Raw genomic sequence first — 144,179 nt, forward strand, 5'->3', positions numbered from 1 at the left:
TTAATTTTTGTCCACTTGATCAGTCTTGGACCAAGAACACTGAATTAGTCTCCTATTGTTAGTGTATTTCTCTTAATATAATATTACCACTTGGGGCTAAATAATAATCTGTGTTCACATTGTTATGCTCATATAAATATTATTCATAGCTGAGCATTGTAGCATTCTACAATGACATCTCTTTTCTTACTTTTTGCTTTTCCTGAGGTTAATAACTGCCTTGCTATTATTAACTTGCTTAGAGTTCTTTTTACCTTTTCATGCCTCTCTCCACATTTTCCAATAACTTCTCGCTATGATTTTCCAAAAGATCAATCACATCAAGAAATTGATAGCTCCTAGTTTTTTCTTGGATACATGCCCCTCTGGGAAACTCTACTCTCCTTTTCTGAGTTAGTAACACATTAGGCCTGATGATGTTGAGACTTCTCTTTTTTTTTTTTTTTTTTTTGAGACTTCTCTTTATTATCATTTTGAAATCCCTTCGAATTTCTCCTGGGTTGGATTCTCTGTTTCTCAGATCTCATTTCTTCTGTCTTGGTTTATTCTTTCAGTTTGTTAGAGCACAAGGTGGAAACTTGAAGAGGAAGACTGGCATAGACTCTGACTTCTGGTACTTGAAACTTGGCCTCGGGGCTCTGTACAAATAAAATCATATCATTATATCATATAGTAAAAGATTTGTCTATAAGAGGGAGAGAGTATAACATGAATAGGATATTTGGATCAGGTTATACAGAAAAGCAAAAACATTTGGGAAAATATATTGTCCTTGAAGATGGCTTTCATCTAGAAACTTTTAGTGTGTTTAATCCAAGCACTAGACATCTGGCAGCCACAGTTGGACTGCTTGGCTTGTGTGCTAGCTTGTCAGAGCCCTGTGTTACAAAGGCTCTTGCAGGAATCTGTGACTGCTTGATTAGTTTCATTCCTGAGTAGAGATAGCCTGGCTCTTCCGTTAAATTCCTTAATTGTCTCTGAGTGCACCTGCAGGCAGGCAAACATCCTTATCCTCTTTGGAAACTGCCACAATGCATGAATGCTCTCATCAGATGACACCAAATTCCACACCTTCTCCCCATGCAAACATTCTTGGGCAATCATTTAGACATTTAATTTGAGCTTCCAATATTGTCCCCAGAGTTAAAATAAATTATTGAGTCATCATCCTTAGGAGGTTGACTCATTCCTTGAATCTGACTTGGACAAACCGGGTCCCCAGAAAGGAAGTGTCCCTATGAGTAAAATGAAGAAACTGTCAGGACAGGGCAAGCATTCCACCATTGTGGAACAAGAGATGAAGAGGATGAGAAAGCACGATAATTCCATGAAATATCAAGGAATTGCTTAATAAGCCAACGTGAGAGACTTTTTGCAATAAATACTCATGTTGAATTAAAGTGTGGGCTGGTCCAGCCCTCTAAAGTGCCCTTGGAATGTGGGGTGGCTTGACCCTGCTAAAAGAATTCACCTACAGGCATTTGGAATGCGACCCCATGACATCTGTTCTAGAAGCACTCACTGGAGGACCAGAGGCCAAAGGACATAGTTCCTCCCCTCAAAGGATTAACAATCCAGGAGGAAAAACAGACAAGTTAGCATATAAGATTGAATGAAACCAGGGCTACAAGAAGAGAACAAAGAGAATTTTGTTTTAACCGGGAGATCTGGGGAAGGCTTCACAGCAGAGCTGGCATCTAAATAGAACCTTAAGGAAAAACTAGAATTGGGAGGAAATGGATCAAGAGGCATTCCCAGCTGAAGAAAACATTTGCCCAATAACTGAAGCATGGAAGGATCTATCCCATTTGGTGAATGGCTAATGGCCTGGTGTACCTGGTGCTGGGAGGAGTGTGGGAAATGAGGCTGAGAAAAAATTTTGGGATAAGGTAAAGAGGATCATCCTCAGAAAATCCTGAATTCCATTTTCAGGACCTTAGATTTTAGTGTAAAGGACTGTGGAGTCTCTGTTTATGGAGAAGGTTGATGCATGATTAGATTTGTGTTTTGGAAAAAGCCTTTTGTTGGAAGTTTAAAGAAGGGAAATTAGGATGCAAAAGTCCACCTAGGAAGGCAGGGCTATTGAAGAGGTACGCTCCCAACAAGCTCCCAAGAGATGGTGAGGCCTCTTGTCTTCGCACTGTACTTTGAGTAGTGAGCTATGGATTATAACCAAATAACCAAGGATCACTGAAAAGGTGACTCAGGGGAAAGATAGAGGGGCAAGGTACTGTGCAATCTTATGGTAAATTAGAATGCCATTCCCAAAGAAACGTAAGAAAGGGTAAGACCTGGGATAGGGGTTCTCAAACTTGCTGCACAAATTTGGAATTATTTGGGGAGTTCTAACAACTAATGGTAACTGAGCCCCATCTCAAGAGATTCTCATGTAACAAGTCTTGGGTGCCACCAGGGCATCAGAAAGGGTATAAGAGTCTAATATTCAGCCAGGGATTGAGAACCATGGGTAGGTTGTAACCGGGTGGAATTGGGGATTCAGAAACATAGGGCTGAAAGGTTGTTATAATGCCAGGTATCCACAAGCTACTAGGGCAAAATTATACTTTCACCAGTGTTTTGGAAGATACGACATCATTTAAAAAATTTTGCTAGTTGTTAATTTAGTGTTTTGGAATAACTGTTCAAATTATATTTTCCCAAAAACTCTGAGTCAAGAATATAAATTGGCAACTTTTTATTCTCTCAACCTTAACTAAAACCTTCATTTTATTTTTTCTCCCTTTCTTTTGTTAATAGAATCTGGGGTTTTAGATCCAAACTATAGTTACTATCCTGTTTTTAACATTACAGCACTTTCATTTCAAGAGTATTTTTGACTTTCCCATTTAATTCTAGAAACGTACAGTTTTCAGGCTTTTACTTTAACTGGCTTCTGTATTGTTTTTACCATGGTTTTTTCAACTTTATACTTTGTATTTGGAAGATACTTCAAGACATTTGTTTTAAAGAAGGCTGACATATTTTGTGAATCCTTGTGTGATATAATCTATGCATCAACTTGACTAAGCTATGGTGCCCAGTTGTTTGGTCAAATACTAATCTAGATGTTGCTGTGAAGGTATTTTGTGCATGTGATTAATATTTACAATCAACTGATGTTAAGTAAGGCAGATTACCCTCCATAATGTGGGTGGTCCTAACATCTAATCAGTTGAAGGCCTAAGAGCAAAAACTGAAGTTTCTTCAAAATGAAGGAATTCTGCTTTAACACTATAACATAGAAATCTTACCTGAGTTTCCAGCTTGCCAGCCTACCAAGCCCCACAATTGTATGGGGTATTTCTTAAAATAAATTTCTCTCTCTTTCTTTCTCTCCATATCCTATCGGTTCTGTTTTGCTAGAGAACCCTGCCTGATATACCTTGAATGTCCCAGCAATATCTTTTTATAGCCATTAAATAAGAACAACTTGGCTGAATAAAAAGTTCCTAGGCCACAACTTTCAACCTCTGTGAGCTTCCAACCCTTGTTTAAGAGCAGGGATAAAACAGCTAAACATTTGCTCTTTTGTAGGTAATCTGCTATTTAGGCTTGGAAGCTTTTTCTCTAAGAGTTTTGCCAAGAAATCTTTAATTTTGGGTATTTACCATTCATATTCCTTGGAACTCAAGTGAGTCTTTCCCATCTGTATTACTTGGATCTCTCTTTAACTGAGGACATTTTTTCATTAGCACATTTTCTTGATTCTGAGATGACATCAATTGAAAAGGTACTACTGATGACTTTGGGGAGTGAAAATGGCAGGCAAATTATAAGATATAAGATGCATCTGAATTTCAGGAAGATCCAAATGGAGAGGGAGTATAACTGAGGAAACATGAAGGATCGATCTTTCCTCCACTGGTTTAGGCCTTTCCTGGGATTTTCCACATTTGGATTCTCTATTCTCCATCCTGTTTCTATCATATTCCCTCTGGTCGTTTTCACTTGTCTTTTCTGTTCACAGATTTGCTCAGTGTGTTGCTTATTCATGTTCCAGCATCATTGGATAAGCTCTTTTCTCCCTTCAAATGTGATTTTAAGTTTAAATCCTTCCCGATCTTGTACATTTCTGCTGTTCTCATTCAGGTAGCTTTGCATAATTGCCTATAATGTCCTTATGATTTTTGTCCCCTAACACTGAGAAGCCCTGTCTTTATGCATGCTTCTGAGAATATCACGCAGGTTTCTGGAAATTTTCTTCAGGATACTGCCGGTGATCATCTTCAGAGCCATGCTTGTCCTCTGCCTCATCTGGATCTGCTGTTCCCTTTGCTTAGTTCTGCCCCACTTTTTCCCATAGTACCTCCCTTTCCCACTTTCCCGGCTTGCTGGACTCCATCCCTTCCACGGGCAGTCTGCATGTGTCTACTTACCCATTCCTTTGGTAGCTAAGACCCCTCTCAGAGTCATAGCCAGAGGTAAGGTTGCTATGTAGGCACCTGGTCAAAATCCCACTCCTAGTAGCCTCTTGCCCTGCATGCCACCCTCTCCACAGCTGCTCACCCTCCTGCTTCACCTTCTGGTCTCTGGATCTCTGAGGCAACATCTACATGTAATCCACATGCCCCAGAATTCACTGCTCTCAGGGCACCTCCTCATTTTGTCAGGAGGGCCCCCAAATGTCTCAAAGTGATTCCCCACAAAGTAAAAAAAAAATAGCGCCAACAGCTGGCAGCTAGCAGCTAACAGCTAGGCTGAAGCAAAGTGTTCCCAGATGAACATAAACAACTTTCACAGAACATAAACAATAATCAGGCGAGGCCACTCTAAGTCCGTGCCTGAAACAAGGCAGAGACAAGGCCATACCACAATCACCAAAATAAACACTTTTCTTTACTTGCTGGTGGGAGTAACTGCTGCTTCTTTGTCAGTGACAACTTTCTAGCACTGCTTCAATCCTCTCACCTACTGGATCAAAGTTACTGAGACACCCAATCACCAGATTGCCAGCACTTTCTCCCCACCCCAAACTTTATTGAGATAAATTGGACATATAACATTGTGTCAGTTTAAGATGTTGAACTGATACCCATATATTACAAAACGATTACCACCATGTGGTATTAGCTGTTGCCTTTCTGCCACATAATTACCATGTTTTTGTGGTGAGAACATTTGAGATCTACTCAGCAATTTTCTGACAGAAGTGGCCCCAAAGTGGGCCTCCACTTCCTGATATACTCCATCCAAACCCAACTCCTAACTTCCCTCAACCCTCCTAAGAACCAGTCAGCACAAGCCCAAAACCTATAAAAAAGAGCTGTCCCTTGGGTAACACTATGTGCTCTCTCCCGTGCTACAAAGAGCTAAATCAACCCAACTTTATTTGACCACAGGTACAGTCCTGGTTGTCATTGGCTGGTGAGATTCAACATCCTGAAAGACATGTCACTTCTTCTGTTATCATAAGCAGCTATGATGTACAGTTTCAAATATTTTGATATATTCCTAAGGGATAATTACTGGTAATTGACCTACTAGTAATTTGGCATGTGACAAGAGTGTCCTGAGGACGTGGAGGTGATGTTCTCTGAAATATGGCTCAGACACTGATAGCTCAGAGTTCTGCCCTGTGTGCCTCAGAAACGGTCTTGGTTGTTTGTGTATCATCAGTGTTGAAGCGACTCACAGCTAGGTGGCTCTGCTTCAGAGTTGGCTTGGCTGCCTATGGGCTAGGGAGGCCTCAGCTTTCCCTGTACTTCCTTCATCCACCAGTTGATTAGTCCAGACTTTTTCTCACTTACTCTCTAGCCTATTGGTTAAAGCAAATCACAGGACCAGCCCAATATCCATAATGGGTGAACACAACAAAGTCATAGGGCAAAGAGCAAGGATGTAAGTGGCCATTAATTAATGACATCAATACTATTGTTTAATCTCTCCATGTCTTCTTGTCTGTAAAATGGAGAGAATAAAACATACTTCACAGAGATTTATTATGAAAGAATATATATGTAATATATTGGGATAAAAGTGTCTGGCACCCCGCGAGCACTATACAAACATTTTCTTATTACTGTCCTGAGTTGATTGTAGTTTCATATTAAGGGCCTTTTGCTTTGCAGTTACACATTTTCCTTGGTTTTATTTAATCGTCTATTTATTTTTGCGGTTGCCTGGTTAACCCTACAGTTGACAGTGGTGCATCTTTTCATCAATAGTATTTTTGGCTTACTGTTTTCCACAATCAGAGCTTAAGACATACATGCATTTGGGGTCATATAAAACCACCCATTTTCTTATTGTTAAAACAGATAGATTGCCATTTTCCTTGAATTTTCTTGCTCAGTTTCACTTTGTTAGATGTGCTTCCCCTGAACTTGTTTTTCATTTATTTATTTAAAACTTATACTATTTGACTAACCTCCAACAACATCTCAAGGTATGTGTAATAAAATCGTTGGGTTATTTTTAAGTGCCTAGAGCATAATTTCACAACATAAAATCTGATACAAGCTTTAATTGCAACTTTCAGGAGTTTTTTTCCCCTCCAATGTTTGGTAGAGTCCTCTTCTCCACTGACAAGTGGGATGGGGGTATAGATTGTCCAAAGGGTCTGTGAAAAGCATCTCTTGGAATTGTATAGCACACAGCCTGTGTCACCACGCACAACAACTCTGGTACTGTCACTCAGTGGAAATAAGCTTTGGTCAGAAAAGTCAAAGAACCATCCATTAAGAGCAACCTCTAATGACATCCTTACTGTGCTATGTTCTCAAGTTCATTTTATTGGCTTGTCTCTGTTGTTTTTCATAAATCCAGACAAATGCTGCCAACACAGACTTTTTAGAGTAAGCCAGCATGATAGGAGACCAAAAGCAGTTGCCTTTTAGAGAGTTGCCTCTCAGTGTGACTTGCTTACATTTCACAGAGTTTGGCCAGCTCCAGCCAGCTTTCTTACACGGTGGAGTTGGGGAGATGCTCTCTGCAGCCCACAGGATTACCAACTCACATGGTAGACTTTGAATGACATGGTCAAAGTCAGGTGGCAGTAGTCAAGTGCTCCAGCTCAGACCCAGCCTCCTTTTCCAGGCCTATACATTGCCCAACCCCCTGTATCCTCTCTTTTTTAAAAACTGAAAAAAGAAAGGAAAAAAAAAAAAAGAAAGCAGAGCACTAACATCAACAACAGGTTCTTTCTAAAGACAAAAGCACTGGTTGGGGATGGATGGGATGCAAATCCCACCAATCCTCCCAAAACAAACCACAGAGTTATTGTTTGGTAAGAAGAAGTCTTCTAAATTAGTTTTCAAATAGAATGAGTGTATTTGTTCATCCTTATATAACTGCAAAAATGACCAAACACTTTGGACAATACATTTTTTTCAATCTTTCCCAAATGAAATCACCTTTGGTAGAGAACCAAGCATGGAAAATTTCAGTTAAAAAAAAAAAAAAAAAAACTCTGTAAAATCACGGAGCAATTTAGAAAAAGTGATGGAAAGAAAATGTGTGTTTAGCCAGAGGTAGTAGTGCTGGTTGGTCCAAAGTGGTTAAGAATGGATAGTTTAGAATAAATAAATTTCTATCTAATAGAAGCATAACCTATTGTTATTTTGCATGGAAATTCATCCATGTTTTTCACTGTTAACTATTTAAAATAATGCAGTGCCAATATTTTAAAAAGAATTGTTAAAGAGATTTGGGATCATAGTTTCATGTTAAGATCTTTGTCATACAAAAGGAAAAGAGGGGCGCCTGGGTGGCTTAGTTGGCTAGGTATCCTACTCTTGATTTCAACTCAGGTCATGATCTCAGGGTCATGGGATAGAGCCCTATGTCAGGCTCTGCTGGGAGTCTGCTTGAGATTCTCTCTCCCTCTGCCCCCCCCCAACATTCCCCTTCCTAAATAAATAAATAAATAAATAAATAAATAAATAAATAGTTTTTAAAAATGGGAAAGAGGGACACCTGGGTGGCTCAGCCGTTGAGCATCTGCTGCCTTTGGCGTAGGGGGTGATCCCAGGGTCCAGGGATGGAGTCCGGCATCGGGCTCCCTGCAGAGGACCTGCTTCTCCTTCTGCCTATGTCTTGGCCACTCTGTGTCTCTAATGAATAAATAAATAAAATCTTTTTTAAAATGGGAAAGAAATATGGATGTTAGAATTCCAAAGATTTGAAATGTTAGAAAAAAAAATCTTTCAATAAATATGACAGAAAAGTTTAGGTCTACTTTATACTTCCTAAAATAACTAGCCAAAGTTTTGAAAATGGGGTTTCTTCGCAGAAAAAAAAATAGGAAATAGTGATTAAAAACAGAAAATAAAGCCATCTGTGGCTAATAACCAGAAATAGCCATTGTTACCATTTGTTTTTACCTTTAGCATTTCTGTGTATGTGTGTACAAATTTAACTTTAGTTATTCTTACAAAAGTGACATTATGTCCCACATTATTTCATAGCTTTCTTTGCACTTAATAACATTTTGCATAATGTAAGACTTTAGCATTGTTTTCAAATAAATCCAGGTCTCAAAACTATGTCTTTTCCTCCATAACTGTGGATATCACTTTTTATGCTCTTTGATCAGCTCATTTGATCATTTTGTTTTGCTACATTGACTGTCTACCATTCCACTAGGAGCAAAGCATTTAAATTACTAAATTTTTATAGTATCTTAACTTTTAAGATAAATGCAATTTTCATGTCTTTTTTTTTTTTTTTTTTTGGCTGTTCTTTTTTCTTTTAGAGAAAGAGAAAGAGAAGAGAGAGCTGGGAGGAGGGTCAGAGGGAGAGAGAGAGGAAACCTTAAGCAGGTTCCACACTTAGCATGAAGCCAGACTCGAGCTCAATCCTACAACCCTGAGATCACGACCTGAGCCAAAATCAAGAGTTGGTCACTTAATCAACTGAGCTACCCAGGCATCCCTGGGCTATTTTTTTCTGATAGGCTTTGAAAGGACTTCTAGATCATTTTGTTGAGATCTAATGGAAAAAATTTTTGATTGGGGAAATGTTAAATTTATAAGTTAATTTGGGGGAGAATCCTTACAATATTATCTGCCCATTTCAGAATATATTTCTAATCCCTTCCTTTATTAAATTCGTTTTTTTTATGCCTTGGTAAAATTTTGTAGATATATTTATGTGTTGATGTTGCCTACTTTTGGTGCATTTGCTCTGGAGTATTTAGCATTTTGCTTCTTTTTAAAAATGGAAAGTATTTACTAAATTTTCTTTGATTTTAGCATCAACGACACATGCACATATTTTTAGAGGAATATAGGAGAGCTTAGTTTCTTCACCCGACCCTCAGTCCCACTCTCAAGGAGCAAAAACTTTTAAGTTTGTTTGCCATTTTCATGGTGCTAAATTCTATAAATCAAAATAAGAAATTCTTGATAGAGTAACTGTGAACTATGTTTATAAATTGACACTGCCATCTTCATACCCTTACCTCTTGTATATTTGATATATTATTTGATATATTACTTTTAGTCAAGGAGTCATTAAAATTTCCTCTTCTGTGAAATATGCTTTATAGCTTCTTGCCCAGTCCCGCTTTTCTTATTGAGTTGTACTTTACATTCTTATTGATGGCAGAAACTCTGTATACATTCTAGATACTAATCCTTTGTTACAAATGAGTTAACAATATCTCATCTCAGCTTTTGGCTGTTTTATCACTCTATAATACCTTTTAATGAAAAGAAGTTCTTAGTTTTAGTATAGATGAATTCATTTATCCTTTCATTTAGTGTTTTTTCTCTGTGATTTTTATATAAGAAATTCTTTTCCACTCCCAGATCACAATTTTTTTTTCCTGTATTATTTATAAAAGTTGTATAGCTTACCATTCACATTTAAGGTTTATTCTACTTGGAACTGATCTTTGTGTATGGTGTGGGAGTAGAAATCCAATTTCACATTTTCCACATGGAAAAGCTAAGGAATGATTAGGAATTCCAACTTTCCCTACATGTCTGCCATGCTCAGTGGGTGTGAATGGGACTCCATGTTACCACAGGTCTGTGTCTCAGTTCTCTGCTTTGATCTTCTGGTCGACTTGTCCATCCCCAAGCCAATATCACCTAGCCTTTATTACTACCACACTTGAATAAATCGTGTTTTATTCTGTCTTTTTTTTTTTTTTTAAATAAATCTTGATACCTAGCCTGGCATCTTACCCTACTTTGTCCTTCTTCAGGAGAATATAGGCTATTTCTTGTCTTTTGTTTTGCAAATACATTTTAGAATCAGCTTATCAAATTCTATGAATTAAAATTGCAACGAATCCATAGAAGAATTTGGGGAGAATTTTGGTCTTTGTAACATTAAGTCTTTTCATCTATAAATATGACATAGTCTCCTTTTATTTAAGTTAATATGCTATTGTCTTTCAATTAAATTTTATACTTTCCACTTGCTTCTGCATATTACTTGTTAGATCTATTCTGAATTGGTGTTGCTTTCAAAATTGGCCTCTTTGGTATTTTGACTTCATATTCAGAACGTTTCCAAATACTCTTGCTATTTCAAATAATCTGTTATCTGAAGACCCTTTTACATTTTCACCATAGACAATGTTATGTACAATGTTTTGTTTTTTCCATTTCAGTTGTTATGCTTTTTATTTCTTTTTCTTGAGTTACTTCATTGCCTAGGACTTCCAGTTTAGGATTTTTTTTTTTTTAAGATTTTATTTATTTATTTGACAGAAAGAGAGAAAGCACAATCACGGGGATCAGCAGGCAAAGGGAGAGGGAGAAGCAGGCTCTCTGTAGAGCAGGGAGCCCTACCTGAGGCTCAATCCCAGCCAGGAGCCTGGGATCATGACCTGAGCCAAAAGCAAATGCTTAACTGACTGAGCTACCCTTAGAGATGCTTTTTATCAACTTAGGTAGTTCCTTCTATTCTTAGTTTGCTTAGAGCTTTTAACAATGAATAAATAGATTTATAGTTTTACCAATTGCCTTTCCTGCATCTATTGAGATGATCCCATGGTCTTTGTCCTTTAATTTGTTAAGGGATTATCCTATATTAAACCTTCTTATATTTCTGGAATGAAACCAACTTGCTTATAATGGCATTTCTCTGAATTAGACTTGATAATTTTTTGCTTAAGATTTTACAAATAAATTCATGGGTGAGATTAGTCAGTCATTTTCCTTTCTTTAACTCTCTTCATCTGGTTTTGGTATCAAAATTATGCTAGCATCATAAAACTAACTGGGAAATCTCTATTTTTCTGTTATCTGAAAGAGTTCACATAGGTTGAAATTATCTAACACTTAAATGCTTGATAAAACTTGACTTTAAAACCACCAGAGCAAAAAAAATAAAAAAATAAAAAAAATAAAATAAAACCACCAGAGCTTCATTTATTCTTGAAAGAAAATTTAAACTGCTAATTCAATTTCTTCAAAGAATACCAGTGCTTTCTATTTCTTCTCTAGTCTGTTTCATTAAGTGGTCTTTTAAAGGAATTTATCCATTTCATGTGTGTTTCTAATTTACTATTTAATAAATTATTCCTAATAACATTTCCTATGTTTTTAATTTTTCTCTACCTGTAGTTTGCCTCTTTTTTTCCTAATATTTAATTTTGCTTTTAGCCTTTTTATTGATTAACCTTACCAAAGATTTGCCTATTAATATATATTCAAAGAAACAACTTTAATTTTTTTTTAAAGAAACAACTTTTGGCTTTGTTAATTTCTCAATTGTATATTTCCTAGATAATGAATTTCTCCTTTTATCTTGTTTCCCTCTTTCTACTTCTTAGGATTTATTTTGATTTTCTTTTTATAGCTTCTTAAGTTACACACGAAATAAGTGAGCTCTATCCTTTCTCCTTTTCTAATATAAGCATTTAAAATATTAACTTTAATTAAGTATACCTCTTTAACTACAAGTATAACCACGAGTATTAATATGTGATATATTTTTGTTTATATTTTGTTTCAGTTCTATTTCAAAAAATATCTTCTAATTGCCATTTGGCAATACAGTTCCAAGCACTCACTAAGCCTGTTTCTTTTGCATAACGACAGACATGGGGATGCCTGGGTGGCTCAGTCCAGTTAAGCGACTGACTCTTGGTTTTGGGCTCAGGTTGTGATCTCAGGATCTTGGGCCCAAGCCCCACATCAGGATCCTTGCTCATCCAGGAGTCTGCTTAAGATTCTCTTCTCCCAATCAAACGTAAACTAAATAAAAAAATTAAAATAAAATAACATTTTAAAAAACTTGAAAAAAATTCTCTTCTCCCTCTGCCCCTTCCCCAGCTTTCTCAAAAAAAAAAAAAAAAAAAAAGGATAATAGACATGGCATGATGGTGCCAGCAAGTGTATAGACTGAGGGACATAGTGACACTGAGGGGGAAAGAAGGACAGAAACAGAAGACTGAGGTTTAAAATGACAATTAAGTTTGATGCCAATTCTGCTAGTGAATAGCTGAGCCCTATTCCCTTATTTGTAAAGGAAAATAATGATGACAGTTGCCAAATGTTTTTCAAATGTATCCTTCAGTGATCATGATGCCCCTGAGCAGTGGAAATTTGTACTCTCTTGTTTATAGGTGAGGGAAAACTATGGTTTTAAGGCTTTATGTCATTATTATTGTACAGTAAACAATTTAACCTTGCTCAAAGGGAGGTCCAGTCTTTGCTACATTGGAGCAAAGATGGCCTTTTCAACAAATGGAGCTGGAAAAACTGGGCATCTGTATGCAAAAAACAATTCTAGGCATAGATCTCATACCCTTCACAAAAATTAACTCAACATATATCACGGACTGAAATGTAAACTGCAAAATATATAACTCCTAGAAAATAACATAGGAGAAAATCTGGATGGCCTTGGGTTTGGTGATGACTTTTTAGATACAACCCCAAAAACATGATTCATGAGAGAAAGCACTAATAAACTGAATTGCATTAAAATTAAAAACTTCTGTTCTGCAAAAGACACTGTTGAAAGCATGATAAGACAAACCACAGACTAGGAGAAAATATTTGCAAACAAAGATCTGATAAAAGACTGTTAGCCAAAATATACAAAGAACTTTTAAAACTCAACAATATGAAAACAAGCAATTTGATTTAAAAATGAGCCAAAGACATTAACAGACACTTCACCTTGGGGCTCCTGGCTGGCTCAGTTTGTGGAACATGTGACTCTTGATCAGAGAGTTGTGAGTTTGAGCTCTACATTAAGTGTAGAGATTACTGAAAAATAAAACTTTAAAAAACAAAACAAAACCACACTTCACTTAAGAAGATATACAGATGGTATATAAGCATATGAAAAGATACTCCATGTCATTGGTCATCAGGGAAATTCAAATGAAAACAACAATGAGGTACCACTACACACCTATTAGAAAGGGCCAAAATCTAAAAACACCAGTTCCTGGTGAGGATATGGAGCAACTAGCACTCTAGCAGCATTACTGCTGGTGTGAATGCAAAATGGTACCACCACTTTGGAAGACGTTTGGCAGTTTCTTACAAAACTAAATATTCTTCCCATATGATCTAACAATTGTGTTCTATGGTATTTACCCAAAGAAGGTAAAGAAAATGTAAGTCCACACAAAAGCCTGCACACAGATCTTTATAACAGCCTTATTCATAACTGCCCAATCCTGGAAGTAACCAAGATATCCTTCAGTGGGTAAACGGATAAATAAGCTAGTACATCCAAACAATGGAATATTATTCAGTGCTAAAAAGAAGTGAGCTAACAAGCCATGAAACGACATGGAGGAAACTTAAACGCATATTATGGAGGGATAGAAGCCTATCTGAAAAGACTATAAGTATATATACTTATAGTATATATATATATATATATATATATATATATATATAATTATATATAAGTATATATAATTCCAACTACATGCTTTTCTGGGAAAAGCAAAACTATGGACATGGTAAAAGGATCCAGTGGTTGCAAGGGATCATGGTGGGGAGAAGGGTGCATAGCCAGAGCACAGAGGATTTTTAAGGCAGTGCTGCCTTAATGGTAGATGCGTATCATTACACATTTGTCAAAACTCATAGAATGTACAATACCAAGAGTAAACCCTGATGTAATCTAAGGACTCTGGATGATAATAATGTATCCATGTAGGTTCATCATCAATGTAGGTAATATGAAGACATCTCTCTGGTACAGGATTTTGATAGTGGGTGAAGGCTATATGTGGGGGAAGAAGGTATCTAGGAAATCTTGTACTTTCTACTCAGTTGTGCTGTGAACCTAAAATTGCTCTAAAAAAATAAGGCCTATTTAAAAACAAAATAGAAGACCACTGGACAGAGTCCTGCTAAAGTCTTCCTCCCAGAGGCCCAGCCCACAAGGGCAACCTTTAAAATCTAAGCAAAGAAGTCAGGGTCTGTCTGTTTGGACCCCTGCAGACAACAGCACAAAAAAGTATTTCCCTGCCTCTTCAGTGATCCCCAAACCCTTGCATGTGAGAGCATCTCCTATGCCACAGAACATCTGCTGAGAGGCAGAGTTTGTCAAAATCTCTTTTGATATCAGGAGCAGAGAGAGACACACACAAAATATCCAGATAGTGGCTTCAGACCCATGACACACAGAACTGAGCACAGTAAACCTATGACTCATCAAGACCAGTTCTCTAAGTCTGGGCTCAACACTGCTCCCAGATAAAGCACTAATCTCTAGATCTCAGCTCTGCACGTTTACACTGGCTTTCTGTGGAAGTGCTTCATTTTTATGGGGGATTGCAGGCAGCAGGCCAGCCAGTACAAGGCCAAGTTTGGGGAATGCACAGCCTTTTGGTGATTTTTTTTTAAAGATTTTATTTATTTATTCATGAGAGACACAGACAGAGAGACACACAGGCAGAGGGAGAAGCAGGCTCCGTGTAGGGAGCCTGATGCGGGACTTGATCCCAGGACTCCAGGATCATGCACTGGGCCCAAGGCAGACACTGAACTGCTGAGCCACCCAGGAATCCCTGCCTTTTGGTGATTTTAAAGCCACATTCCATAGGGCTATCTATTCTGCTCATGTGTAGCTGGTTCCAAATGTGAATTCCCCCACCTATACAAGACCAGGGGTTGCCATTAACAGTGAGGCGGGGGGATGGGGGGAGTTATAAAAGCCACGGGAGAGAAGAAGTGGTCAGGAGTAAGGGAGAAAAAAGACAAAAAAGAAAGGAAATGGGTCTTCCTTGCTGTAAATTTCATTGGAAAAGATGTGAGGACCAAATTCAGAACCCGTGGAGCTCACTCCAGGTGCATTTCGGTGGGACCATCTGCCATCCCCAGTGCTCCACCTGAGTTGGCCTTGCACACTTGTTTGTTCTGGCTCTGAACCCCCAGCCCATTTTGCCAGTTGTTCCCAAGTCTGAACTTTCAGAGCAGAGCATGGGCATGAGTTCTATCTTTGGAAGTTCTTCCTCTCTCTCACCACTAAAAATAAACCATCCCAGCTGTCCAATGCGGTGCAACAGACCCTCCCAGTAACCCCACTCCTACAACCAAGGAAAACAGAGATGATGTATTGAGTGTGACATGGTTCCCCAGCCACTGCCTCATTCTGTCCTCCCTTCAGCCTACTTCTCTCCATCCAAGACTTCTTGGAAACACTTCATTCAGGAAAAAAATTCATGAGGTTATCATGTCCAGTGTGAAATGACAAAGATGGCCTTTTGGTGCCACCTAGGATTTGGGGTTCAAAAATATGAGCAACCAGGGGGGAATACAAAGCTAGACTCAGTGGGAAATACCAGGATAGTGCTTTCTATAGGAATAAGGAACAGGGCCATCACGATTGGGATAGAAATAAATAAACAAGAAATCATTAATTGTGACCTTGAATTGTGTTCATGAGAGGTCATGTCTTCCTGCAGCCAACTTTTCTAAGATCTACATGAGTACGTGTGATTCATTTCTGCAAATTTGTTCAAACCTGAGCTTTTAATTTTAGACCAGGGATCTAAGTTAAATATTTCATGTGAATAGGCCAAGAATAGAAGATGAGAAAAAAAAGAAAGGAAGAAAGAAAACCCTTCATTAGACAAATTGCAATGCATATTCAATCAACATCCATGAAGTGTCAATGATAAATCAGGCACTACGATACAGATATTTCTACATCCACTAAGAGCCCTCATCCCATCATGTAATTAAACTCATGCCATCTTGGGTTCCATTTCCTCTGCAAGGAGACTACTTGTCCAATTATTCATGCAAAGTTGTCCAGAATGGAATTACTTCCCCTGAAAGGCCTTTGGGTCCTGCCACACCTAACTGCAAAGGGAAGAATTTCTCAAAGTGAAAAAGCCCTGTTGGGGCTGGGTAGGAGAGATATCTGGGATAGCCATCTGCTAGTGGCTATCTGAAGTCTTCCCAAGGAACAACTGAGGGGCCTATTTCAGCCAATTTCTGGGGCTAGGGGTGCTTGTCTAAGATCTTATCTCCCAGGATCTGGTGTATTCTCCTCTCCTGTCCATTCTACTACAGATTAGGTAGCAAGGGGGCTCTCAGTTCTGAACCGTGTCTCTTCTTGTCCCACTCCTGACTCCCAGAGCAGCACAAGGTGTGGTGTGCACACTCATGGAGTAGGTAGGGACCCCATATTGCCTTTCTCCAAACCTGTCCAGACTGGGATCTCCCTGGGGGAGTGATCATGTTGTGGAGAGAATGACCTGGAGTCTGACCTCCCAGAGTCTGCTCCCAGCTCCAGAGCCTGTCCCTAGACTGCTGGGACTTGATAAATGAGGTTTATTTTCTTCTCAGAAGATTTTTCTACCATTTTACATTATCACTTTAAAATTTCACTCTACAGCCAGCCTCATTTGATCTTAGTGAGCTTTTAGTGTTGGGCATTGTGTTGGGTCAATAGCCTCCATGGAAGGAAAATCCTTCACTTCCCCTTTGCCTGCCTAGGGACAAGAAAACCAAGGGCTGGAAAATACCATTCCAACCCCTGGCACCAGATTACTTCCTATCCTAAAAGGCTCCACTGGAATCAGCTCCCGTCTAGCCCCCAGGGTATTGCTGGAGCAAGGCCCCTGCAAACTGATTAATGTTTCCTGGGTCAGACAGGTCCCTCCACGACTATTTTTACCCGCTCACTCACTCAGTGTTTTAGACAAATCCCATGGTCAGGCCAATCCTTTTGCAGCCTACCACCCGCAGTCTATAAATCCTACCACAGAAATTCAGGTCTTATTTATAGTGTGAGCTCAATTCTGTAAAGTGCAATTGTTCATTAAAGCCACATGGAGTTCCCCATGCCTGAGTGAGGGCAGTGAATCTGACACACCAAGGGCAGAAATGGTTTGGTTGGAACACATCAGTTGCGGACTCTTCCTTCCTTCCTTCAGGGTGGGCAGACATGTGAACCCTTTTGAAATAATCCAGGGTAACATTCAGGTGGCTGCTCAGGGCTTCACAGGCAAGTTTAGCAAGGAAAAGGCATGGGGAAAGAGAAATCTTTAGTTTTGTACTTGCTGTATGCTAGGAATTATACATGCATTACATTATCTCTGAAAACAGCCTCATTTTACACACATTAAAGAGTCAAGAATTTGCCTGTGGATCCGGGTGAATCCAGGTTTAAGGACAAGTTAGACCCCACCTGGGCGCTTGCTCTGTGTGCTGTGCTGGGATGTCTAGGATGAGTGAACTCATGGTGAAGTCTCAGCAAAGCTGTGGGTAAGCCCAGATTTGTCTCCAAGGCTCCAGACTTCTCTTTCCTTTATCTTGGGCATTAACTAGCCATCGAAATTTCATAGCCTCATGGTCATTATCCTTGAATGGTTCAAGCCACCAGGGTGCTATGAACCTTACAACAATGTGAGAGGAAATACATGAGAGCATTTTGAACCCATGACATAGGAGGAAGGTCAGAGCTTCCATGATTTCTCTGCACATTGGGAGCCCCCACAGCTGCTCTAAGTATCTGGGGAGGCTCTTGCCCCTTCTGACGTCAAACCACCCATTGTCAGGGCTTTTAGGGACATATTGAACTGAACTGGCTTGTGCCTGAGTCAAGGCTTTTGAGAGTCATCCTCTTCCATTTGTCTTTCTCTGCTGGAAACTTCCTCTGAGACTCTAAACAATAATGTTTATTTCAGGTTGCCCTCTGCTCGATGTAATCCTCTCCTTTCCTATTCATCTCTGTTTCCCAGGAGACTCATTACTGCTTTACCCATGAGATCAGAATCAAACCCATTCCAACTATCTTCCCATATGTCACACATTACCTCTATATTGTGCTCAGTCCTAATCCTGCTGGAGTTCTTTGCATCTTCAGCACTCCCTCCTCCTTGAAATGTTCTATTCCTTTACCTTCTATATCATTGCCCTCATCTAGTGTCTTTCTGGGCCTACCTTCTCCATTTGGGGAGCCCCGTTTGCTCTGCCTGCCCTTTGAAGATCAGCCCATATCCACTGTTCTTTTTTTTTTTTTTAAAGATTTTATTTATTTATTCATGAAAGACACACAGAGAGAGAGGCAGAGACATAGAGGGAGAAGCAGGCTCCCTGCAGGGAGCCTGATGTGGAACTCGATCCCAGGACCTTGGGATCACGACCTGAGCCGAAGGCAGACAGACACTCATCCACTGAGCCACCCAGGCATCCCTCATACCCACTGTTCTTGATTTCCTGCAATGACCTTACCCTTTTTCCGTTTTAACTGCCATCCATATGCCAATAACTTCTCAATCTTACCCTCCAGTCCTGACCTTCATCAACTCACAATAGACTCACAGTCACTGAACATTTCCACTTGATGCCTCAAGGACACCTTGAATTCAACAGATTTAAATGGCTCTCTGTCTTCCCGACTTCCAAATTGCTCTTTTTTCTAGATTGTCTGTCTCAATTGGTGACCCCACCACACACCCAGTCAACAAATTAGATACTTGAGAGTCATCCTTCAGCCCTTAATATTCCCAAATCTGTATATTTAGTCTCTAACCTCAGTCTATCCACTTGGCTTCCTCAAATCCCTTCTATTAAGCAGTAGCATGAAAGCACTTAAACATCTATGGGATTTTTCAAATACAGCATGATTACCTTCCTGGTAAACTAAATGAGTCCCATATCCCCAACCAGAAAGAGTGCAAAAATGCTTTTCAAGATGAAATTAATATGGTTTCTTTCCAAATGTAGAGAAAAGTTCACACTGATAGAGACAATATTAAAAATTACATCGCTGTTACAAAGGGGGGAAAAAAGGTCATACAATTACCAAGAAGCTAATAAAATCGGATGCAAGATTATTCACAAAGATGATACTCAGAGAGGGAGTAGAATGAAGTTTTACCAAGTGTCACTTTGAGTATCACTTTGAGATGTAATGTGAAAGGTGAATTTCTCTCACCTGGGTGTGTGCTAGCTGACATTTTCTGTTGGGATCTAACCAACAGTGCATACACCGAGTATAAATCTTCTCAAAAAGCATATAACATCTATGTATGAGGGAGATGGTTTAAGTAACATTTCATTCTCTTTACCCTGAAAACCTAGACTATAAGAGAAGAGATTTTGCATATAGTAAATGCTTATTTGAAAGCTACAATATAGACTAGAAGCAGTCAAGTATTCAGGAAGAAAGGGTGTGGCCACACAAAGAATGTCCTTGAATGGTTGGCCTTGACTGAGTGTTGAGTTAGAGTTTCAGGGCTCTGCCTGTGCATATCTCTATCACTGCCCTCATTGCACCAAATTAGAATTTTCTGTGGGCTGTTCCTTTATTATGGTGAGCTTTTGGAAGTTAGTTCACTGACTGGCATATAGTAGGTGCTCAATAACAATTGCTGAATGAATGAACAAGGTAGTCAATCAGGATTCAGGGAATTGAAAGCAGGGTGGGTTATTTCTTCAAAAACTAAAACCCAGAGGCATTTTTTCACACTTCCCTGTGCAACACATCTCATGCCATGTCCTTATCTCCCAAAGAGATTTTTATTTTAAATAAAAAAAATTTTTTTTCATATTAGGAGCACATTTCCTTCTGGGTGTTTTTGTTTTTTGTTTTTTGTTTTTTGTTTTTTTTAATAGGAGTTCAATTTGCCAACATATAGCATAACACCCAGTACTCATCCCATCAAGTGCCCCCCTCAGTGCCCATCACCCAGTCACCCCATCCCCCCCCCCCCCCGCCCACCTCCCCTTCCACTATACCTTGCTCGTTTCCCAGAGTTAGGAGTCTCCCATGTTCTGTTACCCGCTCTGATATTTCCCACTCATTTTCTCTCCTTTCCGCTTTAATCCTTTTCACTATTTTTTATATTCCCTGAATGAATGAGACCATATAATGTTTGTTCTTCTCCGATTGACTTACTTCACTCAGCATAATACCTTCCAGTTCCATCCACGTTGAAGCAAATGGTGGGTATTTGTCGTTTCTAATGGTTGAGTAATATTCCATTGTATACATAGACCACATCTTCTTTATCCATTCTTCTTTTTAAATCACAAGATGCTGGGGAGGAAAGCTGATGATCAAAGTGAGTGGCCTCTGATCTGGATGCAAGTAATTCACGAAAAGCAGAACTCTGGCAGGCAGCTCCCATCCTGACTAAGGCAGCAGTGAAAAGGGCAGGCAGGTCCTTGGGCAAGTTTCTCTCCCTCTGCTCCTGAACCTGCTTTTGAGCAGAGTTCTAGATCAAAAAAGAGGTGAATGCAGTCCATTTCAATGTTATTACCAACATTACACCAAACACTGCAAGTCCTACCCATGTCTCCAAAGCCACCTCTTCAGGAAATGATTTTCCTTACCTCCCCTCTCCTTACTCGCTCTTCCTTCCCATTACATTAATGTTGCTCTGTGCATGCACCACCACGGGCATTCAATAATACACATGGGGTATGTCTGGGTCACGATATTTTTACTTCTTGTTCCAGTCTAAGAAATATTTTTCATAATAATGCTTTGTATGTGGGTCATCCCTCTAAGGATAGTTGCATTGAAGGAAGGGGTTTTCTTTTCTTCCCATTGTGTCTAGCATGGATCCTGACATGGAATTGGGTTCTCCAGAAGTGTCTTCCTAAAATGGGAATATGTGAGCAAGCATCTCATTAAGGAAGCAGTCCCTGGGAAAACCAGTAAGACAATGGGGGAAGCAGAAAAGGGAAAGGGAAGAAGCCAAATATGTGATCTGTACCTTGGCCTGATCTGGATTGCAAATCATGCATGAGTTTGTCCTACCTCCAGACAGAGGGCTTTCAGACTCTGATCATAGCAGTCTTTGGCCACAGGCACTTTAGGCTCTCACCAAGTCTGGATAGAGTGTCTCTAGGGGTTGAAGAATTTGAGTTTGGTCCATTAGGAATGAAGCATACAAGAGCTGAGGGATGGTGCACAAACCTGTAACACAATCCTTTGAGGTGATTTAATTAGAGCAACAATAGCATCTATGACAGCCTGACATATTAATTGTGTATAGGCTGCATGTTATATCACTGATATAATTTTTTAAAATTTCCAGATGGTTACATAACCTTTAGTGTTTTAAAATGGTTTGGCTTTTTGTAGTCAATGTCTGAGTTCTGGAGGCTTTAGGAAGGTTGTGTGTCAGCAAAAGCAGGTCCCGGGGAAATGGAACCACCTTCTTTTGGCTTTAACAAGTAAAGGCAATATCTCTGAGCACTTCCATTGATTCCCTGTAGCCTCTGACCTATGTCACCAGTGGTGCTACGTGGAGGCATCCAGACTCTATCACCCAGCTCCCATGCCAGGTATGGGTAGGATTTTAGCCTTCTCATTGCCAACTGGAAAGTCGCCTGAAATAACTGGGCAGGAAATGCAAAGAGTGGCAAGAGGTAAACACCTACTTACCATTCTCCCTAAGGTCATTGGGACTTCTGATTCTGAGGGAAATTTCTCACTGGATTGGGAGACACATAGAATATGAGGACTGAAGACAGAAACATCCTCCAACTTTCAAACAGAGCTGGACTACACATGAGAGATGGCCTGGTGGCCTGGTCCCCTAAGAATACCCCCCCTACACTGATGGCCAACATCACTGCCTACAGCCAGGACCATCTGTGAGTCCTCCCTCGGGGTAAGTGATGACTCAACATCATTTCCTCTCATTTCTTTTCCAACACAACGGATTTTATTCTCTCAAGAGCTGCAGTTCTTCCCATAATCAGATGCAGGGGATCCAGTAGAGAAGGTGATTGTGGTCTGAGAAGAACGTGAAATTAACTGAACTCAAAAGCATGTCAAACGCCCCTAACTGTACAGAATTTTTCTTTTTCTTTTTTGCAAATGAGCTTGGAAAAACCATGCTTGCATTTTGCCCCAGCCCCTGGCTTGTTTGTTTTAGAAAGTCCACGAGGCTTTGAAGGGAAATATAATCCATATATTTGAATTCCTGTTAATTTAACTCATCTTCAGCTTGTTTATGGGAGAGATTTATTGTCTATGAAAATTTTATAGACCTCTTAGATAAAACTCCCTCCCTCGTATATAGATGTGATGTGCTTTTCAAGGAGCAGATTTAAGCTCTGGGTATGCACTATTGGTTTCATCCCAACAGAAAAAGGGAACGTCAGCTCATGCATACACAGGTGAGAGAAATTTACCTTTCACATTGCATCCCAGAGTGCTACTCAAAGTGACACTCATTCTACTCCATTTCTGAGCATTGTCTTTGTGAATAACTTTGCACCTGGTTTCATCAACGTCTTGGTACATAGGAGTGGTACGTATCCTACAAGAACACATTTACACAAAAGATACACACCCAGTACAGGAGAAAGGATATCTGTGTGGAGAAAGGCCTGAGGTGGGGATGTAAAAGGGAATGTTCGTAGAAAGTAATTAACGGAAAAAAATGTTAGGTTTTAAAAAGGAAGGTAAAACCCCTACTATTCAATTAAAGCCTCTCATTTTACAGATGAGGAAGTTCATTTTATAGATGAGGATGCTGAGGCCTGAAGTCACACAGTGACCATGTCAGGACGTGGGTCTGTGAACTGCTATGTGGTGCTCTTCACATAATCCCAGGCTTTCTCAGTAGGGGGTATTTTCCTTGCTGTTTTCAGAGTGTGTACTGGGTCACTCCAGCTAGACCCCAAGGCTGCTCAGGGGCTGAGCTGCACCTTCTCCCTTGGTACCCTTCCTCCTGTGTCACTGCCCCACCCCCAATAGCCACATCATCTGAATAGACCTATAGTCTCTCAAAATCCACACAGTTTCAGACTAGAATTTGGTCGTTTGCTTCTCTTGCCTGAGCATTTGCCCAGGAGTCATCACTTCCTCCACCAATTTATAGACACAGAACATTTAAAGCCAGAAAGAGCCCACAAGATCATATTGTGGACCTGCCCCTTCATTTTATGAATAACAAACATTTGGGTAAGGCCACTTCCACACTGGGATATTTCGATGTGGTTTAAAGAGGGGACCATTAAACTCCCATCTTAAGAAAAATCTGCCCAATTTCACAAACCACCACAGATACCCTCAGGAACCCCTAGAGCAAGTCAAGGACAGGAAGACACAGGCTCAGGAAGACAGGAAAAAAGACAAAGCTCAGAGAGGTCTTCAGTGACCATGGTTAGAACAGTTTTACACATTGATGGGTCATTTTCTTTAAGAAGCTTCTTAGTTTTAGCTTTTACATTTTTCATCTATGATTCATCTTGTATTAATAGTTATATATAATGGAGGCAGGAGTTAATGTTTTGTTTTGTTTTTTTTCCATACACATATCTCATTGTTCCAGGACTATTTTTTGAAGATCTTCCATTTTCCATTGGATTGTTTTCATGTCTTTGTTGAAAATTAAATAACCACTGGGGCACTTGGGTGGTTCAGTTAAATATCTGACTCTTGATTTTGGCTCAGGTGATTATCTCAGGGTCCTGAAGTCAAGCCATATGTTGGAGCTTGAGATTCTCTCTTCTTCTCCCCTGCCTCTCCCCTGCTTGTGCTTGCTTGCGCACACTCTCTCTAAAAAAAAAAAAAAGAAGACGACAAAGAAAAGAAAATTAAATGACTATATAAGTGAGGGTCTATTTTTTTTTTAAGATTTTATTTATTTACTCATGAGAGACACACAGAAAGAGGGAGAGGCAGAGACACAGGCAGAGGGAGAAGCAGGCTCCATTCAGGGAGCCCCACGTGGGACTCAATCCTGGGACTCCAGGATCACGCCCTGGACCGAAGGTGGCACTAAACCACTGAGCCACTCGTGAGGGGCTACTTCTGAGCCCTTTCTTCTGTTTCTTAGACCTCTCTGTTGATTCTTATGCTTGTTGATTACTGTAGCTTCATAGTTAGTCTTAAAATCATGCAATGTAAGTTCTCCATTTTGTTCTTCCTACTCCAGATTGTTTTAATATTCTAGGTTCTTTGCATCTCCATGTACATTTCAGAATCAGCTTGTGAATTCCTGGGAGTAGAAAAAACTGCACCCTACTGAGATTATAACCAAATGATGCAGCATTTTTGTGAGTATGTCAAAACTTTTGCTTCAAATATCCTATGATTTCACTCATATGTAGAATCTAAAAAACAAAACAAATAAACAAACAAAAAAGCAGAAACAGACCCATAAGTACAGAGAACAAACTGATGGCTGCCAGAGGGGATAGGGTAGAGGAATGGGCAAAGGGGTGAAGGGGAATTAGCGATATAGGCTTTCAGTTATGGAGTGAATAAGTCATGCAGATAAAAGGTCAAGCACAGGGTTTGTAGTCAATTGTACTGGAATAGCCTTGATGGTAGCTACACTTGTGGTAAGCACAGCATAGCATATAGATTCATCAAATCACTATGTTTTATACCTGAAAGTCACATAACATTGTAGGTCAATGATATTTCAATTAAAACAAAATTTTAAAGGCTCTAGATTTTTCTTTAATTTAATTTAATTACTTATTATTTAATTAATGGTGAAACTGAGACCTAAAGGAAATCATGAGACTTGCCTGAGGTCACAAGTTACAGGTGGACCACAGTGGTTCCAGGTCTTTCAACTCCAGCCTGTTTACTTGAATCCTCCTAACACTTTGTTCAAAAAACACTCAGAGTCATTCTACAGGTGGGCCAACACCCACAGAGATAAAGGACTATAGCTGACAAAAGCCTCAGTCAGAGCCACCTTCTCTACCCACTGAATGGTTTTCCTATAGGGAAAAAAATGCCATTAGTTTTCAAAGTGACAGTCTTATCTTGTCACCATGGTAACCCATCTTCTTCAGGCATCCTGACTGGCCTCTTTCTTGAAATAGCTTTTCTTTCAAGCTTCCCAGGCCTTAAAGCAGAGCCTGACTGCTCATTCTGATGTCCACTGGAGGAGGCCAGCACAGATTAGAACAAGGAGTTATGTCTTAAGACATCATCACCCACCTAAATTTGGGAGAGGAGAGTGTCTTGAATACTGCAAGGAAGCTGTGGACAGCAGGGACTAACTTCTCAGGATCTTGAATATGGGCTCGGTGCTGATGTGCTTTGTTTCAAAACCATAATTCTTGGCTTCAGGGATGTCTTGTCTACTTAAATAATTAAGACAAAAACAAAGCAAGCCAAATTTTCAAATGAAGACCTGTCCCTTCGTATAGGACATCTCAAAGCCTTTGATTGGTAATTCTACCTGTGGCTCCCAAAAAGAAACATGGCATGAAGAATTTCCCAAACTTATTTGACCATAAAGCTGATCTAACAGAATATTATCATTTTTATCGTTCTCTTTCCAGATACACATAATGACAAATAGCTATCCCCTTTGCTAAATTCCATAGGCTACACACTTGCTTATTCATATAATACTCTTTATTAATACTTCCTTTAGGAACAGGTCACAATATTTCTCTCCTTAAATGGCCCACAATGACCCTTAAATGGTATGGATTTTGGTGATATGGTCTTAGAGACCTACATCCCTTAATATCAAACATTTATTTGAACTCATACAACAAAAGTATATCAAAGATGTCCCAGGTGTTTAGACGTATGCTTTATATCCTGGCTAGAACTAAGCTAGACTAGAACAGAAACTGGAATGTGAAGGATGAGAGGGCCCCATGGGGTAGTGTGTTTAGAGGGATGTGAGGGCATCCGTTGAGGGAAATCTAAGTTAGAGTGACACCAAAGCTGAGCCTATAAGGTTATTTCCCTTATCCTGTGGTCTAGCAGCTACAAGGATGGTCCCTTTCTTAAAGTTGTCCAGGGTCTTGAGTGTCCCAGCCATTGGATTTTGAAGAAAGTGCAGAAATACCACAGAGCAAGTTGAACTTCTCTGAGTCTACACATGTCCATCCCAGCAGTCTTGCTGGTAATTCTGCTCTCCTGGCCCTGCTCTGGTCCCTGGGCCATCCTTCTGGTGCCAGAACATTCCTTATATGTAGTAGCTCTAAAAGAGAACAAATTAAACCCAAAGTCTCTAATTCCATTGATAACCAGTCAGGATTTGCAGGCCTTTATTTGGAAACTGCCCTTGGTCCAAGAGTGTGGCAAGATCTCTTAACTCTTCCTAGGGCCAGGTACTCAGTCTGGGCTCTCTACCCGAGAAACCCAAATAAGAAAGAAGCTTGGGTTATACACTGGGCACTTGCATTGGAACCGTACATCCTATATATTCCCTCAGCCAGCCTGACTTCCATCTGGAGACAATAGCTTTGTGTGTCTGAGTAGTACTAGCCCATAGCCTGAGAACTCCCTTTGCTGAGGGCACCCCCTCCAGAGAGCCCTCCCTGATTATCCCAGACCACTGCATTCCCATCTCAAAACCCCTGCAAAATGTACTAAGCCCAATTGTGTCTTAGGCCTTAGACCTTTATCCCAACTCCTCATCCTTGGACAAGTAGGGAGGAGAATCAATTCACTCTAGAGTAGGAATGACATATATATGGCACTGTTACCCCACTCCCATCCTTGCCTGTGACAGACATTAATCAGTCACTTGTTCTTTTCTTCTGAATCCAGATAAGTCCTCAAAATCCTTCTGTACAGTAACTGATAGGAGCTAGAATCTAAGATGAAGCACATTTTCCATTCCCGTTCTAGAGATTATAGTGTGCTGGGGCACCTGGGTGGCTCAGTCAGTTGAACACCTAACTCTTGATTTAAGCTCAAGTCATGATCTCATAGGTCATGAGATCAAGCCTACATTGAGCTTCGTGCTCAGTGGTGAATCCACTTGGGATTCTCTCCCTCTGTCCTCCCCGCCATTCTCATGTACAAGTGCTCTCTCTATCTCTCAAAAAATAAATCTGTGGAGATTATAGTGTGCTATTAAAAATGTACCATGAAAGAGATACAGATTGCAATAGTTCTGGGGAAGGAAAGATTGTTTCATTCATTTATTTAATTTATCAGATACTTATTGAGCATTTACACCAGGCTCTGTGCTCAGCAAAGGAAGTTAGAAAGTGCCCGGAGAGTACAGAAGAGAGGTAATCAAATGATTGGGTTGTCATAAGAAGGGAAATTTTTAAGGGAGTAAAGAAAAATTTGGAAGCAGGGTAGGGGAAAGCATAGTAGACCATAAGAACAATTTATGTCAAGACAAGTATACAATAGCTATGCAGAAATTTAATGACTAAAGGATATCATATAGAAATGACAGGAAATGAATTTTTATGTATATTTCTCAGAACTGTGTAACTAATAGTGTGGTTTGTGGACCAGTGGCATCAGCATCACCTGTGAGCATGTTAAAAAGGCAGATTTTCAGGTCTCACCCCAGACCCACTGAATCAGAAATTCTAAGGAAGAAGCCAAAGGATGTAGGATTTAATATATGTTCCAGGGGATTCTGATGCACGCTCAAGATCCAGAAGCACTCGGGCAGCCTGGGTGGCTCAGGGGTTTAGCGCCGCCTTCGGCCCAGGGTGTGATCCTGGAGACTCGGAATCGAGTCCCACGTCAGGCTCTCTGCATGGAGCCTGCTTCTCCCTCTGCCTGTGTCTCTGCCTCTTTCTCTTTGTGTTTCTCATGAATAAATAAATAAAATATTAAAAAAAAAAAAAGCACTGCTCCAAAATAATGGTCGATGCTACAAATCATTGATTTCACCTCTGTGTCCCTTGGGGACATTCACCATCCTGCCTGGGTCCAGAATTTCCCCCACTGCACTCAGCATCACTTCCTCCTGCTTCACCTGACTCCATGGATGCCGGCGCCACCCAGGATTTCAGACTCTACACTTCAGTGTGACTTTGACCCCCTCCCCCACACCATCTGACACATCCCATCTGCCCTCACGTCCTGGGAACTTGTTAGTCTGACTAATAACCTGAATCCACTCAATATGGATAAAATGAGATGAGGTGACAGTGGGCATTGCGAAGAAGGTCCTGTCAATCTCTTCAACTAGATAAACCTTTGTTCCTCAACCCCCCCACAGGGCAAGGATGGAGAGCCCAGGCTCTAAGCTGCCTGCCCAGACTCACATACTGACTTCTCTCTTCTCCTCCCTCTTGCTGTATGACTTTGAGCGAGCTGTTTAAGATCTCTGTGCCTCATTCTCTAAGCTGTAAAATAGACGTAATAATGGTACTCATCTCATGGGGTTGTTGTGGGGATGCCTGAGTTTATACAGGTAAAGTACTTCCAATAGGACCTGACTGAATTTTATAATAATTATTGTTATTAAATTATTAAATTTATGATAAATCAAATAATTTCAAAATTATTAAAATGAATAATAAAAGTTAATAAAATCAATGATTATTTAAAAATATTATTTAATATTAAAATCATTGAAATAATAATGTATTCAAATATTAAAAGTGGTAGCAGTAGTATAGACATTCCATTATTCACCTATTGCCATAGTCTTCTGTCCTCCAGTCTCTCTTCACTGCTCTTGGCCTTGCAACCTGGCCCACTGGGCACGTAAACATGGCAGCTTTGTGTTGAACAGAGCATTCCCCTCATCAAAAGTCTGCAGAAGCTCCCCTCTCCCATCATCATCAATGATTTTGATAAAGTAATGGAATGCTTTGCTTCTAATGAACTCTTACAGATAATAGTGGACCTGTTTTGATTGAAGTTAGGGGGTTGGAACACCCTACCAGCTTCTCCCTTTGCTCTTCCTTGCCCCGAGGGACATCCCCATCCTGGGATCCCAGGAATACAGCACAGAAACGTTTGGTTTATGAAATCCAAGCAGCAATCAGGTTGCCCACTTGCTCTAGGACTACAATCTCCTTCCCAGGAAGACAAACCACCACCACATTCAATTGCACCTCACAGCTTTGTCCCAGCTGCTCACCCCATCCATGCATCAGAATGTTGGGCCTGAATTTCCCACCTAGGTCTGGTCTCACTCTGCTGTGTGTCCTCCGGGTGAGCCCTGTCCCCAAGGGACTTTTCCTTCCTCTTGACTCTGGTCTCCCTTGTACTTGTCAGACACCCTCCTATAGGCAGGGAACAGCACACCCTGGGGAACTCTGAGAACAGAGGAGCCTAGGAGGAGCTATTTCCAACTCAGAATGTTCTGGCTAGCTGCCTAGGCTTTGTTCTGATTTCCGATGTTTTTTAGCATCTTCTCATTACGTCATTGAGAGAAGCACAATTAAGCGCTACTCTCTTCCTCTCTTTTTAATAACTTTTACTGTGTTTTCTGATTATAAATGTAACATATGGCCAATATATTGGAAGAAATCTGTAAAATACAAAAAAAAAATTTCAAAGAAAGGAAAGATAAACTTTAAGAGAGTTTTGAGAAACAGTTCTTTAGGACGAATTACTGCATGGTTGGGAGCAGAGGGATGGTAGGTGGAATGATGAGCCCAAGAAGATTCCAAACCCTAATCCCTGGGGCTGTAAATAATACTGAGATCCCACGCCCATGACTATGTTACCCTATATGGCCAAAGGGATTTTGCGGATGTAACTGTAATTGTATTAACTTCCTAGGGCTGTGTGACAAAGTACCACAAACTGGGTCACTTGAGACAATAGAAAAGACCTAAATTAAGATGTTGGCAGGGCTATGCTTTCTCTCTCTTAGCTTCCGGTTGTTACCAGCAATTCTTGGCATTCCTTGGCTTGCAATTCCATCACTTCAGTCTCTGCCTCTGTCATTACCTGCCCATCTTTCCTCTGTGTTCATATGGCATTCTCTAATCTGGATTTCATTGCCTCTGTGTCTCTTTTTATTAGGACATCAGTCATATTGGATTAAGGGTCCACCTTACTTCTTATCTGACCTCATCCTGAGTAAGTCTGCCAAGACCTACTTCCAAATAAGGTCATATTCAGAGGTACCAGGGGTTAGGGCTTCAGTGCATCTTTTGGGGGAGACATTTCAACCCATAACAGCGTTACTGGTGAGTTGATCTTAAGATAGGGAAATTGTCCTGGATTATCTGGGTAGGCCCAGTGCAATCACATGTACCCTTATAGGCAGAGAACTTTCTCGTGCTGGAGTCAGTGAGATGCAGCACCAGGGGAAGACAGAAAGGGTCCAGGCTGGAGATGGGCTCCATTCCACATGCCATTGCTGGTTCTTACATGTAAGGAACCACATGCAAGGAATGAAGAGAGGCCTTCAGAACCTGAGGATGGTGCCTGGCTGACACCAGAGAGGAAATAGGAACCTTGTTCTAATAACCACAAGCAACTGGATTCATGCAACAACATAAGTGGGCTTGGAAGTATATGGTCCCCCAGAGCCTCCAGAAGGGAACACAGCCCTGGTGACACCTTAATTTCAGCCTTGGGAGACCTGGAGCAGAAGAATCAGATGAGCTTCACTGTACCTAGTTTATGATCCTTGGAAACTGAGAGATGATAAATGGGGTTAAGATGAAATTTGTTAAATAGCCATAGGAAAGGAGAATATAAAGAATAACTCCAGGCTTCTGCTTGAGCACCTGGGTAGATGCAGTAGTCTTTACCTTGGTGGGGAAAATCTGAGAGAACCAGATTAGGTGGGGCAGGGATCCATGGACAGCAGCGTTTGCAAGACCTAGGAGAAACCTCTGTGAGGACAGCAGGTTCCCAGCTGGGAACTCATGAGCCAGACTGAGCCTGGGAAACCTCTCACTCTAGCTAAAGGGTGGGGTGACAGGAAGAAGAGGAATCAATATGGAAACTGGAAGAGTTGGCCTCACAGAAAGGGGAAGTCAAAGTGGTGCACGATGTGAGATGTCTCGTAAAGTGAGGCCTCAAGAAACCCATTTTAGTTTCTTGCATTATAAAGATACACTCACCATATGACCCAACAACTCCATTCTACCCAGAGAAATGAAAACCAATGTTCACGGAGACACCTGTATACAAATTTTTCCAGCGGCTTTATTTGTAGTCACCCAAACATAGAAACAACCCAAATGTCCTTCGATGGGAGAATGAACAAGCAAACCATACATGTAACATTACATCCATACATGGAACATTACTCAGTCCTAAAAAGGAATAGGCTATTGATACACACAACACCCTGGATCCAAAGACTGTGTGCTGTATGAGTCCATTTATGTGACATTCTCAAAAATATAAACCACAGGTATAGAAAGCAGTTCAGTTGTTGCCAGGGGCTGAGAGAAAGAATGATTACAAAGGGGTACCATGAGGGAATTTTGGGGTGGTGGTAGAAGCATTTTATATCATTTTTTAGAAGATTTTATTTACTTATTTGAGAGAGAGAGAAAGAGAGAGCCTGAGCACACCTGAGCAGAGGGGAGAGGGAGAAGCAGGCTCTCTGCTGAGTAGGGAGCCTGATGTGAGTGAGGCAGGATCCTAGGACCCTGAGACAATGACCAGAGCAGAAGGCAGATGCTTAACTGACTGAGCCATCCAGGTGCCCCAGCATTTTATATCTTGATTGTTGTGGTGATGGTTACAGAACTCCATGCAGGTGTCCAGATAGAATGGTACACTTCAAAGTGTAAATTAATCTAACTTTAATTTTTTGGGTGAAGAAAAATATTAATTAAAAAAATACCCTATGAATCTAGACATGTGGAAGTTAGTGGTGACTTTCAGAAGAACAGTTTTGAGGGACAACAGGCCTGGGAAGCAGCCAGAAGAGGCACATGAGGGACCAGGGGATAAAGAAGGAGAGACACAGAGTACAGACAAAGGGAAGCGGGCAGGGAGGGGGGGCAGTCAGAAAGGAGACTGCAGGCTGAGGAAGGGGCATTTTTCATCCTCAGGAGCTGAGCGTTGAACTGACCACACCCCTTGGTTTATGACCCACTTTCATCATCAGTTTGTGCCAGGCCCATCTCTGTCATTTCCCTTTAGTCTCTGACACCCACAGGCTCCCATGCTAATGTGTTTGATTCATGCTTGAATATGTATGTATGCATCTGTAAAATATGAAATGTTCCTCTACTTGTATTTGTGCTTTTCATTTACATAAATGGCATTATGCAATTGGCCTCATTCTGTTTCTCTCTTCTTTCACTCATTACATTTTTTTAAAGATTTGTTCTTTCTCATGATTCTTACAGCATCAGCTCATTGCTCTGGGAGCCATGTAGTATTCTGCAATGAGTGCCCAGTGCCCTGCACCCACCCTCTGTTCTCCTAGTGCTGGACTTGAGGTTGCCTTCAGCTGCTCTGATGGACCACTCTGTGCCTGTCCCCATAGGACCATGGGACAATGTACTTGTAATATGTTCCCAAGAGTGAGATTGCTGGGTCAGAGTGTACCAAGCCTGGGTCATAACAACAAGACTCCTTGCCTGATGGTTCTGCCCATCTACATTGCCACTAACAGTATGGGGGTACTACGAGAGGGACCTGGTTTCCCACAAGGGATTGTGGGTAGATGGAGTCATTTTTTCCTCCACTCTTCAAGTTCCCACAGAGAGAGACAATTTCTACTCTTCTTTCCAGGAGAGCAATGTGCTTAGGACTGCTTCTCCTTCTCCCTCTGCTTTCCATTCCCAGAGGAGTAGCTTGTGGGGTTGATAGATTTGTGAGCATACAGAGTGTATTTGTGAGACCTGCAGCTCCTGAGTGTTCTCTTTGGGGCCCCCACCCAGGAGATTGGTCCCTGGGACTCATCTCCTCCACGTGGTTTACTTACAAGAGCCCGCTCTGCCTTGGGCAGTGGGAGGCCTATTGCTCTGCTAACAAGGGAATGAAGAATTAGGAAGTTTAGCTGGTCAAATTTTCATCCTTAAGTGTAGCTGCAATAATCAAGATGATATTTTGATTTCTATTTGATTGAATCCTGTGGTCATCTCCCAATCGGTATCAAATTCAGGGATATATGGGGTAAAGGATATGACTTCCTATTATCATAAATCCCTAACACATTGTGCACAGGCCTGAAACGTTGAGAAATGGGTGCAGGGTCAGGCATTTGGGGTGTAAGTAATTGAGGCTTGGGCTCATCCTAAAACAAGGTCTCACAAGCCTTAGACTTTAGCAGACATATTAAATATATATATATGTTATATATATCCCATAACCATAGCATTCGTTACTGATTCTGGTCTCCCCTCGCACTGTGGGGAACTTGGCCAGACAGAAGGAACACAAGTATTAGGCAAACTTGAATCTGGAAAAAACAGGAGCAGGGGGAGAAATAAGGAAGAAGATACTCATGTCCACCAAACACTGCTGACCTTATATGTGGAGTAGAAAGGCAGGGATTCAGTTAAGGCAGGGTCAAAATGCTAAAACTTATCCAAGATTGTCTGATAAAAGGCAGAGGGAGACAAATTCTGGAGAGTCACATGAATGTTGCAGTACAGTGGAGAGCTAAGTGGCAGGAGAGAGATTTGTAGCTGCCACCCATGAGGCACATATTCTAGGCTCTGGGAAAAATCAGACAACAGCGTCAATCCTTACCAGTCCCTGGTAGCTCAGGATTCAGAGTACTTCCTGTAGCTCCATATCTGGAACCTCACAGGGAGGTACTCCAGCTGAAGCAAACATAGGGACAACAAAACATCTGTCCCTTGAGATGAATTTCATGGGCTTGAGAAATGTAATATGGCTGCTCACAAGAGGTGTTAGAGGCTCTGTCTCTAAACAGAGTCTTCCCTGAGTTCATCTTTAGATGTCAGGATTATAAAATCCCCCCTGGGATGTAGAAACAAAGACATTCTCTACCCTACAAGATGTTAAAAAGAGGAATATCTCAAATGACCCCTGATGACAGGCTATGTCCATTCCATATATTTAAAACTTTTGCTGAAAAATCAAAGCATCTGAAAGCTACCCCATGATGAAGAGAATCTGTACAATGGACTTTTCCCCATGGGTCTGAGGTTGGGGGTCACAGAAGCAGAGCCTGAGACAAGGATTTTGGTGAAGGTAGTTTATTTGGAAGATGGTCCGAGGAAATTCCAGTAGGTGATGAAAAAGTGGAGTGGGGAAGGGAGGAAAATCAACAGAGGAGTACTGTTATGGGCAACTGAGACCAGTCCTGTTGGGAACTTCCTGAGGGACTGGTCATGTCCACTCGAGCAGTGAGGAAATTCGGGTGCATACCCACCAACTCCTCCTGCTTGTTATTTCATTAGGGGCACTGCTTCTAGGGGTTCAGCTCACTAGTATTTCTGGACAGCCTCACAAGTAGTCCAAGCACACTCTCACACCCAAAAAAAGCCCTCAGCCAGAAGGTCTCAGGTGCTTGCAAGAGGAAGCCATCAACATCACAGTCACAGTGAGTGCGAAGATGACACAGAAGGGGCACCAACTTACATCTGGAAAACAACATGCTCTAGTCAGCCTCTAGAAGTTAGAAAATTTCTCCCAGTTCAGTTTGTTCTTACATCAGACAATGCGTGGCCAGAGGCTGACATCATGCTGAAGCTGAAACCAAGATTTTTTCTTTTTCCCCCTACCCTCTCTTAGACACTGCTGAATGGATGCTGTTTTATCAGTGGTCGTGTGTATTTGGATTAATGTAAATAATGGGCTCTGCTGGTGATAACTGCATTTGGGGCTTTCCCCCCTCTAGTATTTCTGAGTCACAGAGTGTGCATCAATGTTGTGATGGTCCTCTGTGTCCTCTTAAGGATGGATGTGAGCACTAGACTTTGGGTTGCAGGAATCATCTTGGATATCCTGAAGGAATTGCAGTGAAAGTCACCCAAACTATGGCAGCAGAGGTATTGAGACTCTACCCAGGTATGTGAGTGAGATAAATTTAAATTTAAATTTACCCTGCACTTGAGACCACAGAGTTAACATTGACAAGGGTGACTTGGGATTTTAATTTTTTGTGAAGTTCTTAACAAGATTTATTTTTAATATCTTAGATTTCTATTTACAAGCAGGTGTTTGAGTAATGGAAGTTTGAATTGAAGCCTATTATTCAAGTTTAGGACAGTTTTCTATCACCACCATTATAATAACAAAGCTTTAAAAATCTATCATTTGCGCTCATTTCATGACCTCAGCTGAGCCCTTTGTACTATGAGGCATCACCTGAGATGGAAACACAGAGAGCGGACTGTAAGTATAGGATGTAGGCCTTAGAGTTGATTTAGTTAATGTACAGTGCTGACGCATTTCAGAGCCTTTAGGGAAAGAGCTAAATTGCCCACCCTTGTGTTTTATAAGATTTACAGATTCTTTTGATGTCAGGACACAACACAATGACACTCAGATAGATGAAAGGCAGAAGTCTTTGTTGCCTGAATGAAAGAAGGTGCTGCGAGGCCAAGCCACACACACAGAAGCTTCACCCACGCCAAGGTAATAGCCAGTTTGAGCTGAGGGGGCAGCTTTGCCAGGCAAGCAGTGTGTGGTTAGCTCAGTTACTGGGGCTCACTGTGGATTGGCTAATTTGAATAATTTCCAGGGTGCCAGGGCATCGGTACTGGCCCTACTTGTCTGGGACCTTGGCCCAGGGCACTTAGGGCTGGTACATATGGCCTGAGGTACGAAAGCCTGATAAAGGGAGAGGTTGGGTGTGTGGGCTTAATTGGCTGCTCAAAACGGGAACTGACCTGCCTCCCATCAGGGCTTCAAGACTGGGTCAAAACAGCATAAACAAATAAACAAGCAAAAAAAAAAAAACAACCTATGTTACTCCTGGTCTCAAGATGATGAAAAAAATGTGGTTGGTGCAGGGGGAGTGGCCACATGACTGTGGCATTAAGTGCTCCCTGATAGACTGCTCATCTCCTCCCTAAGGAATGACCACACCCCCAGTGGACCATAGGTTTAGACCTAGTGTCAGTAGACAAAACTTGGGTATGTCAGAGAGTGTCATGTCACCTTTTTCCCACTTTCCTGCCTTTATACCAGGTCAAGTCCTCAAGCCTATGAAGAGAGCAGCACAATATTGGGAAGGGTTAGGGTTAGGGTTAATGTTACAGATAGGGTAGAGCCCTCATGATAGGAATAGTGCCCTTACAGAAAAGAAAGGAAAGTGCTTTCTCCCTCTGTCTTTCTCTATCTCTCTGTATCTTTGTCTCTGTCTGTCTCTCTCCCATGTAAGAATATAACAAAAAGCCAGCTATCAGCAGGCCAGGAAGTGGACTGTCTTCTGACACTGGATCTCCTAGCACCTGGATCATGGACTTTCCAGCCTCCAGAACTGGAGAAGTATTAAATGTTTGTTGTTTAAGCCACTCAGTCTCTGGCATTTTCATTATAACAGGGCTGAAGTATCAATGGCACCGTGAAATCCCCTTTGTTTTTTTGTTTGTTTGTTTTTCTGATTTTTTTTTTAATTCCTTTTGAATGCTCACTCCGTCTCCACCACATCCATTTCTTCAAAGCTGGGTTCATTCTCCAGCCCTGCTCATGCCCCCACCCTCACCACTCCACTAGAAGCTCCTTCCTTTGCGCTCTCCCTGCTAACCACACCATACATTTCTATCCCTCTCTATACCTCATAGATCTTCAGGGGGAGAATGTTGTCTGTATTCCCCCTGTATCTCCAGGGCCTGGCATTGTGTGTGACCCTGAGTAGGTGGTCAGTAAATGAGGGAGTGTATACTCTGCCAGCAAGAGGAAGCAAAGGACAAACTTGACTCACAGGTGTTGGAATAGATGCATTTACTTGGCATGCCCAATGTAATTACAGGTCTCAGGTGATTTAAAGGCTGTTTCTACAGGAGCAAATAAATCTTTTATGAAGGCTTTGTCGTGCAGCATAATCATCCAGCTTGTCTTTGGCTGTTTAAATGCAGCAGGTTATACCATCTGAGACTCTGGAGTCCAACCAATGATCCTACGCAGCAGGGAACTCTCGGACATGAGGCTGGAGCTGACAAGTCCCACTGTGGAGCCTTGGGAAAGGCTCTCATGGAAGAAGTCCATGTGGCCTAGGAATTCTCAGGGGTCAGAGCATGGGGAGTGTGGCAAATTGCATTAATTGCCCCAATTCTCAACCCTTCCTGTATCCATATCATTTGCCATGTGACTTAGTGAGTGTATTTTCTCACCTCCAGACTTTGTATTTGGCCAAGGACCTTCCTTGGCCACTAGAAAGATGAATGAGTAGAGTGTAGTCCTCCAGCAGCCTTACTTGCTTCTTTTGGGTCTCTGGTACCTTTGCCATCCCAGGAGAATGAGATTCCCATGCTAGACCACTCTCCCAGGAAGAGCGTAAGACAGATGCATGAGCAATAAGTACTTACTGGGGAATGCCTCTGAAATTTTGTGATTTTTGTTATCCAGAATTATGGTGGCTCTGACTTAAGCCATTACCCTGATCAACCAGAAACACAACAAGGTCCAAGGGCAAAGGCAGAATGATATTAAAGAGGGTTGACAAATCCTTGACCGTCGTCAAGAAGCCATGTGCATTCTCAGACCAGGTGCACTAGGCGTGGAGAAGCCAGGGGAGAGGGTATGCATCAGTGGAGCACCCTCCAGAGCAGGAGGCAGCAACATAAGTCTGAGGACTATTCCCTGAAGCAGCTCATGCTGTTTGGATCTTGTTCTTATCAGTACCTGAAAGTAGAAGGCTGGGCATCATCCATCCATACTCCCATTAGGTACAACATTCAGGCTCTGGGTAGCTGCTTGTTGGGGGCAGGCAGGAAAGCTGGGTCCTAGCTACAGATTTCCTGCAAGGTCTCTGATGCTCCAAGGCAGTCACTGCTCCTGTCTAAACTTCAGTGTCCCCTAACAACAAGCAGGGCATTGCAGGAATGTTCTTATTTTTCAGGACGGGCTAGGTTATGCAGAAATAACAACGCCCCCTTCCTCAAATTTCAACTGCTTTCAAAACAAGCCAAGAAAGGTCAAAGTTTATTGGTGATGTCCTCACTGAGGACCCAGAGTGATAGAGCAGTTATTCTTGTTGTCAGTCACTGAGGCAGAGGAAAAAGAACGGAGAAGGCGCACGCTGGTTCTTGCAGCTCCTGCCCGCAAGGGACATGCTTTTCATGGGCCAAGGCATGTCCATGACCAATTTAACTTCAAACAAGCAGAGAAATGCAATTTTATCCTGTGTCTGGAAGGAAAAAGACATGGAACATTTGCAAACAGCTCTGATGACTACTATGCTCTCCATACAGTTTGATACTGTTTTTTGGAGGTTTTATTTTTATTTTTTAAAAATATTTTATTTAAATACAATTTGCCAACATATAGTATAACACCCAGTGCTCATCCCATCCCATCTCTTCCTATAGGAAGCCCAGTGTTCTGCTACAAGCACTCTGTCAATTCCTGGGGTCATCACCAGGGCTACCTCCAGCAAGTCTTGTCCCTACTTCTATGTTACCTGCGGTGGGTTTTTCTCCTCCCTGCTCCAATTTCTGACATGAAAAAAAAAAAAAAGAAAAAGAAAAAGATGCCTTTTCTTTGATTTCTCCTGCATTTATTCACACAAAGCATCTTTGTGCAGAGCCGACTTTGCTGAAGGTTTGCACGGGGAGAAGGATTACATTACAGAACTTAGACAACCTAAAAATGAATATCAGGCATTCCTGTTCTCCTGGAACTTTGGGTCACCCTGCCATTGGAAATTTCTCTTTGTGCTTGGCTCTACAGGTGAAACTTTGCCACTGGGTATAAATCCTCTCCTGCTGGCTTCTATCTACTCTTTATTTGTAGAATAGTTCTCTTTTGGCCTCTATTTGGCCCCAGGGATGTGTTGCATACAGACATTCAGTGTCTGCTAAACAGAGCACATCTACTGTGGGTCCTGGGCAGCTCAGAAGACCTGGCAGAGGCTCTGAAATTCCATTCCCCACCCTCAGCCCTGGTCCCCTCCATAAGTAGAAGGGAGCAGTATAGAGATTTATGTGCCCAGGAATACAGGCATTGCTGCCTTGCCCTCGCTCCATCCCTTAAAAGGCAGAAGTTGCTTAAGTCAGTTTTGGTTTTAAATAACTCTCTCTCTCTCTCTCTCTTAGACAGACTCACTGTTTTTGTGAAGCATGCACATGTGAATGCCAGGTTACATGTCCCCTACCGGCCACCCATGGGGACTGTGCTAGGCTCCTCTTCATTTTACAGATGAGAAAACTGAGCCTGGGGAGGACGAGCTGGGTCTCCCACACAGCCCCCACGTGGAACACAAATCTGGTCTGTAGAACAAATCACCCTTTCTCTTTGGTCAAACAGTGTCTCTCTGACCTCATGCCCTTTACAAGAAAGGTCTCTGCTTCAAAGAATTCCAGAGAAACCATAAAAATTTCCTGAAGGAGTGTTTTCTGCCATCATTTGCCTTTTATCTTCTTCTTGAAATACATTTTTAAACCAACAAAGGCTTGGCCACCAAGTTCCAAGCTCTGGCATCTGCCCCAGGGGGAAGAGCAGAGAAGATGCAGAAGAGCTTGTATCAGAGCCCATGGAGGGTACCACTGTGCCGGGAGAAGCAGGGCTTCCTGACGCCCATGGGCTCGCAGAGGCTCCTGGCCCCCTGGGGGTGTCACAGGAGTGGGGCCTGACGGCGGGGTGTGGAGTGGGCTGCTCACAGTGGCTTCCCGGGAAGCTTACCAAGTGCCATCTGTCCATACGGGGCAGTTAATGAACATTCCCTTACACTTCCCTCTCATTCCCCCAGGAAAGTTCTGCTCCGTCCTACTGCAAAGTGGCATGGTTTCTCGGCTCACACATGCTGGGGCAATTCACTGACCTGACTGTGTAGGCTCGATTCCTTCCACTGGACTTTACACCTTGAGAAATGCTCAAATATCCCCATTTCACAGACGGGGAAGTGGAATCCCAGGGAAGTAAAGAACTCAGGTCAGATCTCCCAACTCCTTAGTAACCAGGGAGAGACTAGTCCCCACATCACCTGCACTCCAGGCCTGAAAGGCTCCTGGACCCCATGCCTGCCAGGGTGTGGCAACCAACATCAACTCCAGCAGACCTCACAGTCAGACGCAGGCACCCCGATGCCTGATGCCTCCAGCAGGGTCTCATTAATGAGGGGAGGGTTGTGTTTCCCTCTAGGGGTGTCTGGGACCGACAACAATTCTACCACAAAGTAATGCTATTCTCTACTCTGTGAGAGGGCATAACACTCCCCATTGTGAGCTAGTGGTGTCATTGTTTCTGAAGAATTGTTTTGAAAATAATTTATACAGGCAAAATTCCTGGTCTGGGGCTGTGTCCATGCTACAGGGACGCCATAATAAATTATATTGGATCTGAAAATACCATGTGTTTTCCTTACTGGATTCACTTTGCAAGTCTGCATTTTCTAAGAATGTAAAAGAATGTGCTTCAGAAAAAGCTGGATACTAAAGAAAGGGAAAATGCTCCAAGATGATAACACTCATGCAGTTTCAAAGGGTCTGGTGCTGGTGGTGACTATTGAGAAGTGGCTTTAAACATTCTCATTTTCAGAGTATCTCCTTCCTCATCAGCTCTCGTCCAGCCTCCCTGCTGTGCAGGAAGCAGAAGGTTCCTGATTTTCCCTGTGCTATGAACTATGAACGGGAAAACAAATCCACAATGGTACAGTGACTCACTGCAGGGTACTGCTTCCCAGGCTTGGCACGAGGTTGCTGCAGTGGATCTCTGGCAATCCCTCCCCCTCTTTTGCTTCCCTCACCACAGGCATTACCATATTGCAGTGTAATGGGAAAAGCTCTGAAGATCTGAGTTCAAATCTTGCCTCTGCCAGTGACTGCTGAGGGATCTGGGACACTTTGCTCAGCTTTGAGGTTCAGCTTTTTCATCTATACAATGAAAGCAATGGAACATCGACCAGGAATAGAGGAGAAAAAAAAATATGGGTTCATTTTCATAATAGGGACAGTTAATCACACATAAACTACTTCTGAAGGATTTGTCTCTAAAGGACGGAGGCAGGAGGCTGCCATTTTGCTTGCCCAGAGTCCATCCAAAGAAGGGTGGGTGGGAGGCAACCCCACTTCCTGCTATGGAAATTGGGGAAATATTTCTTTTTCCATGTCTCCTGACAGCTAAATATGGGCTCATGGCCTAAACATGGCAAATCAGGTCTTCAAGGCTAGGATTTTGTTTTTTTGTTTGTTTGTTTTTTAAATATTTTTTTTAAAGATTTTATTTATTTATTCATGATAGTCACACAGAGAGAGATAGAGAGGCAGAGACACAGGCAGAGGGAGAAGCAGGCTCCATGGAGGGAGCCTGATGTGGGATTCGATCCCGGGTCTCCAGGATCGCGCCCCAGGCCAAAGGCAGGCGCCAAACCGCTGCACCACCCAGGGATCCCTAGGATTTTGAATCTAGAGAGTAATACAAAGGGATGGGTCTTTTGAAGGTTTTTCCATGTAAATGGGTAGAATTGAGTGAATGCCAGACATGGCAACATATGTGGGCTGTGTAGGGGTGCCCACTAGAGCAGGCACCAAGTGTCCAGCAATTGGGGTCTCATGGGCAGACTATTCCTGTTGGCTCTTTGTCTTCCAGTGTCTTCTGTGAGCTGCTCAATTCAGCTGTGAGAAACTCAACTCAGGCATTAAGTTAAGGGGAAGCAGTTTCTGTTGCTTCTAGCCTATAGTTCTGACTCACAGATTGTCTCAAATGCTACAGTCAGAAGATGGCACAAACCTGATCCTTAAAACATCAATTGTTTCTCAGTTGTAGGCCAAGTAGGAAATGGACAGTTTGGTTCTTCAGAGTTTGACTTGACCATGGTTTCTAGGTCTGTTTTTCCATGGGTCTTACTCAGAAGAGAGTGGTCAGCATTCATTAGTAGTCAATTCTCATTCATTGAGCTCCTACTGTGTCCAAGAGATTCAGATCTGAATTCAGACTCAGTGAGCACCCAGGTAAAGTCACGCTTTCTTTCATCCACTACAGCTTTCTAGTTACCCCCAAAATTCAGCTCCTAAAGCTTATAACTGCTGACATCTTCACCTTTAATTACCAATTTTCAAAATAGCCATTTCAAATGGTGATGAATTTGGGTTTTTTTTCCTGTCTCTCTCTCTCTCTCTCTCTCTTTTTTTTTTTTTTAGGATAAATCAACTGTCAATGACATGATTGGGTCATTTGGAAAAGTTTGAATATGACCTGGATATTGATGACACAAAAATGTACTATAATAGTGTAGATTGTAACCCGAAAAAGGACATTAACAAAATACCATGATTTCCTTTATTACATATATATGCAACACGTACACAAGGAAAGATCTGGAAGGGTATGCACCAGCATGCTGCAATATTTTCACCCTGGTGGTGAGAATGTCTTAATTACTAAATGCTTGCTTATCCATATTTTCTGATTTTGTACAATTTACCTGTACTACTTTGATACTAAGGAAAGGCTATTTTTAAAAAGAAAAGAAAATGAAATAAGCCATCTAGCACAATACCAGCAAAAGCTAGGTGATCTAGAAATAGAAGCTATTAAGGAAGGTCTCCTTACTAAGACAACTACTTATAAGTATTTGGTAGTTACCAATTACTTATAAAAAGATGATACACTATCTAGAGCAAATTTGGAGACAATAAATGTTTGGATATAACCAGATAGCTTAACTGTCCCAACCACCATTTAGTCTAACTCTGTTTTGTGGCCTCTGATTAATAACCAGTAGCTTTTTCTTCACAATATTTTCTGGCTATCTTTCAACAAATGGAATTGTTGAACAATTTCATTGAACAGCCTCGTATTTAATAGACAAAAAGTTTTTCATTCCATGAATGTGCCATCATTTATGTCAAGGTTTCTCACCCTCAAAACTGTTGATATTTGGGGTGGATAGTTGTCTGTTGTCCTGTGCATTGTGGAATATTTAACAGCATCCCTGATCTCTGCCCATACAATGCCAGTAGCACTCCTTTCTCCTCCAGGGTATCAATCAAAAATGTCTCCTGACATCATGAAACATCCCTTGGTGGGAAAAACCCCATACACATCCATGTTTGACAACCAGTGCTTTAACCACTTCCCTACTGGTGGATCCATAGGTTGTTACACATTTTCCCTACTACAAATAATGCTATGCTAAACCTATAAAGATATACATCTTTGTCCTTTTGATTATTTTCTTAGAATAAGTTCCTAGAAATAAAACATCCAGATGAAATATAGCGACACAATCAGATCAGACTGCCTCCCCTATAGGTTATATCTATACTCCCAGCAGCAGGTATATAGGCACCACACACCCCCATGTTACCTTTGAGTATTTTATTCTTGCTAGTATTTGCCAATCCAAACATTTTATAATAGTATATAAATATTATTTTCCATACAAAGGATAGCATTTTGTGTTATTAGTTATTTGTATTTCTTCTTTTTTGAACTGTTGATGGCATTTACCCATTTTATTCAAAAGTGCTTATCTAAATATTTAAATATTAATGACGCTAATTAACCCTTTGTTTATTACCCATACTGCAAGAATATTTCTTTTTTTTGAGAGAGAGAGCACGCACACACGCACCAATTGCTGGGGGAGGGGCAGAGGGAGAAGGAGAGGAAGAATCCCAAACAGATTCTCAACTGAGTGTGGAACCCAACGTGGGCCTCAGTCCCACCACCCTGAGATCATGACGTGGTCCAAAATCAAGAGTCGAGCAATTAGCTGACTGGGTCACCCAAGCACCTCTGCAGGAACATTCCTAGTTTACTAATTACATTTTAAGTCTATGATTTTTGTTACTGTACTGAAAATGTTATTTTTCATTCATAAAATCTTACCAGTTTTCCATTTTGGGTTTTTGGATGTAGTGTCTGCTTAGAAAAGTTCTTTCCTACCCAAACATTATTAAATGGTCAGCTGTTTGTGTCTACACAATATTTTGTCTAATGATTTAAAATACCAACATTATTAAATACTAAATTCTGCATCTGGATGTCTACTTCATTGATCTATCTGTTTTGTCCTACCACATTCTTATCGTTGACTTGGTTTTAAAATATCTTTTAATATCTGGAAAGACAAGTCTCTTTGTATCAATTTTCTTTGAAAAATTGGATGTTCTTGGGGCACCTGGGTAACTCAGTCGGTTAAACATCTGCTCCTTGATCTCAGCTCGGGGGTTGATCTCAGGGTTATGAGTTCAAGCCCCACGTATGTTCTCATATAGTGACTTACATTACATTTTTCCAGGATAACATTTTACTAGTATTTTTCCCTTTTAAAGAAAAAGATGATATATGTTTTTTAAGGTTTCACTAATAGCAAAAATATTCAGAGTATAACAGCTTGAGAACTTGTGCTAGCCTCACCTTTCTTTGCAAAATCTTTAGAAATGAGAGAAATGATATTTTTGAAAGAATAAATCCATGGAAATACCAGGGAACAAAGAGTGCCAGGTGGACCAGAAATTCTGAGGCATATCTGAATGATATAAAAGACAGATGGAATTGGATTGAGAAAGGAAACCACAGCCCAAAATGCATTCACAGAAACTTGTTTCAAAAGGTAAGAGTACCCTAGATGCATAAAAGTCAATACATGAAATGAACAGATCGAAGACACACCAAAGGAAAATTCTATGGAGATCACCTCTATCTTCTTCCTGTCCCTCTTCCTCTCCTAACACTGAGTGCCAGTACTTTTAAGATGTGGATTTATGATCACATGGGTTGGGATTTGAGCCTCATGTCCTGTGCATCACAGGGAGCCAGGAAAATAATGATCTATCCCATGAATGAAGACAGAAAATCCTTGCCTGTTTATCCTTCCCAAGCCATCTAATGAAATAGAAATAGTCACTAGTGAGTGACCAGAACATGGATTTGTGCCAAGTTTGGGCATAAGCCTGATTCCCATGCTCCTGGCAGTACAGGGAGAAAAAATAGGTGATGGTGGGGAATAAACATTTAATGTTTACCATTAAAAGACACATTTCTAATGACTCATTGCTTGAAGAAAAATTCAATGTGAAAATCATAAAATATTTAGGACAAATAAGAATGAAAGAAGGCAAAATTTATGGAGTGCTGCATAAATGATATTGAAGGAAAACATATCTATTAGATGTCAGAGCTTCTAGACTGATTCTCCGGTATTTATCTGTTCTCTTTATCAAAGAGTAAAAAGATGGGTCTTTTTCCTCTCTATTTTGGGGAAATTTCCTTGGCATTAACCTCCAAGATCATTTATTTATTTTTTTTAAATTTTGCCAACTATGTATTTAATTTTCAAGAGGTCCTTTCTGGTTCCCTGATTGTTCCATCTTATAACAACCTATACTTCCTTTATGGATGCCACGTCTTATCAAATATATCTGTTAAATGTAAGGATGTTTTTAAAGTCCATTTTGTTCACTGAATTATTTGTTTCCTCAGGAGTATATTATCAATGAAAATATATTTTCTCAATGGCCTACACTTTGCGAGACATGGCTCCAGGCACTCTATGGAAGAAAGCAAAGAGTCGCTGCCCCCAGGGACCACTAATGTTCTATTTAAGGGAGACAGAAAATTAACTTATAAACAACTAAATGAGATAATTTCAGGTGTTGATAACTGTTATGAGAAATAAATGCAAAAACTGATTCAGAACCTATGACTCCAACAGGGTTTGGTTAACTGCCATGGGGAGTAACCACCCAGGACACAGCACAGAGACATAAACAGATGGAAATATGATGAGAGATTGGACATAAATATGATGGATTAAGAAGCTGCAACATATGTTAAATAGTTCTTTTACTTTTCCATGTCAATTTTAAAATAATCTTGTCCATATATACAAAAAAAAATCTTACTGGGATTTTGATAGATATTGTGTTAAACCTCTATATCGATGAGAAGACTCTATGTCTTTACTACATTGATTCCTCTAATCCATGAACACAGAATATTTCTCCCATTTATTGAGATTTTCTTTGACTTCTTTCATGAGTGCTTTATCGTTTTCAAAATCAGTCTTCTTTTTTTTTTAGATTTTATTTATCCATTCATGACAGACACAGAGAGAGAGAATCAGAGACACAGGCAGAGGGAGAAGCAGGCTCCATGCAGGGAGCCTGACATGGGACTTGGTCCCAGGTCTCCAGGATCACACCCCCGGCTGAAGGCAGCGCTAAACCGCTGAGCCACCCGGGCTGCCCCAAAATCAGTCTTCTATATGTTTCATCAAATTTCAGCCTAAGTTAATTATTCTGTAGCCTGAGCAATTGTAAATGGTATGACATTAAAAATTTTTGTTTTCCTTATATACATTGCGAGGATATAGAAATGAAATTGATTTTTGGGTGTGGTCTTGTATCTCAAGAAATTGCCAAATTTACTTAGTAGTTCTGGGAGGTCTTTGGAGATTCCGTGGGCTTAGTACTTATTTAGACCATCATGTATTTGCAAAGAGAAGCAGTTGTATTTTCTTTTTTTCTGATATTTGTGCCCTTTATTTCTTTTTCTGTCCTTATTGCAGTGGCTTAAAATTCAAGGATTATGTTAAATATCAATGGTTTATGTCTTTTGCCAAATTGGGGGATTTTCAGCCATTATTTCTTTGGATACTTTTTCAGCTCCACTCTGTGCCTCTTCCCTTCTGGAACTGCCATGGTACGGACGTCACATCTTTTGTTATACTCCCACATACCCTTGAGGCTTCATTCATTATTGTCAGTCTACTCTCTGTTCATTTTGGGCAATTACTCTTGTTCTATCTTCAGCAGCTCTAATTCTTTCCTCTGTTCTCTGCATTCTGCTGTTAAGACCAACTACTAAGTTTTTCACTTTAGTCAGTGTACATTTCAGTTGTAAGATTTCCACTTTGTTTTTGTTTTCTATTTCTTTGCTGAAACTTACTATTTTTTTTTCATTTGTTTTAAGCATGTCCATAATTGCTCATGAAGCATTTTTATGGTGGCAGATACAGATAATTTTACCTAGTCATCTGTGTAATTTCAGTGTTGGGATCTGTTGACTGACTTTTCTCATTCAGTTTGAGATAGTCTCGGCTCCTGGTATGATATACATGATTTTTTTATTGATCCTGGACATTTTGGGTACTATTTTTTGAGACTAGATCTTATTTAAATCTCATGTTTTAGCAGGTCTCTGATGACATAGCTCTGGTGGCTGAATGGAATGCTGTCTCCTTAACTCCAGTTGGGTTTAGAAATCCAGGCTCTCCAGTCAGCCTCCAACGACACCCAGGTAGGAAGACATGCCTCGTTACTACATGGTGAGGGTGGTAGTCTAGGCTGTCCACATGGACTCCACAGACTTTGGTGGAGGGAGGGGGACCTTCATTACTACTGAGCAAGGGTGAAAGTGCTGACTTCCTACTATATCTCCCTTGACACCACTCTAGTGGGGAGGGACAAAGGTGCCTCAATATTGCCAGGTGCAGAGGGTACCCAGGTGATATCAATTGGCAGTGTGGAGGGGAGGAGTTTCTAACCTAAAGTCTGGGTTCCCCATTTGACCTTCTCCAAAAGTACATGGTAATCACTGACCCATAGTGACACCAAGACTGTTGGAGCATCTCATAACAACCTTCTGAGAGTACAAGAGTAGGGACTTTTCTGGCAATGGTAGAGATGGGGATATAGCTTTTTCTGTGGTGTTTGGCAGGAGTAGCATTGTCATTGTCTAAAAGTTTTCTGTCCTTCTCTTTGTCTAGAGAAAGCAAGCTCTTCTTGGGGCTTCATTGGTCTCCATTGATATTTCCAGGTGCCAGCTTCTCCATTATCCATCTGGGATATAATTAGGCAAAATGAAAACATGGAGAATTCAACACCGGGTCATTCTCTGGGTTCTCCAGTCCCTACTTGGTCTTCTTTCTTAGTCTTCTTATGTTTGTTTTATACATAATGTCAAGGGATTTTAGTTGTACTTAGGGGTAGAGAACGGGGGAAAATATATCTATTCCATCTTCCCAGAAGTACAAATCCCTTGACTAAATTTTACCAAGCAAAATCTTGTTATATGCTATCTAAAAGACAGACCCCAAGACAAAAGGCACCTAAAAGTTAAACATAAAAAGATTTGAAAATGTATACCAACAAGTCGTAGCCAAAATAATCAATATCAGATAAAATACAATTTATAGTGGAAATCATTAACAGATATAGATAATATATAATGATAACAAGGAAAATTCCATCTCATAATAACAGGGTGCCTGGGTGGCTCAGTTGGTTAAGGCCCAACTCTGGATTTTGCCTCAGGTCATGATCCCAGGGTTGTAAGATCAGTCAGTCTCCACATTCAGCCTGTAGTCTTCTTGTCCCTCTCTCTCTGCTCCTCCCCTGCATGTGCTTTTTCTCTCTCTCTAGAATGAATAAACAAAATCTTTAAAAAATATATAACAAATACAAAGAACTAATGATACTGACTTGAAAAACAGAAAAATTGACAGAATTTCAAAACAAAAATTAACAAATCCACATTCAGAGATGCTACTAGTAAACACTTTGTTCTCAAAAGCTGATAGATTAAGCCTAACCAAAAAAAATTTAGAATAAGTAGTTGACACAATGAAAACACTTGATTAATGGGCATTTAGAACGCTGCACCCAAATTTAGTGCTTATCCCTTCCTTTTAATCACACTAGGAACATATGCTTAAGAAGCAAGCATTGCCCACATGCCCAGGAATCTCAGCCAGTTTTAAAGAGTGGGTAACAGACATATCAATTAATCTGATCAAAATACAATGAAAATAGCAATCAGCAACCAAAATATACCCTTCAAAGAAAAGAAAAATTCTTTCTATTTAGACACTAGAAGGCACAGTTCTAAATGACTCACTGCTTAAGAGAAAAGCACCATGACAATCATGCAATATTTAGGAGTGAATGACAGAGAAAGAAAGCAAATCTGTGGGGAGGCAGTAATAGAACTCCTGGATTAATTCTCTGTGGTGCTTAACTGTTCTTTTTATCGGAGGGTGAAGCAATATGTCTTCTGTCTCTCTAGTCTGGGAAATTTCCAGACATGATCTTCAAGTTTCAACTATTACATTTTTTTTGTTTATATTTTACCAATCACACAAATTTAACTTCCAGAAAACCTTTTTTGTTGTTGTTCCTTAATTGTTCCATTTAAATAGCAGCTTGTTTTCATTTTATATCTGCAACATCTTTTTTTAACCAACTTTATTTTTTAAAGATTTTATTTATTTATTTGAGAAGAACACGCACAGAAGAGAGAGCATGAGCAGGGGAAGGGGCAGAGGGAGAAGACTCCCTGCTGAGCAGGGAATGAATGTGAGGCTTGATCCCAGGACCCTGGGATCATGACCTGAGCCAAAGGCAGATGCTTAACCAACTGATCCACCCAGGTGCCCCTAGCTGCAACATCTTGTTAAATTTATCTGTTAATATTAATTTGAGTGTTGTGGGGGGCATAGTGTTTTACATTGTTACATTCACTGAATTACTTACTTTCCCACCAGTCTGTTATGTTTGCTTTCCTGGGTTTCTGCTGGTTTTCTTCATATGTGTCTTAGTTTGGTTATCTCTAAAAGCAGATCTTGAGACAAGGATTGAGTGCAAGTAGTACACTTATTAACCATCTGTGATGATTCCAGTTTTTATCTATTACAAATAAAGCTGTGACAACCATTTGTGTAGAGGATTTTGTGTGAACATAAATTTTCATTCTTAGGGATACATTCCTGAGTACAATTGCTGAGTTACATAGTAATTGTATGTTTAATTCTATAAAGAAACTGTCACATGGTTTCAGAAGTGGCTAAACCATTTTACATTCCCACCAGTAATGCATGAGGGATCCAATTTTTTTGCATCCTGACCAGCATTTGGTGTTGTCACTATTTTTATTTTAGCGACTCTGATACGTGTGTACTGATAACAGTGGTGGTTTTAACTTGCATTTCCCTGACAGCTAATGATGTTGGACATCTTTTCATGTGCTTATTTGCCATCTATACACCCTCTTTAGAGAATTTTTTTTTCATGTTTGTTGTCCATTTTCTTTCTTTTTTTTTTCTTGTCCACTTTCTAATTTACTGTTTGCTTTTTACTATTGAATTTTGCTAGTTTTCTTTTTCATATATTCTCCATAATACTCCTTTGCCAGGTGGGTGGTGTGCAAATATTTTCTCCCAATCCCTTTTCATCCTCTTCACTTGAACTTGCACAGAACAAAAGTTTTTGACAGTATATATATTTGTTTTTATCTTTCTAAAAGAAAGAATCAAATTTATGTAATATTTGGGGAGTTAATTTTTCTGCTTAATATTTCCACAATTCATCAAATTGTAGCCATATTACCTTTATATTGACAGCTATATTATTGTGTGACTATGCCATAGTTTTTCCGATCCTCAGTGATGGGCATTTGGGTTGTTTTCAGGGTTTAGTTGCATGAACAATGATGTTATAGACATCTTATACATACTTTCTTCTGTGTATATGAAAGAATTCCTATTGGCATGTTCCTAGGAGTGGAATAGTTCATCTGTAGAATTGAGTCAACCTGGGGACAGGGTTCAGCAACCTTGTCATCTATGGTTGTGTTTACCTCAGACCCAAGTCTTTTTAATCTTTCTTGTGCCTCTGTTATTGACATCTTTGTCATTTCTGTTTTTTCATTATTTTTTATTTTCATACTAGTAAAAATTGAAGACATTTGGGAGATTAGCAGATGGTAATAAAATGCCTATTATCTTTTGTTGTCATCGTTTAATAAAAGAAACAAAAAATTAGGAAGGCTCTAATTTCAGAATGAAGGACACTCTTCCCAAAAAAAGATAGTTGGCACCTATACTCACATCTAAAAATGATGATATTTTCATTATTTGAAAACAGAAAAAATATATACATTTTTAATTTTAATTTTATACATTAAAAATTTTTAATTTTATAATTTTATACTACATAAGATATAATTTTTTCCTTGGTGGGAGTGAGCCAGCATGTGACAATATAAAACATATTAGTGATTGGTTAAACTTCTTTGGTTAAATAGTTTCTAGCCCAGTCATTGTCAAAAATGGAGTTTCAAATAGAAACCAATAAAAAAGATGGAATCAATACTCAAAGTCACCTGTAATGGTTAATTTTATGTGTGAACTTGTCTGGGCCACCAGCTGCCCAGATACTCATTCAAGCATTATTCTGGGTGCCTCTGTGAGGGTGTTTTTGGATGAGTTTAACATTTGAATTGGTAGACTGAATTCACATGGGTGGGCCTCACCCAGTCAGTTGAAGGCTCAAATAGAACCAAAATTCTGACCTTTCTATGAGTAACAGGGACTCCCTCTTGCCTAGTCAGAGGTTTGAGCTGGACATCAGTCTTTGCTGCCTTTGTATTTGAACTGAAATATTAGCTCTTCTTGGGTCTTGAGACTGTAGCTTCCTGGGTCTTGAGACTTAGCCTCCAGAATTATCTGATCTGATGCCTATAAAAAAATAAATATGTAAATGTGTACATATATAATTTATATGTGTATATAGTGATATATGTATATATATATATTTATTATAAAGAATAAATTTGATTTATTATCAAGAATCACATGATGATAGAGGCTGGGAAATTTCAAGATCTACAGTTAGAGAACCAAGAGAACTGATTGTGTAAGTTCCAGTTGAAATATATAGTGATATATAGATATCTTCTTGGTTCTACTTCTCTTAGAAACCCTGTATAATAACCATCTTAAGCCATCTCACTTAATTTGGAAACTTCTAGGTGCTCCAGAGAAACAGGGAACAATAGGCTCTGTGGTCCTCCTGCCTTTCCTCAGTAGGCCTGGGAACTAAGAATGAGGGGACAAGGCTAATACTATACTTAGGAGGTTACTAGGAAGATCTTTAGGGCTCCCCTACTCCTTAGTAGCCCATGAGGCCTGTGAGGTTGGGGTCCTGTCTGCACAAGGCAGTGTGCTCAGAAATATCTCTGAGAGGGAGCTGTAGGCCTCTAACAAGCAGAAGGATATTTGGAGCTCATTGCTCCATTGAATGAAGGCTGCTTCAGTGACTGCCTCCAAATCATCAGCATAAGAACATAAACTTCTAGTGCACCTGGGTGGCTCCATCACTCGGTCAAGCATCCAACTCTTGATTTCGGCTCAGATCATGATCTCAGAGTCACAAGATAGAGCCCTGCATCAGGCTCTATGTGGAGCCTGCTTAGGATTATTTCTCCCTCTCTATGCCCCTCCTCACCATGTTCTCTCTCTTTCTCTCTCTCTCTCTCACACACACACACATACTCTCTCTCTCTCTCAAATAAATGAATAAATCTTTAAAAAAAGAACATAAGCTTCCTTATATCATGATATAATGTAAATACACAACCATAAGTGAAGTTATGTCTCCACTCTGTCTACCTCCTCTTCCCACCTAGGTTGAGCTGAGATGTCCTCTGGCAAACCTTCAGCATCCTGCCTTTTACAGATTACTTCCTATATTATTTTTTTAGAAACTACTTTCTCAAATAACTCAAATCCTTTTGCCCCATAACAGTCTAAAGCACCATTTAGAGTAAGTTTTCAAACAGAGCGTTAAAGTGGTCTCATAGCAACATTACAAAATTACCTCTCAGACTGCCTGATAATTGTCATTTTCATCCAAGGAAAACCAGGGACATTGCCCAGGGACACGGAGGGTGGGCGGCAAGAAGAGAATCTTCAAGGCCTAATTCCTGGCTCACAGTTCTGAATTTGAAACACCTGACCTGGCTGCATATTTTGGACAAGCTTAGTTCACACTTTCTCAAATGGCTTTTGCATCCCTATTTTTAAAAAAAAAAAACTAACATTCTTCAGAAGGAGCCCTTGAAACACAAAGCTTCTCAAGTCTCTGTTGGTGGGCAGTAATTTTCCTATTCAGTTTGTGCTATGTGGGGAAAAAATCATCACAATTCTAGAAATTATCATTTTTAAGTACCAGCACCATGCTGGGTATTAATTGAGGCCCTCTGGACAATGGCTACACCTGGATGCTGGTGGGCGAGGCAAGGGCAGCTGCTTTCAGAGTTCTGCTCTCAGGCTCCACTCTGCTGGAAAGAGCAGGTCCAAGAAGCTTGGCACTGGGAGGCTATGGGGAATGTGTTCCCAACCTCCATAACATTTTTATTTAAAACCACTAGGCACACAAGACCCTGCATGCTCGCAAAACACTTAGGGAAACTGAAGTATAAATTAGTGGCTTTCCTCTTACTTAGCAGAAGATACAATGAACTTTAAAAGCTAATTTTCTTACTATTAAGAAAACAGACTAACATGGAATGCAAGGTCATAGACTCCAGTGTCCTTGGGGTCTAGACAGATGCTAGAATGATGTGGCCTACTGTCAGTGGCTACAGTGGGTCAGTCCTTAGGTATGTGACCAATAAGCTCAGGTCAGTTGTCTCCTATGACCAGGACCTTGAGATGTGAACATCTCGAGTCTAAAATAGCTTGCACCACCATCATGGCTACCACCCACACTGGTTTCTGGACTCTCTGCCATTTCCATTGAGTCTGAACATTCTCTTCAAAAGCTTTTCCTTGAAGAGGAAAAAGGAAAAGCAAAAGGTAGAAGTAGTGGTGTGTTAAAAGAGTAAGAATGGTGCATTTTCGTGGAGACCAAATGGCGGCCTACAGTTTTGCTCTAATGAAGGGATTTTAGGCACAGGCAGTAGATGCTGTGGGATGTAGATGACTTCTGCATGAGATGGGGGGAGCTTATTTACCTGTTCCCTAAATTCTCTGAAAGATTGCCAGTTGCCCACTCTGCTGAAGCTACATTCAAAGTGCGGTTGAAAAGAAAGAGCTTTTACAGTGCTTCTCACCTATAAGCATGCACAAAAATCACCTGCAGGGCTTATGAAAACACAGATTCCTGGTCTTCATCTGCAGTCTTTGACTCAGCAGAACGAGGGTGGGATCTACGATTTGAAATTCTACCAGGTTCTCTAATGATGCTGGTCTATGGACTGTGCTCTGAGGAGCCCCAAAGTAAGGGACTTGGGATATTGCTTGCAACCAAATAACTGTGGGCCATCTCTTAGTGGACTCACTATGCTCGCTCTCTTTCCTCCTTCTTCTGCCCTCCCCTGGCTAGAATCTCATATATTTGATTCCAGGCAATTGGAGAAGAGAGAGGAAGGGAGGAGGGGCAGATGGGGGGGCAGGAAAGGAGGGAGGGAGAAGACACCACCATCCTCCATTCTGGAATGCTGCAACTCATTAGCAGCTTTCACTTCAGGGAGGAGATGGCCCAGCTGAGGCCTCTCTACAAAACAACTGAGGTCAGAGGTCATTTCTTTATGGGAAGCTTGTTACTACCAGTGGCTTCTTCCAGAAAGATTAGGTTCTTCATGTTCAAAAATATTTTAAGCCTTCTTTTTAAAAAATCAGAACTGTTGGCAAGACAGAGAAAAGGCAGGATGTTGTCTTGGTTTTAAGAAGTCACCATGTTTTCATATTGACTAGGGAGTGGGGAAAGTGGAAGCATCCTTCTAGGAAAGTCCTCCAAACAACCAAATAACAAATTGTTGTGTCCCAGGCCTGGGCTGTGAGAAGACTCAGCTCCTGTTCCCGAAAAGAGTGGGTACCAGTAAGGAGAATGATTGCCCAATGAAGAGTGGGTGACCACAAGGGGCACAGGACCTAAGTCAGCCTTAAGGAGGTACAGTGGGGCTGGGATGTATTGTCCAGAGCCACATGAAGGACCAAGGCACTTGCTCCAACAGCTGCCAAGAGTGTTGACTGATGAGAGCTCACAGCTGAGCCTCCCTCTCTGGAGTCTGGACTCAGTTCCAAAGGGCTACCTCCCCAAAGGTTACCTCCCTTCTTGGGGGCAGCCATTTCTAAGAACTGACCAATGCAGGGCTTCAAAGACTGGATCCCTGCGGTGGTTAATTTTATGTGTCAACTTGGCTGATGCCCAGATATTGGGTCAAACGTTATTCTGAATGTTTCTGTGAAAGTGGTGGTTTTTCTTTTTTTTTTGGGGGGGGGGGGGGTGTTGGATGAGATTAACATTTAAATTGGTAGACTCCCAGTTTGAGAAAAGCACATTACCCTCCATAATGTGCATGAGCCTCATCTAATCAGTTAAAAGCTTAATAGCACAATGGCTGACTTTCCCCAAGCAAGAAGGAATTTGGCCAGGGAACTACCTTTGGACTTGAATTGCAACGATGCCCCGAGCCTCCAATCTGCTGGCCCACCCCATCAGATTTTGGACTTGTCACCTTCCATAATGGGGCAAGCCACTTCCTTAAAATCAATTAGTTATATATATATATATATATATATATATATATATATATATATATCTTTCTCTCTCAAATATATATATATATACATTTATCCCCAGGCTGAGGCACATATTCCACACCCTATTCAGGGATTCTGAAGTTAGAATAATGCTCAAGGGGCCACACCCCTGGTAGGAGTTACTTCACACTACAGCTACATTCTTCTTTCTTCTGGCAAAGAAAGCTCCCGGTGATCTTTCCACCTCCTCAGTGCATCTTAGAGATCCGAGAGACCCTTTGTCTCTCACAACCCACATCAACCCAGAAAGGATCCCTGATGAATGAGACCATATAATGTTTGTCCTTCTCTGATTGACTTATTTCATTTGGGGAATATAAAAATAGTGAAGGGGAATAAAGGGGAAATGAGAAAAAATGAGTGGGAAATATCAGAAAGGGAGACAGAACATGAGAGACTCCTAACTCTGGGAAACGAACTAGGGGTGTTGGAAGGGGAGGGGGTGACTGGGTGACGGGCACTGAGGGGGGCACTTGATGGGATGAGCACTGGGTATGTGCTATATGTTGGCAAATTGAACACCAATAAAAAATAAATTTATTTAAAAAAAAAGAAAGAAAGAAAGAAAAAGAAAGAAAGAAAGAAAGAAAGAAAGAAAGAAAGAAAGAAAGAAAGAAAGAAAGAAAGAAAGAAAGAAAGAAAGAAAGAAAGAAAGGGTCTCTGATTGGCTGGGTTATATGAACAATGTTCTGATTGGCCTGCTTCAGTGTATGCTCCCACCCCTTGACTGACAAGGCTCTCCAGTAACACTGGGCATGGTTGAGAGGCAGTTTCCCAAAAAGGGGGCCTGGAGACCGACAAAATAAGAATATATAAGCCTTTGTGACCAGAGAAAGTGGCCTGTTTTGGAGCAACAGTGCAATTATTTTCTGCCTAATTAGCTCTAGAGTGTGGGATATGGAATGTTACAATGGTTTGTTTCCCACAGTTGTTCTTTCTCTAGTGTGCTGGCAATCGGTCTGAGCTGGAGCAGGGAGGGAGGTAAGAGAGCTGAGGACTTTTCTTGCACAGGTCCCAAGGTCTAGATGCGGAGAAAAGAGCAGGAAGGTCCTACTTTGGCTTCAAATCTCCTCCAGCTTCTCCAATCTGTCTGATGCCAGAGAGTTCTGAATTTGGTGGACTATCAGGTATTTCCCAATCATTGATGAGGCTTTGGTTTTCATTTGTATCATGACCCCCATCATCAGAACCCAAAATGGGGGTGATTCTTGGGCCCACCCCCCAAATGTCGTTAGCTGTTATCATCTTGTCTTAACCATTTCCCTAAGAACACGGCCATCTGACTTGGCTGCCACTATACCCCCAGCATCTAGAACACAGTGAGTGCTCAATATATATACATTATCTAATGAACAAGTTTGGCTAGAAATGCGTCCTTTGATTTTGTTTTCCTTCTTAAAGGTGACACGTTGACAAACATTGGAAGCAAAGTGTTTAGCCCACTGGAAATAAAAGGCATACCTTGCTTCTGCCAGAAATTCTTTGCAAAGTTTTCCTTGCCAGAGAGCCCTGTGTGGGAGTTTTCTGCAAAGCAATAAATAATAACTTACACCCACCCTCCACAGGCACATTTCATTTTATTGGCTAAATATAAACGGGTAACTGCAGGCTTCTTCAGGGAGGCCCACGCTGTATCTCTCCACCTTCCCTAGATGGGGTTGTGCCCCTAGGCCACCTGCCTCCTCCCTCCCCAGATATAGTCCCCATGGGACCAACCACCCAGACTCCTGGGGATGAAGGAGGACTGGATCTGTCAGCTGCCAACATGCTGTCACTTTATCTCATCTTGTAGATAACATCATTCCTTAATACAGAAAAGGGCTGTATCTCAGAAGATCCCTCAGGGATGGCTCAAATTCCAAGTCCCCAGAAATGAGGCAGAGCCAAAAATTAGCATTTCCCATAGAGACAGCACTGCTACTCATTGAAGGGAGAACTCCTCTCCCTTTGGTGGCTGCTCTTTTCCTGTCACGTCCTGAAAAACACCTCTTTTATTTCTTAAGCTTCAGCTTTCCAGATTTATTTTCAGGGACGTTCCCCATTACCACCCCGTTCCTCCTGTGGAACAGCTCCTATGCAACCCCTAGGCTCATGATCCCAGCACATAATCCTTGGAATTGGTGGAATGTGTGTGATTCCCCCACCAGACTTTGAGAACATCGTAAACAGAAACCATGTCCTATTTATCTTTAAATCCCCAGAGCCTAATACATAGCAGACCCTCCATAAACATGCTCTAAATAAACGGTGGGTGCATACATTCGTGCATGCATAAATGAATGAATACCCTGTCCCACGTCCTTTATATCCATTATATTGTTGCTTCATCATATCAAGTCTACAAATAGAAATGCTCGTCCTTATTGTATCCACATTATATAGAAGGAAGAATTGCGATCAAAGACACTAAACCACGTAGGTATGTTCACCCAGCAAGTAGATGGCAGAATCAAGATTCGAAAAAAAAGAATCGAAAAAAAGAATCAGGATTTGAACCCCAGGGAGTCTGACTTCAAAATCGATCCCTTTTCCCAGCCAATTGAAAGTTTTATGGCCCCAAATCCTACCCAGTGGACAGTTACTTTCTCAGAGTATTGTTTTTCTACAGACTCACCTGAATATCTACTGGCAAGACTTGAAAGAAGGGAGAAGTGAAGACCATGGGGAAGGGTAACAGATAGGTAAGAAGCAGGACTAAGTCCTCTCACCTCTTATAAGCCTGCTTTAAAAATGCAAATCTTGGGGCATCAGGGTGGCTCAGTTGGTTAAGTGGCTGCCATTGGCTCAGGTCATGATTCTGGGGTCTTGGGATTAAGCCCCACATGGGGCTTCCAGCTGGATGGGCAGCTTGCTTCTCTCTCTCCAGTGCTTGTACTCTCCCACTTTCTCTCTCTCTCTCAATAAATAAATAAAATCTTAAAAAATAAATAAGATAAATAAAATGCAAATCTTGAGTGAAGCTGAAGAGAGTTAATTATTGAACCACATGCAGCCATTATTACCAGTTATTTCATTCTCTTCAGAGGCCAGGAGAGAGGCAAGTCTTCTAGAGAAATGAAAACATGCTGATGGAGGAATGTGGGAATGAAACTGATTCAAAACACTTTCTCTGATCCAAAAAAGCACATGCTGTAAGAAAAAGGATGGAATAAGAAGCAAAGATGTTTCCATTTTAAAACCACTTAGTTTGGGCAGACTGGGTGGCTCAGCGGTTTAAGCACCTGCCTTCGGCCCAGTGTGTGATCCTGGAGATCCTGGGATCTAGTCCCACGTCAGGCTCCCTGCATGGAGCCTGCTTCTCCCTCTGCCTGTGTCTCTGCCTCTCTCTCTCTCTCTCTCTCTCTGTGTCTCTCATGAATAAATAAATAAAATATTTAAAATAAAATAAAGCCACTTAGCTTGTACCCTGCTCACTCCTTAGTCTACACCACTGCCACCTCCATTTTTTAAAAAAGTTTTTTTTTAATTTTTTTTTTAATTTTTATTTATTTATGATAGTTACAGAGAGAGAGAGAGGCAGAGACACAGGCATAGGGAGAAGCAGGCTCCATGCATCGGGAGCCCGATGTGGGATTCGATCCTGGGTCTCCAGGATCACGCCCTGGGCCAAAGGCAGGCGCCAAACCGCTGCGCCACCCAGGGATCCCTTTAAAAAAGTTTTTAATTGACATACAAAATGGTTTTTTAAGTACATTTTGCTCTACTTGAAAGATTAGCTAATCTTTTCAACATAAAATTAATCATTTGGGGATTCCTTTGGGTTCTTTGCAAATTGGAATCTCAAGGGCATAAGCCAAAATTTGGAAGAATAACAAATACCAATGTAGACAGAACAGGTTCTAACACTCTACTTCCAATTCTCCCTCCTACACTCACAGTAGGCACCATCCGATCATAGCACTGAACTCACATGAGGCCTCAGAACCGTTCTCCACACATTGCTGCAGGAGGACTCTAGTAATCTGCTAGCATATCACACCAGACAATCATGTTGTCATTCCTGGCAGTGAAATACATATCAATTTAGGAACTAGGGTGCCCGTGTTCTAGCTGCAACTTTCATCTAATGGTTATGTGACAAGAAACAAGTAATTGACCCTATCTGGCATCCTTGCTTTCCTACATAAAATAGAATTCATAATAGCTGTACAAAATTAGTTCAGGGAAATAGATGACCCAGAGCTGCAAAAATGATAGAAAAATATTTACAATGTGGAATGAGTCTATCATATCCCGGAAAATGAGACTGAGGCTACTTGATTAAAGATATTGACTAAAAAGTTGATGGTAGCAAATCTATGAAGGAAAGAAGATTGTAAGCAACATCAACCAAAAACACAGGCAGAGAATAAACTCTAGGGAAGTAAAAGTGTTAGAGAGCTCCAAGTGAAAAATTAATAGACACAAGGAGAGAGTGAGGGTTCTCAAGTGTTTGCCAGTGTGATGATTTGGGGAAGAGGGTGTTTCAGCTTCCTAGGGCTTTCATAAGTACCACAAATTGGATGACTTAAGCAACAGAAGATTTTTTGCCTCACATATCTGGAGGCTAGAAGTTCAAGATCAAAGTATCAGCAAGGTTGGCTCCTTCTGAAATCTGTTCCATACCTCTGCCCCAGCTTCTGGTGGTTGGCTGGCAGTCTCTTCCCCTGACTTGTAGAACAACACCCTGATCTCTGCCTTTGTCTTCATGTGGTATTCTCCCCATGTGCACGTATGTGTCCAAATTTCCCCTTATAAAAAGTCATATTGGATTAGGGCCTACACTAATGACCTCATTGCAACTAATTACAGCTACAATAACCCTATTTCCAAATAAGGTCTGAGGTACTGGAGGTTTAAGCTTCAACATATTAATTCTGGATGGACACAATTCAACCTGTGACAGGAAGTGTCATCAGAGCCACTCAGTAGCTGGGCCGTCCTCTCCTCCCCCACCATCTGTGCTAAGTAGCAACAGCTGGGCATCCACTCCTGCGCCAAAGCAGGATGTTACACAGGACAGCCAGAGGAAACACAGAGTTGCAGGTGGTTACTTACTCCTCAGACAGATGGGGAAGCCCTCCTCCCATGAAACAATCTTTTAGCAGAACCCACCCAGGAGTGGGTCTTATCTCCCTTTTACACAATTACCAGTGGAAGCCTATTAATCACAGGAACAATTTTAGAAAATAAAAACCAGCCATCTAATTATAACAGTAATAATAGATCAAGACAAACAGGGTTTATTCCAAGCATTTGTTCCATGCATATTGTTTCAACAATAGAAAATTTACTAATATAATTATATAATATACAAGGGTAGCAGATAGAGTCTATAAATATCTCAATAGATGCATGCAATCGACTACATTCTTCTTCCCAGTTTTATATCCTTCCCTTTATCCATACTTTATGCCATGTAATTTTGAGTTCCTTCCTCCAGAGGCAGAGTATACCACCCCCACCTTCACTGTTGTGAGGCTTTGCCATGTGTTTTGGTTTCACCAATGAAAATGGGGTGGAAGCGGAAGCATCCCAAGCCTATTCTGCTGTCCCTTCTTCCACTTCTGCCATCATCATAGAACACTCCCTGGCTAGATCACTGGTCCAAGAAGGATAAGAGATGTTTGAAATAGTCTGGATTCAACATGAAGGTTGTTGCCAAACCAGTCAGCTAATTAGCCAAATCCTAGTCAACCCAAAAATGTGTAAGTACTAATTATTATACTAATCCACTGAGTATGGAGTGATTGTCACACAGTGTTATTATGACAATAGTGGACTGACACAATGCAGAAAAGGCCCCTAGTAAAATTCAACACCTGTCTCTGTTCTAAAACACACCCCCTACACATAGTCACACTATTACCTGCAAACTACAGTCAGCTAATAGTTGAGAACAAAAGCTTCCTTAATCTAAGAAAATTTAAAAAGAAATTTTTTTTGCAAGAAATTTAAAATGATCTGAATGGTAAAACATTGGAAATAGTCACATAAGTCAGGAACAAGACAGAGACAGAGATGCTACCTTCAAGGATATTTTGCAATAATAGGTCCTAGACAAAGAATAAAACAAAAAAAAGAGGTATAAATACTGGAAGAAAAGTGAGAAAAATGTCTTGTTTACTATAGTACAGCTGTTCATCTAACAAATATAAATCCACCAAAAACCTTTTAGAACTAACACCACAGTTCAGTAAATGATCAGACACAAGATAAGTAGATGGAATTCAAAAGTTTTCTTCTATATGAACAAAAACCAAATAGAGAATTAGAAAGTACGATGGTAAAAAAAATTATTCCAATGTATGACACTAACCAAAAAGAAAAACAAAGCAGCTCTTACTCTTTTTCACATGGCTTATAGATGTGGAAAGACTCAGCATTCATGGCAATGCCTTCCCAGATTGATCCCTACATTCAGTTCTTTCCCAACTATGGCAGTGTTATATTTCCTTTTTAGAGGACCTGACAAGCATATTCCAAAACCCATGTCAAAGAATATGTGTGCAAAATGTTAAAGTAATGAATTATACTGGAGAAGGGGGGAAAGGAGTCATATGTATCCCAAAATGTATTTAAGAAAAACATTTTCTTAAGATTTATTTTATTTATTTGAGAGAGAGAGAGAGAGAGAGAGAGAGAGAGCACACAAGTGGGAGGGGCAGAAGGAGAGGGAGAGAGAATCTCAAGCAGACTCCACACTGAACGTAGAGCCCAATGCAGGGCTCGATATCAACAAAACCAAAGGTTGGAACTTAACTGACTGTGCCACCCAGGTGCCCCTAAGAAAAATTTTAATTATAATGCTATAGTAAGAAATGAAAGCAAAATTAGAACATCCAGATAAAAATATGCTTAAAGCTTGTACTACATACAGATTTTTTTAAAAGATTTATTTATTCATGAGAGACAGAGAGAGACAGAGAGAGAAGCAGGCTCCATGCAAAGAGCCTGATGTGGGACTTGATCCTGGATCCCGGGATCATGCCCTGAGCCAAAGGCAGACGCTCAACCACCAAGCCACCCAGGCGTCCCCATACAGATCCTTCTTAAAGGAAGTTCTCAAGGACATGCTTCCTATAGAAAAACCATGATCCCTGGAGGAAGGTCTAAGATGCAAGAAGGATTGGAACACAAGGAAAGGAAGAAAAACACATGAGCAAATCCAAGCAGAAACTTAATTAGAAAATAATAATCAGGAATACCTGGGTGGCTTAGTGGTTGAATACCTGCTTTGGCTCAGGGCGTGATCCCGGGGTCCTGGGATCAAGTTCCACATCAGGCTCCCTGTGAGGAGCCTGCTTCTCCCTCTGCTTATGTCTCTGCCTCTCTCTGTGTGTCTCCCATGAATAAATAAATAAAACCTTTAAAAAAGAGAAAAGAAAACAACAATTGTATCAATGTCTGAGTTCTGTGCCAAATACTAAAAACAGAAATAAAATTCTGGAGACAAATTACAAGTAAGTCGAGAGGTAGGTGTCAAAATTAAAGTGCTCAAAGATTACTGTAGGGTCCAGAAAGAGGGTAAAATTCTTGATTGGGAATTCCTTGAGCTAAATATGCATGTCAAAATTTCAGTAACGAAGATAAAATAACAGAATAGTGCATATAACTTCAAAACCAAGATGAAAAAATTTCAATTGGAGAAACATCTCTCCCAACCCAAAAGTTGATGAGAAAGAAAGAGAGAGAGAGAAAGATAAAGTAGAATAGTAAAATGTGTAAAATAAAATGGTCAGAAAATGCAGTTATACCAAGAATAAGAGTAAAAGAATATAAAGTAAAAAGCTCTTATTAAAAAAAACAAAGTAGAATTCTTTTCCAATCCAACTGCATTTTATTTACACTCAACGTATAAGGCAGAGAAAGACTAGAAGGAAAAGGATAAAAGTAGATACCAAGCTAACAATAACTAAAGAAAGTTAGTGTTGCTTTATTAATACCAAACACAATAGAGTTCAGTGCAGATAATCCTCCTGGAAATAGAAGGGCTTAGTGTTGTATTAATGCAAGAAGAGAAAAATATTCTAAATGTGTATGCCTCTTCACCAAAGCTTCAAATTGGGTGTGCCATTAACCAAAAGAGCAACCTTTTTAAAAAATATTTTATTTATTTCTTTATTTATGAGAGACACACAGAGAGAGGCAGAGACACAGGCAGAAGGAGAAGCAGGCTCCATGCAGGGAGCCTGATGCGGGACTCGATCCCAGGACCCCGGGATCACGCCCTGAGCCAAAGGCAGACACTCAACCACCCAGCCACCCAGGCGTCCCCAAAAGAGCAACTTTAATAACACAACTCAGTGTGACCTTTCCTCCTTAATACACCTCTACCTCCCCGAGTCCTACTTCCCAGAGTGAGCCACCTGTACCCCAGAGTATTCAGGCTCCGCTTCAGGGAAGCCAGGCAAGGTAGAATCAGCATGGGCGAGTGTGTTAGGAAATGTTCCTGAGAAGGTAGGACGCAGCCCAGAAAAGTTTGGACCAGATCTGGGAAGAAGAATAAAGAAGATCCGAGCATGCACCAAAGCCTCCACCCTAGAAACAGGCCTCAGGCAGCTGGGGAAACAGTCTGAGTTGGAGGGTGTTTGGGGGAAAGGCAGGAGGTAAGGGAGGGACCCCCAGAAGGGGCACAGAGACTGCCCTTGGCATCCTCCCTTCCTGTCAACTCTGATCTCCCTGAGGCCCTGGCAGAAATTCCACCCCGCTCTCTTTCTGGCTCCAACCCCACCTCACATTCCAGCGAAAGCTCAGTCTAGTGCAGAAATGCAACCCTTGCTTTTGGGCTTAGGTATCACAAAGTCAGAGGCCTCTTCTAAAAACCTGACTTTGGGTTTCAGTTTGTTGACAAAAATAACTGGAGTCCCTGAGCAGCCAACACAAACGAATGGCAAACTGTCCCAGACAGAAACCCCAACCCCCAGCCTCTGCCATTCTCAAGCAGCCTCCCTGCGAGGAAGGCCTTGGGCCCAGAGGCCTGGGTTCCAACCCCACCTGTGGATGGCCTCCCAGCTTGGTGACCTTGGGGTGGTCGCTGTTCTCTTGGCCACAATTTCCCAGCTGTGTAGTGGGAATCAGAGAACTCAGTCCCCTTCCGATACCACAGGATTTGCTGGTACAAAGGCACACGATGCTGGGGTTTGAAGTGAAAGCAAAATGCTCTGTCAGGAACCTCAATTTATATACCGAGGTTCCTTATTCCTTTCAAAACACATTGATAGACACTCACTGGATGTTCCATTGGATGCTCACCACGGTGAGAAGTTCCAAATGCCAAGGCCACCGGACCAAAAGCCTGTGATGCCCCTCTTTTCACTTTAACAATTAGCTGGATTCCTGCCCCACTTTGATCCTTCCATCCTTTCCTCAGGCTCTACCGTGCAAAATTGACTCTCTCCTGCTCCGCCCTCAGGATGCTGACTTACCTTTCTTCCCATCAGGATCTCTAGGTGTACTGGCCCTTACCTCTCACCCCTTAGTGCCTTCATGTTGTTTGTATTCTAAAGAAAAGTCTAGGGGCGCCTGGGTTGCTTAGTGGTTGAGTGTCTGCCTTTGGCTCACTGGGATCCAGTCCCATATCCGCTCCCCACAGAGAGCCTGCTTCTCCCTCTGCCTATGTCTCTGCCTCTTTCTCTATGTTTCTCATGAATAAATAAAATCTTTTAAAATAATAAAATTTTTAAAATCTATCTTTATTTTTTCTTTGTGTCCCCAGCATTGTCAACCAAGCTATAATCTCAGCCCTCAACTCAGTCAAAACCAGGACACAGCAAGTTTTTTCTGCAAAGGGTCAGATAGTAAATATTTCAGGCTTTGCAAGCCATGTGGTCCCTGTCACAACTACTCAACTTTGACATTGTAGCGCACAGGTGGGCATTGAAGATACATCAACGTGTGAGCATGTCTGTGTCCCACGAAAACTTTGTTTATAAAGACAGGCTGGATTTGGCCCACAGGCTATAGTCTGTGGACTTCTGATCTTGGAGGTTGCTTCTTAAATGTTAATGTTCATACAAATCACCTGGGAATCTTGTTAAAATGCAGCCTCTGATTCTCTAGGTCTGGAGGAGGGCCCAGCACTCTGCATTTCTAACAAGCTCCCAGGTGATGCTGATGAGGCTGGTCCCAGGAACAAGGCTCCTGATGACTGCTGAGACAGGTACAGCCGACTCAACTGGCATTCCAAGCCCCTTCTCCCTTGCTGCCTTCCAAGAGAGAGGCTGGAAAAACCAAATAAGCACTTTCTTGTCTTCCCTTGTGGCCAAGGTATCCATGTGGACCAGTTCTGGCCAATACGATGAAAACAAAAATGTGGAGGTCTTTCAAGAGGCTCATGAATGGCACCCTTCTCCCTGTCCTGAGTTCTCAACTATATAAGAATTAAGACAAAGGGGATCCCTGGGTGGTGCAGCGATTTGGCGCCTGCCTTTGGCCCAGGGCGCGATCCTGGAGACCCGGGATCGAATCCCACGTCAGGCTCCTGGTGCATGGAGCCTGCTTCTCCCTCTGCCTGTGTCTCTGCCTCTCTCTCTCTCTCTCTCTCTCTCTGTGTGACTATCAAAAATAAATAAAAATTTATTTAAAAAAATAAGAATTAAGACAAAGGAGTGGCATGTGAAGGCTTGAGATATCACTGGTATTACTTATAAAGGCCGTTATTGTGGAAAACATAGTTTATGTTGAAATGAGCCTGATAACTGAATTGTGGGAAAAGGCAGAATTACTTATTTCACATGGACTGGGACAGACCTCCCCATAGGGTTGGAGAGATGGGGGTAAGACTTATGGCCCAAAGGAGCAGAAGAGAACTGTTACCTATAGACAGGCTAGGCTCCCTCCCCAGTAGAAAACTGGAGTTCACTCTTCCCAAATTTAGCAACCAGCTACATTCCACTTCCCCTGGGATAGGGTAAATAAAAGGCAGAGAGAAGCTGGAAGTGTATCACAAGGAATGAAACCATTTCAAGTGAGACAACATCACCTTCTCTCCAGTATTCACTACTTTTTGTTCTGTTAAGATACTGGGCTTAACATTAAACCTTTAGTCAGGAAGAGGTGTGTAGTCTAATAGGAAAATCCTACACCTACCTTCATGAGACTGTACCACTTTTCTCATGAGACTATAATAACCATTTCTTTGCTTTGGTATTTTCTTTTGAACACCAGTGGAGAATTTCCATTTTCCCCCCACAGGGGTCTGAAATGTGTCAGAAGAGCATATTAATTAAACCCCAAGTTTATTCTGGACACAGGGCCCCAAATTTATTCTCTATTCTATTAATTGCCCAAATTCTATCCAGTTGTGTTGTCCACATAACTAATCAGAGTTCATGAATTCATTCATTCAGTAAATATTTAATGAGCACTCGCTTTTTCCAGGCTGTGTTCTAAGTGCTAAAGATACAACAGTGGACAAAGATGAACATGCTTGCCCTAATGCAGCTCAGATTCCAGCAAGGGGTATGGACAAGAAATAATCATCATATAAATAAGTTATACTACATGTTTGATGGTGGAAACATCATGAAAAAAAGAGAGAAAAAGTAGAGCAGGGAAGCAGGATCAGGAATGCTGGGAGGGAGGGAGAATGTTGCAGTATGAAAGGTAGTCAGGGTATACAGTGGAATTAAAATCAAACTAAAAATTTTTTAAAAGATAGCTAGAGTGGGTCTCTTCAGGAAGATTAAATTGAGAAATTATTTGGCATGAAGAATTAACAATGTAGATAATTAGAGAAATGCATCCTATACAGAGGGACAGTCATTGCAAAGGCCCAGGAGAACAAGAATTCACCTGTTCAGTGAGGAGCAGATTGACTGGAGCAGAGTGACCAGAAGAAAGGGGCGATGACAGAGATAATGCAGAGTCACATCAGAAGGAGTGGAAATAACCCTAAAGAGGAGGCTCTTGGGACGCCTGGGTGGCTCAGTGTTTGAGCATCTGCCTTTGGCTCAGGGCATGATCCTGGAGTCCCGGGATCGAGTCCCACATAGAGCTCCCTGCATGGGGCCTGCTTCTCCCTCTGCCTGTGTCTCTGCCTCTCTCTCTGTCTTTCATGAATAAATAAATAAAATCTTAAAAAAAAAAAAAAGAGGAGACTCTTGCAGGTGAGAGAGGATGATGGCTTGAGCCAGGATAATAGCAGGTGAGGAAGGGAAAAGAGGTTGAATCCTGGATAAATTTTTAAGGTAGAACCAGTAGGATTTCTTGGCAGGCTGGGTATGTGAAAGAAGAGGCAAGGACTCCATGGTCATCCTTGCACAGAGATTAAATGGTAATATTAAGATATATCAGGAAGAGCAGAATGAGGAGCCTGGTCGAGTTTCTCCATAGAAAAACAATGATTTAAGTGGCAAAAAAATATTTTTTAAAAAAGTATTTACAGTCTCTAGAATCATCTTAAGGGCATACAGTAAGGGAAGAAACATTCATGAAGAAAATCTGCAAAACCTCAGCAAGGACAGCAAGGGTCCATGGTATCTGAGCCATGACCTGCTCCCTCCTCCTCCCCCAGTTCTGTGTGATGGAAACTCTCCTGCAGGTGAGTATGGCCAAGAAGACGGGGACTCCCTTCCCCTCAGTTCCCAGTCTTGGGCTACAGTTTCACTCTGAGAAGGGCAAGACTCCAGTGTTTCTCCAGCCCTGTGTGGCAGAACCTCTAATCTGGATGGGTGTGGATGAAGGAACGGAAGCCCCCATTACTCGCCGCCCCCCCCCCCCATTCCCTATTTGGATGGTGGAAGCTCTACTCTCCTCCAGGTGTGGCAGGCTGAACGTCCTGAAGCCCAGCCATCCCTGCCCCAGATCCTTCGCCAGGTGGAGGCTCTGTGCTCACAGGAAAAAGATAAGAAGACCAGAAGTTACCACCCCTCCCAATGTCTGCTCACAGAGCAACAGTGTCACTCCAGAAGAAGAGGGCCATCGCCCACTCTGGATCATGTGCGGTGCTGCAGATTCTTCCCAGGGAAAGAGACAGGCCAGAGGGAGGAAGAGCTCCATGGTGCTGCCTAAGAGGACTGACTTTATTTGGAAGAGAATGTGGAGAATTCCTAGCTGAAGGGTGTCGTTGAAAACCAGGAGGGATGCCTGGGTTGCTCAGGTCATGATCCTGGGGTTCTGGAATGGAGTCCTGCATCCGGCTCCCTGCAGGGAGCCTGCTTCTCCCTCTGCCTGTGTCTCTGCCTCTCCCTGTGTGTTTCTCGTGAATAAATAAATAAAACCTTAAAAAAAAAAAAAAAGAAAACCAAGAGATCTTGGTGGAGGGAAATTGAGAGTGTGCTGGGAGCTCCCTAATATTGGTAGCAGCTAGTGAAGTGACAGAGGGTCAAAAAGTTAAACAAAAAGAAACAGGTAAAAGACGGCCAAGAACACCCCCAGGGGTCACAGTTGACCCTGGGGGTCAGGCAGGTTGTGCACCAGTGGTGGTCGTCCATGGACTCGGATGCAGTTGAAGCTGGACATGGGTGAGACTTGTAAATATACCCAATTCACACACAGATTCGTCAACAAAGGGCAGAAGCCCCTCCCCCCCTCAGCACAGGAGTTTAAGCACAGGCTCTAATGAAATGCTGGCGAAATGATGAGCCCCTCAAACCCTGGGGAACTCCCTGAAAGCTAGGAGGAAAAATAAAACCACACACGTCCCTACTTGACAAATGTGGGCAAGCCAAGGCTGTGCCCTCTCAGGAGTGATGGAGAAGGACTTCCAAGCTAGCCCTTGGCTGAAAGTTGGCCCAAAACACAGAGTCCCTGACCTATGATAGTGACTGACCTCCAAACCACACACACACACACACACACACACTCTCTCTCTCTAACCAACTAAACAAGCCTAAGCACAACCTGTGATCAACAAGTAGCTTCAGTAGATTCCAGGATGACCCTGAGGTAGCCTGAAAAACAAATCTGAGCAGCGACATCAGAGGCTGCACACTGCAAGGGAAATAGACTTCACAAAATTAGCTCAGCCAAGTCACTAAACAAATAAACAAACATCAAGCAAACAACAGTAATAACCCCAAGGGATGGGGGAGTCAATAGTCAGAGTTGCTATAATATTTTACCTAAAATGTATTGAAGCTAGTGACACTAACAGTAACTCAAATCCATACTGAAAACACCAGTAAAGCTCATTGTGAGATAAATTATAAAAGATGGTAGAATGGCCTATTTCTTCTTCTGTCTTTACCTGATATAAAGAGTGGTTGTATAAAACAGTTTGTTTACAGTTGTATTATTGGACCTGTGATGTATAGAAATGTATTTGAGGGGTGCCTGGGTGGCTTAGTCGGTTACGGTTACATGTCTCCCTTCAGCTCAGGCCACGGTGTCAGAGTCCTGGGTTTGAGCCCCACATTGCCCTCCCTGCTCAGTGGGGAGGGGCGGCGAGTAATGGGGGCTTTACTCCCTCTGCCCCTTCTCCCAACTCATGCTTGCGTGTGTGTGTGTGTGTGTGTGTGTGTGTGTGTGTAAGCACTCTCTCTCTCTCTCTCATTCTCTCTCAAATAAACAACAAAAAAATTTTTTTTAAGAAATGTAATGTGTTTGATAGTAACAGCAAAAAGGAGACAGATGGGAGCAAAGACATGTTGAAGCAAAGAAATTAATCAAACCAGATGGTAACTGGCATCCATAGGAGTGAATGAAGAAAACTAGAAATGGGAAATAAGATTAATTTAACAACTCTGGATATATATTAATTTTCCTTTCTTCTCTTAGCTTCTATAAAGAATATGCATTTGTGTAAATTAATAATTACAATGTGTTTCTGGGTTTGTGACATACATAGATGTAACATTTATAACAATAATAGTATAAAAAGGGGAAGAGTTTGGAGTTTATAGAGAAAAGTTTCAGAATTCATTGGAATTATGCTAGTAAAATCTGAAGTAAATCTGATAAGGAAGCTGTATATTGTAAGCCTTAGAGCAATCACTGTGGCAATAACTAAAAATAGAACATCAGGTGCCTGGGTGGCTCAATTGGTTAAGTGTCCAACTCTCGATTTCAGTTCAGGTCATGGTCTCAGGGTCATGAGATCAAGCCCTGTGACAGTCACGCTCCATGCTGGGCATGGAGACTGCTTCAGATCCTCTCTCTCTCTCCCTCTCCCTTTGTCCCTCTCCGTGTGCACCCCCTGTCGCCTTGCCCCACTCACACACTCTCTCTCTCTCAAAAAAAAAAAAAGAGACAGATAATAGAGTTAAAGGGTCATTACAGAAATTTAAATGTTATTCTAGAAAATATCCACTTAACACAGAAGAAGACAGTAAAGGAGAAACAGAGAGTGACAGAATGAGGCATAGAAAACAAAAAGCTAAGGTGCAACTGTAAATATAACCATGTCAATAATAACACCAAATATAAATGAATGAAGTGATCCAATGTAATGGAAGAGATTGTGGAAAAAGCCAAGATCCAACTATGTACTGGCTCAGAGTACACACTTTAGAGTACACACACACTAAAGAGACACACTTTATTTTTTTAACTGCCTTTGTTTACATTTCATATACATAACAAAATGTTACCATTTTAATGACTTTTAGGTGTACAATTCAGAGGCATTAAGTTCATTTACATTATTGGGCAACCATCCATCTCCAAAATATTCTCATCATTTCGAACACAAACTCTAAACCTATTAAATAATAGTTCTCCATTCCTCCCTCTCCCCAGCCTCTGGCAACCTCCACTCTGCTTCCTGTCTCTGTGGATTGGACTACTCTAGGTCCCTCATATAAGTGGAATTGTACAGTATTTGCCCTTTGGTCTGGCTTATTTCACTAAGCATAATATTTTCAAGGTTCATCTATGTAGATGATATAGATTTATATACATGAACCTTGAAAATATTATATATATAATATATATCAGAATTGCACTCCATTTTACAGCTAAATAATATTCCATTCCTTTGGGGAGAGAGGTACTTAGCTATTAATTTACTTATTCTGCTTTATTGAGGTATAATGGACAAATAAAATGGTAGATACTTGGGGCACCTGGATGACTCAGTGGTTGAGCGTCTGCCTTCCACTCAGGTCATCATCCTGAGGTCCTGGGATCGAGTCTCGCATCAGGCTCCCTGTGAGGAAACTGCTTCTCCCTCTGCCTATGTCTTTGCCTCTCTCTCTCTGTATCTCTCATGAATAAAAAAATAAAATCTTTTAAAAAAATACATAAAATGGGGGATCCCTGGGTGGCGCAGTGGTTTGGCGCCTGCCTTTGGCCCAGGGCGCGATCCTGGAGACCCGGGATCGAATCCCACATCAGGCTCCCGGTGCATGGAGCCTGCTTCTCCCTCTGCCTGTGTCTCTGCCTCTCTCTCTCTCTCTCTGTGACTATCATAAATAAATAAAATTTTAAAAAAAATACATAAAATGGTATATATTTAAAATACACAACATAACAATTTGAATTATATATACTTTATGAAATTATTACCATAATCTCATTAATTAACACATCCATCACCAACTAAAACATACTTATGCTTCGTCTTTGTTTTTGTTTTGTGTATATGTTGGTGAGATTTCTTAGGGTCTTCTCTCAGCAAATCTCAAGCATACAACACAGTGTTATTAACCTCAGTCATCATGCTGTACCTTAGATTCCTCAGAGCTTATTTCTCTTATAACTGAGTTTATTCCTTTTGACCAGCATCTCCCCATTTCCCCCATCCCCTAGCCCCTGGTAACCACCTTTCTATTTTCTATTTCTGAGTTCAATCTGGTTTTTTTTCTTTGAGATTTCACATATAAATGAGATCAGACAGTATTTGTCAAGCTAATTTCACAATGGAGAAAGAATAGTCCTTTTAACAGTACTGAGACAATCGGAATCCACATGCAGAAGAATGTATTACACAAAAAATTAACTTGAATCTAACTGGTCATAGACCTAAATGTAAGAGCTGAAATTACAAAAATCTTAGAAGAAATCATAGTTGTAAACATCATGACCTTGGGTGATGATTTCTTAGATATGACACCAAAAGCACAAGCAATGACAGAAAAAGATACATAAATTGGACTACATCAGGTGTGCTTGGGTGACTCAGCCAGTTAAACTCTGCCATGATCTCAGGGTCCTGGGATAGAGCCCAGCATTGGGCTCTCTGCTCAGCAGGGAGCCTGCTTCTCCCTCTCACTCCCCCTCTGTGCTCTCTCTCTCTCCCCCTCAAATAAATGAATAAAATATTTTTTTAAAAATTGGACTACATCAATTTTGTGCTGCAAATAAATGCTGCTGTCCACTAAATGAAAAGATAATCCACAGAATGGGAAAAAATATTAGCAAATCATATATCTAAAAAAATATATCAAGAATATATAAAAGACAACTCAATACCAAAAAGACAATCCAATTTAAAAATGGGTGGAGGTTTGAAAACATATTTCTCCAAAGAAGATATACAAAAGGCCAATAAGCCCTTGAAAAGGTGCTCAACATCATTAGTTGTTAGAGAAATGCAAAAATGCAAATCAAAACCACAAGGAGACACAACTTCGTACTCACCAGAATGGCTACAATCAAAATGTGGAGAATTTGAAATCCTTGTGCATCGTTGATGGGAATTTCAAATGGTTCAGTCAGTTTGTCCATCAAAATCTTGAACATAGAGTTACTATATCCCCCAACAATTCCACTCCAGGTATATATAATCAAGAGAAATGAAAATATACATCCACACAAAAACTTACACATGAATGTTCACAGCAGCATTATTTGTAATAGTCAAAAAGTGGAAACAACCCAATGACTAATGGATGAATAAACAAAATGTAGCATATCCAAACAAAGGAATGTTATTCAGCAATAAGAAGGAATTAAGTATGATATATACTACAAAACGGATGAACTTTTACACTAAGTAAAAGAAGCCAGTCACAAAATACCACATATAATGTGATTCTATTTATTTAAAATGTCCAGAATAGAAAAATCTATAGAGCCAGAAAGTAAATTAGTGGTTCCCTTGGGCTGGGAGGAGGGTGTAGGGGGATGGGGAGCGACTGCTGATGGGCACCGAATGTCTTCCAGAAGTGATGAATACGATCTAAACTGACATTGTATTCGTGGTTGCACAACCCTGTGAATATACTTAAAATTCACTACTCTGTGGCCACCGCCACTGTGGTTGTTCCTCCTGGGGCCTCACAGGGTAAACAACCCCCACTGAGCCTCACAGTGACCTCACCGGATAAGCAGCTTAAACATCACTCACTGAGCCCTGCACCAGGCAGGGGGCTGAGCAGCTCCCCCAAGTGCTAACACCTGAAAATCAGCACAACAGGCCCCTCCCCCAGAAGACCAGCTAGACGGACAGGAGAAAAACAAATTATTGACCAAGCAGCACTGGAAAGTTCCAGGTGAAGTCAGGGGACTTACAGTATACAGAATCAGAGGATACTTCCCCTTGGTTTTTTTTTTTTTTTTTTTTTTTTTGCTTTTTGATTTCTGTTTGCTTCCCCCTCCCCCTTTTTTTTCTTTTTTTTTTTCACTTTTTCTTCTCTTTTTTTTTCTTCCTTTTTTCTTTTTTTCTTTTTCTTTTCTTCTTTCTCTTCTCTCTTTTTCCCCTTTTCCCAATACAACTTGTTTTGGGCCACTCTGTACTGAGCAAAATGACTAGAAGGAAAACCTCACCTCAAAAGAAAGAATCAGAAACAGTCCTCTCTCCCACAGAGTTACAAAATTTGGATTACAATTCAATGTCAGAAAGCCAACTCAGAAGCACTATTATAAAACTACTGGTGGCTCTAGAAAAAAGCATAAAGGACTCAAGAGACTTCATGACTGCAGAATTTAGATCTAATCAGGCAGAAATTAAAAACCAATTGAATGAGATGCAATCCAAAATTCACTACTCTGTACACTTTAAGTGGGTGATATCTGTAGTACATGTATTACATCTCATTAAAGATATTTTTAATTATTCATATGAAGATGCTCCAATAATTAAATGCATAGATATTCTAACAGTAAAGTGCTAACATATAGTGATGCTCTGAATTTGAAAATATTCAAATATTCTTTACATCCAGCCCTGCACCTGGAATTCTGAATTCCAGTCCACATTTCCTACTGCATATAGCTCCCCACCTGGTTTTCCTATTGGCCCCTCATGCTCACAGATTCCCCTGAAATCCACTCCTCCTCTTAGGTGCCCCTCACTGACAGTAGCATTGCCATTTTCTACAGGCTTCTAGACTGATAATCCTAGGACCACCTTTGATTCCTACCTGTCCCTTGTTCCTAAGTCCAGGAGACTTCACGTCTGCCCAAGTTAACCCATTCCCTTCCGTTACACCAGGGGAGCTCCCATGCCTTAGTTCTGAGCCTCAGTTTTGCCCCTACATTAGCGATGACCTCCAGTTTCTCCTGCCAACCTGCACCAATACCAGGTTAACATGCCCAGGAAGAACACCAGTCACCTCAAAGCTCAGCAGCTCTCAGTGGCTCCCTGTGCTTAATGAATAATGTCCAAATTCCTGCTTCTGGAAGTTTGAGACTCTCTAGGTGCCTTTCCCCCAAAACTATCTTTATCTGTCCCTGATGATTCCCTTCACAAATACTTTATATTAAAAACCATCCACTATCCCCTCTGAGTGTCACTCAACTTCCCCCACTTTCTTGCCTTTGCCCATGCTGTTCCCCTGCACCTTACACTTTACTTCACCTTGTCTATGAACATCTGGATTCCTAGTCAGGCTCCTCCAAGAAACTCCTCCCAAACTGGTGTCAGCATCCCCTTCTTTTAAACTGTGCCCACATTCTGTCACCTACCCGTCATGCTACAGATAACTGTCCTTTAGATCCTGTAGCTCTCTAGGTGCTTTACTTCTTGCACTGCTATTTCTAATCCTTGTTCTTTGCCTCATCTCTTCTCTTCCTTCCATATTGCAACTGGTCTTTGTATGGGATTTGGAAGGGTTGCATCTGTGCTCGACTTATAATTCTCAGAGCTTTAGCACAGAGCCAGGCACTTCATAGGTCCTCAATAAGCCTTCAGGAACACAAAGCAAAGAGAAAACACAGCATGTGTACTTCCTGGCTTTATGGAATTTACAACCTCACATGGAAAATAGACATACATTTTTTTTAAAGATTTTATTTATTTATTCATGAGAGACACAGAGAGAGAGAGAGAGAGAGAGAGGCAGAGACACAGGCAGAGGGAGAAGCAGGCTCCATCCAGTGAGCCCAATGTGGAACTCGATCCTGGGACTCCAGGATCATGCCCTGGGCTGAAGGCAGGTGCTAAACCACTGAGCCACCCAGGGATTCCCTAGACATAAATTATTTTGATGCAAGACAGAATGAAGGAAGTATATGATAACTGTGTCCCTGGGGCACCTGGGTGGCTCAGTAGTTGAGCATCTGCCTTTGGCTTGGGTCATGATCCCAGTGTCTTGGGATTGAGTCCCTCATCAGGCTCCCCACAGGGAGTCTGTTTCTCCTTATGCCTCTCTCCCTCTCTGTGTCTCTCACGAATAAATAAATAAAATCTTAAAAATAATAACTGTGTTCCCAAGTACTTTGGAGCAAGAGGTGACATTTAATACAACTGAGAGGAACGAGAAGAGGCTACTGATTGGGGTGAGATTCTCATAGATGGATTTGGGATCAAGAGCATTACAGATTAAGGGATCAGCATCAGCAGATACCCAAGTAGAAAAGTGTCAAACACATTTGCAAGAAGTGAACTGGGGGCTATGACTGACGAGCAAGGTCCATGCTCAGTTGGAAGGGGAAAGGGTACTGTGGCTAGAGATGAGCCTTGAAAATTATGTTGGAGACAGATCACAGAGAGTGATGGACTCCAGGCTAGAGAATCTGGACTTTATTCTGCTGGGGGTGAGCAGCCCTGAAGATATTTAGTTGAGCAATGAAAGAGCTTAGGAGCTAAAAGGAGCTAAAAGGCAAATTGTATCAGGCAGCCCAAGTGGGCTGATCAGGGCCTGATCCTGGAGACCCGGGATCGGGATCGAGTCCCACGTCGGGTTCCCTGCATGGAGCCTGCTTCTCCCTCTGCCTGTGTCTCTGCCTCTGTGTGTGTGTGTGTGTGTGTGTGTGTGTGTGTGTCTCTAATGAATAAATAAATAAAATCTTTTAAAAACAAAACAAAACGGTGTCTCAATGAATAATCAGCTGTTGATTTACTTGATTTGTAAATCTGGCTGTTCAGCTATGAATGCCTTAAAAAAAGTGGGGGCAGATGGTGATTAATTCTTAAAGGGACAACAAAGAGTTTAGCTCACTTTTAAAAAAAAAAAATGTTACGACTTCTATTTTCTTAAAGTATATGTAAGTTAACCAAAGACTCCAGGGGAAGTTTCTGTTTGGATGATGTTTATTTTGGTACCTTGAAAGCTTGGCAGTTGTTTAGAAATTCAATTACAACTTGCCTTTAAACAAAACCACCCTTGGGAATGGTGGGTTTGAGCTGATCTCAATATATTAAGTTGACATTATGAGGCAGTTATGCTGCAGGTTCAGAGGGTTGATTAAATCTTAAAATGAGTGCAGAACAGGCACCAAAAGCACATGCTTTGTTTAATTGGCTCTTCCAATAGACGAGACAAAGAAGGAAAAAACAGCAATATAAATGGAGGCTATTTTTATTATTGTTTAAAAGGGAGCCTCCTCTGTGTCAGATGGGAGATCTAGCATCAGCTCCCATGGCTTTTCTTCAAGACCATGGATACACAAAAAGCACAAATTGACAGTCGGGGCTAGAAGGAAACTGAGGCTCCCAGCCACATGCAAGCCAGCTGGGAGGAGGAAAGGAATAGTAAATACTGAGAAAGTGTTCAATCAAAACTTCCATTTGCTCTAGCAATTAATCATTGTGCATGCACATACACATAGTCCATTTTTTTTTTTACACTTGATCTTAGCCAAAAGTGATACACAGTTTTTTAACTGAATTTAACAGTTTTAACCCATGGCAGAGATATTTAGATATTTATCGTTCACTGATAATAATCAAATGCCTTCTCTGCCTTTCTCAGCTTCCCTGTTAGTTAGGTGGAGGCCAGGTGACAAGCTCTGGCAAAGGCCCGGAGAGCAGAGGAAGAGTATGTCACCAGCAAGCTGAAGCATTTAGGAGCCAGTGTCCTCCCTCCATGACTTCTTTTCCTTTGATACAGTGGTCCTGGGGGTCCTGGGTTCTGGGTGAATCAGCTGAGTGATGGTAGAGTGTCTGCCAATCTAGATTCCCAAGTAAGAAGTAAAATTTAGTTATGTCAAGCCACTGAGATATTAGGGTTTATTTGTACCACAGCATAGCCTAGCCTATTCTGACTAATCCATCCCCAGTATCCATCCTTTCTTTTATTATGTCAGATCCCCTAATTTTTTTAGCTGGACATGTGGCTACCCAAAGGGAAAACTATATTTCTCGACCTTTCTAGTGGCTGAGAGAAGCAATATGTTTAAAATCCAGCCAATGGAATGCAAACAGAAGAATCATCTGTTCCTTAAGAAGCAGTAGTAATATCCCCTTTTTTTTTCTTCTTCTTTGGCCTATTCTTTATCCTGCTACCTGGAATGTAGATGCTGCCATCTTGGACAAGATGCTGCCATCAAAGCCACAAGTGGAAGAGCAACAGTAGGGGAAGCCAGAGTTCCCGAGCACATGGAGCACCATACCAACTGTGAACAGCCTGCCCACATTTTTATGTGACTGAGAAATAAATTTATACTTTCTTCAAGCCATTGTTGTTTCCAGCATCTTCCATATATTTAGATGTTTGACTTTGTAACCAAATTATCTGTCTTTTTCACTTCTTCTGCAAATGTCTTAGAAATACGTGGCCAAGAACCCCAGAATCAGCACCAGGACTGCCTAATAGAGTGGATATTTTGGACAGATCAACTCAGGTTGTCTAGGAGGGCTTGCCAATTCTTTAAGCAAAAAGATCCCGGAAGAACCAGAGGACAAGTGATAGCATATGTATGGTTAGCAAACAGAGTCTCTGATTTCCTTAACTAGAAGGTAGAGGTCATAATTGTTAATAACAATTTAGAGTCTACTTCTCTTCTTCTTGACCCTGAGGTAAACTCCTGGCAAGAAAAAAGCCACTTCCTCTCTCTGATTTGACTTTATTTTTATATTTTTAGGTTTCCCACTTGGGAGATGGACTTCTTCTCTCCATTTTGAAAGAAACTCATTGCTACTTCTTTCCCAAGCTTTCAAATATTCCTTATTTTATCCCTTCACGGATGGTATGGTCCCTTCCACATACTGAAGTCTTAATGAGCGTGAACTTCCCTTATTCTTTCCACTTCTCTCCCATAGTCAATGGTTTGATACTGAGAGCACTATTCTGCTATGGAATGGAATAACTCCTATATCCAGTAAGTATCTGCTAGAAAGAAAGCTCCATGAAGGCAGGGATTTTTATCTGTGTATCTCTAGTACCTAGAAAAGTACCTTGTATATAATAGGAATTCTATAAATATTTGCTGAATTTAATATCTAATAGTCTTCTGTATTTATTTCACTACCACTCCACTATTTACCTCTGAGTTACATCAGCTTATGTGTATTCAATGCACAGAAATATCCCGAGTGACCAACTGCTGGAGTCTAGAAAAATAAATATCAAACTTAAATAAACAGGCATCTTTTTTTAGAGTAAACCTTGTATATAGTATTTTAAGCAATGGGTAAATTAAAATGTGAGTTTATTGTAAACCACAAAGCCTTGAGAATACATTTCTAGGTGTACTACCTCTATCTAAAATCATGCTGAAATAGAAACTATCTCCCAAATTCAATGGCATAGAGCAAAAACACTGAATTCTCATTCCCTCACAGCTGCAAGTTGGCTAATCTAAGGCAGACTCAGCTAGGCTTGGTTCCAAGCTACAGGCCAGGTCCCGATATGCTCTATGTCTCCATATTTTCCATGTCCAGTGGTTACCAGGGAATGTTGTTCCCATGACAAAAGACATTCAGCACAGAAGGCACTCGGTTTGTGTCTTATCTGCTAACATCCCGTTTGCCAAAACAAATCATGTGATCAAGTGGTCAGGGAGAAACTCTGAACACCCTGAAGCACTAGCAAGGGGGTGAATCCACAAAACAGGAAGTGAAGAATTGAGATCAATGATTCACTTTACCACACTGGGTTTGATAAATATCAAACATGAAATCTGGCTATTTTCTGATACAAGTACGACTCTGTTAAATACTGTTAACTCTCACAAGAGAGGAAAGTGGAGCATGAAATCCCCAGAACTTAACTCAAGAGTCCCTAAAGTTGGGAAACATTCTTCTGTTTCTGAATGAACAACACATGCTGGGTAACGGTGGTGAAGATGTCCTCTGGGTTCACACACTCTCTCAAGCTTACCATGTTCCAGATCTCAGTCCTGACTCCATCCTTGTCCCAAGTTTTTAACTCTTCCACTTGGGAAATCCTCCCAGTAGAAGAGTTCTGTAGGCCAACAATAGTAGTAAATGGCAAGAGAAGTTACATCAAGAAATTTTATTTACTACCTTCATCCTCATTGGAATGGTGGTTCCATGTCCCATTAAAAAGAAAGTACCTTGAATGCCAGAAAGAAGGGCTGTAGAGTAAAGGAGGTTGGAAATATCAAAGACTTGCCAGACTCCCATCTATGGTATAGGTCCTTTGACATCTGACCCAATGAATGTTCCCCAGCCTTGTTGACTATGACTCCCTATTATAGTCACTGTAGGGATCATTAATCTGGGATCCTCAGACTGAATGTGGACAGAATTTTAGGGATCCCTGAATTTGAGTGGGAAAAAAGTTAACTAATATTTAATTAATATAATAATAACATTTAGCACTTCCTTCAATTATGCAGGTCACAAACCACAGTATTATTAGGAATACCTGTGCTTTTGTCACCAAATCATACATTTTTTTTCTTATCACATGATGCTTGTACATATCTTTTATAGATACTTTTAAATAAAGATATTTACGTTTAGCACTACTTCAAAAATGCAAGAGTTATTAAATCCACTACTAGATATGGTTTTTTATGTGCCATACTGTATCACAAATTTGTTTTTCTAATACTCTGATAACTGTATTTATAATCTAAGTATTTTGTTTCATGAGTGTAAAATCATTATACTGAGACTCATTAGCTTCGCCAGACTACCACTGAACAAATAAGATTAAGAACTTCTCCTTAAGGTTTCCTGCAACAGGTGATGTTCTTTAGACCCTCAGGAAATGCACTGTGGGTTTACCAGGTGCTTATATGCAACAGCAGGTGCTGTGCCCAAAATATCTTGGACATATGGGATCAGTTCATTCCCTTTTATCCAAATTTCAAACACTTTCCCTTCTGATCCCTGTGACTCCTCTGAAGAAACTCTCCCAACCCCACTCCAGTTTCTTCTTATAGTTTCCAGAAAAATCTGTAAAAATCCCTTCTTTCTCATTCTTTTATCATATCTTTGGTCCCCAACTATAAGGAAAGGTCAAGGTGAGTTTAACCCAGCAATATCTCCCTATTTAGTTTTTAAAATTTCCTCATGATCATGTTACATCTCTTAAGCTGTCAGCAGGGAAGTGAAGTACACCCCACTCCCTTGTCTAAGCAATTCTTACTTTAGAAATATTGCCTGATACTGATACAAAATCTTCCCTCCTTTAAGGTTGGCTCTGCCTTCTTCCCCAGGTCCATTACGAGATAGTTTCCATGACCCCTCTACAAAGTCTTTTCTCCTCTGTACCAAGCAGCCATTGACTCCTCAACCATGGCAAAGACCTGCTTGGTCTCCAGACCTCTCCTTACTCTTACCTCCTCCACAGGCTACTGTTGGTGTATGAGGCTGGGATGGAAGAGTGATCCATCAGGCATCTGCCACGTGCCACCCGAGTCAAGACTTTGCTTATTTCACTGTGGATATGTCATGTGTGTCTGGGCAGTCAAAGATGAGTTTGTTTTACAGCTACTTCACTGATGACTGGTACAATCCAATCAACTAACCATTTACTGATTCACTTCACATTCAGGGTCTTGTGCAGAATGTTCCTATCTAGCCAAATTTTTTATCAATATCTGCTATGGTCTAAATGTTTGTGTATCCCCCTCCTCAAATTTCATATGTTAAATCCTTAACCCCAAAGCAATGGTATTAAAGATGGGGCCCTCAGAAGGTGATTAGATTCTAAAAGCAGAATCCAAATGATTAGGATTAGTACCCTTATAAAAGAAGTCCCAGAAAGATCTCTCACTCCCACCAAGTGAGGGCACAATGGGAAGTCAGCAGTCATAAGAGGGCCTTCACCAGAAACCTATGTTAGCACCCTGATCTTGAATTTCCAGACTCCATAACTGTGAAAAACAAATTTCTTTTGTTTATAAGCTTCCCAGGCTGTGGCATTTTGTTAGAGCAGCCAGAACAAACTAAGATACTACCTGTAATGGACATTATGATGCAACACCAGATTCCCCATCAGAACTTATTGTCCCAGCTGCTGAGAGCACTTCTGGCTGATTGCCCTGAGCTGTTATCTCTCCCTGGATACTACCCTTGGCTAGAGACAGCTACTTCGCCCAAGAGGACAGTCACATCCAATGACTGGTCACTGTGAGCATATAGAGGCTCAGCACTCTCCTTGTGACATTAGACAACTGTGAAGGGCCATTCCAGCTTCAGAGCTCTGCATAGGTCAGCTGAGGCCTTTGTTGAGACTGCATTGCAGCTCAGTCTCTCCCAGTACATGATCCTTTTTCCTTCCCTTTCAGAGTTTGATCCCCAGAGCTCCAATAGACCCATATGCTAAAGCCTCATCTCAGAGTCCACTTCTGGAGGACCCCAACCTGTAAAACTCCCTCACTCCATTCCAGGGCCTGAACCCCACCAGACTTTAAATATACCACTTTGATCTCCTATTTACTGCTATATCCCCAGTTCCCTCTACAGGGCTTGGCACAAAGGAGGAATTTAATAAGTGTTTAATAAGTTGAATTTAATTTGCAAATTTGACCAGCCTGCCAGCAGTACCCTCCTCCAAGCCTCTAGTAAGAATCTTGGCAGTCAATAGGTTATTTGCCAGTGGATCGCACTAAACAACTAGTTACCAAAAGAACCGTCTAGTGATGCTGTCTGAGAGTAGTTAAGGCTCCTGGCAGGTGTCTCAGGCCACACAGTCAACCACCAGAAGGCCAAGAGCCTGCTCCCCTGGGGTCCCTGTCACCCCAGATCCCAGGATCAGTGAGGCCTGCTTAGAATAGACAATAGGTACCCAGTCCAAAGGACTGCTCTTGTCCTACACAGAGAGATTTCTCTCTGAGGCTGATTCTTAATCTCTGATCTTGTCTTGCTTTATCACTAAATCTTCTGGTTTTTAACCACATTATTTTTGAGCCATATGAATTTGTTATTGTTGTAGGTTCCATATGATCAAATATTGGATATTTCATGTACTCAACCTGAGTATTATCTCAGCTCAATTTTTAATTACAAATATGTATTCTTATTGTACTTAATTTGTCCTAAAATTTGCTTTTTTGTATATCAATTTATACCTTTTTTTTTTTACCATTTTACCACTTTGTTCTTTTATTTTTTAATTTTATCTCAGTTCGTCATTTTATTGATTAACATATTCTTTTAAATTGGCTTCAGATAACAAGGCCATTTTCTGTTACCACAACAATCAAAGAACCGAGTTCTTACACAATTCTCCTCAGGACCCTAGAGGACTGCTGGAAATATGACAATTGGTCTCTTCTTTAGGAAAAAAAAAAAAAAAGATTGTGTCCTCTTCCTGTCCACCCATGTCAGGTATGGTAATTAAGAAAAAATAAAATATTAATCCATGTGCTTGGTGCTCTACTTTAGGGCTCTGGCTCTCAACCCTCGCTATACATTAGAACCACTTGAAAAAATTTTTTAATTCCAGTGAAGTTAACATACAGTATTATATTTTCCAGATGTACAATATAGTGATTCAGCAATTCCATATATTACTCAGTGCTCATCAAGATAAGTGTACTCTTAATCCCCTTTACCTATTTCATTGATTCCCCACTCACCCTCACCTCTCCTCTGATAACCATCTGTTTTTCCCTATAGTTAAGAGTCTGTTTCTTGTTTTTTTTCTTTTTCCCCCTTTGTTCATTTGTTTTGTTTTTTAAATCCTACATATAAGTGAAGTCATATGGTATTTGTCTTTCTCTGACTGACTTATCTCGCTTAGCATTATATTCTCTAGATCCATACATGTTGTTGCAAATAGCAAGATTTTGTTTTTTATAGCTGAATGATATTCCACAATGTGTGTGTGTGTGTGTGTGTATACCACATTTTATTTATCCATTCATATATCAATGGACATTTGGGCTTCCATAATTTGGCTATTTTAAATAGTGCTGCAATAAACATAAGGGAGCCTGTATCCCTCTGAATTAGGGTTTTTGTATTCTTTGGGTAAATACCCAGTAGCGCAATTACTGGGTCATATGGTTCTATTTTTAATTTTTTGAGGAGCCTTCATACTATTTACCACAGTGACTGTACCAGTTTGCATTCCAACCAACACTACACAAGGATTCCTTTTTCTCTGTATCCTCACCAACACTTTTTTTTAATAAATTTATTTTTTATTGGTGTTCAATTTACCAACATACAGAATAACACCCAGTGCTCATCCCGTCAAGTGCCCCCCTCAGTGCCCGTCACCCACTCACCCCCACCCCCCCGCCCTCCTCCCCTTCCACCAACGAAACCCTAGTTCGTTTCCCAGAGTTAGGAGTCTTTATGTTCTGTCTCCCTTTCTGATATTTCCCACACATTTCTTCTCCCTTCCCTTATATTCCCTTTCACTATTATTTATATTCCCCAAATGAATGAGAACATATAATGTTTGTCCTTCTCCGATTGACTTACTTCACTCAGCATAATACCCTCCAGTTCCATCCACGTTGAAGCAAATGGTGGGTATTTGTCATTTCTAATGGCTGAGTAATATTCCATTGTATACATAGACCACAGCTTCTGTATCCATTCATCTTTCGATGGACACCGAGGCTCCTTCCACAGTTTGGCTATTGTGGACATTGCTGCTAGAAACATCGGGGTGCAGGTGTCCCGGCGTTTCATTGCATCTGTATCTTTGGGGTAAATCCCCAACAGTGCAATTGCTGGGTCATAGGGCAGGTCTATTTTTAACTCTTTGAGGAACCTCCACACAGTTTTCCAGAGTGGCCGCACCAGTTCACATTCCCACCAACAGTGTAAGAGGGTTCCCTTTTCTCTGCATCCTCTCCAACATTTGTGGTTTCCTGCCTTGTTAATTTGCCCCATTCTCACTTGTGTGAGGTGGTATCTCATTGTGGTTTTGATTTGTATTTCCCTGATGGCAAGTGATGCAGAGCATTTTCTCACGTGCATGTTGGCCATGTCTATGTCTTCCTCTGTGAGATTTCTCTTCATGTCTTTTGCCCATTTCATGATTGGATTGTTTGTTTCTTTGCTGTTGAGTTTAAGAAGTTCTTTATAGATCTTGGAAACTAGCCCTTTATCTGATACGTCATTTGCAAATATCTTCTCCCATTCTGTAGGTTGTCTTTTAGTTTTGTTGACTGTATTCTTTGCTGTGCAGAAGCTTCTTATCTTGAACTTGGCCATAGTAACTTCTTGCAAGATACATCCACGAAGGCAAAAGAAACAAAAGCAAAAATGAACTATTGGGACCTCACCAACACTCTTTTCTTGTGTTTTTGATTTTAGCCATTCTGATGAGCATGAGGTGATATCTCATTGTGGCTTTGACTTGTATTGCCCTGATGATTAATGATGTTGAGACATGATGTTGAGATGATGTTCATATCATCTGTCCACTTTTAATTGGATTATTTTTCGGTGTTGAGTGTACAAATTCTTCATATAATTTTGGATATTAACGCTTTATCAGGTAAGTTATTTACAAATATTTTCTCCCATCCAGTAGGTTGTCTCTTAGTTTTGTTGATTGTTTCCTTAGCTGTACAGAATCTTTTTTATTTTGATATAGTCCCAATAGTTTATTTTTACTTTTATTTCCCCTGCCTCAGGGGACTTAGCTAGAAAAAAGTTGTTACAGCCAACAGTCAGAGAAGATACTGCCTATGCTCCCTTCTAGGATTGTTATGGTTTCAGGTCTCACATTTAGGTCTTTAATCCATTTTGAGTTTTTTTTTGTGAATGGCATAAGAAAGTGGTCTAGTTTCATTCTTTTACATATAGCTTGTCCAGCTTTCCCAACACCAATTGTTAAAGATGGAATTTTTTCAGCCATTCTCAATTACATAAGAATCTTGGAGTGGAGTCCAGGCAATATTTTATTAATATTTATTAATAAATAAATATTTATTAATATTTTAAGCTCCCCCAGGTAATTTCAATAAAAGTAACTTTGGAAAAGCACTGGTCTATGACTGCTATTCAAAATGTGGCCCATATTAAAAAAACACAGACAAAATGTGGCCCATGGACCTGCAGCATCAGCATCACCTGGGAGCTTATTAAAAATACGGAACCCTAGGACCCACTACAGTCTTGCTGGACTCTATGCATTTAGCAAGAACCCTACGAGATCTGTGTGCATACTGAAGTTTGAGAAGTGTTCATTTAAAACACACTTGGATGTGGTTTCCATTTTAACCCTTCTTTAAAAAAAAAAACTTTGATCTGAAGATTCTATGATTCTGCATCTCTAATATATAGGTTAATCATTTATATTCTCTTCTTGATTCACCCTATCCCATAGGAGATAGTAATTTGGCTAATTGATGATAAAATGTCTCTTTCCCAGTTTGGCTAAATTGTTTCAAATTAAGGAGATGGAGAGAATTGGATTTATCAGAAGTCTTCTTGGGGATAGCATCATGTTTCTTTGGAAGGTTTGCCTGGAGAAGCCTGTGGGGTAGAACAGAGCACCAGGGCCAGACCTTCACCGGGTGCCAAAACCTGAGTGGAGAAAGAAGAGCACTTTGCTAAAACAAGGACAGAGAAAGAGAGTGAGGGAGGAATGTGGGAGGGGGAGGGGGGCACAGGCAAAGAAGAGAACTTTCAAGATCAGTGAAAGATGGTTCATGACTCAAACCTTCCATAAGGGTAATAAACCTATGGATATGATGGCAGTTTGGGATAAACCTGAGAAAGGTCTTAATGTACCCAGGTTGTAACATGGGAACAGAGTAGATATTTGATTTTTGGATGCAGAAACTAGAACCAAAAGGACCATGAAGAAGATGGCCCTCGAAGGACCACAGAAATCACAAAAAACATGCTTTGGGCCATCAGAGGCCATGACACCAGGGGGTTGAGTCCCTTTTATTTTGACCTATAAGAACAGGAAGGCCTTAGCTGAGGAATGGATTCCAATGTCTTGCTTCCCCTCAGATCGCTGGAGACAGGAAAGGTCCCCGTACAGACAGAAGCGGCCTGGATACTGTTTTGGAAAAGCAAGCAATTCCTGGTTTCCCCCCTGAAGCTCCTATCCAGAATGATATTTCCAACCACATTTCTACTTCTGAGGTCCCTGAGGACAGCAACAGTTTTCCCCATCAGACCCCAGGCTTCCTAAAAGTAGGTGCCATGTTTGCTCTTAAAGCCTCGTATAAGAAGGGCCAGGGCTTCCAGCTACAGACAGGATGCTGTGCTAGGGAGGACTGCATCCCTTCCTCCAACTGGGAGGACCTGAGACTGTTTCCTCTCACCAGGAGAAAGTTGGACCATCCCTGCAACATTGTACCCCCTCCAGTCTTTCTCTGTCAACCAAACTGATCATTCCCTTGCTTCAGGATTTGTAGGAAGCAAGAAAGTTTTTCCCCTCCTCCCCTACTCAGTGGGACTCAGGACAAGCCTGGCCTTCATACCCAGAATGCTTCTCTTTAGACTGGTCATGTACTGGCCAAAACACGTCAGCAGCAAGCACACCATCCTGGTGCCAAGGGGGTGTTTATAAAAATTGTCCAGATGCTTATTTCTCTCTTCCAGAAATTGCCTTCTGTCTGATCCAGTTTACAGATTTGTGCCAGCACACTGGGTCTTGAAAAACTGTAAAGAATATTTATCAACGTCACCCAGAAATTCTCCCCTTCAACCACCTACTCTTCAAACCCCCAACAAGTACATTATTCTAAATTGTTAGGGGTGGGGATTTCAGTAAATGGGTATTTCCTTTCTTTTCTTTATTTTTCTTTTCCTTTTTTGCATCCCTTAATTGTGGTAAAAATATACCTAGCATAAAATGTACCATTTTTAAGTGTACAATTTAGTAGCATTAATAGTTCATCTCGATGTGGAGTCAAATAGGGATTATTGGTCGTCTTTCAAAAATTGCCTACTTTGTTGCATCCCTCTAATTTCCAGCTTCATTTTTGCTTATAGGACAATGACCAGAATGGTGCTCTCTAATGAAAAGTTTGTTTTCTAATCTGGCTGAGGCTCTCTGCTATCATGTTGATGTGTCCAGCCAGACAAGGCTGACCGGCAGGCCCCGGGGAAATCTATGCATCTCAGTGAAGTGCTCATTTGTCTTTGATGTGTTCTCTCTCTCCCTCTCTCTCTCTCCCTCTACCTCACCTTCTCTTGGGTTCTGCCTTTACCTGTGTAAGTGAGGTAAGTGAGGACTTAGTGTGGGCTCCTGTGATTTCTGATTCCATAGGCCTCTGAAGAATGGAGTATTGTTTAGGTAGAGAAGGAAGGAAAGGTTATCTCTGGTGGGATGTGGAAAAACACAGTCAGCTAACTACAAATTTAAGGCTCAGGACACACCATTTGAAATAGGATATAAATGAGTTCTGAAAATAAATCTAAAGAGAGAAGTTAGACTTAAGATGAAAGTGCCAGAATAAGAGAAGTAAGTTCTGTCCTGAAGAAAATAGGGAGCCATGAAAGGTGGATGAGCAGTCTAAATCAGTCTGGGTAGGAAAGAACTTGTTCATAAAGAAGATTGGCTATGGTCTGAGGCGCAGGCCTCCTGGGTCTAGGCTCTGCCATGAAAGCAGGAGAGGAGGGACCCAGAGAGTTGGTGGGGGAAAACCCAGGGAGGACCAGAGAAGGTGATTGGTGACTGGGAGTGGGGGAGGAGAAAGATCCCTAAGGGGAGTGAGGTCCAGACATAGAGGGACTGAGAGAATGGAGGAACAAGTCACAGAAAGGGATAGCATGCTGAAGGATGAGCTTGAGCAATGGAGCTATCTGTCCATCCCCGCTCATGCCTCTTTCATAGTCACTTCTCCACGTTGAAAGGTGCTCCTCAGGAACATCTGCCACTCATTGACTGTGGGCTTTTCTGACTGTGGGAGCCCACTCAGCCCACACCTAGGAACAATCTGAAATGCTTGAATTATCCCAGCAGCAGCCCTCTATGCATAATGGACAAGAGTGGTAGACAAATAGCCCAGCTCCCTCCTCACTCAGGTGAGAAGGCTCCAAAGTGCACCATCTCCGAGAATTCTCCAGGGGGACTGAGCTGTGATTGCCCGATTGGGAACTGATTCAGTGGCATATTCTTCATTGGCTATCTTCCTTTTCCTATCAGAGTTTCCTTTACCTCCCAAATAAATTATTCACACCCTAATCCTTGCCTCCGGTCTCTTTCCAGGGGAGCCCAACCCAAGGGAAACTTCCTCCTGTGTGTATAGACAAAGCCCCTAGATGTCCACTCAAAGTGTATAACACTGAGCCCTGGGATCTCCTTTCCCCTCTACTGGCCTTGTACTGTGGTCTTCCTGGTCTTGTTCACCCAGCCAGGAGAGGAAATAGGCACAGGGGGCTCTATAGTGGCAGGGAACCTTGACACATACCACACCTCCACAACCATGGCTGTGGAGGAATTCAAAGCTGGGAAAGAGCCCTGGGGGCCTAGAGCCCCCTTCATTTCACCATGCTCCAGGGAAGACAAGATGGATGTGGATGTCAAGGGGCTCCCACTTGGGGCAGCCGTAGAGTTCTCTTACATAATGCCGGGATGTTTTGTTCTCTTCATCAGACTCGAGTCTTGGGGACTTCGTGGGTCATCTGTCCACTACCTCAGCAGTGTTCTCCACTCCCAGGTCTAAGGCAGAGAAGAAATAAATTATTATTTTGGTCAGAGAGGAAAAGGGGAGTGATATTGGGACCTCTCATGACAGCGCTGGGGCCGCCTACTCTCCAGCTGGCCCTCCAGTGACCAATGGCCAAATGTTGCCCATTAACTTGCCTTGGTGCTGAAGAAAGAACTGAAAGGCTCTCAGGCTGCTCTCCACATCATCCAATACTGGGAACTAGTCCTGACCCCAGTGGCTTACTGGAAATTAGTGTGGTGAGGAGAGGTCATCTGGATGGAAATAAGAGAAGCCAGACCAATGAGTGAGACCTGGCTACTGAGCTCAATCTCAGCCCCTCCTGGCCTGAGCCAGGCCCTGCAACTAGGGGGTAAGGAGCCATCTGAGCAGTCAAGGGGCCACAGTCCCTTGGAACATGTTCAGCCATTCTCTCAACCTGGTCCCTTACACTGCACCCCTCCCTCCTCAGCTCCTGTCAGGGATAATGTCAGGGAGTCCCCTTGCCTACCATCACAGTGATGCCCTGATTGGCATGTTGCCTCTCAGTCCCCTCCCTGCCACTCTCTAGGGGCCACAGGCATGTTTCTGGATCTCATCCAAGCCCTACAGGGCCCATGGGAGGCTGGAACAGGGCTGGCAGGGAAATTTCAGGGCCGTTCAGCACAACTGAGCCTCCCCATTATTTCTACTTTATCATGACTCTCTCTGGTGGTAAAGGCCACTCTCCAAGGAGGGCTCTCCCTCCTCTCCCAGGGGACAGCAACGTACTCCCACCAGCTCTGGAGTTTCCAAACCTGTCCCATCAGGATTATATGGCCCTCAGTCTCAGGGTTTTGACCAAGAGAAAACCCAGGGAGCAGGTCTGAATTCTTCAGTTCCCCTTTCCCTGCCCAGAAAGGGTTCTTCCCCTGCCTTCGCTACCATATGATGTAACCTGCATGTCCCACACTATGACTTGGAGTGGGACACCACTGAGCCTTCCTAGTACTTAAAGAAAAACTTGGGGGGAATTTAGAAAACCCTTTCATGTCAAACAAAGCCCAGCCCTCACAAGCCCAAATCCTTGCTTTCTATAATTCCTGTTCCGAAGGGGCTTCAAAGCTCCTACTGAGTATCAAAAGCTAAACGCTGACTCCTTTGTCTTCCTCTGGGTTCTGCTTTCACCCATGAATCATAATAAGCAGATGCTGGGGAACAAGAAGAACTGTTAGCAACAGGGATCACATCCTTGTGTGTAAAGGGTTACCATCAGATCTGGACCTGCTTAGAAATGACCTTGGCCTCCTTCTTCTCACCCCCTTGTTTCCTGGAACAACAGAATAAATTTGAAACATCATATGTTGGCTTGCAGGCCTTGGGCCTACCTGACCCACACAGTATGAAAAGCTGGTAAGGAGCAAAAGCTGTGGTTTCTGTGTCAAGGTGACCTGCAAGCACCTCAGCTCCCACTGTGGCAGCCATACATACCCCATGTGACCAAAGAGACCCAAAGAAGCTGTGGACTTGGGGAGCTGCTGGCTCTCCTGATATGGAGATCTTGGGTATCCTGTGTCTCCATTCTTCTACCCTTCTATAAAGATAAGTGTATTGGTCAAGGTTCTCCAGAGAAACAGAACCAACAGGATGTGTGTATACATAATAGAGAGAGATTTATTTTAAGGAATTGGCTCATGTGATTGTGGAGGAATGATGAGTCCAAAATCTGATGGGGGAGGCTGACAGGCTGGAGACTCAGGGAAGAGTTACAGTTCAACTCCAAAGGCAGTCTGCTAACAGAATTCCTTCTTGCTCAGCAAAGGTCAGTCTTTGTTCTATTAAGGCCTTCAAGTGATTGGATGAGGCCCACCCACATGGAGGGCAATGTGCTTTCCTCAAATTCCACTGATTTAAATGGTAATCTCATCCAAAAAAACACCTTCACAGAAACATTCAGAATGTTTGACCAAATATCTGAGCTCCGTGGCCCAGCCAAGTCGACACAAAAATTTGACCATTATACTAAGTAACCATAGTAAACAAAGGCAATTGATTGCATCCCATGAATTTGATTGCCAGCTTCAATTATGACCATAATCATAACCCATAACTACTGTCTAAGTGCAATCACTGCTGGTTCTCTAAGTGTCGTTCTGCTCCGAGGGTCTGTGGGAGGCACACTGGCCTAGGAGGGGACTGTTTCTTCCCCACCCGACCACTGGCATCTACAGCCCTGACTGCAACCATACAGGGAGACTTTCCCCTATTCTTTCCTTGGCTCTCATTTTCCTTGAAGACCACACAAACAGCCAAGCTTGGGAATGGGTGCCCAGCATCTTGCTGACTGTCCAAGAGTTGCCCCTGGCTGGCCTTAAAAGGCCCTAAATGAAGGTTCACCACTCTGAGTAGACAACAAATACTCAACTGTGGCCTTAAAAATGAATATCCCCTCTCATGACACACGGCACTTTACAGTGTGCGAAGCACATTTGCATCCATTATCAATTTGAACCTTCCCAAAAACGTGAGAAAAGTCTTGCTTCTGGTCTCTATTGCTGCCTAAGGCAGCCAAAGACAGAGTTTTCCAGGTCTCCCCCGCCCTAGAACACTGCACTTGCTCATGCTGGTGCGGACATGTGGGAGATCGGGGTGAGGCTCAGAGATGGTGGCCCTGGGGGTCCCCTGCATCTTCCAGCACCCAACCCCAAAGATAGCCCAAGCTTCCAGCCCACGCCTGAGGACAGAGAAACCAGCCATGCCCTGGCATTCATTCAGCTATTGTGTCCTGAAAGGCCAGGCTGTCTGGTTTGGCTTATAGCCGTGAGAAATGAACTTAGCTCATGCTGTCAAGAAAGCCAGCAAACGGCCCCCGGAAGTTACAGCAGCCCTTCAACCCCTCAGCTGGCACGACGGTGTCCAAGAGCCCTGGGTTCACCATCCATGGAGCCCCATCTGAGCCAACTAGACAAAGGGGTAGCACAGACACAGTTGCAGTTGTGTGTGTTTGTGTATGTGTACAGCTGTGCACACAAATGTGTGTATTTGTGAGTGTGAATAAGCATGACAGTTAGTATGTGTGTGGATAAGTATGTACCAGGTGTGTGTGTATGTATGTGTGTGCACGTACCCCACCAGGCCAACTTCAAGCATTCCTGAAACTTGAAAATCCAATTGGAATTACTGCTAAAGAAAGCAGCGGGCCAAACCCTTGGCAAGGCCCGTAGGTCCCAGGGATCCTTATGGTCTCTGCCCTCGGAGAGCATCTGCTCTGTGGAGTAAGTGGATACACACACACCCGATACTCAGATCCTAGGATGCTGTGGGGACTCTTCTAGTTCAGAACTGGAGTCAAGGCAATGAAAGAACTTCCATGCGTAAGACTGTGCATTTGGTCCCAGAGCTGGAGGGACATGGGAGAGACTGTCCTGGCCTCCAGGGGCCTCAGACTACTGGGTCAGCCCCTGAAACACCAAACAGAACAGCAACCAGGGTCCCAACTAAAGGGCCCCAGCTACATGAGAGAGGGAACAAGCTACATGAGGGCTGGAGAAGCAGAGACATGACAGGCCAGAAGGGCTGGGCTCAGTGCCACAAGGGGGAAGTGACCAGGGCACGGAGAGCTACTTCTAGTGGGCTGCAACGATTGGCAGAGCCCTGGTACTCGGCACCCCCTCCACTTCCTATCACTCACAACTTGGCAGAAAACACCATCAGTCTAGAGGCGGGTCTCCCCTGACATTTGAGGGGGTGAGACAAAAGGGCAAAGGAGGCCCCCGACATACAGCCCATGTCCTTCTCGCACCAGCCCTGTATCACACAGGGCCTTGCCTGCTCGTGTGTGGACAACTGAGCCTTTAAGTCCAAGCTCTGTCCAGACGCCTGCCTCCCCAGGGAAGCTTGTCAATGGCACTGGCAAACCTTGAGAGGACAGACCCAGAGAAGATGCCCACACAGGGCACAGAAGCAGGATGAAATCATTTAAATTGGGAATTCCAAAGTCCAGCTTACCCTGGGTGTGGCCTGGAAGTAAGGGAGGTAATAGGGTGTCATGAACTCTTGGTGGACAAGTCTCCTTGGCACAGGGCAAGGGAGGAATGCCAAGGTCCTCTAAAGCCAGACTGACCAAAATGGGGACCACAGAGCAGTGCCAGCCCAGGGGCTCCTTGTTACGGGCCCATGACTAGGTGAGTGTAGCAGCTGAGCAAGCATTTTGGAGCTTCCTAGCAATCTGACCACCTAATTTTGTTTTTTGAATTTAATTAAACAAAAACTGATGCTTTGTTCTGTGCATTTTCCTTTTATATTTCATCTCCCTAATAATTCATTTTTATCGTCTTTTACAAAAGCATTGATCCACAGCAGACTGGGCAATTCAAAATCTGGTCCCTCACCACAGATAGTTTGAAAAGCTCTGCTCTGCAGCACTGAAAGGTCAGAGGCCCCAACTGCCCAGGGCTAAGGACAGCACTTTCCAAAAGCATGTCTGGGGAACATGCAACCCAGTCTCCCCACTGGATATTCAGAGGCTTGCCCGCATCAGCCAGTCAGTCCTTCAGCATGAGGGCAGCAGGGCTCTCCAGAAAAGACCACCAGGAATAAAGGGCCATCACAGTGGGGCTTGCAAAAACTGGGGCAGATGGCATCTATGCTTCACACAGGAATTCAGGTACTTGAATCTCTGCTGAGCCACTTGCCAGCTGGGCAACCCTGACCAAGGCACCTTCCCTCTCAGAGCCTGTTTCCTCATCTGCAAAATGGTATGAGTACCAAACAGGATAAAGTATATGAAGTGTTCAGCCTACCCAGCATCATGAGGTCTTAGGAATCTGTGAACTCAGAACCAGCTTCTCCTGCTGTGCTCACACCCAGGATGGCAGGATAGATGCTGGATAGGGGAACAGACCTCAATAGGCCAGATCCTGACCCATATGCCCTTTACCTAGGAACCTGATCTTCAGGAGTCCTCAGCACCACCAGCCTCCTGGATCCCTACAGTCACAGGGCCTGCTAGCCACTCTGCAAGGAACACTCCCACCCAGGGGGACCTGAGCCATTGCCCCTGAGAGCCCTCAGAGAGGCAGGAGGGTTAGCAGGAACCTAAGATCCCACTAGGAATGTAGACATTTAATGGTTCCCATATGGTGAGCTCTGGAGTAACAAATACTCAAAATATTACTCAGCCCCCACAAGGCCCTTTACCCAGAGATGGAGTGAAGGGGAGGTCAGAAGAGCTGAGGTCCGGTTCTGACCACATGGCTCACAAGCTGTGTGACTTCAAGCTAGTATTCTGCAGGATTCATCTTGGGTCAGGTTTCCCAGAAGCAGAGCCTGAGACAGGGTGTACATGGGTTATTGCATGGAGGGAGGGGCTCTCAGGTGAGAGTAAGTAAGGGATGCAGGATAGGGCAGGGGAGAGAGCTGAGCTGGGATGTGGTCTCAGTTGGAACTTAGCTTTGGCCAGACCCCACGTGGAGCTCTGGAGCATGAATGGCATCACAGAGTTATCCCTCCCAGAGGCAAGGAGGCTGAGCTATTATACTCCCAAATCAGTAAGGCATTGACCAAAGAATGCCCTCAAGTGTGCTCATACTCTCCCATGCTTCTTCCACAGAGCAGCTCCCATCAGCCAAGATTAGTCTCCTGGAGAAGATCCCGGGGGGTGAGTTCTCAGTAGCCAATGCCTGCAGCTTCTGGGGGGTGGGTCCTGTGGCCTGGGCACCTATAATATCCACTGCAGAGTTATTGTAGGAATTAGTGACACGTGGTACTCAATAAATGCCAGTCGCATTGTGTCACAAGATCAGAATCCTAATATTGGCTGTGCATTTTGCTAATGTTCAATATTGTTAATATTGGCAAATATCCTCTTCAGGTACCTTTGCCAAGTCCTTTTCCCACCTCATCCCTCTTGGCCTAAAGCACCCCATACAAGGGGCAGGGTCTCATGTTGTGCTCTGAGGTTCCTTCCGAATCTCAAGTTCAGATTTCAGGGCTCTATGCATTTCTGGATTGAGGACCCTATTCTAGGACCTCTTAATGTCCCAGATTGAGCATGCCAAGAAATATAGGGAAAGCTTTCTGATAATATGGGAGATCTCACAGAATGCCACCACCCCCACCCCCCAACCTACTTGCCCCAAATTACCTGCATCCTCCTTGGCCACCCATGTTGTCTAATTTCCCATCATTCCAAAGAGTCTCACTCTGCTTGTAAGTTCTGTCTCATCCAGGTTTATTTATATTTCAAATGCCCTTGAGAGGGGTAGTATATTTGATATGTGATGGCTCAGTGATTAAAAAAAAAAGAAGTTAAAAGGTGGGATCACCAGGTTCCTCCACAACTGGAGAGTCCTGGGAACTAGTTGAGAAGGAATCAAAGAGGGGTGGAAGTATTGTTGAAAGTGGGGCCCAGGAGGAATGTCTGGTGGAATATGAATCGTGGACCATTCTCAGCATTATCACCACCACTTACAGCCAGCCCACAGCAGTGCGCTCTGCTGGACGCCAGGCAGCACTCAGAGCTTCTTTCCTCCCCATCCTTTCCCACACACCAAAACTTCCCTCTCCTGTGTACCATCATCCAACCATGCAAGGTTCTTTGCTCTCTACCAGGGACTGAAGGTAAATGGGCAGATGGGTTAACCCAAGACGTGGCATAAAGAGCAGCACAAGGCAGTAACAGGATCCTGGGGATTGAACTGGGGGTACACTTGCACTCTATTCCCTCCCCTCGCATGGTCTGGTGGGCCACCACACTATTTGTCACCATGGTCGATTGCAAAAATGAATGGAAGTTTCTCCCTTCCCTGTACTTACTCTCTTACAAAGTGACTTTGCTGCTCCTGCCACCAAGAAGTGAGGTCTTCCTCCACCCCTGGCATCTGAGTTTGGCTACGTGCCTTGCTCTGACTAGTGAGACAAAAGTGATGTAAGCAGTGACTTGAAAAAGGCTGTGCGGTGTGATTATTCCTCTTGCTGCCCTCAGGAAAAGTATAGCCACCAACCTGTGAGCAAGCCTGGGCTAGCCTTCTAGAGGAAGAGAGACAATGGAGTTCAGTTACCCCGTCATCATGCCAGCCAACAGCCAGCCAATCACCAGTCACGTGAGCGAGGCCACCAAACCTCAGCTGACTGCAGACTCACAGGTAAGTTAAGCAAGATCAACAGAGTTGCCCAGCTAAGCCTGACCAGAATTAGCAACTCATAGAGATCATGAACTAAGTACATGGTGTTGTTTTAAACCACTCAGTTTTGGGGTGGTTTGTTATGTGCAGTAGCTAATTGACACAATAGCAAACTTGCATGGTCAGTTGGAGGCAGAGAGGTATGGGCCTGAGTCCTTGGACTGGACTTTACATTTCTCTCTTGGTTGTACCACAGTCTTGGATAAGTCATCACACACACACACACACACACACACACACACACACACACACAAAAAGCCTCAGTTTCCTTATCTTTAAAATGGAGACAGAGTAATGGCCCCTCTTTGAGCTGTGTTGCCTGTCCCTACATGGCCGCAGAGCATTGCCCATCTTCAACCTTCCAGGTTTCCTGTACTTGTCCCAGAAACCCCTCCTTCCCTCACCCCCACTGAATCCCAGGGGACTCCAAGAGAATGTGTGACTTCTACCACAGCCCAAGCACCCACCCTTCATGGCCAATCTAAGAAGGGTCAGAGGGGTTTGGTATCTGGTGGGTGTGAGTGTGGGAACAGTTTCTAGAAAAATTTATGAAAAGCAAAACACAAGCTTCTCCCCTGGGAAAGTAACAAGGAAACACTCAACCCTAGTTGAAAGAGAAATTTTTAAAGAAGGAAAGTTTATTTAGAGAATAACCAAGCCCCTAAATCAACAAACTGTGGCCTTATCTCTGAGTATGTGGGTCATTCTGATTCTCTCTGCTCTGCTGACCACTCTTGGCCAGACTGGACCTTGGGGCAGAGCCCTTGGGCCCAAGGTGCCTGAGGAGGCAGGGCCCTGGGGACTGAGCCTTGGGTCCTGCCATGTGCTGAGAGCCAGGGGTGGGGAGGACGAAGTGCCAGTAAGTGGGATGCTGCAGGCTGCTCTGCTGGCTTTTATTTTTAAATCTCCTTATCGTTTCTCTGGAGATTTTTTTTTTTTTACTGCCTGGGGCTGCATGCTGAAGGAGGTCCAGGCTGTGTGCCACTATCATCCTTCTGTGTCCCCTGGGGCCCCCACCCCACACATCATTGCTCTGTGAAGACAGAGAGATCATAGGCACTGTGCTTGTTTTCAGGAGGTTTTTAGGACTGTCCAAATGCAGGCAGGACTCTTTTAAACAAATCTTATGTTTGAAAAGTTGATAAACCCAAACAGTAGATTCAAGGTGATTATTCCATTTTCTGAAGAATTTGTAGTTTGACAAAAGGACCAGATATTTATTCTCTTTCATGGGATGTAAGCAAGAGCACCTTATTTGGCATTTGAGACTTTAACAAAACTAATCTGGTTTTTGGAGCCGACCTTGGGATTGAAAGCAAGGATCTCAGTTGGCAGCAGCATAAAAGGACAGCGCCTCAGATGCAAAGATCTGAGGGTATCCAAGATCCCTTAAGACAAGGATTCTGGAGCAAGTAGTTGATAGGAAAATGATTCTAGTAAGCACTGGGAAGTGGGGAAGTGACATGGGGAAAGTTAGAGAAAGCAGTCAATACTGCTTATTATTATTATTTATACTGAATATGAATAGATCTATATATTATACAAATATTAAAAGCAATGGTCCAATCCTTCTCTAGCCTACTTATTAGATGAGAACCATTTGATCTTCCAATCTTTTGCAAACCTACTGTATTAATCAGGGGGCAGGTGCAGGAAAATGAAACTCCTTGAACTGTATTAAGCAAAAATGGATTTAATGAAAGAAACTAGGTACTTAGAAAACTTGTGGGAGGACTGAAGGAAACATGACACTCAAAACAACGTTGCTAAACTAGCTCAGCAGAGGAGCTGCTTTCTATGCTACACTCATAGGAACACAAGACCTCACTGATATCAGGGGTCACAAGCCCCCTGTATATGCTTGTTCTAGAGTAAGGGCATGCTCTCTAGACCTCCACCAACAAAACATGGATGCCTTGAACTCTGCCTCTCAACACCCATGAAATTAGTGGCTAGCCACTGGAATATACTGCAGAAAACCCCAGCATCATAAACAGCCAAAGCTTTCTATCCAGAAGAACCAATGGAAGCAGCAGAAAGTTGGCCTCTGTTTTAATCTCGTTCAGAACCCTAGCTTCATGGGAGTCTGACAAATGTGGATTTTGATTTTTCAGCCCTTCTGTATAAAAAGAGCACTAGAAGGAAATTGACATGGATGGTGAGTCCAGGATACTGTATCCCTCCCAGGCGCTTTGTGCCAGATCCTGTACAACACACCTGATATTCAAAGAGGTAGGGGACACAGCCCTGCCCTCCAAATGCTTATAGTCCAATGATGTAGCCTAGAGGTGCAATACAATGGTGCTGTTACCAGTTAAAAGTCAGGACTGAATGATGTAGGGGGAAGATAGGCAGGAAAGGGCCCAAAGCAGGGGGGTGGGCAGTTGCCTCCAGGATGACAAGGAAAAGTTCAGAGAGGGAAAGCAGCTTATATCACTCTTGGAAGGTCAATTAGGGAGAGAGGCTATCTAAGGGGAGGGAGCAGTAGAAGCAAGGGCACAGATGGATAGACAGTCATTTGAGAAACAGAGCTATCTGATATCCAGAGCCAAGGCAGGAGGTGCACAGGGTTGGGGGGGATTGGCTGCAAAGGTGGAGAAAGGTAGACCAAGCAAAGTGTTGCAAGCCATGCAGAAGACCTTAAAGGGTGTGGGACGCCAGTGAATGATTTTAAGCAGAAAAGAAATATAGGCACAACAAGACTGGTATCAGGATCTCTGTAAAGATAAACCAGAATTCCAGAAATCCAAAAGGCTAGACCAGGAGATTCCAGAGAAAGACAAACTAAGAGAACAGGGACAAGACTGAGGGATGGACAGAGCCATAGGGAACCGGGGTCATGCAGGACACTTCTGGTCAAGGGGGGAGTTTTTGCAAGCACAGCTGTGCTTACTGTCTCATCTAGCTGAGTCAAGCTGAGAGGTCACAGGTCAAAGTCAGTGCCCAGTGCAGTTTCACTAAGCAAGAATACCCTCAGGGACTTGTCCCTTCATGGAACCCCTGCCACACCTAAAGTTCTAGAGGTGAGGAATGAATTGGGGAAGAGAGAGAAGGGAAGTAGGACAAAGAGAAGGCAAGAAAAATAAAACCTGTGACTGGATGTGTTTTCAAACCATGCTGACTTGTATCAGGACATAGTCCCAGTTCAGAGCTTAGCCCACATGCCTTCTTTGAGAGCTGACTTTGGCTCCTCAAATCGTGAGTCGTTTCCTGCAGTCCCCTGGGACTTGTACAGAGAACCTTTCAGGGACGTTCACTCCCCAGTCTTTGGGAAGCTTTTTTCCATCCATGAAGAAAGAGATCTGTGCCTTCCTCCTCCATCTTCCCCATCCCACTGTCCAGGAGCTTTTGTCCTTTCTTCACCAAACACCTCTTCAAGCATGCAAGCAGAATGAGCATGCTCCCTAGGAAAAGCATCTGAGATGGAGTTTGGGTGTACTAATCTAATGGGGGAGGGGCATCAGGAGAATGGGAACGAGAGAAGAAAATAGTGCAGAGCACAGAGCCAAGCAAGCATGTGATCTCAGCTGGAGTCTAGCAGAGAGCTCTGGGCATGAATGGCACCACCAAGCAGACATACCTTGAGATAAGAGGGCCAATCTTTTGTACCATGTCAGTTGTTGGTTGACTTTGAGGCAAACAAGTGAAGAGCACAACTGGTCCCATGGGCCTCTTTCACATGGCTGTGGATATGCCATGAATCCAAGGAGATCTTCTGGAACACAACTTCTCCCATCCTCCACCCTCTGACTGAACCAGGGTCTCAGGAACCTGTACTCCCCACAGCAGCTGCTCCACAGAAGAGTTTACTGAACTTGCTCTGTGGTCCCATGAGTATTCAGCTTGGCTGCCCCAAGCACTGGGAGAGATGAGCCTCCCAAGTTGAGAGAGCTCTCAGATAGCTTTACATGGACATGGCTCTTCTGGCTAAGCTGAAGGGTAACCATATGAGCTGCTTCTCCAATTCAGCATATGATATAGAGCACTGCCTTTTTTTTTTTAATAAAGATTTTATTTATTTATTCATGAGAGACACACAGAGAGAGAGACAGAGAGAGAGAGAGAGAGGCAGAGACACCGGCAGAGGGAGAAGCAGGCTCCATGCAAGGAGCCCGACGTGGGACTCAATCCTGGGTCTCCAGGATCACGCCCTGGGCTGAAGGCAGCGCTAAACTGCTGAGCCACCCGGACAGCCCAGAGCACTTTCTTTCATATTGTCTTAATCATACAGGTCCTATTAGTAGAAGCCCAACATCTCTCTGTTTCAACCAGGCTCCCCCTTGCAAATTTTCTAAGGAACCTGGAGCCTGAATCAGTTTGAAGAGGGTTCATTCTTGCCTCCAGATGATGGAGAGAACTGGAGTCCCACCAATTTCTAGGACTATAACTTCTCATTTTTTGTCAGTGTCCAAGACGGGGCCTTTGCATCTTTGTCCATGGCTGACGGACTTCCCCAGCCCAGATGCAGTGAAGGCCTCATGTTTGGGATCCAAGGCTGAGCCATCTTAGTTTCCAGTCCATGCTCACTCACCAGCTCCCAGAGTTGATCATTATAGAGGGTTCCCAGCTCCACACACACTGGGCAGAACAAGTTTTCCCTCGCCAACTCCTCAATCTTCATACTGAGTCCCATTCTCAGCTTAGTGAATTTCAATTCTGGAACCTCATTGCTCTTCCCCCCACTTGGTCCACCCCCACAGATATCCATAACTTTGAATTTCCAGGAGCAGACACTGAAATCTTTGTTCTTTTCCTCATGAAAGATCTTGAGACCCTTATGCAAATAAATTCTTCTACCAGCCTAGAGCTCTGCATACAAAGAAGCAGTTTTCCCTCAGTTTCACAAAACAAAAGACTTAGGATAGGTACTCTGTAGTCCTCTTCCATGCTGGTCATTAAATGTTCTGGCTCTTCCCTCTTTCTGGCTCAAAATAGAATGAGGGCACTTCTCTGCCCTCTTGTCCAGGTGGGACATGTGATCAGTTCTGGCCAATGAGGTATAAATATAAGTGACACATATCACTAGGGCTGGCTACATAATTTATAGGGCCCAGTGCAAAATAAACATGTGTGTCCCTGGTTTTTAAATTATTAAGAATTTCAAGATGGCAACAGTAGAGCATTAAAACAAGCATGAATGGGTACCTGGGTGGCTTAGTACATTGAGCATCTGACTCTTGATTTCAGCTCCAGTCCTGATCTGAGTGGTGAGATCAAGCCCCCCATCAGGCCCCACACTCAGTGTGGAGTCTGCTTGAGATCCTCTCCATCTCCCTCTGCCCCTCCCCACCTCTCATTCTCTCTCTTTCTCTCTCCCTCTCTCTCTCTCCCCCTCCTCTAAATAAATAAACAAACAAGAAATAAAAATAAAACAGGCATGGAGCCCTTTGACCCTAGACTCCTATACACAGCCTACATGCCCACAAAGCTGGCTCTACATACCACTTGTGAGTTGAAGCTTTCAATTACCTAGGTGACACACTTTCTTTTTCTCCAAAAGACCAACAACACTTAAGACTGTGGCTGCTCCGATAACCTGGGTCCCTGACAGCTGTATGGAGCAGAGATCCTCCCCCTGAACCCAAACTATGATAGACATGTAGCATAGCAGTCAATAAGCCTTTATTGTTGGAGTTGTTTGTTATTGCAGCATAAGTACCCCATCCTACTTGAGGCACACTCTAACTCCAACAATAGGTTTCTACTTGCCATATATTTAGCCCAGTAACACAGCCATTCATTTACCCTTCCTGAGACCACAAAGATAACAGCCTGTCCCATCCTGTCAATCTAGTGACCAGCCAGCAGCTTCACTGGATACAAATCCTTACCTGGTTGTGAACTACTTGCATAACTTTAGCAAGGTGTCTGACCCAGGGTAAGCCCTCAGTAATTGGAATTCTGGACATTCTAAATATCTTAAAGTTTTCCCATCAAAATATCCTTAGACTCTTTTTTTAAAAAGATTTTATTTATTCATTCATGAGAGACACAGGGGGGTGGGCAGAGACACAGGCAGAGGGAGAAGCAGGCTCCATGCAGGGAGCCCAACATGGGACTCGATCCCGGGACTCCAGGATCACGCCCTGGGCCAAAGGCAGATGCTCAACTGCTGAGCCACCCAGGGATCCCTCCTCGGACTCTCACACACATTATAAATGCCAACACAAAGGGTCCTAAACAAGTAGTACCACCTCACATAACTGGAAGTACAGAGCTAGGGGAAGCTCTGGCTCCTTCTCGCAGAGATTCTCTCAGCTCTGTCCTCCTCTGTGGGGCTTTGTTCTCGGGCTAGCTTCTCGAGGCGGCAAAATGGTGCCCAGCAGGAACAGGGGCAGTGCACTTCTTTGTTCAAAGTAGTGGAAAACACAAAGAACCTTTCATTTAACCTTAAAAGTCCTTCTCTTCAGCCTCATTCGACGGAGCTAGGTCATGTATCCATTCCTGGACCAATAACAATTGCTAGGGGAATGCCAAGTGCTGTTTGTTTCATTCATCAACATTTATTGAGCATCTGTTGAGTGTTGGGCATTATTCTAAATTCTGTGATTATAGGAGCTTAAAGCTGGCTTCTGGAAATATATATTAAGAGAGGTAGGACAGACTTTCCATAAGTGGCTTAGACTAGTCAGAACTACCCCCACCCCCTTTCTATTCCCAGCTGGGGCTTAGATGTGCTTTCTTTACTGACATGGACTGGGGAAGTGGGACTGGGGGGCAGGCCACCAGCACAATCTCGGGGTTCTTCCCGGGAATGGAAGAGGGAGTGGACGCTGAGTAGACAACCAACTGCGATTACTCTTTTTTCTGAAAAGATTTATTTTGTGAGGCATGTCAAGACCTAACTTTGCAGTGAAACAGCCTGTTGCATAAATGGCAAACAGGAATGTCAATAGTGTGAACTCTTGTAACATTTTCACAATTATGTAGGAAAAGCCATAAAAATTTTATATCTAAGTGATTTTATACCTAGTGATTCCAACTCCCCAAATTTGCTAACCAGTTGCCATAGCTCTTTCTCAGATCAAAGCCAAATTCCCCCCTTTACAGGCAGTCACACTTCACTGCTGTACCACCCTCACTTCCACCAGCCAAGCCCTTAATACACCTGCACTCCTCTTCCCTTCCTTTCTGCCTTGTCCCTAAACAATCTCTTCAGGGCTCCTACTTGCTTCAAGGTTTGGCCATGACACCAACCTCAAGATCCAGGGCTCTTGGTCTCCATTTCTAAAGGGACCATTACTGATCTTAATTATTTCAGTGTGGAACTAATACCCACTCATAGAAAATATGAAAAGATAGAACAGTCGAGTGAATAAAAATCATTATCCACATCCAGCCAATATTTTAGTTTATATTCTTTCAGTCTTTCTCTGTATTTTTAACAGTTGAGATTATGGTGCATATATGCTATGTCTTGACTTTTATGTCATATTTATGCAATACAACATTCCCCATATTTTCACAAAACCTTTATAAAGATTTTATGCTTTAATGGTAATCTGTCCTCAGATAGTCTGTAGTTCATTCAGTCTTTCCCTTTCTGTTGAATTTGTTTCCAGTTTGTTGCTACTATAAAGATGATGAACATTTCATACAAGAGCCTTTTACCAAATTGCCTCCTTGAAATAGGTTCCTAGATCCAGAATGACTAAATCATTAGATATAAAATTTGTATAGTTTTTCCCATGTATTGTGAAAATGTTGCAAAAGAGGTTGCACTATTGACATTCCTGTTTACAATTTATGTAAAAAGCCGTTTTATTGCATGCATTAGCTTCCTATTGCTACTGCAACAAATTAGCACACATTTAGGGGCTTAAAGCAACACAGATGTGTTCCCTTATAGTTCTGGAGACCAGAAGTCCAAAATCAGTTTGAATGGGATAAAGTCTAGGTGACAGCCACACTGGAAGCTCTAGAGGAAAATCCATTTTCTTTGCCTTTCCCAGCTTTTGGAGGCCACTTACATTCCTTGGCATGTGACCCCTTGCCTTGAATTACTCCAGTCCCTTTCCTCCATCAGCACATCTCCTACTTCTCTTCTGCAGACAAACCTCTCTGCCTCCCTCTTATAAGGACATTTGGGATTACACTTAAGGCCAATTTGAATAATCCAGGATAATGTCAAAATCCTTACTTTAATCACATTTGCAACACCCCTTTTACCCTATTAGATAACATTTGAAGGCTCCAGGGCTTAGGACATGGATCTCTTTGGAGGTTACTACTCAGCCTACCACACTACACTCTTGCCCACATCAAGTACTCCTGTTTTTATTTTACTTTGGACTAATTTGATAGGCAGGACATTAAAATACCAATGATGAGTGAGTTTGCATTTTATTATTTTAGCCATTTATAATTTCCTCTCTTATGACTTATCTGCTCACTCATGTGCCTGTTGAGATATTAATATTATGCTTACCTAATTCAAAATTATTTTTACACATTAAGAATATCGACCCTTGGTTCGGTTTATGTGTGTTGCCAATATTTTAATGCCTGTGTGCTTTCAGCGGCTATTTTTTTTCTTTTATATCTCTTTTGCAATTTGTGTTTTCGTTTACATAGAGGAAGGTTTTCTCTGTTGGGGGTACAGTTCTGAGTTTCAACAAATGCACAGAGTTAATTGAACTGCCCTCTCTCTGGATATTGATGATGTGCACACCTTCCATTACTATCTTGATTTTTGTTTAATTATGATGGGGTGGGAACAGGAGGAACTAGAGACAGAAATTTTTAATGTTGTATAATAAAATTTGTAACTTTTATTACTTCTTCCAACTTTTTAAACCTGATTAAGTATTCCCCGTCTAGAGATTCCTTCATGCTTTTATGGTCTTTTTTGTATTATATTTGGTTCTTTAATCCATTGAAATTTATGTCGGTGTACAGTAAGATGAGACTCTAAATTGATTTTTCCCTCAAGTTATAAAACTATTGTCCCAGCACCATTTATTGAATAATCCATTTCTTCCCTACTGCTCTATGAGTCCTCCCCAAGGAGACATTTAAAGGTATAATTTCAGGAGGCTAAATAAACTCTTATAGTTTTTTTAATTGAATTTCTTGTCCTAAAATACAAAAGAAACATATGCTAAATTAAAGAATATTTATATTAATTTTTAACATATCCCGGATTTCCGTTCCCAAAATAAATTAAAAGTAGTTGGTTGTTTTAAGTCATTAGTTTTTTCTTCAGCTTTATAGTAGAGCTAAGTGAAAAAGTGACAAGTTTAGACAACAAACTAGTGGTTATCCGTGGAGTCTCAAATAACTTCTGTGTAAAATTTTGTAATTGATGATGGTTGAGGCATGTGTGTGTGTGTTGTTTGCTTAAGCTCTTGCTTCTCAAACCATGATCCCCCAACCAGCAACATCAGCCTCAACTGACAACTCTTAGGAAGTTAGGATCTCAAGCCCCACCTCAACTTAATGAATGGGGATGTGTGCATTTTAACAAGACCCCAGGTGCAAGATCTCATATGCATGCTAAAGTCTGAGAAGCACTGGCTTTGGCATGGCCTTACTGCTTAATTTGGCTAGGGCTTCCATTTTGTTATTAAATTCTGTCTGCAAAGCAAAGTCTTTTAACCATGGCAAAGAAACAGAGACCCACCCAGGTAACTACATTCAAGGGAACCAAGAAACATCAAGGCAGCTCCAGGGACTGAGTTGTATGGTGTTCCTCTCAACCTGGAGAATTCTCTGTTCATCACTTCTGTTCTCCATCATGAATGCAACTCTGCCACTGACCTATCTTCTTATTTTATAATCACAGTCTTGTCCATGACATTCATCATTTGAGCACTAAAACCAATCAGATAGAAACATTTCATCTACTTCTTTTGCCATGGTCCTTCTCCCCTTGCCCTGTGTGTTTGATTCTTAAGCCCAGTCCCTGGGCACTCTTGTCTTCACTCCACATGTAGGTTAATGTCTCAGCTACTCTAAGCTGCTTCCATATCAAGGACATAAGAGCAAGCTTTCCAGGTGGCTGGGGAGGGCAGAAGCTGATACTTCCAACAGCTCATCTCAGACCTGGCCTCTGCTCTCTCCATGCCAGCATTCAGGAGTCATTTTGGCCAAATAGGACACAATGGCTAGTGACCATTTACTGAGCATCTGCCAAGCTGAAGGAAAGACAGGAGATCTAGTCCCCACCCTTGGAGAGTTCACCATCTGCTATGAAGATAAACCAACCTACAGTGAACAGAAATGCATTTACAGACAAATAGTTTTACTTAAAAGTAGTTAGAAAGGAAAGATCAGGAAGTCTAGCCAGAGTGTTTACCTTAACATTACAATGCTCACAAATAAACTGGTAAAGTCCCACCCTTCAGCTAGCTCATTCATTTTACATGTTAGTTCATTCATTCAGCAACACGTGCTGAGCACTCAGTGTCATTTAATCTTGATGATACTGAGAAGCAGACATGATTATTCCATTTTACAGATCAGGAAACTGAAACCTAAAGAGGCAAAATGACTTGCTCAAAGCCACACATTGTAATAAACCTCAGCCCAAGTCTCAGCAGGATAAGTGACAACAAGCACAGGGACAGAGGAGTCAGAGGGCTATAGAAATCCCAGTGATAGGACTGGGATTCAGACTTAGGGCTGCTGTCTGATTCCCAAGCTCCCACTCTCAGCTGTTGTACCCTTGGCTCCTTATCTGGGCTGGGATTCAAAATAACAGGGAAAGAGGGCACTCCTGGAAGGGAGTAGGTTAAGAAAGCTTGCTATTGGAAAAATAGGAGATACTTTCTCCAGCTAGATTAACAGCTACACTTGAGCACTTACTGACTCCTATACAAGAATCTGGGAGGTAATAGACATTGGGGCTATTTGTATGGATCTGAAGTCCAAGTTAAAATGGTGAGAACTTGCTTGTGAGTCCCGCCAGCTTAGGGTGGAGGCCCACAAACTCCTTGGGACTTCCTTGGGGGGTGAGGGATGGGAAGAGAGGAGGAGGGGGACCCAGCCTACACAGGTGAGCTTTGGCAGGGATGAGGGTCCTCCCATGCTAAGTCCAGTCTCTTAGCCAAGGACAGAGCTGGATGAAAGGCAGAGGCAAGATCAAGCTGTATTATAACAAACCTCAGCCCAAGTTTCAGCAGGGGAAGTGATAACCAACATATGGACAGAAGGCCATAGAAAGACCTCACATGGACCCAGAATCCTCATCTTCTCTGGGATTACAAAGGTTCATGAGCCCCTTGCCCATATACCCTAATACATCTAAGGAAGAAGAGGTGAGGTAGCTGAAGGTGGAAGCAATTTTATCCCAAAGATCTCAAGCATTAGTAAAAGAGACTGGCTAAAATATTGTATCATAGTAAGTTCTAAAACAGGGGTGGGGGGGGGATCAGCTTCCTTCAACCATTACTGCATAGACGGGGGTTCATATACAACAACAGCAGAGTGATTACAGACAAACCACTTTTTTCCTGATAAGTGAGTTGCTGGGGAATGTTTTATAAATCTGCCACACACACACACACATATTAAGGTCACATCTAATGCAGGGATTGGTCTCTAAAGAAAGGTGAAATCATATCCAGTGTTTTAAATGCTGTTTAAAGTCCCTTCAGAGGTCAAAACACTGGCAACCAGCCTAGTCAAACTCTGGAATAGGAAGCTGGTTCTACAATAGAGCACTGGAAAGAAAAATGTACATCTTTAAACCTTCCACTTGCTGTTGAGTGGCTGGATCCCAGAAGAGGTCATGAGGATCTGAAGGTCACTGAAGGCCAGCAGGGCAAGTGTTCCCATTATGACAGGGAACACTGTCATGGAAGAAGGAGGAAATGACATCTCTGTTATGAGTGTGATATCCTCATAGAAGATGAGCCCAGAGGTTCCTGGCACTGACAGCATCCCACAGGCTGAGAAGAAAGTGTCCTTGCAAGGAAGTTTCTGCTCCTACAGACATTTATAAATAAGTTCAACAGCCATCTGCCTTGACTGCTTTGACCAACCTGCTGTCTGATCAAGAAGGCATGAAACAAGAGGTCCAGCCTACGCTTCTCCCAGCCCACATATCACAGTTAACTTCCATCTCTCCACTGTAGTGTCTGTGTTCCCTGCAGCACCGATCCGAGCAGCAGACATCGCCTACTCTTCTTCTCCTGGAACTAAGGTGCTGGAGCTCCACATTTAACACCGGAAAGGAAAGGAAAGCAAAACGTGACTATCATCTTCCACTGATGTAAGAGTCATGGTCTTCCCCCTTCATCCATGTTTTTCTCTAACAAACAAAGTCTTGCTGCATGAAGAGCGAATTGCTGAGGGCATCAGAAAAAAAGGATCTGCCAGAGATTAATCAGATTCTTCTATTCTATAGGGATTCTAGAAGCAGGAGGGGCTCCACTGGACTATGTAAATCTCTGGGGCTCAGGGGTAATTCAGCCCAAAGAAAGATACTGGACTGCCATTAATCTGGGTAGGTAAAGACTAAGGCTTAATTTAAATGCTAAAGAGACATAGTCTTACTTGTGCTCTCAGACCAAGCAATGAGTCTTACCCATTATAATATTATTGTGTTATCTCTGTAGATCAAAGCTCAGGAGCAGCCCTAGGAGCTCCAGACTTTCTCAAGGTTGAAATTCACTTCATTCATTCAACAAATATTCTGTGTTTGGCACGAAGATTATAGTATTCAACAACAACAACAAATTGCTGTATCTCAAGAAGGTTATATACTGGCAAAGAGATAAACAATAAGCCAATTATTTTACTTTTATATGCAATTAATACATCAAAGGGATGAATAAAATAGAGTAAGGCACTAGAGAGTGCCAATAGGGGGTGATATTTTATACGAATGGTCAAGACCATTCGTTCTGAGTAAGAATTCCACATGAGTGAGGATTGAATCAAGCTGACATCTAAGGAAAAACATTCCAGGCAGAGGGAACAGCACATGCAAAGGCCCTGAGGTGTGACCTTTCTTGGAAGGTTCAGAAAACAGCAAGAGGGAAGTGTGGCTGGATGAAAGTGGGCAGAGAACAGTAGATGCTCAAGTCAAAGTGGTGAAGAAAGCCAACCCCTGCCTTGTGTATCATGGAAAGGCTCCATATTTAACTCAGAATGAGATGAGGAGCCTTTGATGGGTTTTGAGCAAAGAGGAGTTTATATACTGATGTGGCCTACAAGTTTAGAAAGATAAATCTGCTTCTAGTAAGGAAAACTATATTGGCAATCATGAGACCTGTGGGGAAGCTATTGCACTCATCAGGGAAAGAGAAGATAGTGGCTCAAGCTAGGGTGGTGGCAGTGGAGAGGTAAGAGGTGCTCAGATTTTGGATGTATCATGAAAGTTGAGCCAATTAGTTTTGCCACCATATTGGATTTGAAGGATGAGAGAAAGAAGGGGATCAAAGATAACTTCAAGATCAAGCTAGACTTCAGTTTTTAAGAAGGGCAAATATTGATTTATTCCAATTTCCAAAGAGCCCTGGAGAAGGTTGGCCAGCCCAGCAGGTTTTCCACCAAGAAAGAAGATTGAACCAATGGCTTAGGGGCAATCCCAATGAGAAGGGTCCTCTGGAAGGAGGTATTGCTCAAGGAGATATGGCCTCAGCAGCATGGGAAATGGCTGTGGGATGAGAGATAGGATTACTTTCATAGTTTTCCAAACCTTTCCTAAAATTACCAAACTATCAAAATGCTGTATGTGATCAGATCTCTGTGGCTATGGGCTTTGTGCCCAGTCTTCTGTTGGGAATTTGAAGACATTGGTAGGAAGTCTCTGGATTCTCAGCAACCATAAAATTGGGGATTCTGGCCAAATTTAGCCAGATACCCCCAGCACAGGTCCCTGCCTGGTAACATCAGAGTTCTGAAAAATATTTATGCAAGTGTTTTATTAGGGAGTCTTATCTTCTCACCAAACTGGCAGCGCTCTTGAAGGCAGTGATGACTTTATACTCATTTAGATGCTCCGGGACTTACTCAAGCTCCATACAGAGCCCTCAAACTGAATCTGATTACATTAGATTAACTTGGATTCCATAATGCTTATGGAAATTTTGGCTTAGAGTCCAGTTCCTTCATTATCTTTGTTTGGGATCTCCCAAAAGCAGGCTGTGAGACAAGAATTGCTATGCAAGAGGTTTATTTAGTAGATGATCTAGAACACCTGGGTGGCTCAGCGGTTGAGCATCTGCCTTCTGCTCAGGGTGTGATCCCGGAGTTCCGGGATCAGGTCCCACATCAGGCTCCCTGCAAGGAGTCTGCTTCTCCCTCTGGTTATGTCTCTGCCTTCTTTCTGTGTCTCTCATGAATAAATAAATAAAATCTTTTAAAAAATAAAAAGGAGATGATCTCAGGCAGCACCAAGAGAGGAGTGAGAAAGTAAGACAAGGCAGGGAAGGCAGCCCATGAAGGGGCATCAGTGAACAGGTCACCACGTTGAAAAGCTGGGAGCTCACTTATGCTGAAGAATTCTTAGGGACTGTATAGAACACATCAAGGTGTCCCACATAAGGGAGAGGAAGCTAGTGTTTATCCACCAACTTCTATCTGTCATTAGTTCAGGGTTACTTCCAGGACTCCTAAGCCCCAGTATTCCAGCCTTCCCTACACAAGGAGATTCCAAAAACTAGGAAATATCCTCAGTCTCAAGTGCTTGTGAGCAGAAAGCTATAGGTAGGAAAGGGAATAGTGAGTGCCAAAGAGATAACATGGGCAAGGCATCAATAGCAATCACAAAACTAATTTTCTTCCTTTTAAGTGATAAGGAAAATGCTGGCTCCCAGAAAAACTAAAAAGGATGGTTTCATCAATTCTCTCTCTCTCTCTCTCTCTCTCTCTCTCACACACACACACACACACACATTCTCTCTCTCTTTCCATTCTCTGCTCTCCTTGGTGTTGGTTTCACTTGAGCAACTCTTCATGTCTTCATGGGTCAACGGCAACAAGACCTAACATCATCTAACATCATCCTCACATCCAGAAATCCCAGAAGAAAGAACTTAATCTTCCCAAAATATTCAACAAATGTCTCATTGGACCAGCCTGAGTCATTTGCCCATAACAGAGAGGTGTCATGGACTTGAAATAAGCTTACTTAAAAGTCCAGGATTGTGAACCCTACCCCCAGAACCTTAGGGAATAATAATACATAATGTGAGAAATCAAAGGCCTATACAGGGGTAGAGATTTGCTCAAAATCACACAGCCACTGTGGGCAATGAATAAGAGAATGACAAACCACCCAACAGAAAAATGGGCAAAAGTTTTGAACAAGCTTGTTTTGAACAAACGCTTCACTACAGAGATATCCAAATAGTCAACAAACATGAGTATGAGTTGCCCAACCTGATTAGTCATAAGGAAAATGGAAATTAAAACCATAATGTGGGGCAGCCCAGGTGGCTCAGCAGTTTAGCACCACCTTCAGCCCAGGGCCTAATCCTGGAGACCTGAGATCAAGTCCCACGTCAGGCCTTCCTGCATGGAGCCTGCTTCTCCCTCTGCCTGTGTCTCTGCCTCTGTGTGTGTGTGTGTGTGTGTGTGTGTGTCTCATGAATAAATAAATACAATCTTAAAAATAAATAAATAAATAAATAAATAAATAAATAAATAAATAAAACCATAATGTGATATCATTACATAACCACCAGGATGGGAAGATGAAAAATACAAAAAGTATCAAGTATTGGCAAGAATACAGAGCAATTGGAAATTTCATTCATTGCTAGTGAGAGTGAGGTTGCTGAAAATATTTTGGAAAACTACTTTGTAGTATCTAAAAATACTAAATAGATGCCTACTCTGTGGCCCAGCAATCCCACTCCTTGGGGTATGTGCAATGGAAACGCAAGCATTTATCTGTCAAGACATGCACAAGAATGCAGTAGCAGCTTTATTCTTAACAGCTAAAAACTGGTAACAATTCATACATACATCCAAAGCAGAATGAACAAATAAACCATGGTATAGCAATAAAATGAAATACTATACAGCAATGAAAAAGAATGGCCTGTTGTTACACACGATATGGATAAATTTCACATATGTAATGTTGAAGGGAAAATGAAAGACACGAAAGAATATGCACTGAATAATTCCATTTATTTGACTTTCAAGAACTGGCAAAATTAATCTATGCTGTTAAAAGTCAGGATAGTGGCTATCCTTGAGGAGGTAGTGGCTAGGAAAAGAGCACAGGGTAGGGGCTTTGCAGTACACTTTTGTTCACTTTCCAGAGTGAATGAGAGTTCAATTTTTTTTTAATTTCATGAAAGACAAAAAAATTATCCATCCTGTTAATGAAAGAACCAGAATTAGTAAAAACAAGGCCTTTCTCTCCCAATCAGAAGATTTTTTTACCAAACAAATTCCTCAGCACGTCTTCAGGGTCCCCTTTAACCAGCCCCAACAAAGCTGATTGCTTCTGTGTTGTACTTCATTAGAGAATGGAGTCCCATTGCCTCTCTCATCCTTAGCCATGTATGAAGGCAGCTTCCCAGCCTGGCCTGGATCTTTCCTTTGGCAGCTTTACTACCCTTCCTGCTCTGGGTAGGAGGTAGCTGCCAGGATTCCAGGCTCCCTTTTCACCAGCTCTTTCTCTTCTGGAATTTCCTTGAGCCAAATGTTCTTTGAGTCTTTGGCTGGTCTTGCTGAGCTTTTTCCAACTCCTGTTTAATTCCTTCAATGGGTAAAAGTGTTCCAGATTCAGGATGAACAGATGGATGCATGAGAAATGAAATTCACATAGTCACGAAGGCCTTTGGTACTCTTTGCCAAGGTCACATTATAGAATCACCTAGAATTCAAGCCCTAGGAGAGCTTCTACCCCATAGGATATTTGGGATTATGTGCCCTCAGAGCTCCAGCTATGAGTTGGCTGCACTCAAGGACCCACTTCCTCTTTGCTAGTCTCCTTGAAGTGACAGCATCTGTTTCTGGAGCAATATCTGAAATTGGATATATAGGTTAGTCTAATGGCTTGGGGGTAGTGGGGGAATCAGCCTAGGGCAAGTATGGGGTTTTTTTCTGAAGCCAGGACTGAAGGTAAATCTGAGATGGGGTTAGAGGTCCATCCATGACCCCAAAGGGTAGGTCATAACCACCAATTCAAGTTTCTCTTGGTGGGGAACAGATCAAGTACTGTGTCAGGACAAAGGTATGCAGATGCCTTGGCAAAAGGTACCCAAGCAGCCTCTCAGACTCAGAAAGAAGATGTGGGTTTTGGCTGGCAAAAGTGGTACTTTCTCCCAATATCCAAACTACTTTGTAGTAAACTTTCCAGTCAAAGCACGTCTTTTGGCAATGCTCAGGGCCTAACAAGCTTCAGGGTCACTGCAAGTTCATCAATCTCTCTCTTCTTTAGCAAAGAGCTTACACTGAGAAACTCTGCTTCCCATGCCCACCTGATCCTTCCCTTGACCTCAGACCTACCCCTAAGTACAACACCTCAGGTCCACCTGGCCCCTAACACTCATGGTCTCCCAGCCCTCATAGGCACGTGACCTCCAACAATCTCAGAATGCTTCACAGACCTATACCTACTTGATCTCATGTTGAGGTCACCCACATGGTTTGGATGACCCTGAATGCACACTTTGAGAAAAGGATTTGAGTGCAAGTTTAATCTGGGGAGAAGTGACTGTAGGAAATACTCATGAGAGAGTTGAGAACTGAAAAAATAAGAGAAAGCAGCCCCAAAACGGGAGTACATTTTCCAGCAAGTTACCCCTGTGGGCTTCTGGAGCTGTTCCTCTGAGCAAGGCTGGGAACAAGTCTGGCTGTGTATAAAGCTGGCAAGGCAGGTCCAACCCTGGGAGAACACCCAGCATACCCTTCAAAGTGATCTCACCTGAAGATGAGGAAGTGGCCAACTGCCAAAGGGTCCTTCCTGCTCTGTAGTTCATTGTGGGGGTATGTGTGTTAGTCTAATGTATGCAAGAAGAGGTGATACACACCTCTTCTTGCCCTACATACAGGCCATACACACTCCCCAGCCAGAAAAGGAAGTCCTGGTGCTTGTTCACCACAAGCAGCTTTACGGTACAGAGTGAATGCTGCAGAGATGTGTGCAGGGCACCAACAGCATCCGCTATCATCCTCATAATCCTATCGCCAACTCCCATCACAGCAGTGTTCACAGAGGACTGATCAAGAACTTGACCCTGTGCATGGCTATGCCATGTGGACAGAGAAGAAACTCAAGCCCCAGCCTTGGGCAGACAAAGCTCACGCCTGCAGCAAGAGCCAACACTCAACCAGATGGCAAATAGCCCCTGGCCTGACAAGTGACCCTTGCGCACATACACTATGAAGGAGCAAGGGTAGGAAGAAGACCCAGTGGAGGTGCAACCACAACCAAGCCTTGATTAATACACAGGAACTGGGCAGGCAAAAGGTGAAAAGTGGGCTTGCAGGCCCAGAAGGGGTGAGGGGGTGAGCAAGGCTGGGAATGAGTATACAGCTAGCTGTGTGTAGGGCTGGCAAGGCAGGTCCCAAACGGTCTAATCCATCAGCCAAATGTTCATTAGCTCCCACTGCACACATGGTGTGGAAAGCCGGAATGTTAGTTTGATTAATTATGCATTCTGTATGGTTATAATTATTTATGGATTAGAGGGTAAAGAATTATCAGGTGGCACTGGAATGGCAAGAATTCGGGAAGTTAGCTCAGATGAAATAAGTAATAGGGATCCATGGAAGCTGGTTGAGCAGGGGAGTGGCCTGATGAAGGAGTTATTCACATTTATGGCTGTGCCCCACCCCCACCAGGGGGACGTCAAGCGGCTTCCGGTGCCTGTGTATTCCTGGTAGAGGGTCTCCTTCCATCCTCCAGTGAGCTCTCATAGCTGGTTTCCCTCAGCCCCAGCCAGCAGGCCTACCTGAGTGCACTATCTGACAGGGGAGGGGCTCCCCTGAGCAGAGAGCACACTGGAAGTGCCTGGGAATTAGCTCCTCAGCAGCAACCCTCACCCAGTGAAGTGGGGGTGGGGGTGGGGGATATTGGGGACTGTACTCCAGCTTCCTCACTCCTCACCCCTCAGGGGACATTCAAGCAGGACAGTTTCCAGAGGGCCCACACTAACCCATTAATGTGCCTTCCACTAGTGTTTCCTCCCTTCCCTGTCTGACATCCCTACTCCACAGAGTGACTCCTGGGACTATCTCCCAAATAACCCCCTTGGGTCCAAATTGTTCTCAGGGTCAGGTTACAACACATGGCACTAGACAGAGAAAACGTGTGTGGTGTTCACATATGAAAATTGCCTATGAGTAGGAATGTTTAATAATCTTTCTTTGGATCTGAGAGGACTGGTGGGGAATTTAATAACAGGTAAAGCAGGGTTGAAGGCAGAGAACACTGGGGGGTAGTCACATATTTTCTTGGCCCTTTTTGATGAAGCAAAAGTGTAAAAATGCAAAGTTATCCATAAATCACCATGTTAAGGGAAGAGCATCTTAAACAGAACACTTAAATTGTCCAGGGCACCAAATCAGACTGCTCATTGAGGCAAAGCATAAATGCCAGAGGCAGATGCAGCACCTGTCCCAATTCTGTCTGGCCTCAGACTCCCTTCCTGTCTCCCCGGCACCCATCTCCACTCATGCAGTCACTCAGTTCCCTAGCCACAAGACCAGGGAAAGAGATACTGATAGTGTCCTGTTGAAGGCACCCCCCTTGCCACTGCCACATCCCACACCCAGCTGCCAGCACCCACCTGCTCTCCGGCCACTACAGTCTGCTATGCAGCCTACAAATGCCCCAGGATCAGCTCTCAGTCACCACTGGAGTTGCTGGATAACTATGCAGCATTCCCCATGGTTGGGGTAACCTTAAGGCATGCGCTCTACACTGCCTCCCAGGGGGTTCCTGTGGAACTGAGCTCACTGCCCATGGTGGGCTAGACTAGACTGAAATGCTTCCTGCATGGGTTGACTTCCCTTCTCAGTGTTTCTTTCCCCTTTCCTCAGATCACCTCCCAAGTAAGATACTTGTACTCACATGCTCATTTGGCATCTTCTTCTTGGGGAACCCAACATAAGGTAAGAGTGGGCAGGTCCTCTCTTCTCTCTGAGTCTGTAGTCCAGGGTATAATATCTTCTGTCCTCTCAAATGAGTGTGCATAGGACAAGATGAAATTCATTCAACACTTGAACACAGTAGGAGAAGCATCAACATTCATTTGATGATGATAATAATTAAAAGTTTGCTGTGAGAACATCATAGCTATAGCTTCTCAAGTGCTTTGTACAAGTCAAGAATTTGTTCCTCTCATTTGAACTGGATGGCCATCCAATGAGGTGAGGTTTATTATCCCAATTCACAGCTGAAGATATTGAGGTTCAAAGAGCTTAAGGAACTTGCTCAAGGTCACAAGGGAAGTGATAGTGCCAGGATTTAGATTCCACTTGACCCCAAACTCTGTTCTCATGACCCTATGCAAAACTCTCTCCAAATAAAAAAGTATCATCTTTAAATCTAATGTTGGCTGTATGTTGAATTTGGGGGAATTACCTTTTCCTACCTTGGAAATTCCTATTTGCCTTCAACATTCAGCTCAGGTTTCATTTCATCATGGAAACATTTTCTGCTCCCCTCCCCAGCAACACTGGGCTAAATGCTCGGACCCCCACTGGACTCTACAGACATACCTCAAACCCTGCTGTGATTCTCCATTTACTTCACTGCCTATACTCCTCTCCCTGCCTAGCTCTATACGCTGAGAGTATAGCTTGGAACATGAGACATGGGGCCTCCCTCTCTTCAAGAAGGTTTCTAATCACATGTGCCAAAGGCCTCAGGCCCCTCAGGATACCACAAAGCATTATTATTAATAATAATAATAACAACTCAATAAAGAAATGACTATCATGAGGACACAATGTCTCCCTACACATCTTGGTCAGGAGAAAAGGAGAAAGGATCATTTATTCAACAAGCCCCTTAGCTTTTCTGGGGCTTTTTTTCCTCATCTGGTCTCAATGATCCCCACAGCCTTCCACCTCTGACAAGGGGTTATCCTAGAGATATCCTAGTGCCTGCATTAGTGCCTGCATTAGGACATTAGGACATTTCAGGAGGGATTAGGAGTTTAAGATACCCTCTAAGGACTTATTCTAAGGTCAGGAAGGCAAGGCTCTGAGACATGATGACAAATGACAATATGCGCCAAGTGTCCAATTGATTCAGACTGAGGGGAAGTTAGAAAAAGAATGAGTCAGAGACATTGCTTTGTCTTCCCCTGTGATAAGAATTCCTGTGAATGGTGGGGGGAATGGTGGGTCCTGGCAGGTGGTGAAGAAATGAGAGTAGGGAGAGGGCCAGGCAAGGATATGAAATCAACCAAAGTGCCAGGAGGCTAACTTTGGATCAGTACTACAGAAGGTTACTTCAGGAACAGGGGAGCTGGGATATTGATACGCCTACATCTGTCAGTCATTAGTTAAGAGCTGCCCCCAGGGTGTAAATTTCCAACTTTACTTTTGCAAGGTGAGCTCCAGCACCAGGGAGCCTAGAAAATGTAGTTCTCTACAATCTAGAGCAGAGAAGGGAGAAGGATAAGAAATGAATCTGTAAGCAAACCAATGATAGGCATGTCTGATGACTTAGGACTCAGTCTTAGAGTTTGAGATGCTGTTCCCAATTTCTATTTCATGTTTTCAAAAAATAACTCAAAGTTACCCAGTGAGTTCTTAGAATTTCTTGAATTTAGAACCTGATTGCCTATGGTTATGAGATTCCAACATAAATGCCATTCTTTGCAATAGGACAGCTGGCTCAGCCAGGTGGTACGCACCCAGGAACATCCAGCCCCAGAATTTTCAGTTCTCTGAAGTCTCAAGGCCTGGCTTCTTGCCTTGAAAAGGGGACCAGGAAAAGATGTTTCATGCGGAGACAGCTAGAGAATATGGCTGATTATTGAAGAAAAACCAAGATAGACTTTTTTAAAATTTTTTTATTTATTCATGATACAGAAAGAGAAAGAGAGAGAGGTGGAGACACAGGCAGAGGGAGAAGCAGGCTCCATGCAGGGAGCCCGACGTGGGACTCGATCCCAGGACTCCAGGATCATGCCCTGGGCCAAAGGCAGGCGCTGAACCGCTGAGCCACCCAGGGATCCCTCCAAGTTAGACTTTTATGGTAACAAAAAAAGTGGGCCTTGCTAAAGCTTTTCTAAAAATTATTAAAACCAAAGAAATGTCTGGGTTTTTACTGAGTTCTTTTGGAGCATCAATTTCCTAGGATGCAAAGCAACCTGGTATCTCTACACTAACAGCATACTAGGAAAAGAAAAACTGAGAGTAGGAAGTAGGGAGCCAGAGGAGCCTGAGCAAACCCAAGACTGCTTGGAGTCCCTACAGACAATGGGCCTTGCTCACCTGCCATGCTGGTTACCCCGGGAAGCCCATGTCTGTCATGAATTGTGTCATGGGATTTGGCCCCACCTTCCAAAGACCTAGCTCTGGAGAGTGATGGCAGAGCACAGGTGAAAGGCAGGGGCTCCCAGTACATCCACAGGGTCTTCGATCTCTACCCCTGCAGGGTCTCCTGATGCCTTCAAGCAAACAGAGAGCCACTGCTTTCATTCACTTCTAAACCTTGCTCAACCCAAAGTCCCAGGCCAACTTTAGGGCATTTCCCCCACCTCCATCATCTGCAGACCCCACCTTCAGGCCTCAGAGTCCCAAAGCTGTCGACCCCTCTGCCACACATCCTTACCCAGTCCTGTTCATTGAGAAATGGCCCAGACATTAATCAATTCTTCCTTCTTCCCCATCATTAAAGTACAGTGGTCCAGGAAACAGTGACCTATAAACTCTGTTACTGGGATGTTTGAGAGTGATAACATCTTGATATGATCCTTCTTCATCTTTGCCTGGAGATACAAGACCTAGGCCAAAGAAATGATGTGGTAATGGCAGGACTCCAAACATACAACAGGCTCTCTCTCTCTCCCATTGGAGAGATATTTCGGGATGAGGAAGCCCCTCTGGAATAATCAGTCACCAGATCCAAGGGTTCTAGAACTGGAATAGTGTAGGAAGTACAGCTCCATTTTAAATCTTCCACAAGTTCTCTGGACACAGCACAGATGCTCCCTTGGCACCCAGGCACATGGAGCTATAGATGCTGAATCAGAGGGCTCTGCAATAAGGAGAGGCGGGATGGAGACCAGATGTCCAACATCATTGCCAGCTGATCAACTAGTAATTAGTGCAAAAATTCCTTTTCCTCAGTTCTTAGTGACTTTTTATTCAGATTAAAATCAAGTCAAGGCCAGTTGCAAGAATATCTCTTTATGATCCCAGAGCAGGCAAGTCCTTGGAAGTGAATAGCCAGAAAAAAATTATTATCTTTATGTTCTGCTTGCAAGCCAAGTGAATGTCAGGGTTCTGAATGCTTCTTCATTCATTAAGAAAAAGGCACAGCTAAACTATACCTTGAATCACAAGCCATGACTATCAGAGGACACATGAAATCAGGCAATGAAGCTCTCTGGACTGCTTTGGGATGGCCCATATCAGCACCCAAACTATTACCAGCAGAGGCATCAAGGTAGGGTGTCTTCCACAGCCCCATCATATCCAACCATCCTGATGGAGTCTCCTTGGATATCATTACCACCTCGGTGAGCTTCAACATCTTCTTCTCCTTTATAATGACCAACATCATCACCGGTGACATCAGTCATCTCCCTCATTCCACTTAACTTTGAAGTTCAGTCCAGGGTCACCTTCGCTGGATAACTTTCCCAGCCTTCTTTTCAAGCACAATTGGTTATTCTTCCTCGGTGCCCCCAAAATGGTATATTGCTATGGGGTTGATTTATAGGTCTGCCTCTCCTATCAGCCTGTGAGCTTTCCAAACACTGAGCTGAGTTTCAATCTTTGTTTATCTAACATCCAACAAGAGCCTAGAATACAGTAGGTTCACAATATTTATGTATACAATAAAAGATTGAGAAGACAATTCAACAACATGGTGCATAGTTCTGCTTCCATCTTCCACTTGCCCTGTCTACACAGCTCTAAGTGGGTCCACTCCTCCCTCTCTACAGCCCCCACTATAGCTGCGGGGCCCAGACAAACCATTGTGTTCATTTGTCCTCTCTTCTGGATCTTCCCACCCCCAGCAAGTGGTATGGTCTGCGTGGGTTACTGGAGAAGAAAGGGCTGCTATTGGAAGTATTTGAGAATAAACATCAACAAGGCTTGATAGCAGACTGGGTGTAGAAAATGATGATGAGGGAAGAGCCAGGTGATCAAGAAGGCTGCTATTGCTGATGGCAGGACAGCAGATCACCTTTAGGTGATCTGAGAACAGAATGGGGGGAGGGATGAATTCAGTTGAGAATGAGGTGTCTTTAGGAGGTCAATAGCATTCAGCAGGAGATTCTGATAAGTCAATGGAAATACAAGAAGCACACCTAAGGGAAGTCATATGCCTGGAGCTGGGCATGAAGGATTTAGAGTCCCCCACATTGAGATGGAAATTGAGGGCATACAAGATCATCCATTTGAGAGTTCCAAGGAAAAGAGAGAGCAAAGAGCAAAGGAGAGCAAACAGGCTTAACCAAGACTGGGCTTTGGAAGCACCATCATGTATTGGGAGCAGGTCTTGGGGATGAGGATCCCAGGAATAAGTTGACATAACAGTGCTATATTCGAGCCTGACGCAAAAGGGAAAATCAGTGATGCTAATCCTGTCTTTAACATTTTAATATTTTATTCATCATGAATTTCTGTACTTTCATTTTTTAAAACATTTCATTAAAATGTTATCTTGAGAGACAGGCTCGAGTATAACAGTCCAGCAATGTCCTTCTCAAGAAAAGGAGAACTGAGGCAGCTGAGCTCTGTGGCCAGAGCCCAAAGGCTGGATCCCACTGCCCAGGATTCAAATCCTGGCTCTGATATCTCTTAGATTTGTGATCTCAGGCAAGTCACTTCCATTCCCTAAACTTGGCATCCTCACCTGAAAAATACCTTCCTAGCAAAGCTATCATATGAGTTGTCCCCACCCCACCCCCACCCCCCACCCCCACCCCCCGGGCACTTAAGATGGTGAGGAACAAAATAAATTGGCTGAACAGGGAGGGGATAGTAGGAGGAAGGAGAGAGAGGCAGTGCAGCCAGGAAACCAGGCTCATTCTTCTCCACATCTGACAGATGGACACAGCCAGACAGAATTGGAACACTCCATCCACTGTCCACATTTTATATGTTGCATTACACTCTTTTAATATCTGTGACTTCCTTCCATTTGTGTGGGGGATGGAGCATTAAATCCTTCCCACAAGACAGGAAAGGCCCAGTGCTCAGAGTGAGCTCAATCCTGGCCGCTATCTGACCCAGTCCATTCACCCACCCCTGTCCTCCAGAAACATTGTCACAGACCCTTTGATCAGTGCCCCCAAGGTGACAACACATAGCCACTACAGCGCTACAGCGTAGCTCCTGGAGGACTGGGGAGAGGCTGGGTTGGGGAGGGGGCTCTGCCATCATTTCCTTCCCAACCCTCTTTTTTCAGAAGCCTCTAACTCCCCAGCATGTTTTTCCCTGGTGGAAAATGTCCATGTTTGGTGTCTGCCCAAAGGAGAATCTCTATGGAAAGTTTGAGAAAGATTCCCTCTGGCTGGGAATGTGAAAAAAAGCCTGTGCCTTTCCCATTTGGAAAAAAAAAGGAAAGAACATACTTGAGACGTGGTTATTTTTGTCTCAGATTCAGAAGGAACTGACTTGGACAGTACTCACTTGGCCTGCATTCCCATCGCTTTGTTGGTAAAGGCAGATGGACCAAGCCACACTGAGGTGATGCCGACCCCAAAATACTCATGTCTCTTCTCAAGAATCTTTTTTGTTTTATTCTTTTATTAGATACAGTCTACAAATAATAATGTGGGCACATCTCAAGAATCTTAAGCACACAGCTTCATGAATTTTTACATAGGTATATAATCACATAACCACCGCCCCCATCAAGATCTAAAACATTTCCAGTACCCCAAAAGGCTCCCTCCTGCCACTTCCCAGCCAATACTCACATCCTAAAGTTAACCAATTGGTTTGGCTTATTCTTAAATTCCATATAAATGGAATTATGCAGTATGTACGCTTGACATCTCGTTTCATTCACTCAGCATGACATCTATGAGGATCATTCGTGCAGTCACATATTTATCAGTTTGCTAGGGCAGTGGTAATAAAGTACCACAGACTGGGGAGCTTAACAACAGAAATGTATTTTCTCACAGTTCTGAACCTAGAAGTCCAAGAGCAAGCTGTTGCCAGGATTAGTTTCATCTGAGGCCTCTCTCCTTGGCTAGTAGAGCCCATCTTCTCCCCATGTCTTCACATATCTGTGCATATCTGTGTCCTAATTCCATCTTCTGATAAGGACACCAATCATAATGGATTAGCAGCTGTCCTAACAACCTCTACTCAATTGCATTTTTAAAGACCCCATCTCCAAATATAGTCACATGAGGTACTGGAGTAGAAGACTTCAACTTATGAATTTGAGGAGGGAACACAAGTCAGCCCATAATATGTATAATACTGAATGCTGGAGGTGGGGTGGTGGATTTTATTGCTGAATTGGATTCCATTGTGTGACTCTGCCACAACTTATGTATTCATTCTCTTATCAATAGACATTTGAATTATTTCCAGTTCGGGACTATTACAAACATTGCCGCCATCAACATCTCTAGCACATGTCTGGTGCACAGGAGCTCAATTGTTATATCACAAGATATAGGGATGAATAGCTTCAGTAGATACCACAAAGGCTCTACACCTTTGCCAAATCTAGTATTATCACGCCCTTTTATTTTAGCCTCTCAAAGAGTCTTAACAATGGTTTCAGAGCAAGTTCACCTGCAAAATCTATGTTCCTGCAAATTGTGGAGGGCATTGGCCATATACATGTACAGATAACCCCAATTTCTTTTGTGCCAAGAACTCTGATCTTCTGCCTCCACTCCACTCCTGCTCAGGAGTCTGGAGGTTTTTAGTGGAATGTGTCCCTAGTTGGGACTGGCACAGCATAGGATCTGGGGAATGTCTAAGGCCAGTAACTGACCAGAGGAAGAGGAGAATGAAAGAAGTGAAGAGCAAAACGCAGTTAAGAGTTGTTGGCAAATCAAACTCCGATAAAAAATATACAAAAAAAAAAAAAAAAAAAGAGAGTTGTTTCTGGCCACCTGGGGAACGAAGGCTGTGTTTGTGTCTCAGAGAGAAGCTTCGAAGAGCCCCTGCAAGATCTACTGCTTCCTCACGGACAGTTTCAGCCAGCTTTTTGTGAAAAGGAAATTCTCAGAGTCCCTCACATCCAGGCCCCACTAGGAGGCTTTTCAAAGCAGATCCTTCAAAACAGTCTTTACTATGAAGGTCGTGGATTCGGGACAGACATTCCACTCCCCAATTGCTTCCCCCACCTTGCCTGCCCTCGTGCTGGAAATTCTCACAGAGTGCCATTCCCCTGTGTTACAACATTGTCTTTCCTGGTGTCTTCAAACCTCTGAAGACTGTCCGGTAAGAGAAAGACAAATACTATAGGAGTTTACTCATATGTGGAATTTAAGAAACAAAACAAATAAGCAAAGGGAAAAAAGAGAGACAAATAAAGAAACAGACTCTTAACTATAGAGAACAAACTGATGGAAAGGGAGTGGGGGATGAGGGGAAAGAGGTAATGGGGATTAGGGAGTGCACTTGTCGTAATGAGCACTGGGTGATGTATGGAAGTGCTGCATCTGAAACTAATATAACACTGTATGTCAACTATACAGAAATTAAAATTAAAAAAAAAAAAAAAAACAACTCCAAAGACTGTCTAGATCTAAAGGGAACAGGAAGGTAACCATGACTTATGCAGGTCGCCACATGCAAGTCTGGCTCCTCAGAACTGGCAGCACAGGGGTTTTAAGAAAAAATTAAAAATCATTATCTTGTTCCTTAGGCCAAAATAAGATCCAATTGAAGCAAATATTTCAGCGTAGAAAAGAAACCATAAAGGTACTAGGAGGGAAAAAAAATAAATAAATGTGCTTATAATCCTGGAGTGCAAAGTCCTTTCTATTTAAATAAAATAAAAACCCAGAAGCCATTAAGGAAGTGATTATACATACAACTACATAAAAATTTAAAATTGTTTGAGGGATAAAAAATACCATTAAGAAAGTCAAAAGATAAACAGCAGACTGGGGGTAAAGCTTGCAACACATTTGTCAAAGGCTAATTTTCTGAAGTCACAAAAAAAATTTGTATAAATTAGAAAGGGCTCATAACTCCACAGGAAAAGTGGAGAAATGGGTAAAAGGAGGTGACAAAAGAAGAAATGCAGATGTCCAACACACATAAGAGAAAATGCCCCGCCTGAATAATAAATAAGTAAATGCAAATTGAAATAGTAAGATACGGGGGATCCCTGGGTGACTCGGCAGTTTGGCACCTGCCTTTGGCCCAGGGAGCGATCCTGGAGTCCTGGGATCGAGTCCCACGTCGGGCTCCCGGCATGGAGCCTGCTTCTCCCTCTGCCTGTGTCTCTGCCTCTCTCTCGCTCTCTCTCTCTCTCTCTCTTTCTCTGTCTATCATGAATAAATAAATAAATAAATCTAAAAAAAAAAAGAAATAGTAAGATACCTTTTCAAAACTGATCGTACTGTCAGGAATACAGACACTTAATAGCAGGTATTTGGTGAGAGTTTGGGAAAACAGTCATACCTGTGAACTATTAGTGAATGTGTTTACTCATTGTTGAATGTGTTTACTCACTCATTACTAGTGAATGATGAATTCACTAATGAATGAATCATCCCTTCTGCAGGATGATTTAGTAACACCATCAAGTTCTACAGCTGACATAGCATTTGATCCAGCAATTCCACTGTTAGCAACTTAACCTCTAGATATACTGACAAAAGTGTCCAATACATATGTTCAAGATGTTCATTACAGCTCTGCTCTGAAGAAGCAAAAATTGGAAGAACTCTAAATTTCAACCAATGGGCAATAAATTGTAGTATATTTATTGTAATGGAGTATAATATGCTTGTAAAAAGAAAAAATGAGGCAGACCTGTATGTAGATATAAATAAATCACTAAGATATATTAAGTGAAGAATGCAATCCACTGAATAATGAGTGAGCCTTTGTAATAAAAAAAAAAAAACCTCAAGAATGTAACAGGAATGTTTTTAGCTACAAATACTCAGAAACATGAGTAACAGTGGCTTAAATAATAAAGACAGTTCATTATGTCACATCATAAAAAATCTGAAGGTTGGGAGTCCAGGGTCAGTAACAAAGTCATAAAAGACCTATCTTTCGGCTCCTCCATTCTCTGGCTATTTGATCTGTTATTGTCACTTGCTTTTGCAAGATGACTACCTCTTCTCTAAGTTACCCTCCACATTTAAGGCAAGAAAAGGGTAGAAGATTTAATGCTACTAAAGGCTCTTCTCGTGAGTGTCTCTTAACACTCTTTGACCAGAACTGTGTCGCATGAGTTCCTCCACCATCCAGTTGCAAGTCTGGGAAAGTGAATATGTAGCAAAAAAGGAACATATTACCATGATTGCCTTAGCCAACCATGATTTGTTTTTAGAGACTGGGCATATTACGACTCTAACCTAACTCCTCGACAGGGATTATTTTGATGATAAACAATATTTTATTATAATAGCAATTATTTTAAGTCTAATATAAAAATGTTTTAAATGAATGGGTAAAAAAAATCATCAGACAAGCTAGAGACATGGCTATCGGGTTGGTTTTATTGAGAGCCAAAGATAGATGGTGATAATACATATGTTAGTGACCTTAGGTGGTGGCAATTTAGAGCATCTGCCATGACAGAAGGGAACAATAATTCTCTAAAGGGCACAGGGTCTACTTTAAGCAACAAGACCACTCCGAAAAGGCTACTAACTGACAGAACCCCAAATTTAGCAATATCTTGATCATTTTTGAGAACATAAATTGGATTTATCTCTCCGCATTCAGGAGACTGGGGACTCTCCATGCAGGACCCAGGGAAGTTGCTTTGTCAAAGGTGCTGACTGACAGGGGAGTTCCGCTTAACCCAAGGTACTCGCTAGCGCCCCTGTTGGAGAAAGGAGTCATCCCACAAAATGCCCTGAATCCAAGCAGGATCTGGGTTCTTGCAAGCAGCTCACATTTTCTTCCATGTTTCTTCACTTTAATGGTATTCGGTTTCCTCACTAGTTAAATGGGGCAAGAGGACCCATAAACTCAAAGTCCCTTTCCAGGTCTGTAAGGCAGCCATTCTAAACAAATATTCTCCCTCCACCACAACCTCTATGGGTTTCACTCTCAGAGATCCTGGAGGTCCAACACACAGGGACTCAAGTCCCAGCGCTCCCCTTCCAAGCTCTGTAAGTCTTAAGCTAGTTATTTAACGCCTCTGCGTTTACTCATTTACTCATATAAATTTTAAAAAAAGAAAAAGAAAGAAACACTTTGCAGGAAAGGAGGTTCTACTGGTTTCTACTCCAGCTAAACCTGCTGGGGTCCCTTCTAGGGTCCTAAGTGGCCTCTATGTTGCTAAGCCCAATGGGCATTCTTTTGTCCTTATTCTTCCTTTTTTGCAACATTTGATAGTGTCCCTTCCATCCTCCTCTCATCCTTGAGGCTCCTCTCTCCCCTCTGGGAGCCCAACTTCTCCTGCTTTTCTTCTTCCCCACTCCATGCTTCTCATTCTCCCTTATGGGATTTTCTTCTCCTCTCAATGCCAATGTTTTTAAGCACATATAATGATGCTCTACCTCACAGCAAAAGGAATGCAAATTAGAACAATGAGAGGTCATTTTTCGCCCATCAGATTAGCAAAACATAAAGAGTTTGGCAATAGTCTGTGAGCAATGATGCAGGGAAACAGGCACTCTTGCACATTGTAGAGGTACAATTGGTAAAACAAAACAAAACAAAACAAAACACAAAACCACCTTTGGAAGGCAATTTGGCATAATCAAAATTTTAAATGCATAGAAGGATTTAATCCAGCAATTCCATTTAAAAGAATTCGTACTACAGATAAAATCTACCATACATCTACCCAAGGCCCATTTTCCCCTTCTTTACAACAGACCCTGATTTTGTTGGCAGAGCAATGAGCCAAACTAACAGATATTTCCCAGCTTCCCTTGAAATAGAGATTGTTGCTTGACACAGGTCTGACCAATGAGATGTAAGAAAAAAATGTCTGGAAGGCTTCTAAAATATCCCCTTAAAAGAATAACAGACTTAGCTCACAATGCACCATTCTCCCCTTTTTTGTCTGCCCTCCCACCTCCTGCCTGGAAAGAGCATGTGGTAGCTGGATCTGAAGCTGCCACATTGTAGCCACAAGAAACGAACATGGAGACTTTGCTGTGATGTCATTGTGCCACTAACCCAATGCCAGCATTTGCCTACTCCAGATTTCTCATGACATGAGAAAAAATATGCCCTTATATTGTTTAAATCTGTTGTTTGAGTTCACTCTTACATGCAGCCAAAATTAATCCTTAAATGATGTTTGTATGTTCAAGGATATTTTTGCTATATTGTATATAGAGCAAAAGCCTGAAAACATACTGAATTCCCACTTATAAGGAACTGATTAATTAGGTCATGGGACAGGCACATGATGGAATATTATGCAGCTATATTTAAAAACTGAGATAGATTTTTAGTGCTAATAAGGAATAATTGTGAAGATATTTAGTTATTTTCTAAGTTTTTATTTATTTATTCATGAGACACACACACACACACACACACACAGAGGCAGAGACACAAACAGAAAGAGAAACAGGCTCCGTGCAGGAAGCCCGATGCGGAACTCAATCCTGGGTCTCCAGGATCATGGCTTGGGCCCAAGGCGGCTCTAAACCGCTGAGCCACTGGGGCTGCCCCGTATTTAGTTAAGTTTTAAAAGAAAGATGGAAAATAAATATAATGTGCTAACATTTGTATAAAATAGAGTTATAGGCTTAGAACACTTCCAGAATACATTAACAAACTGGTTTATCTCTAGAGATAGGATCCAGGGCTGTTAGGGATTAGGAGTGAGAGGGGAACTCCCCATTCACTATATATACCCTCTTGCACTGTTTGAATGTTCACCGTGTGCATATTTTATCTTCCCAAAAAGTTAATTAGAATTATATTGCTTTATCAAACAGAGAGAGGGAAGAAGGAAAGCCAATTATTTCCATGACTCATTCTTTACTCTTCCTTCTTTTCATTGAATGATTCCCATCCCATGGCCTCAATTGCCACATATATGTGAATGAACGCAAACCTAAATTATTCAATCGTGAGTTCTCAGATGAATGCCACACTTACTTATTGGACCACCCTCTAGACATCACCACATGGAGGCCCTGTACACACCCAGATTCAGCGAGTCCATACCCACAATGCTGCTCCTCCACCTGCGTTCTCGGTAAAGTGACCAGCGGACCCATTCAGTGGCCCTGCCATCTGTGAAAGGAAGAATCACTCCAAGTCTTGCTTTCCACCCTCTATCTCAAACCTCCCCCCCCCCCCATCTGACTTCCTTGGGATGCTGCACTAGTCAAAACCTTCCAAGAGCATAGCCAGGTGCCCAAACTCCCTTTTTTGCCTGTCTTTGCATGTACCACTCTATCTGCTTCTTGTTCACTGTCTTCCCTCCTGGACTGGCATTCCCATTAAAAGAGACCACATCTGTCTTCCTCTGCTGAATTTCTCATGTTGATAGCAGGCTCTGACAGCAGGGGTCACACACTGATTGCATGAGCCAAAACATGTGGCCATCACCTCATTCTCCCCTTCCAATCCTGCCCCATCTTCCCCACCAGCCCCAAAACCAAAACCATCTCTCCATCTCTGAAGCTATCATCCTAATCCAGGCTTTTCCACTTCTTCCCCCAATCACAGCCATGCCCTTCAACAGAACCCCTTACTTCCAAAGTGGCCTCTTGAACACTAATGTCAGAATTGAATATGTAAAATGTGGCATTGTCATGTCCCCCATCAATAAATAATAATAAGCAAGTATTGCAAAGCTCACTGTTGTGTTCAGACCCCATAACAGCCCCTGGGCCTCCAGGGTGGAGGACAGAATGTGTATGCAGGCATGGAGATTTGAAGCATTGACATTTTCAAGGAAGTGTAAATGGTTCCATGTGGCTGAGGCCAAAGCTCTGAGACAGGCCTGTCCTCCACATGGAACACTACCACCATATCCAATCATCACTCTTCAATTTTCCTTTTAGTTAAGTCCTTCAAACTCAGCTCAAAGGTTACCTCCTCCAGGAAACCATGACTATCCAGCCTCACAGAAGGCCCCTCCCATCAGGTCTGTGAGCTTTTGAGAGAGGGGTCCTCTCTCATTTGACTTCCATCTCTGCCGCCTAGAAAAGTGTCTAATATATGATAAGCTCTCAATAACTGTTTGCTGAATGATGAAATAAATAAAGTGAATGAATGAATGAGTTTTGTTGGAATGAAACAAGGCATGTGTGAATTACCTAATACTGTGCCAGGTGCCTAGCTGCCCAGCAAACTTAGTTTCCATTCCTTCCCTCCCCTCTCCTGTCACTCAGTTTTTCCCAGGTCTTCCCAGCCCATGCACACCAGTGAGGTCCTCTCGATGGGGAGGACATGCTTGGCCCCACCTGCTTGTGAAGGACACCCCCTCCCACCTTGCCTGCTCTGTGACTCTGAAAGGCCCCAGAGAATCTTGGGAACTAACCCATCAGCTACTTTCACTGCACCAACACCTGCCACGTGTGTCCTCCTTCTCCCCAACTCCTCCTCCCAGACCCATGGAGCCAGTCTCCTGGGCCCCGTGCAGGGTGCTATGTCCCTTGCACCTTAGTTTACACTCATAGACCCTCCGTGCATGAGATTCAGCTGGTGAGAGGTCGCCAGGCCACACTGCCCTTCTACACCCTGCCTTCCCTGCTGCCCCGAGTAGGTTCCTCCCTCTCACACCCACTGAGGGGCTTCCTTTCCACCCCTGGCCCTCCCCAGCAGGGGCAGCACCCTTCCTCCCTGTCCAGATTCCTGGGGTCCACTGGGGCCTCTCGGGCCTGGCCTTGCTGCTGGCCCTGCCTGCACAGCTGGGAGCTTGATCCCTCCAGCCGCCAAGAGGCCAGAATGGACACAGTTTATTCCCATCACTGCTTCCCTCTAAATCTGAACCGTGACCAAAAGGAAAAATAAAAAAATAAAAAAAAAAAACAACAACAACAAGAGAGAGATGAAAAACCATAGGAACAGGACGTCCTTTTCAGTTGCCTCCCCAATTCTGTCAGGGGCTTAGTCCAACAGAGGCTTTAATTGGTCAAACTATGTGTTTTTCCCTGAAAGAAACTGCCATAAATGAAATATGATTCACATTTGGCATGGGGTGGGGGTAGGGGAGGGGGAGAGAGACCTCATCTTTGTCAGGCCCTTCCAAAGGAAATTGGGATGGGGTGGGGAGGGCCAAGAACCCCCTATGATCCCCAGGGGCCAGGACACATCCCCAGGGACACCCTGGAGCCTGTGTCCTGCATCAGGCCACAGTGGCCAGCACCGCCTGCCCTCACTTCCCGGCTGGGTGCCCAACACTGACCTCACACCAGCTGCCTGAGTGTATGGGAGGGGAAGGGGCTGCAGCCTGAGAGTGTGTGGCCCATGAGCAGAGGAGGCCATGAGGGAGCTGCCGACCCCCAAGCCCCCAAGCAGATAAGTCACCCAAAGGCCTGTGTGGTGTGCACGAACAGGAACAACAACCTATCCTTTGCCTACACTCGCTCTCTTGTCCCATGTCCACACTTGACAGCATCTCGTTTAGATAGATAGTTGCATGAAGTCCCTGCAAAAGAGGGGAGAAGCTCCTGTCAGCTGAGAGACAAGAGTTAGACACAGATCTGTCAAAATGACAGAAAAGTAGTTCATTCAGTATAAGACACTAACTCATGGCCCCACTTCTTCTGGCAAGTTTCAGGAGCTCCCAGCTAAACTCACCACATCACCCAATCCCACCCCAACAGAGGCCTGGAGTTCCATTAGAGCTCCACTCGACCAACTTGAGATCCGAACAACCTGGGAGAAGGGCATATCAGTTCCCTGGAAGATTTATGTGAGAAGAGTAGGGACTGATCACAAGAACACAGGAAATCCACTGTGTGTGTGATGACAGGGAGAGAAGGAGGGAGGAGGGAGGGTAGGAGAGGGTGGGGGAGAAAGGAGAGTTCCAAAGAACTGGGGGCAGGGCCCAGGGCCAATCAACCCAGCTCTCCAGGTCTCAGCTGCCCAAGATTGGGGTGGACTGGAGCAGCCAAGAAAGCCTTCCTGAGCGGGCCAGTGTCACCCTTGACCCCCTCACTTATAGCAGGTCTTAGGCCGGTGGGTTGTCTTTTGTTGGAAAAGTCACCTTCTCTAGCTGAGAAGATCCTGGAAGGCCCCCACATGAGTTAGGAAGAAAGAAGGAGATGCCCTCAGCAAAGGTGCTGGCACCTCCAAGAGAAGACCAATGAGAAGCAACATCTCAGATTGTCCACTTGGACCAAGACAAGAAGAGGGAGCACTGTCCCAAGAAAGTGCCAGTAAAAACAAGTGTATTTCACCTGAGAAGGGAGAGGACCATAAGGTGTCCTCTGGTAAGCAGTGTGTTACCTCTATGAGCAAAGGGAGCTAAATCCTAGAAAGGAGGAGGTGAGGCAGGGAGTTCCCCTGGGGTTGAGGAGGATGGAAATAGTGGACTGGATGAAAGGAGAGGCCAGCAAGATGAAGCCAAGGGAAGAGAGCCAGGGGGAAGGAGGAGCAAAAATGTGCCTAGAGGCCAGTGGGAGCTGCTAGAAAGGTTTGCATGGTAGAGCTGGAAGCCCAGCAAGGACCCTGAAGGCCAAGTATGTTCACCTCACAGCTGTGCCTGGCACCAGCCCTCAGAGATGACCAGGCAAAGTGCCCTGGGGACCTGTTAGTGTGCCTGGTGTCTTTGGGTCCCCTGAAAGTCCTGGGACTTGCTCAGACCCCATCAGGGCCTGCCTCAGGCTGGCATCCAGGAACCTGATATTTGTTTTCCTCTTTGCAACCTGATTCCCTGAATCCTAACTGGCTCTACTACCCAAGTTAATGTTCGGAAGAGGCCTTGCCTAGCCTCTTGCTATGTAGACCCCACCAGGCAGCTTTCGTGTGTGCTCTCCCTCTCTCATTTCCCCCAAAAGAGAAAGAACCCCAGACAAGGAATCCAGGTCTGGTCAGGCCAGAGGCTAAGCTGGCACCCACATCTGGGCCTCTCTGTCCTTCATGAGGGAAATGAGAGCCGTGATATCGGCCCTGTCTGTGTCCCAGGGCACGTCAGGATGGAACGAGGTAAATGCACGGGAAAGCTCTTGGCAACTTTCAAGTGTTGTGAAGGTTTATTATGATTATTATTCATGTCTGATTTCACTGCCTCTGTGGGGCCCCAGCTCAAGTGTGTGCCTCTTCGATGCCAAAACAACCAGTCAAATCCATCAAAAAGTCACTCAATTGAGTGGGAAAAAATGCAGGCGGCTCTGTTGCAGAGCTATCAAAAAATAAAGCCACCAACATCTCACTGGTGTTTTTGGGAACCTGCAAGTGGGTTGTTCTAGGCACTATTTCTGAGTTTCTCTAAGGCTTTCATCTCCTGTGAACCAAAAACTGATGATGGAAAAAAATCAAGCCCGTCAGTAGTTTCCCAGGCGTAAGGATGGCTTCAAGACACCAGACTTAGGGGAGCGAGGGGGACACCGAAATTCTTGCAGGGAAGGACTTGTGTCACTCTTGACCCCCTCTCTCACAGCAAGTCTTAGGCCGGTGGGCTGTCTTTGATTTGCAAGGTCACCTTCTCCAGCTGAAAAGCAGCTTTGGAGGTCCCTGCATGGGTTAGGGAAACAGAAGGAGGTACCTGGATGGTGAGCCAAACCAGCAAAGGCTGAGGGACCCCAGACTCTGACCACAGGGGCTGACACCCAGGAGATAGAGACCAAGAGTAGGAGGGGTTGGCATCTGGGGAGAGAGAAGATTCTGAGATAAGATGTTTTTAAATCAGAAATATCCCAAGAGGGTTGCTTCAGAGTGGCAAGCAATTCAAGCCAGTTTGTTTTGCTCCATGTGAGCAGTTCCACTAAGTATTTTGCTGGGACAAAAGATGGAATCCAATTTTTAAGAAGAGGCTTGGCTGTCATCCTTGAGTTTTATTTATGCAGGCCTCTCCAGCACCCCATTCTCATCAGAAGGTATCTGCCTCTAAAATAAAGTTTCTGGATGGAATAGGAATATATGTGAGTTAAAAAATCAAGTCCCATCTTGGATTCAATTTTACCAGTTAGGGACACCTGGGTGGCTCAGTGGGTTAACCATCTGCTTTCAGCTCAGGTCATGATCCCAGGATCCTGGGATTGAGCCCCATACAGGGCTCCCTGCTCAGTGGGGGAGTCTGCTTCTCCCATTCCCTCTGTGCGCGCTCTCTCTCTCTTGCTCTCTCTCTCTCAAAAATAAATAAATGGGGATGCCTGGATGGCTCAGTGGTTGGGCGTCTGCCTTCGGCTCAGAGCGTGATCCCAGGATCCGGGATCGAGTCCCACATTGGGCTCCCTGACAGGAGCCTGCTTCTCCCTCTGCCTATGTCTCTGTCTCTCTCTGTCTCTCTCTCTCTCTCATGAATGAAAATAAATCTTTAAATAAATAAATAAAAATCTTTTAAAAAAATTCTGTCAGTTGACAAGCTCTCCCTTCCCAAGCATCTGTGCATTCCCACTCCCTTGCTAGTGGCCAGTTGAGGTAGGGGGTGGGGAGGGGGAGGGGTTGAGAAGAAGGTGTCAGGGAGCACCAGATGTACTAGATAGAAGGGCCATACTGTGGGGTGGTAGGAGCTCAGAGGCAAGTATAGGCTGGAGCCGTCCCCCACAAAGTAGGTCTTGAGATAATATTTGGGAAAGATTTTGGGAAACATTAAAGTGTCTATCCAAATATGTATTTTGATCATTATCAGCATATTGCTTGAAATGAAACTTGAAAGATGATTACTGTGGTAGACACTGTCAGAACTCCACCAGTATCCCCTTGGAACCACTCATTTCCATAACATCAGCTGCCAGTACCTGCAACTCTCTTCCTGGGGTGGGGGTGGGGTGGGGGTGGGGAGTTCTCGAGGACAGCCGGAGCATGAGTAGGGGGCAGGCTACCAGTGACAGCAAATTACCTTACATCCCGCAGCCATACCAACAGTGCGTGGGAATGGGCAGGTAGATCCCCTACCTCCCTCACCCCACAGATAGGATAGCTCTCTGGTTCTTGTTCTTCCCGGTGGCCCAGAGCTCCCAGAGAGAATAAGCCCTACTTACCTCCCCATAACTAGCCTGAGAACTCATGTGTATGGGCTGCCCTTCTTCCTCGGTCTCCCCTCACCACTCCTCAACAAGGGCGTCCCAGCATCACCTCCCAGATAAATTCCTTATACATGAATCCTTAGCTCAGAGCCTACTTCTTGGGGAACTCTAATTCAAATTCACATATATTTTTATCACCCTTTCAAGTTTAATTTCATATTTTTTATCCTATTTAATCCTCCAGTTGCCTATGAAAATGGAATTATTTTTTAGATAATGGATTAAGATCCTGAGAGTTAAGATAACCAGCTGAAGATTACATAATGAGTAACTGACACATCTTGGGCTGTGTTTAATATCCAATATGCTGACTCCTGGCCTAGTACTCCCTCCATCGTACCCCAACCACCAGAGTCAACCATCAGGTCTACATCTCTAAATAAACTCTGAAAAATAATGTAGCCTTAGAGTGCATGTTGGCAGTGTCCTGACAGGAGGGGTGTGTGGAATGATACATTTTCTGTGACTTTGCATATCAAGGTTGAAAATAATATGTTCCTGTTACCTTTACATTTGAACAACTTAGCGGAGCCAAGAATTCCTGGGTAACAATCCTAGAACCCTGCTGATAAATAATTTCCTAAGTACTATAGTGGGAATTATCTATGGACATTAACAGAGGCATAACGTTTGTTTTTGTTTTAAAGACTTTATTTATTTATTTATTTATTTATTTATTTATTTGAGAGAGAGAGCATGAGTGAGAGAGAGAGCAGAAGCAGGGAGGAGGGGCAGAGAGAGAGGAAGAAGGGAGCTGAGCAGGGAGTCCAACACAGGTGGGACTCAATCCCAGGACCCCGTTATCACAACCTGAGCCAAAGGCAGACACTTAATTGACTGAGCCACCCAAGCACCCCAAGGCATAACATTTGTAATTGAGAAATATGGGTAAACAAAGATAAACAAAGACAAACCTTATCTTTTTTACTAAATTAATGGACTTTTTAAATTTCGAAAAGTACATAGTCCATAGCATTCCCTAAGCACGTGGTTTTCAAAGCATACCTATCACAGTCTCCCACAACAATAATGGACATGACATCTGCTTAAGAAATTATTCTCTAGAGGGATCTGGGTGGCACAGTTAAGCATCCATCTCTTGGTTTCAGCTGAGGTCGTGATCTCAGGGTTGTGAGATCAGGCCCTAAGTAGTCTCTGCATTCATCTCTGGAGTCTGCTTGAGATTCTCTCTCTCCTTCTCCTTCTGCCCCTCCTACTCTCTCTTGCTCTCTAAAATAAATAAATATATCTTTAAAAAAGAGAAAAAAGGAATGATTCTATAGCATTTACCCCACTTTATCAGGGAGAAATCTGAGTCCAGACTGAATTACTTTTCTCAATTTACCCAAAGTATGAAATCTTCACCTGGAATACCAGATTCTTTATCATAGTTCTTTTATTGAAACACAGTTCAGCTCTTTTCTTTCACCGTAATTTTCTCAGTTTATTTAAATTTTTATGGAAATTATTTTCTGTAACTACATATCTGTAAGAAAATTATTCAATAATTAGAATATTTCATTTTATATCCCATACCCTAGTCCCTGAGATTCTCCAGTCTCCTTTTCTTTTCTTCTCAGAAAACTACGTTATTTTGAAAATATTGAAAATGTTTGAATGCAATATATGAAAATATATGCAATATATTCAATATATTTCAAATATGAAAATATTTACATGAAATATATACATATACATTTCAGTAAAAATATTTAACACTTCTGAAAGTATCTCTGTTGGTTAAATAAAGACACACCTATATTCAGTCTAGTTATATTTTACTGGACTTGGTGATATTGTCTAATCACAATTCTTAATAATAATGAAAGAAATGAGAAGATAGATGACCTAGCAAAATTCTCACACTTTTTTTTCTACTACCACATGTAAAATATTTTCTCTTGTATATTTGTACCTTATTATTTAGGGTTGTACAATTCAGCTTTTTTTATCTTCATCATTTATGATCTCAGAAAAACATCCTTTTATGCCTTTAATTCTTGCTTCTGTTCCATTTTCGTGATGGGCTCTATGATTTCTCTTCAGAATTGTCATCTTCTTTCTCTTCAGAATTGTCATCTTCTCTCTCATAAATTCCATCTCTTGACCTGTTGCATGGCACTCTAAATTATCTTAAGTTTACCTGATCCATCACTAATTTTATTTTCTGCGATGTCATTTAGGTTCTTTGCTACTTTCAATGTATATTTTATGCTAATTGAGTTTTTGTCTTGCTTGACCAGATAATGCAGACATAGGATGCAAAATTTAAAAGGGAAAAAGCAAACCATGAAAAGTGGATCTCCCTTCCAATCTTGCCCCTGAGGCATTTCTCTCCACAAGGTAAGCACTACTATCTGTTTCACAGAATCCTTTGAGAAATAATCTATACACATACACACACACACACATCCTTATCTACATATCTACCTCTTAATATGTTCTTAATGACAAATCCCTATACTGTTGGGAAGAGTAATATGTCTTGACAAATAAATACATTTCCCAACCTCTTCAAGCATCATGTTATCCATTATGACATTTTGGCACCAATGGGTGCAAAAAAAGAAGATAAAAAGATAGAGCCCAACTAACAGTAGCATATGAGGAAACTAATAATTTCCAACATGGCAGCTTCCATTGAGCAGCTCACACAGTCATCAAGGATCCAGATTCCTTTCATCCTTTTGTTGTACCAACCCCAGCATATCATCTTGCTAATCTGAGTCTTCATGGTCCCAAGATGGCTGCAGGATTTCCAAACATTTTACCAGAAACAATAACATCTGGAAGCATAAGAATGCTTATCTTTTTCTTGTGTCTTTTATGAAGAATTAGAAACTCATTTCCAGGAGATTCCAAAAGACAGTCTCTTGCTCCCATTGAACAGAATTTCATCACTTGCCAATGCCTAAACCAAACATTGGATATAAAAAGAGGATTTCCAGGATGGCTTTAACCAATTAGGACCCACTCCTTAAGACTAGGAAAGGGGGGACGCCTGGGTGGCTCAGCAGTTGAGCACTTGCCCCTGGCTCAGGGCATGATCCATGATCTCAGGATCGAGTTCCACATCAGGCTCCCTGCCTGGAGCCTGCTTCTCCCTCTGCCTACGTCTCTGCCTTTCTCTCTCTCTGTCTCTTTCATGAATAAATAAATAAAATCTTAAAAAAAAAAAAAGACTAAGGAAGGGACAAGCACAAGGCTTGAAGATAGATAGCTAAACCACTACAAAGGAAGGAGGAATAGAGGGGAGGTACAGTGAGGGATGGATGTTGGGTAAGCAGCCAACTATGTCTCTATAGCACACATTCTTCATCATATCCCTTACCATCAGCCTTCCATCAGCTCCCAAATCCCCAGTTCAACAATTTCTTGTACCTCCTTTTTGGTAATGCAAACAACCATCTCTCCCTGCCCTTCCAGACACATCCAGTGTGTCCCTCCACACCGTGAGAAGCACTCCTGCACTGTGAAACTCCTCTCAGGGCATTCTACTCCCCTCCTGCTTATCAAATCTAGCAGCCCCCAAGAACACTCTTTCCGTGAGGCCCTCTCTAGTGGTTCCCTGCTTCATCTCTCACATCCCCAGCATCTCAGGCTGGGGTAATTGCTATGGATTAAATGTTTGTGTGGCCTGCCCCCAAATTCTTATGTTAGAATCCCAATTCCCATTGGGATGGCATTAGGAGGTGGTAATTATGTTGAAGGTAGAGCCCACATGAATGGTATTAGTGCCCTTATAAGAAAAAACAAGAGACAACTTCTTCCCCTCCCCACCTCTGCTTTCTAATAGGAGGATGCAACAAGAAGATGGCCATCTGCAAATCAGGAAGGGGTCTCTCACCAGACAAATCTATTGGCACCTTTATCTTAGACTTCCCAGCCTCCAGAAATGTGATAAATAAATGTTTATTGTTTCAGACACTCAGTCCATGGTAACTTGTTATTGTAGCCCAAACTGACTCTTTGCCTCTTGATACTGATGTCCCCAGTAGCTAGTTGAAACTCCAGATCCTTTGAAACTCTGGGCCATATGGTTTTGTCACCCTTTTCCTGCTCCTCATTGGTCCCATCCATCCACCTCCTAGTCACTCCTCTCATCTGTTAATAATCATAGCACCTAATGACAACATTCATTTCCAGTTCTTGTGATTTTAACATCCACATGTATATCCCCACTCAAAATCTTTTTCTTAACTGTGATACTTCCTCTCCTTTATTCTTCTTCAGCCAACTATTTCTAACATCACACTCTGGACTTGGGCATCACATAAATAATTTCTGATAACTCTCTATTCTTTTTAAATCTCTTTCACTGACAATACCCAAAAAAACTCTTATGTATTTACTTTTTGATGCAGCTATCTCACTTCTAGGAATCTATCCCAAGCTGTGCTAGCAAAAATATAACAAGATATAGGAATAAAGCTAGTCATAGAGCATTATTTGTAACAGTGGAAGACCAGAAACAATCTAAATATCCAACAACAGGAATGTGGTTAAACTAATTACAGTTCAACTATATAATAGGGTACTATGTCACAGCAAAATCAACAAGGAAGATCTGCATATACAATTAAAAAGTGATCTCTGAAGTATTTTACATTAAACAAAAAAAGAAGCCAAGTACAAGATAATGTGTATCATTTGCTGTGTGTATATAAGAAAGGAAAGAAAATATCACAGTGGTGGTAGTAGTAGTAGTAGTGTGTGTGTGCATTTTTATACAAAAAGAAGGTATGTTAGTTCTGGTTCTTCTAACAAAAACATAATTCACGGGGACAAGCATTTATTCCTTACAGTTCTGGAGGCTGGAAAGTCCAAAATCAAGGTGCTGGTAGAGCCTGCATCTAGAGAGAGCCCACTTCCTGGCTTATAGACAGCTGCCTTCTTGCTATGTCCTCACATGGAGGAGAGAGACAGGAAGCAAGACCTCTACCATTTCTCATTATAAGAGCACTAATCTCATCATCAGAGCTCTACTTCATGACCTAATTATCTCCTAAAGGCCCATCTCCAAATACCATCACATTATATCCATATAATACATACATATGAATTTTGGAGCAACCAAACATTCTATCCATAACAGAAGATACTCCAAAAACTAATTTTTTAAACAGTTAACAATAAGGGAAAAGAAAGAACTTGGGAGATGGAATGGAATTTTGGAATCATATCAATGTTTCATATAATTTTTAAAAAGCAGGGAGCACCTGGGTGGCTCAGTCAGTTAAGCATCCAACTCTTGATTTCATCTCAGGTCATGATCTTGGGGTGGTGGGATCAAGCCCTGTGTTGGGCTCTGAGCTCAGCAGGGGGTCTGCTTGAGATTCTCTCTCTCTCTCAAATAAATAAATAAAACTTTTTTAAAAACTAAGTTAATTCAAAAAGAAAGAAAAGCACTAAAAATAAAATAAAAATAAAAAAGAAGTTTAAACAAATTACTTTACTGTATATAAGGTTGGTGGAATAATCATACAGAAAATAAATATTTCAAGTGACTTAGAAACATAGTATTTTGACCATGTGTCCCTAGTGAGCTATATTTTAAAGGCAAAATGAACAACAAAGAAATCTTAAACTGTGCACAGCAGTCTTATTGTTGGCAGTAAAGTTGGAGTATTTGTTTCCTATTGCTGCTATAACAAATCACCACAAATTTAGTAGTTTAAAACAACACAAATTTCTCATCTTGTACTTGTACATCTGGACACAATTCCTCTCCTCCATCTGTAAACCTATGAAATTCAAGAAGCAAGTTATCTGCTCCTAAAGTATAATGCAGGGACAGACATAAAATAACAATTATAGACATTTGGTTCAAAGGAGAAGAAAATGGGGATCCCTGGGTGGCGCAGCGGTTTGGCGCCTGCCTTTGGCCCAGGGCGTGATCCCGGAGACCCGGGATCAAGTCCCACATCGGGCTCCCAGTGCATGGAGCCTGCTTCTCCCTCTGCCTGTCTCTCTCTCTCTCTCTCTCTCTCTCTGTGACTATCATAAATAAATAAAAAAATTTTAAAAAAATTTCAAAAAAAAAAAACAAAGGAGAAGAAAATGGAAGGGAAAAAAAAGTCACCTGCCTCAGGCAATTTCAAAATCCAGCCAGAAGTAATCCATTTGGTTCCATGGTCTGGAACTAACCTTCTCCGGGGGGTTAGATGACCCCTTGGAGTCATCTTTTATTTCTTTTACAAAAAATAGCACATGTGTGCAGTCCAGTGGTTTTATCAGCTTGTTTTGCCTGTAGAATTTGGGGGGGGGGGGGGTGTCTAGCAACTTTCTTTCATTTTGTCCTTTCTCTGTACCTTTCAGTCTAAGCTGGTGGTGTTTCTGCTGGCATAAATTTGCAAGAACCTTGTGGATCTCCTGGGTCTACCTCAGGGATTTGCTCCAATAGAAAAGAGGCTCCCCTACTGAAATTTCCTGGATAATCCCATCTCTATTCCTGGCTTCTGCTGAAGCAACTGAGGGGCCCATGCGTCACACACCTGCAAGGAGCCCTCCTCATGACTGAATAGTCTCAACAGTGATCCCTCCCAGGCACTAACAAAAGGCTGTCCATCCACACACTTCAATTTCTTTCCAGAGTGTGTTTCCTGACAGTGAATCTCCTAATTTTAGCTTCTTTTGCAATCTGGAGAAACTGAAAACTTCCCAAATTATCAAGCTCTGGTTCCTTTTTGCTTAACAATCCTTTCTCAACCTGGCTCTTTCCTCTTACATTTCACCATAAAAAGCAAGAAGAAACCAGGCCTCCTGTTGAACCCCTTGCTTGGAAATCTCACCTAAATATCTAAATTCGTCATACAAGTTTTGCTTTCCACATAACTGCACAACCCAATTCAGCGTACTTTCAGCTGATTCCCTTTCCATCGGCTACCAAGAACGTGTTTCTCATTTCCATCCAAGCCTTGCCGACAGCTCTTTTAATATCCATGTTTCTATCGACGAACTGCTCACGATGTACCCTCTAAGGCAATTACATTGCTTCTCACTTCCTTCTGAGTCAGCACTAACAGTCTCATTCACATCCATATTTCTATTAACAATCTATTCAAGGCAATCTAGTTTTTTTTTTTCCTTATCACGCTCCAAAAATTCTCCCAGCTTCCAGCCATTGCCCAGTTGCAAAGCCGCATCCACATTTTTAGGTTATTCATTTCAGCAGCACCATGCATCCAGGCCCCAGAACCTGTATGAGCTTTCTAGTGCTGCTATAATAAATTACCATGGCCTAAAACAGTGCAAATTTATTATCTTACAGATCTGGAGGATAGAAGTCTGAAATGAGTCTCATTGGCTTAAAATCAAGGTGTTGGCAGGGCTTCTTTCCATTCTGGAGGTTCTAGGGGAAACCTATTCTCTTGTATTTTCCACCTTCTAGATGCTTCCCACATTCCTTGACTCATGGCCCATTTCCATCTTCAATACTAGACCTGGCCAGTCTAATCTTTCTCATGAGCTCTCTCTCTCTGGTTTGGACTCTTCTGCCTCCCTCCACACCATTTAAGGACTCTTGTGACTACCTTCGGTCCACCTGGACAACCCAAAATACTCTCCTTGTTAAGGTCACCTGATTAGTAAACTTAATTCCTCCTGCAACCTTAATTTCCCCTTACCATGAAACATAACAAATTCCGTTTCTAGAGATTGGGACACAGACATCTTAGGGTAGTAAGGGGTGTATTATTCTGCCTACCATAGTCAGTATTGTTAGTTTGAAATGTACACACATCTACATACACATACACACATACATATACATATTGAAATAAAACAAATAATTTTGATAAGGTTATAAGGAATCAAACTGAGTTTTAGCATATGATATAAGAGCTACAAATATAAACTCAAAGTTAAGTAAAAACCCTGTATGGCCAATAAGCATATGAAAAAATGATCAGCATCACTAATCATAAGAGAAATGCAAATCAAAACCACAGTGACATAATCACATTACACCCATTAGGATGGCTACTATTGGAGCACCTGGGTGGCTCAGTGGTTGAGTGTCTCCCTTTGGTTCAGGTTGTGATCCCAGGGTCCTGGGATCGAGTTCCACATCCGGCTCCCCACAGGGAGCCTGCTTCTCCCTCTATGTCTCTGCCTCTCTCTGTGTGTCTCTCATGAATAAATAAACAAAATCTTAAAAATTAAAAAAAGGATGGCTACTATTTAAAAGAAAGAAAATAACAAGTGTTGGTGAGGATGTAGAATGATGGGAGCCATTGCACACTATTGGTTGAATTGCAAAATGGTGCAGCCTGTATGGAAAATGGTATGGGAATTTCTCAAAGAATTAAAAATAGAACTACCATATGATCCAGCAACCTCGCTTCTGGGCATATTTCCAAAAGGATTGAAGGCAGGATCTTGAAGAGATATTTGCACACCCATGTTTGTAGCAGCATTATTCATAACAGCTAAGAGACAGAAACAACCCAGTTATCTGTCAACAGATAAGTGGATAAACAAAATGTGGTATATCCATACAATGAAATATTCTTCAACTTTAAAAAAGAGGGGCACCTGGGTGGCTCAGTCTGTTAAGCTGCTGCCGTCAGCTGAGGTCATGATCCTAGGGTCCTGGAACCAAGCCCTGTGTCCAGCTCCCTGCTCAGTGGAGAGTGTGCTTCTCCTTCAAACTCCACCCCTCTCCCCGGCACCGTGTTCTGGTCCTCTCTCTCCCTCTCAATTAAATAAATAAAATCTTTAAAAATGTTTTAAAAACAGAAGGAAATCCTGACACATGCTAGAACATGGGTGAACCTTGAGGACATTTTGTTAAGTGAAATGAGGACATTCTGTTAAGTGAAATGAGACAGTCATAAAAAACCAAATACAGGATGATTCCTCTTATATTAGGTATCTAAAGAAGTCAATTCATAAAAAGTAGAATGGTGGTTACCAGGGCCTGGGAAGGAGAGGGAATAAGTAGTTGTTATCTAGTAAGTACAGAGTTTCAGATTTGCAAGATGAAAAAAGTTCTGGATCTCTGTTTCACAACAATGTCAACATACTAACACTCCTGAGCTATACATTTAAAATGGTTACGATGGTAAATTTTATGTTAGGTTCAAAAAGCTTTATGTTATCTGTAAATATCACAATAAAAATACAAAAGCAAAAGAATCAAGTTTCTATCCTTCTTCTAGTAAATCGTATTTCAGAATA

General features: G+C 42.4%; 2 long non-coding RNA genes across 2 annotated transcripts; both read right to left on the reverse strand.

Annotated features, from left to right (window-relative positions):
• Positions 1 to 38,026: 38,026 nt before the first annotated feature.
• Positions 38,027 to 81,935, reverse strand: LOC119865540. Its single transcript, XR_005377364.1, has 3 exons — positions 81,833 to 81,935; positions 51,397 to 51,562; positions 38,027 to 38,290 (listed from the first exon to the last, which is right to left on the reverse strand). It is a non-coding gene; the product is annotated as an uncharacterized LOC119865540 (long non-coding RNA).
• Positions 81,936 to 86,606: 4,671 nt separating this feature from the next.
• Positions 86,607 to 89,468, reverse strand: LOC111092127. Its single transcript, XR_005377365.1, has 3 exons — positions 89,369 to 89,468; positions 87,281 to 87,461; positions 86,607 to 86,853 (listed from the first exon to the last, which is right to left on the reverse strand). It is a non-coding gene; the product is annotated as an uncharacterized LOC111092127 (long non-coding RNA).
• Between the last annotated feature and the right edge of the window lie 54,711 nt (positions 89,469 to 144,179).

The sequence above is a fragment of the Canis lupus genome, chromosome 24, assembly GCF_011100685.1.
Source record: "Canis lupus familiaris isolate Mischka breed German Shepherd chromosome 24, alternate assembly UU_Cfam_GSD_1.0, whole genome shotgun sequence".
Taxonomy (NCBI): domain Eukaryota; kingdom Metazoa; phylum Chordata; class Mammalia; order Carnivora; family Canidae; genus Canis; species Canis lupus.